The 144,179-nt window shown below is 40.8% G+C and overlaps 2 protein-coding genes across 9 annotated transcripts; one reads left to right on the top strand and one right to left on the bottom strand.

The window, feature by feature from the left end:
* The first annotated feature begins 27,933 nt into the window (after positions 1 to 27,933).
* Positions 27,934 to 88,988, top strand: WDR86 (WD repeat domain 86). 6 transcript variants are annotated; one of them, XM_069084023.1, is made up of 8 exons: positions 29,383 to 29,510; positions 30,139 to 30,397; positions 39,295 to 39,436; positions 46,527 to 46,950; positions 71,212 to 71,347; positions 77,164 to 77,267; positions 88,457 to 88,542; positions 88,852 to 88,988. In XM_069084023.1, the coding sequence occupies exons 2-8, from the start codon at positions 30,235 to 30,237 to the stop codon at positions 88,883 to 88,885; spliced, it is 1,089 nt and encodes a 362-aa protein (XP_068940124.1). In that variant the 5' UTR covers positions 29,383 to 29,510; positions 30,139 to 30,234; the 3' UTR covers positions 88,886 to 88,988. The 6 variants fall into 6 exon arrangements, with proteins under 6 accessions (XP_068940103.1, XP_068940094.1, XP_068940085.1 ...); XM_069084002.1 differs by lacking the exons at positions 29,383 to 29,510; positions 88,457 to 88,542; positions 88,852 to 88,988 and adding exons at positions 27,934 to 28,612; positions 80,146 to 81,478; XM_069083993.1 differs by lacking the exons at positions 29,383 to 29,510; positions 88,457 to 88,542; positions 88,852 to 88,988 and adding exons at positions 28,889 to 29,208; positions 80,146 to 81,478.
* NUB1 (negative regulator of ubiquitin like proteins 1) lies at positions 85,248 to 117,832 on the bottom strand. 3 transcript variants are annotated; one of them, XM_069083945.1, is made up of 15 exons: positions 117,677 to 117,832; positions 114,841 to 114,958; positions 105,737 to 105,904; positions 103,880 to 103,938; positions 101,372 to 101,442; positions 98,450 to 98,632; positions 98,141 to 98,229; positions 97,084 to 97,190; positions 95,813 to 95,999; positions 92,479 to 92,586; positions 90,668 to 90,820; positions 89,515 to 89,661; positions 87,412 to 87,507; positions 86,410 to 86,590; positions 85,248 to 86,170 (listed from the first exon to the last, which is right to left on the bottom strand). In XM_069083945.1, exons 2-15 carry the CDS (start codon positions 114,955 to 114,957, stop codon positions 85,992 to 85,994), a joined length of 1,845 nt encoding a protein of 614 aa, XP_068940046.1. In that variant the 5' UTR covers position 114,958; positions 117,677 to 117,832; the 3' UTR covers positions 85,248 to 85,991. The 3 variants fall into 3 exon arrangements, with proteins under 3 accessions (XP_068940046.1, XP_068940062.1, XP_068940055.1); XM_069083961.1 differs by lacking the exon at positions 117,677 to 117,832 and adding an exon at positions 117,421 to 117,650; XM_069083954.1 differs by lacking the exon at positions 117,677 to 117,832 and adding an exon at positions 117,147 to 117,358.
* Positions 117,833 to 144,179: the final 26,347 nt, after the last annotated feature.

The raw sequence follows: 144,179 nt of genomic DNA, 5'->3' as shown, positions 1-144,179 counted from the left end.
CGATAATATACCACAATTCATTTAATCATTCCCCAATTGGTGGGAGTCCCCTCAATTTCTAATCCTTAGTTGCTGTAAATATTTTTGTAAAAAATAGGTTCTTTTCTCTTTTCTTAAAATCTCTCTGGGATACAGACCTAGTAGTAGTATTTCTGGATCAAAGGGTCTGCACAACTTTCTAGACCTTTGGGCATATATACCTACACTTTAGAAATATAACCTTGGCAGCTGAATGGAGGACAGACTGGAGTTGGGAGAAACTAGAAGCAGGAAGATCAGTTAGAAGGCTATTACATTAGTGTAGGTGAGAGGTGATGAACTAAACATTGTGGCTGTTTGAGAGAAAAGAACTAGATCCCAGTGTCATGTCTTCTAGTCCTGTGTTCTCAGCCAGCCAGCCAATCTGTTCTCAACCAGATATTATTATAAATTATTATTCCAGGCTTGTGATTTCATTGGTATAGGAAGTTGTTCCATCAATTTAGCTACAGACTTAGAGAATTGCTTCAGTCACTGAGAAGTGAAATGACTTACCTAGGGTCATAAATCATGTATATGTCAGAGGCTGGACATGAACCTAGGTCTTCTGGATGTCAAAGTTGGCTCTTCAGTCTGCTGTGTCATAAAAATGCTCATTTGTATCATTTACCATATACTATATGTGGTATAAGAAAACCATGAAGTGGAGGATGGAGACCTGACCTTGAATTCAGGGAAGACCAGCATTCCCTCACATCCCTCCTCTGACACATACTGGCTATGTGATCCTAGACAAGTAATTCAGTCCTTCAGTGGCCCAGACAAGTCTCTAAGACTATAAACTGCTAATAACAGGTGTTAATCTCCATTAGCAGGGGTAGTTTCCTTGCTAGGAGGTCTTTATACCAATGAAATCACAGTTCTAACCCAAAAAAAACCAACACTGTGCCTGGTAGCAGTAGCAGCATAAACTTTATTTTGGACATCGTCATCTGTCGTGTGGAAGAGTCCACAAGTGGACTTACTCATTCCTTAAATAAGAACAGCTCAGATGGGCCTAAGTAGATTTCAAGAGACTTGCCAAGATGGTCTCTCCCTGCCCCCTGGTGCTTGTTTTAAAAAGGGGGAGGGGGAATAAAAAGATGTACTGTAACAGGGACAGAACCTTTCTGTCCTAATGAGAGAGAAAAAGCTTAAAGTGCCTATATTCCTGGGAAAAGGAACACACCTGCTGGACAGTAAATGGTTAACTTGTTCCTCCATGCCTTGGGCTATCCAGGAAGAGCATAGTGTCAATGCCAGGATGAGAGTATCCAACATCCTCCAGAACAAGATTTCATAGGGCCAACATAAACTGACCAGAGCTGTATGGACAAAGATAGATTGAGCGCCTTAGGCCACCGCAATAGTGAAGGAATCGCTGAATAGCCAAAGAGAGATTATATTCTTCCAGCAGAAAAGGATTTAGCAATTAGGGGTGGATTATTTAATGGAATGGGAAGTCAGTTAAGCGGAGGGGAGGTTTAGGGCATGAGTTATAGGGGAAGAATCCTGGGTTTTTGTAAAAAAAAGAAATGAACCCATTGGCTAGCAATGGGTTGTTTCTACACTTTAATTTTAGCCAAAAGGCCAAGAAGTGATAATGGGTTATTTCTTATACTCTCAAGCAGAAGGATCAGAGGCTAGTGAAGCATCCCCTGGGCCTCATTTTCTTCATTTGTATAATGAGACGGGTGTATTAGATGATCTCTAAGGCCCCATCCACTTCTAACATGGTTAGATGATGGTTCTGTGATTGGTTCTGTGATTCCTCTTCCCCCTTGGGTGGGGAGGGAGAAAGATTGTGTATGTGACTGGGCTGAGCCCTTCTCTTTTTACGTAAGGATCCAGAGCCTTTGCACAGTGGTAGAACTTTCCACAGTTTACACTCCTGCTTGCCAAGCAGATGACTCAGGCAAAGTTACCTCTGTAACCCAATAAGCATCAGAGGAAGGTTTGATTGAAGCTGGGCCCAGGGTTTAATAGGATGAAGAAAGCAGGCTACATTTTATTTGGGAAACTGGCAAGTACTTTCAATGACCCTCAACTGACCCCTGTCATAAAAGTTAGTCTTCCCCCCAAAAAATGTGTTACTGCCTTTTGTTCTTGCCTTTAGTCATTTCTGTAAATATTCACCTTCTTCTCCTCTTCCGATTGAACACTCTCTTGTTGAAAAACAACTGGTCAAAAACACCTAATAAGGATTTCTTTATTAAAGGAGCAGACTTTTTTCTACCTATTGGTATGTTCTATCTGCAAGTGGGAAGATGGCACAGATTTCCCCAAGTGGCCAGGATAATAATAATTTCAGGTTGATTTCTTTATTAACCCAGGTTTAAAAAGAAACAAAACCCACCAACTTCCATCACCTGGAGAACCACCAGTGTCTGACCTTGCCTGGGAACATAACATCTTCACAACATTAGCTCAGTCCATCAGCAGCAAAGTCTTTAGAACACAATTCACTCACCAGTTATAATATTCAGAACTGTAACTAGCACAGGGCAGTTGGGGCTTTTCTCCAAGGTGCTGGTTTCAAGGGGGCAAATTCCTCTCCTCTCCTCATGGTAACACCCATCTCTGCACCTTGTTTTCAGTTCTCCATTAGTCTTTATGGCAGGAGGATTGTTCATGGTAGGAGGGTATGCCACCTTAGCCTCGATGTTCCTCTCCTAGGATCCTTTCCCCTAACACAAAAGGGCCTCAGTCTCTGTACTCTGGGAGACAGTTCATCCTCACTCTTAGCATGACTATAAACCTAAACCGATTGTCCTCCATGCACCACGCTTGCCATGTGCTTTCCTATCTTCCCCATAGCTAAAGTTTCCCAGGCACGGTAATTCCTAGATATAGCTCTCCACAGTAGAAATAATGCTTTAAATTTCTAAAGCATTTTTAGCTTTCCAATCAATTAGTTGAAATCTATCGAAAATCTTGGACTGGAAGTCAAGAGACCATTGGATTCTAGTTCCAGGTGGGCTGCAAACTAGTCGGGTGACCTGAGGTAAGTACCTTTGTCTTTCTGGGGTCCAGTTTCTTCTGAGAAAATGAGAGAATTGAATCTGAACTTTGGCAGGTTAATCCTTGGGTTCTTTCCAGCTTTTAATAGTATGAGATTCTATGATCTTAGTTCACCCTAAGCACAGCCCTCTGGAGTAGATATGACAGATGTTGTTGTGTCCATATTATAGTTGAGAAAACCAAGGCCCAGAGAAATAAAGTGATTTGCACAGGATAGCCCAGAAAGTGACTACCAAAACTGGAACTGGAAGCCAGGACCCTTAAATCTAAGCCCCAGGATATGTAGTTGCAAAGGTTTTGGTGACTTTTCCAAGCCTGTGATCTTATGGGTTCATCGAAACTTTTCATCAGTTCTTGAGTGCCAAGGTTTTGAGGTAGTTTATTAAACATTAATATTTTATGAATATACATTATGCTCCTCAACTGACCTCCTTCTCACCCTCCTGTCCCCAGCTCTTGTAATCTGTCTGCAAATCGGCATTTGTCTGGAAGAAAAATAAGATTCCCGGCAGAGCGTGGAAAGTGTTTTGCAGACTGGGTTGTAATTTATCTGTAGTCAGTCCGGGGGGTCTGTGTATTGAGGCCAGGGCAGTGCATGCCTTCGGACATGAGTGGCCATACCCACAGATGTTTCAAATATCTTTGCTGAGGCTCTGTGGTTTGGGAAATTGGGAATTTTGCAAACTTCATCTCTTTGGCATTCTCAGCACATCTAACTCCCCTGTCCTCAGAGGCCCCCTCCTCAATATTCTCTCTCTCTCTCTTTCTTTCTGTCTCTGTCTCTGTCTCTGTCTCTCTCTCTCTCTGTCTCTCTCTCTCTCTGTCTCTCTCTCTCTCTCTCTCTCTGTCTGTCTCTGTCTCTCTGTCTCTCTCTCTCTCTCTGTCGTTATCTCTGTCTTTCTTCTCTCTCTGTCTCCCTCCCTCTCTCTGTCTCTCTGTCTCTGTCTGTCTGTCTCTCTCTGTCTCTGTCTCTCTGTCACTCTCTCCCCTGTCCACCTCCCCCACCCCAACTCTCCACTAGGCTATCTCAAACAAGTATTTTTGAAGGGTAAATTCCCTTTGTTATCTCCCTCAATTATTCCTCCCCTCTGACAATATCATGATCAGAAACAGAGGTAGGCTGGGCAAAGCATACAGACTATAAGAAGGAGTTCACCCTAATTCTCCATTCCTGGAATGCCACTTATTTCTCATTCATTCAACACACTTTCTGTGTTTTGTGCAAGGCATTGTGAATACACACCCATATACACAAACATACATATGTATATGAGTGTATATATGTATACATGAAAATATGTCCATATATATTCAAATGAACACAACACGGAGTGAGATACGTGCAAAAGAATGGTACAGGCAAAGTGGCTCAAGAAATTCTCAGAAAGAGCCATCACTTTCACCTGGTGAAGGGAAGGGGCCTTTAGGAAGGCTTCTTGAAAGAAGTGGTGCCTGAGCCAGACCTTGAATGAAGGTAAGGACTTGAGGAGCTGGGATTGGGATGGGGAGGAGTCCATCCCACAGGAAGAGGTGAAACAGCACAAGATGGAAACAAAGGAGGTGTTTCATTCATTCATTCTATGATCCTGCACTATACTTTCATGTGTTTAAACATTTCTTGCATGTGAATACTTTTCAAAAGTACTTTCTCACCCATTGTCTCACTTAATCCTCACAATAGCACCATTTGGCAGGTAAGTAGGACAACCATTATTGCACCTATTTTACAGGTGAGGAAACTGAGAAGGTAAATGACTTACCCAAGGCCTCACAGTTACTGAGTGACAGAGATGGGACTCAAACCCAGGTCTATGGGTCTGTTGTTCAGTGCTCTTTCCCCTGAACCACAGATTCCTCTTTAAGAAAAAATAAATGAAAGTCATTATTGGACTGACTGGTCTTGGACCCCATATGGAATGATGCTGAATTAATGTGCAGTCCCTTTTCATAGTGCCTGTAGCACTGAGTTGGACTTGGTCATGAAGTCCATATTGGAAAGGAATTACTAACTGCACCATTTTGGTGGGCATCTAGAAAATTTCTAAAATGAATAAAAATAAATGCTGCCAGGTCAAACTCCAAAATCCTTTCCTAATAGCAAAAAAAAAAAAAAAAAAAAAAAAAAAAAAAAAAAATTTAACAGGTCGTCTTATTTTTTTTTTTTTAAGCAATCAGGGTTAAGTAACTTGCTCAAGGCTACACGGCCAGTTATTTCTGGGTGTGGTGCTAAGTATCTGAGCCCGGATTTGATCCCCAGGTCATCCCGACACTGGAGCCGGTGCTCTTACTCGCTGAGCCACCTGGCCGCTCCTAACAGGTCGTCTTATTGAGTCAGATAAGGACAGAAGGCTTTGATAGGGGGAAGAAGTGTGTTTATGTATGTGTGTGTAGGTGTGTATTTGTGTACCTCTACTCACTATGTGCTGAGATGCTGGGTAAGGAAAAGAGAGTTCTGTGGTCTCCCAAACACTAATGGACATCAACTTGTTTTCCTATGTACCTGTCAGGATCAAGGTCATACATATAATCAATGGTCCAATTTCTCTATCCCTTTGTCTAGAGAATGAATTTTAGAATGTTCCATATGAGGCAATATCGAGAGGACTAGCACTAGATCAAGGGTTTTTCCATATAGGGAAATGAAATGGAATGGGAAGTCTATGTCAATGTCTTGGGCTCTCGTCCTGTGTGTATCTGAGCAGGCAGATTTGTCTCAGTTCTCGGGGCTCTGCCAATCACCCGGCTAGTCAGAACCAGCAGATGAATCGCGCTCATTTCTGGTTATTGTCTCCGTATATCCAATTGCTGTAATGTGCACTGTCACTGAACCTTCAATGTGCTTGCCTGGTATTGTGTGTCAAGACCACAGGATGGAAAAGATCACACACCAGCAATAAGAAGCCCATTCATCCTCCCCCTTAGTTTCATAGGCTTTCCCGAGAGTCAAGGGTTTTGATCACCCAAGAATTTTGTTCAAATCCTTTAGGAAACAAGGTCTCTTCTAGTTGTGAGGTTGTTAGGCTTCAGTGGTTCTCAGTGGGGAAGAGAAAGAATGGGGAAAGGGCTCTTAGAGTGTTGAGCCATCAGCAGATTAGTAATCCGTGAGAAAGTTCACAAACTCTAATCTAAGTGATGTGTGTGAGACCTAATATTGACTTGGGAAGACAACAGAGCAACTAACCAAGGATCAATAGTTTCTACTGTCGTAGGGACTGAGGAATGGAACAGATCTATTAGACCATTCCAAGGTCCAACCTTCTGATTCTGAGGTTATTCAACATCATGGATGTGGAATTTGTCAGGAGGGGCTTCATTGTCAACAAGTTTCCCAGGAGCTTTCATAGAATGATAGAACCTTAGATTTGGAGATTCTAGAAGCCACCTAGTTCAACCAATACCTGTGGCAGTAATTCTTCTGCAACATTCCTGAAAAAATGGCCATCTCACTTCAGTTCCAAGTTCTAGAGTAATGAGAAACTCCCTACCTTCCATCCAAAGGCAGTTTGGTCCACATTAGGGCAGTTTTAATTGTTTAAGAAATTTCCCCTTTTCCAAATGAAATCCCAACATAAGGTGACTTCCATTCAATCACCCCTAGTTCTGCTGCCTAGGGCCAAGCAGAAAAAGTCTAATCCTTTTTCTACATCATAGGACTGCTACTATCATATCCTAGTGAATTTTTCTCTGGGTTAAAAAAAATCCTTTAATTGTACCTTGTACAGCATGACTTCAAGTCCTCCTCATCTTCCAATTACCCTCTCTTCTGAATGAGCTCTAACTTGCAAATCATCCTGAAATGTGATGCCCAGAACTAAACACAATACTCTAGCCTCATAAATAGTGACTCTCCCACTAGCTCAGCACAGAGAGGGAATAGAGAAGGTCTAATTTTGTTAATTTTATCCCAGGGCTCGCTGAATTTTTTTAATATTAATTTTAATATTTTAAATTTTAACCAGTATGGGCTTGTTCACAGGATCATAGTATTTAGAACTGGAAGAGTTCTAATGGTCATCTAGGTCAACCACTCTTTTTACAAATGAAGAAGCAGATCCCAAGAGAGTCAGAGAATTGTCCAAGATTATGGAGGTAGTGAATTAAAAAGCCAGGGCTCAAAGCAAGATCTAAACAATGCAGATAGCAAACCGTCTCCAACCGAAGAGTTGCTGTAGCCATAAAAGACATCATTCTGTGGCTAACCCAACTAGAAACTTCTCCAAACATAGTAAGGGGTGATCCTCAGACATCGAATAGGTGGTCTATTAAGAGACCTGAGGTCAGTCAGTCAACAAATATTTATTAAGAACCTATGTGTTGGGGCGGCCAGGTAGCACAGCGAGTAAGAGCACCGGCTCCAGTGTTGAGAAGACCTGGAGATCGAATCCCGGGCTCAGACACTTAGCACCCACCCAGAAACACCTGGCAGTGTAACCTTGAGCAAGTTACTTAACCCCGATTGCTTAAAAAAAAAAAAAAAGAACCTATGTGTCTATCATCGTGTCTAGTATATGTGTCTAAGCTCTAGGAATACAAATATGAAAAAGAAAGACAATATCTGTGATCAAGGAACTTATGATCTAATGGAGAAAGACAATCCACAAGAGGAAGCTGTGAAGGGGGGAGGGAAGGGAAGATACATGGGGGTGTGATGAAGAACTCCAGAGGAGTGAAGTTTGGTGAGAAATGACTGGAGAACTGGCCTTAGCTGGGAGGTTATGGGAAGGGCTCTCCACTCCATCCTCGGGAGGTAGGAGTACCAAGTACCAAGACATACCAAGTGATGTCCCAGGATGAGGAGGATTCTGGAGGCAGCTGATGTCCCAAGGAATGCCCCTTGGCATAGACATTGAGAACCCAGGTCACCTCCAAACCTTGGCTCTTATCACTCCTTTTCAAAGCTTAATTGCCCATAGTCAGAGTGAAGCCTTGAGTGCAAGCCTTCCTGGAGTGATTCAAGAGCACTGGAAAGTAATCCCTATTATACATACAAACAAACCAACAAATGACCAACCCAAATCCTTTTCATTTACTCCCTAAAGGCTTGAATCCCTTTAACAGAAATTCAAGGAACTGAAAAATTGCTTCAAGTCCACCATGAAGAAAAAAGACATGAAGCCGTGGAAAGAGCCTCAAAGAATCGAATCTGGACTCAAAGGATCTGGGTTTAAATTTGGTCCCTGGTACCAAGGTTAGAGAATTATAGGTCTAGTGCTAGAAAGGACCTCCAAGAGGTCTAGTCTTTTTTTTTTTTTTGCTTTTTTTTTTGGAGGGAGGAGGGGAGGGCAATTGGGGTTAAGTGACTTGCCAAAGGTCACATGACTAATTTTTTTTATGTGTGTGTTAAGTGTCTGAGGTTGGATTTGAACTCAGGTGCTCCTGACCCCAGGGCCAGTGCTCTATTCACTGAGCCACCTAGCTGCCCCGAGGTCATCTAGTCTTCGCTTCCTCATTTTTCACATAAGGAAACTGAGGACTGGGGAGGCAAAGTCACTTGCCCAAGGTCACACAGGTATCAAGTCTCAGAACTCTTACTACTTTTATACTTTGGACAAGCTGCCTCATTTATTTCTCTCTGGGTCTCAATTTCCTCATTTGCAGAAAGAGGTTAAACTAGATGGTATCTAAGGGTCCATTCTGATCAGCTAGGTGGTATAGCGAATAGAGTGCTAGACTGGAGTCAAGAAGACCTGAGTTCAAATCTGACCTCAGATACTTATTAGCCGTGTGATGGTGGGCAAGTCACTTAACTCCATTTGCCCCCATTTCCTCTTCTGTAAAATGAGCTAGAGAAGGAAATAGCAAACCACTCCAGTATTTTTGCCAAGAAAACCCCAAATGGAATCAGAGACAGTCAGACAGGAATGGACAATAAAGGCCTTTCTAGCACTTAATCTTATAATCCCTGTAAATTTATGAAAATGCACATACTCCTGGGAGAGAGAGCACTAAGGCTCATGGTCATCCTGAGAGTTACAAATGATTTTTTTTAACAGAGCAGTAAATAGTCATTTTTATAGCTGGAGTAGGCAACATGAAATGGAGCATGCGGCAAGTAGAATAAGAGATGTCCTCTGTTGTTCCTGAGGGATGCATAGAGAGATAAGGGTAGTATAATAGCGGGTCAGATGGCAGCTTTCTATTTGAATTAAGTCATCTTTCTTAACTAGGTAATGAAGCAGTTGGTGGCAAAGTGGATATAAAGCACCTGGTTTGGAGTCAGGAAAATCTGAGTTCAAATCCAGCCTCAGGCACTAGCTGTGTAATCCTGGGTAAGTCACTGTAACCTCTCTCTGCCTCAGTTACCACTTCTGTAAAATGGGGATAATAATAGCACCTACCTCCCAGGGTTGTGGTAAGGATCAAAGGAGGTAATGATTGTGAAGGGCTTAGTGCCACACCTGACTCACACTAAGTGCTCTATAGATATCAGCTGCTGCTGTTGCTATGGCACTAAACTCAGTTAATCTGATGCTGCAGAAGGGCTTTCAGTGTAGTCAGCATCCTGGGACAAAGCTCCTGTCACCCTGGCCTCGTTATGGTTCAGCTTCCCTGGAAAGGAACAAAGCCTTTCCCCAGAGCAAGGCTTTTTAGGGGGCAGAAAGGAAAGTTCACTGAGACATTAAATCAAGGTAAGGTGTGGAAGAGGAGTAAAGGAGACAGAAAGAGAAGACAGGGGCTGCTGAAAACCAAATTTATCGAACTTAACAGTTTTGCTAAGGACCAGCCCTCTGCATGAACTCTAGGGGAGGCAGCCTTCTTTGATGTGTGAATGTGTATTCTTCTCCTTAGGGTTTGGAACTTCACAGTCTTTAGGGGAGAAACAGAAACATCCTAGGGAACAGCTTGCTGCTAAATGCAGTACTGAATAAATCTTCAAGGAAGAGTGGTTTGGGGGCTATTTCTGGAGAAAGGGATATAGGATGTCACTGGCGGTGGGGGAAGTGTGGGGTCACAATAATGTTAGCAAAGTTTTGGGCCCATTTTGAAAGTTGCTTAAGAAACTGGACTCCTTTTGCCCAATTAATTCCTCGATATTTCTCTGGAGTTGCCGGGAAAAGCCTGTGGGGAGGTGAAGAGGAAATTCCAGGTGATGGGATGATCTCCAGCTGGATCTCATCTTTCAAGGCATACCATATCTCTGCTGACATGGCCACAGAAAAACCATCTCCAGGAGAGATCAGGACAGCTTACGACTGGTGGGATGCCAGTCTGGAGCTGCCAGCTCTTTGGCCATTCTCCATCCCCCAACTCTGGAATGGATTGTAAGTGTGTCATGACCTTTGACCTCTAAGCTGGGCTCCCAAGCCAGAACCCTTTGGCGTCTCTGTGGCTTGGAAGGGAAATAGTTTCCAAGGGGAAGAGAAGGCCAGCGTTCCAAGACAGTTGCCAAGAGTGGCCAGTTCAAAGGGGATTTTCTTGGCATGGGGCTGTGGTTTCCGGCTTCTGAACCCAGCTTACTGTTGATCCTGAGTGAGATTAGAGAGGAAAGTGCCCACTGGGACCCTGAGTGAGAAGCTGATGACACAGAGAGGAGACCCCCTTCTGTAGAGGAGGGAGAGGGACAGGAGAATATATCTATCCCTTTTCATCCCATCTTCCCTCCCTCATGGCTGGTGGTTAGTATCCTATCCCAGGATTAACTCCCTAGGAAGATTTCTGTTCCTTTTTCCATTTTCCGAATTGCTATAGTACTTATGGTCTGGACCACATAAGCCAAATATGATTACTAGATATTTACCTCCCTACTATGATAAGAATGATAGAAATAATAAAAATGGTTAAATTTTACTTTTCTGAGGCAGTGTGGTTAGGGGATAGAGAGCTACTTTTTGACTCAGTAAGGCTGGATTTCAAGGCCTGCCTCTGATACATAGTGGCTATGTGACCCATGGCCAGTCACTTAACTTCTCAATGTTCTAGACAACTCTATTATTGATTCTAAGTTACAGAGAAGATGATGGCCTGCATTGGGAAAATTGATGAGTTTCCTCACCCGGGAATTCTCCATACCAGTGAAATCACATATCCACTCCCTCTTCCTATTCTTAAATAAAAATAAAAATTAGATGGAGTCTTTGATGGAAACTTAGCATTGTTAGCGTTAGAACGAATGTTAAAGACCATCTAATCCAACCCCCTAATTTTACAAGCAAGGAAACTGAGGTTAAGAGAATGGAAGTTCTGTGCAGGGTCATACAGCCAATGAACAACAAAGCCAGGACTAGAATATACGTGTCTTGACTTCCTGTCTGGTACGCTTCCAACTACACCATATTGCCTTTCTTAGAAAGTCATCGTGAAAAGTTTAAACTTTTGGATTTTGACCTTTGGATCTTTAATTACTGAAGTTGTAGGGATGATAAAAACAGATTGTAACAATCTGTTGAAGAGCAGAGATTTTTTTTCTTGGATGATGTGTAGGGAGCATGAAGGAATTGGTCAAGGCAATCCTTGATCAGTTTGGGAGTTCCCCAGTCAGCCCAATGAGTTTGCAGGGTGTGGGCCTTGAGAGGCATCCCCTCAAGGAGCACTGACATGTTCATTTCTGTGCTCCTTTGAAGACATAGGGAACTCTTGGTGTTGAGCTGCTTGGGACTTGAGAACAAATTCTTGTTGGAGGTCCATGGTTTCTAAAAACAAGGTGACAGACCAGTTTGCTCTCTGACTTCCTTTTGTGGCCTTCATAAAATAGCCCCAAACTCAACAGATCAGGCCTGGCTCTGAGAGGAAACAAAGTTGTCTCCTCTCTTCAGGGACTGAAATGATCACCTTGGGTCGGGAACACATGGGAGTTCTATGTGCTGGTTCATAGCTTCTGAAGACAAGTCAGAGACTAGTGTTCCTAGTTCCTGAAGGTGGATTTTGCCAGCCTAAGTGATGGCAGCAGCTAAGGCACTGCCAGAGTTCCTGTGGAAGCACATGGTAGAGTTACATGTGCTCACATTCAACCTGAGAGGAGAGATCATAAGAGTGGACTTTTCCCCGCTCACAAGATGCTAACAGCCTAGGCACTGAGAGATGTCCTCCGGAAGCATGCATCAGAAATAGACAAGTGGAGCCTCCTTAGCCTGAGAGAGAGTTCCAGTTTGGGGGTTTCCTTGAGAATAATTCAAGGTTTGAGATTTTGGAAGGCGGAACTTGCAGAGAGAGAGAAGAGGCTTTATTTATGCAGCGTGCCCCTTGGAGAAAGAAGAGCGTCATCAGCATGGTTCCAGAGCAGTATCCTATTTGAAGAAAAAAGCCAATGAGTTATTCAGAAGTACAGGTTTGATAGGAGGGGGATTGCTTGTTCAGCAGCCCCTCAAGTATTATTTACTTTCTGAGAGAGAATCTGAGCCATATGGTGGCAATATGAGTTTTGGTGGGAACTGGATAGGATTCTATGGGGAAAAGGGAGCCTTTAGGGATATCAGAGAATTGCCCTAATAGCAACCCCCAACTTTACTCCTCTTTTGGGGGAACTGATGACTCCTTTTCAGTACTTCATGTATCTTTCTATCATTTTATGAATGGTGTGAGTCCTTTTCTATTTTTTTCCTATGGGGAAAAATAAAGACTGTCTCATACCTAATTTGCATCTGCCTCTTTGGGCTCTTTGTATGGGAGTTGGAGACCCTTGTACATACATTTGGAGAAACTTAGATATGAGCTATTTCATGAGTAGATTAGGAAATTTTCTTGGTGTCATTCCAGGTGAGGACAATGAGCCAAGAAAGAAAATTACCCTCTTGGCATTAGCCTCCAGGACTGAACTTGTTTTATATGAACCCAAAGGCTTCATGGGGGGTCTTGAGTCATTTTGGGGACTCATCTAGAATGTGAGGTATTGGCTTCCAATTAACCTCATCCTAATCCCTTTTGGGGAGACCCTTTGTATCCTTGGTGATCAGCTATATTTGTTTTATTTTTTTTAATAGATCTAGTCTGCATACTCTATTATTTCATGAATCTACACAGCTAATCTGGAATCCTTATGGCCTCCAGTTCTATAGGAATGGAGTTACCCAATGACCTAAAAATTTAAGTCCTTTTTTACTTTTGGAGGGGAAACAAATTTTCACTAGAGGAGAAGTGGCTGATTTTCCATCTACAGCAACTGGTCTCAGTCTCCAATTTTGATTACCCTGTGTGTATTTCAGGAATCCATTGGAGCAATATTCATCTAGCATAGTTTAATTTCTCACCTTCCAATTGACTTCAAATCCTAAATTCTTATTGGGAGAGCCTCACACACGATGAGAGCTCATTTAGGACTAGACTTTCCCTCTGAAGAGGGAAGTTTAGGAGTTTTTTCTTCTTTTTTTCTTTTATAATTTTTTGTTATTGTTAGTTCTTCGTTTTTTACTTTTATCTTTTCTTCTTAATTTTTTTGAGTTGGGACAAGTCCTTACACACAAGGAGTTCAACATTTTTTCAGAATACTTAATGGGACCTCTTTTGTTTTATAAATCAGGAAACCAAGGCCCTAAGTGGGAATAATTTGCCCAAAGTCAGACTTCATGAAATAAGAATAAGTATATTAACTTAGCACAAGTAGCTCCATTTTGTTTTTTTGCCTTTTGGAGGGCAATTGGGGCTGAGTAATTTGCCCAAGCTTACACGGCTAGTTTTTTGTCCCCATTTTGTTTTAAGCCTCCATATTTTTTATTAATTAGTTGGCATGGAAGGGATTTTTTGGTAATAAGTTCTTGTGTATAATTTAGCAATGACATGTGAATCCCCCAAATATGGTAAATAACCACTAATGACATGTATATTTCCCAAATCTAGTAAATAACTCCTTGGTCAAAATCACAAAAATTCACCAGAAACCCCAGCTATCAGTCTGTTTCTGGGTAGCCATTAGAAATGGCTCCTTCATTCCCTACACTCAGAGGTTAGAGTATCACATGTTCTCTCAAAAGTAGTATGATTACCGGAATGCCAACTCAGAGGGAGACACCCAGCCCCTGCCTGGGCATTGGTACAAGATATGCATACCAGGACCTTTAGGAACCTCGGTGGTGGTTTATCCCTAGAGGGCTTAATGTTTGTGTTATTGAATAGATAATTGCAAGCTGTTGATTAATAGTGATTGCATGTACTGATGAATAAGTCTGATTTAGTGTTTTCATTACACTAGTTGGTACATGTAACGGCAAATCAGTTTGGTGCTTCTGCTGTGCATTTCACATCCACTACCCGCTGGAACTTGGAGTCAAATCTAGATCTCTGCCTGTAAATTCAGAGTTTTTTTCTCTACACTATGAGCTAAGAAGCAAGGTGGTATAGTGGAAAGAACACTGGATCTAAATAAAGTAAGAAAACCTGGGTTTGAATCCTGAATGTGTCCCTTACTGCCTGTGCCACCATGGGCGATTTACTTCTCTGGGCTTCAGTGTCTTTTTTTTTTCTTTGGTAAAATGAAGACATTAAACTGAAATCCTAAGGTTCAAGGCTCAGAGATCTCATAGATTTCTGGTTTGCCTGGAGTGGGATTCAATTCAATTTAATGAACATTACATTTATTAAGTGCCTACAGTGAACAAAACAAATGCTTAATCCTTTCTCTTCTCCACCCCTCCCTGTTCTTTCTCCATTTAAGACTCCATTCCCTTTTTTATAGAGTTCAATGAAGGGAGGATAAATAATAATAGCATATATTGCTATAAACTTTCTCCTTTACCAGCCCTTTAATCCTTTGAGTCCTGTGTCTAACCCCACTTAAAAAGCCCTTCTCTAATTTAGAGAAGCATGAGAAGATTATATGAACTGATACAGAGTGGAGTAAGGATACCTAGCAAAATTATATACACAAATACTATAATAATGTAAATGTAAATAAGTAAATTGAATATTATGTGACATGACCAAGCTTTGAACTAGAGATAGTTGAGAAAAATGAAGCTCCCTTCCTTTATTGCATAAGTGTGAGACTATGGGTGTGGTATATCACATGTATTATCAAATTCAATTGATTTGTTGGTTGATTTTTACTAAACTGCCTTTTTAAAAAACCTCTTTTTAAATAATTGTTATAAAGGAGGGCTCAGTAGGAAGGGATAGGTTCAGAAATGAATAATATAAAATTCCCCTGTGTCTGAAATGCAACCATTAGAATTTTAGGGTTAGTTTTAAATTTCTCCCTACATTTGATTCAATTTGTCATATATTTATTGAGTGCCTACTGTGTGCAAACAGGTAGTGATATGACTTCCAGAACAAAAACAACCCCTGTCCTCAAGGGACTTGTTTTCCAGTAAGAGGATAAGACACATGCAGAAATAACTTGCAAGACAAGAGGTACTTGAAGCTTCAGTATTCGGGCAAGGTTGTCCATCTCTCAGATGACTCATAGGTGTCTGCACTGGGAACAGCTTCAAGCTCCCCCGACCCTCACCCCCGACCCTCCTTCAGTCCTAATGCTTTCCTGAGATAGCTCCAGGTGTCACACAGCACAGCACAGTTATCCAAAAGGAAAACGGGGATTAGGAAAACAAGAAGGAGGATAGAAGAGCCTCTTTAAACTCCAAGATTCCAAGAAATATTGAAACAAAATTATTGAAAAATTTCAGAGAAGCTTCCAGGGTGCTGAGAAGACAAACAACTCACCTAATTCAGACTGAAGTGAAAGTGGAGTATCAGAGGTAACAGAGAGTTCTTTTGTCACTGGCATTATGTATACTTCAGTATGAATTTAACTTGAGGCCACCTTTCTCCCAGGTGCAAATGTATTTTATGCCCTTTTTCTCATTGTGGCATAAAGGGTTTTGCTCCCTATTCAGGCATCAAGAGGCAAGAGAAGGAAGGGCATAGTGGAGAGAAGGTAGAGAAACCTTGCAGACTTGAGACAATCCCACATAAGTGACCAAACACTCTGCCATAGGTCAGCCTACCCTTTATTTAGGGAACACGGACTTGAAATCTTCCTTGGCTGAGTTGGCATAGCGGGGTATTCCTAGCCAGCTTTCTGGGGTAGGGGTGGGGGTGGGGCTCACACCCTGTTCTCTACATAGAACCCTGTCTGGAATGCTTGCCAGCTATTGTGGGAATTCAATTCTCCTTCTTTTGTTCTCTGAAAGCCCATCCCTTCCCACCCAGTAACATTTCCCAGATCTAGGCAAACCACAAGTTGACCTATTCCTGGGATGAGAGGCTATAGGCCTCTGAAGGAAATAAGACAATGGGAAGTACCATGTGGAAATCAGCAAACTAAGGGCAATGCAACCTCTCAAACCAGGGAAGAAAAGAAAATATCCAGAAGGAAGTCAGCATCAACAATTTTAATGCTCATTTGGCATAGTAAAGTTTATAAGAGCACAAAGGCAACAACTCTGGTGAAACCAATGTTATTATTCCCATTCTACAGATGATGAAGACGGAGACTCAGACAACTTGCTAACAGTCACCTGGCTAGTATATGCCACTACAAGAAACTGAACTTAAGTTTTCAAATTGAACATTCAGCTCTTTCCTCCCATACCACCACACCCATTCTGTGTAGTGGCAAGTGCTGCAGATGGGTCCAAAAGAAAGAAGACTGTGAAAAGGCCATTTAATCTGGCCATTAGAATTTTTTTCCTTTTTTTTTTGCTTTTTGGAGGTCAATTGGGGTTAAGTGACTTGCCCAAGGTCACACGGCTAGTTTTTATGTTAATTGTCTGAGGTCAGATTTGAACTCAGGTCCTCCTGACACCAGGGCCAGTGCTCTATTCACTGTGCCACCCAGCTGGCCCCTGGCCATTAGAATTTCACATGAATTTCTGTGGAGTGGGAGGGAAGGAAACAGGAAAGAACAGGTGTGTGTGGGGTATGGAGACCCTAACCCAAATTGCTTACTCGGAGACCTCAAAGTGAAGATAGGAAGTTTTATTAGAATCTTGCAAGAAGCTGGCGGTCCAGTAGCTGGAACAATGCCCAGGAGACCATACAGAAGCTAAAGCTGGGTTGAATAAGAAAAGGGTTACAAACATTAACATAATTATTACTAATGAGGCTCTAATCTTGTTGGATAATATACATAATACATGAAGTTCATTACGCAAGTGCAGTAACAATCTTGGAATACTGAACCCCCTTCAGTCTATCCTAGACACATTCTTATCGGGACTCGAGTGCCCCAAGGCTACTGTCTGTTCCTTGATTGATCAGATCCACCTGCTGCTGCCAGCTCCTTTCCATTCTTCATTATTTTTAGTATTATCTAGGAGTTTTAGTCTGAGAACCAGGGACTGAGCTTCTTTCCCAAGGCTACTACCTCAACATCCCAAGGTTACTGCCTGGTCCTCCTTATTAGCAGTTTTGTTCAGCAATTCTTGCAGTTCTATAGAAACTTAACTCTTTTATGGTAAGCTGGGTGAGAAGGGCTGACTAGAATAGAGCAGCTATATAGAAAGATTTCTAAAGTTTCAAAGTCACATGATTTCTAGAAAAATGGAAACGTAGGCCTAAGGACTTACTTACTTTACAGATAGTTTCTGAGAAACCACACTTTTACCTGTCCCATACAGGTGGGAAAAGAGTGTATATAAATCCTCAGTGTATTTCAGGTGAGAGAAAAGGCTGGTGGATATTCCAAAGGAAAGGAGATGGATGAATTTCCCATTTGGGAATGTCCTCAAAAAGGAAGAGCTTGTATCCTTAAACTCTACCTCAGTGAACTTGACTTTTAATTTCTAGCAAAATTCTAGCATGTATTATTAAAGGGATGGTTTATGAGCATTTTAAGAGTGAGGAAAGATTTAATCAAGACAGGGTTGTGCTAGACCAATACCTTTTCTTTAGGCTGACAGGATCCCTAGACTGGGAAGTCAGAGAAATATCTCTCTGGATATTAGAGAGATGGAGATATATGTCTATGTGCATACATATGGAGATATATCTCCAAATATCTATATCTCTCCACATATGGAGATATCTATCTCCATATGTGTATATATACACACACATAGATTTATGCCTCCATGCATATATGTATACATACATAGATATATATCTCCATATGTGCGTATGCATGCATATATACCTACATACATAGACATCTCTCTCACACACACATATACACATACATACACACATACACCTGGCATATACAGAGAGGCATTTCTCTGACCTCCCAATCTAGTAACCCTGTCAGCAAAAGGAAAAGGCATTAGTCTTACATATCTATGTATATATTCATATCTGTCTATATCTGTATCTGTATCAAGGATATAACATACATGGATTTAAGCATGACATCTGACAGAGTGTCTCATTCTAGATCTGTGTAAAAGATAGAGGATGACGTTACAGTTGAGTCAGGGCTGGTAGAATGACTAGACCCAAAAGCATTCAGTTGATTTCCAAGTCTTATTGATTCGACCTTCACAGCATCTTTTCTTTCTGCCCTCTTCTCTCTACTCACACCATAACTGGCCTAGTCCAGGCCATCATGACTCTAGTCTATCCTATCCACTGCCACAGTCTCTCAACTGGTTTCCCTATTTTCTTCTTCTCTCTCTGGTCCACCCTCTACACAGCTGCAAAAGCAAAGTTCCGACCATCTGTTAAGAGCTTCAATGGCTCTTGCCACCGTGACCTTCAAAGCAATGTGGTTGTACAAAGGGCACCATCTTGCAAACACATATTGGTACACAAGAAATTCTAATATGGGATCCCCCAAGATCAAGAATTGATGGCATTGGTCAAGACAAGCTAAAAACCCAACTGCTCTAACTTTAGCTTAGAAAAGTACAAAGAGGAATGGAACAAGCTACAATGATTCAATCATCATTGCTGTTGCAAAGAAATCTGTCAGAGTCTTCTCTCACCTTCTCGGGGCCATAGTGAAGACTTCTGGAGGGGAAGTGAGGAGGAGCTGGGAACCAGGCACCAAGCAACCTTAGAAAGTTTCCTAGAGCACTGAGATTGCCCAGGGTCACATAACCAATAGTCATAGTCAATCGCCAGGACTTGAACCTAGCTCTTCCTGGCCCAGAACCAGGCTCTATCCACTGCACCAGAAGTGTCAAACATGATGCCCAAGGACCTGCAACACTCTCTAGAGCTGCCAGAGCCAGAGTAAAATGTAACCAAAATATTTAACAAAATAAAGAAAAATCAAATAGTACATAGATAATGTTAGTATGTGGTGTTCTAAGTCAACATGCTGTCTGTAGGGATCCTTACTATGGCTTAGTGGTGCCATTTCTATTTGACTTTGAAAGCTCTGCACCACACCACACTACCTCTCACATCCTATTCTAACATTGTACACAAGGATACTGGCCGAAGCAAGTTGCTGCTCTTACTTAGTTAATAGGAAATGGAATTAAGGAAATAAGAGAAGGGATAGAAGGAGTCACATGGCTGAAGTGGAAGCCATGGGAGAGGGTCTGAGGCCTCAGATAATGTCACTAAAGACAGTGACCTAGTAGGCTGACAACTACTGTTCTGTCACATACACCAAGAGAAAAGATTCGAGGCCACACTAAAACACATGATATAATGCTGACTAGACTACCTTGACTCGTCCTTGGTGGGACCTTGACCTTGAAATGGACAACCGAGCAATAACAGGACAGCAATGCCAATTGCAAATGTAAAGGAGTGTTTATTGGCCGGCCTGAGACTGCCTCCCAAGTAGGGAAGACAGCCCCGGACTCAGGTCAAGCAGACTTTTATACAGTAATAACTTCCTGGAACAAAAGGGCAGTTAACAACGGTTCTACAGAATCAAGCAGGTGTTGCTGCATAGGGAATTTTTAGAAAAAGGTCAACAGGATATTCTGCAGGCATCTCCTGGGACCCCCAAACATGATCAGATCTTATCTTGGGTACGAGGATGTGATGTTTCTAGCAACACAGGTTGAAGTTCCCAAACTGCTGTGGCCTAACAGGTGGTTTCCAGGGACCCTGGTGGGGCCCCTTCTTGCAGGTTGTGACTGGGGGGCGGGGTTATTTGGTGCCTATTATTTCTGGTGGACACTTCATTCCCCTCTTTTCTTGGTCATAGTTAAAGCTCGGACTCAACTGAGTCCAGGGGGGCATAGGTAGTGTGGAGGGCAAACAGCTTGACAGCTTGTATCCTTTTTCTAATGTAGGTGGACAGATAATTTATGAGACACGGGGCCAGTAACAACCCCAGTAGTAACAGAGCAAGTGGTCCTATAAGGGAGGTTACAAGGGACGTGAGCCAAGGGGACCAATTGAAAAGGGACTGGTCCCTCTGTCCCCCACAATCAGGAGACCCATCCTCAGGGCAGACATACGACTGGGTGGAATAGAGGCTGCTCTCGCTGCCCACGTCTCCACAAACAGTACCACTAGTCCCCCCAGAATACATGCCTGTATAGGGAGACAACATGAACCTGGAGCCAAGCAGGGCACAGAGATCAAAGGAGAGGGTGGGCTGCCCATAAGTCTCATTCTTTGCAATCAGAGTCCCATCAATTGTCCTAGTAAGAGTCCAAGAGTACAAGGTGGGTGCATAGGGGCTGGAACCGATCAAAGGCAGGAATGCCAGGAGCAGAAGCATCAGGACAGTCTCTTAATCTTCAGTTGTAAGTCATCGGCTAGCTCTGTTACCCACAGGTCTGGTGGGTCTGGAGGAGCCGTCACCTTGATGTGTGAGCAGTGGATCCAGGCCTTTCTTCTGGCCACCTTAACAGCAGAGGGGTCACCGGATGCACGGGATCCCAGGGTGGTGACTGAGTAGTGGCCTGGTACACCACCTGGATTGCGTCCTGGATGTCCCGAAGAGCCTGGAGGAACTTGAGAAGGGAATCCTTAGCAATCATACATAACAGCATCTGCCACCAGAAGTACAATAGGAGGTGGGGTACCAAACAGAATCTCAAAAGGGGATAGAGAGAGTAAGGCGGGGTTGGGGTGCACCTTACACGCAGTGGGGGAAAGGGAAGAAGGCTCACCCAGATTTCACCAGTTTCATTTCAGAGTTTAGAAATGTGCTCCTTCAAGGTCCTATTCATCCTTTCTACCTGCCCGGAGCTTTGGGGACGGAAGGCACCACCGGTATCCCAGAGGCTTAGAGAGGGACTGAGTTACTTGAGAGACAAAAGCTGGGCCGTTATCTGAGCCGATAGAGAGGTGCAGACCAAAATGGGGGGTGGTCTCTGTCAACAGTTTCTTTGCCACCACTAGTGCTGCTTCCATTTTGACTGGGAATGCCTCAACCCAGCCTGAAAAGGGGTCTAGAAATTCCAGCAGAAACTGTATCCCTTGACTTGGAGTGCATTTTGAATAAACGAGCAGGGCAAAATAGTGTGGCCATTGGTGGTTTTTCTCCATCCCGACTTTTCTTCCATTCCCGGGGGGCCTGTGGCTTGATAGCATGGCATGGGGGGGAGCAACGTTTCTCCTTGAATGGGTGTCTCTAGGACCAGGAGATCTGGTGTGTGGGCCATAGCCGCTTCCCTTGCAGCCTGATCAGCTGCTGCCTTGCCCAGGGACAATGCATCCTCCCCCTTTTGATGTGCATGAATGTAGCATCAAGCACCCTGGAGTCCCTAGGGTGGCTGCTCACAGGTTCTTGGATCTGCTTTGATAAAGGAAAGCAACTCAAAATGGGTTAACAAGCTTACTTTAATCAGTCAGACATATATCGTTTACCTTGTTCAGGGGAAAAAGGTCAGCACCCCGAACTTCAAAGCATACAGGCAGAATTATCAAGACAGAAACAGATCAAGTAGACAGATTTACAAACTGTCCAACCATTACATCCATACCCAGTCAACATCTGGGTTTCCACATCTGGGTTTTTCAAAGCCGGGGGACTCTCAACAACGGCTTCCCAGAATTCAGATCAAATCACAGAACACTTCTCAAAGTGAGTCCCCAAAACAAAGCCTCACATGAGGGCTTATATAGCCTTCTCCTGGCTCAGAGAATGTAACAACCTTTTGGACCCACTGGCCAATCAAAAAGTATCTACTGAAAAACAAGCCTCCCACCCCAGCTCCACTAAAGGCTAGTGCACTTTAGCCTAGGGGCAGGGAAGATCTTCCAAATTGGCATTCCCATTACATTCGGCCCCAAGATCTTTCATGCCCATAGCATAGACAATTTACTTTTGAATTAGCATTAAACATCTCTTAGGTCACATTTTCAAAGTACAGAACTAAAGTTACCAAAGTGGCCACTGGGCCTTAAACAAACACAAAGTACATTGCATTATTACCTCAATTCAAAACAAGAGTTCAAATAAAGTTCTCTGGGGAGGGGGAGGGGTATCCTTCCCCTCACACTGCTCCAGCCCCTGCCTCCAAGCACAGAGATGGGGCTGGGCAACAAAACCAACAAGGTGGGGTCCCTGGGGATCCAAGGCACTTCATCCCACCCACCATAGTCACAAGTCCATCCTCCCCCAGGGTCCCAAATTGTGAGAAGCATCCTGGAAACACACTCAGTGCCCCTGCTTTGCTGCTCAGTTCTTATCTTTTCCTGTGGCTGAATTCCGAACTCCTAGGTTCCTTCTCCTCCCGCAGGCAGCAGCCGCTCCTGGCTTCTGCCCAGATCCGGATGCAGGCAGCTCACCATTCCCCCTCTCAGCTCAGCAAAGTCTGCATGCAGGCCATTCTTCTCTCCTGCTCCACAGCTCCACAGAGTCACAGCTACCACAACTGGGAAACAAACAATTATCCCAGCCCCCATACTTTCCTTTTACTCTGTTCGTGATGCCATTTGAATCACGGAGACTTCTTTAGGGAGCCACACTGCAGGAGCCTGGGCCCCCCTATTCGGTTTGCAGTTGCTGATAGGGTGATCCATGACCGCCCTCCTCCCTCCCATGGGGGATGCACTTCCAAGGACAGTGGGGCCCCTTGTTCTGGGAGGGGAAAGTGCCCATTTCAGCCAAAGCGGCCACTACTGCCCTTGCCATGTGTTTGTTCTGAGTATAAACCTTCTGGGCGATCTCAAGTAGCTCTGTGAGGCTTTTCCCTTCAAAGCCATCTAGTTTTTGCAGTTTCTTTAAGTTGTTCCAAGAAAGCTGCTGGTGCCTCCTCTTTTCCCTGTCTGACCTCACTAACTTTAGACAAATTAGTAGGCTTCCTGGCTGCCCCCCTCAGGCCACCCAACAACAACTGGTGATACCGATGGAGAGCCTCCTTATCTCTGTCTGTGTTGGGGTCCCAATTAAGGCATGTTTCAGGAAGGACATGCCCCAATCAGGCCGGGTCTGTGGTTGGAAGGCCATTTGGACCCATGACCCCCTTTTTGGCTTCTGCCAACATCCTGCTCTGCTCCTTGCTGATGAAGAGCACCTGGAGTAACTGTTGGCAGTCGTCCCAGGTAGGCTGATAGGTAAAAAAAAAAGACAGTTTCTAATAAACTAATAAGGCCCTGGGGCTTGTCTGAAAAGGACAGATTCTGCTGTTTCCAATTGTACAAATCACTGGTGGAAAATGGGACGTGCACCATGAAAGGACAGGGCTGATCAGATCCCGGGGGTGGAGCAATCTGTCGGAGGAGGAAGAGCCCTGATGGGGTGGTTGAGTCAGGGGATGGGCCCTGGCAGGAGACTGAGTCCCATAGGGTACACTGCCCCGGGTATGAGGAGGACACATACATTCAGTTACAAATGTTAACATTTGCATAGAAAATTCAGAACAAGACAGCAAGACCTCTTCTGCCTTACAACTTGTTACATTAATTCAGCAAAAACATGTTTGGCAAATGAAGGTTTTAGTAGGTCTCTCAAAATCATATTAGAGATTTTAAAAAATTCCTTCTAAAAGTCTTTTCCTTCTTCAAAACAGTTTCAAGATTTATAAATGATCACCAAACTTTTATGAAGAAAGTTAGTTGAAAACTTTTAAAATGATCTTAAGCAGTTTGCATAACTTTCTGCACATGTTTGAATTTTAGATGAAAAATAATATTAGATTTTCCAGTAAGCTAACACGAAAGAGCTCATATCTTTCACTGACTACTTGCTCTGATCATAGAAACCTGTTATAGAAGGAAAAAGCAGGGAGATGTGGCATTCCAAATATGCCAGGAGAAAACATCCTTGGCTCTGTTTAAATTCAGGTAAAGTCACAGATATCCAACCATGCAGTATCTGTTCTACCTCATAGCTAGACTCAGGAATAGGTGGGAAACATTCCTTTTCAAAGGAACCCCATGGGTAAACTGAGCCAGGAGGGATCCCATCCCAGACAGAGGCTAAGATTGTCCCTTCGGGCTTTACCAAATGTAGATTTCCACCTGTTAACAGTACAGGATCACATTCCCTTTGAGTAGCTTGTGGCATTTTTCTCTCAGATACTGATTTAATGCAGACAACTCTACCCAAACTCAAACTCAAAATAAAATTTAGTTATGGTCCCAAGTGCCTTTTACCTTAAACAACAAGCTCTACCAATCACAGCTTAGAGCCAGTTATAATTATTTCCATTCTCATGGAGCTGCAATGAGCAATAAAGATTTATCAGGTCTCATAAATGTAAGGAATTCCATTTACCATCCTCCCTTCTGAAATATAAAAGCCAATTGATATAAATTCCTTTTAATCTTTGCAACTTCTTAGCAAGTTAGGTTCATTTGAAAACTACATGGTTAAAATAAGTTCCTTTCCCAGGCTGAATGACCTTGCCTAATAGAGATAGTTTCTAGGGGATTGGGCAGTTTTACAACATAAGGAAAATTTATATTAATTCTAAGCAGGAGAGAATAAAGTTTTCATCCAGTTTCCTCCTTTCCACATACAGTAATCAATTAAAAGTTTTAGGTTTTAGCATTAAAACAGTAGCCCAAAATAGCTTAGCTAACAATCTTACAAGTTTAAACAATCTTAATTGAAACTTCCTTTTAAACAAAGACAGACTTGGAAAGGTGTGAACATCCCATTTTCTAAATAGCAGATATATACATTATAAGTCAGGGTTAACATAATCAATAAAGTAACACAATTTTTCTCCATCTTTTAGTTTCAACAAAATTCAGATTAAAAATTGACCTAACACCATTTCTGACTCACAATGATCACTCAGGTTTTATAATATACAATGTAGAAATACAACAATAATATTGTTGCAATATGCAAGATGACATTAATTGCACTTCCAAATTACATATAAGAATGATTGATTTTACCAAGTGAAGAGGCTAGTTGACTTCTGACCTCATTTTCTTCTCTCTTTTTCTCATCTCCCCACAGTAGCAGACCCTGGTTATGGGGGTGTTCAATTTAGGAGAAAAAGGGCACTGCTTCTTGTGTGGGAGGGACTAAGAACTGGGGAGTGCCAGGAGATTGTAGCTTGGAGCATTGAGGAGAGGGTTTGGGGAACTTGAAGTAGAAACTCCAGGCCCTGCTTACCTAGAGGGGTGGGCTTCAGGATACTCAGGTATAGTCAGCATGCCTCCCTTCATTTACCAGAGTGGGGAGGGTAACTTAAATTCCTTGTTAATTTTCAGCACTCTCTTTCCTTAATCTGACTGGGGCAGGGGGGGGAGGCTCTAACAAAATCTACTCAAATATTTTTAATTGTTCTAAAAACTTCTTTGAGAGTGAGAGCTTTGAATCTGCCAATCAAGTGAGTGGGAACCTGGGGTCCCTTCTGTACTGGAGCGCTCAAAGCTTCACCCCTGAGGTGTCTCTTTTACAGATCTATGTATTTTCCTTATTTGCCTCAGTGCCAAATATGATTCATCTTTAGCACTGAATCAAGAGTGACATTCTTCAAAAATGACAAGAATGTATTCAGTTGCCTTTCACTTGCATTCTGAGACAGCTTTTATTTATGCAGTCATTGGGGGAATTTGTTTTGCCTGACTATGCATATTTGTTATGCCCCTTTTACAGATGAGGAAATTGAGAGAGGGAGGAAGGGAAGGAGAGAAGAAGGGAGGTGGAAAAGAGGAAGGAAGGAAAATCATTATTAAGCATCTACTATGACCTAGGCACTGGGCTAAACATTTTGTGAAGATTATCTCTGAGGTTCAGAAAAATTAAATGGCCATAGTCCCACAACTAGGTGTTGAAGGCAGGATCTGAACCCTGGTCTCTCCAGACTCTTTCTAGGACATTACAAGCACCTACAATTCTACAGTTTTTGCTTAGTTTAGTCTAGAATTCCAGTTTTAGACCTGGAAGGGATCCTGAAGACCATTTAGTTTCTCTTTTAAAAAAATAATTTATTTTTAGTTTTCAACATTCACTTCTATAAAATTTTGAGTGCTAAATTTTCTTCTCTTCCCTCCTCTCCCCTCTCCCCAAGACAGTGTGCAATCTGATATAGGCTCTACATATACTTTCATATTAAACATATTTCCACATTAATCATGTTGTAAAAAAGAATTAGAACTAAAGGGGAAAACCATAAGAAAGAGGAAACAAAAAGAGAGAAAATAGTATGCTTCAATCTGTATTCAAACTCCAAAGTTTTTTCTCTGAATGAGGATAGCATTTTCTATCATGAGTCTTTTGGAATTTGCTTAGATCCTTGTATTCCTGAGAAGAGCTAAGTCTATCAAAGTAGGTCATCACATAATGTTGCTGTTACTATGTATAATATCTTCCTGGTTCTGCTCACTTCACTCAGCATCAGTTCATGTACATCTTTCCAGGTTTTTCTGAAGTCCACCTCCTCATCATTTTTATGGAGCAATAGTATTCGATTACATTGATATACCACAATTTGTTCAGCCATTCCCCACTGATGAGCATCCCCTCAATTTCCAATTCTTGGTCACCACAAAAAGAGCTGCTATAAATATTTTTGTACACATGGGTCCTTTCCCCATTTTTATGATCTCTTTGGAATACAGACCTAGAAGTGGTATTGCTGAGTCAAAGACCATCTAGTTTCTAGCCCAACCTGGTCATTTGACAAATGGGGGAACTAAAGTCAAGAGAGCATTATCTGCTTGATTATGAAGCTAGTTTAGTCATTAGTATGGGACAAACAAAGCTTTCTGACTCCCAGGTCAATACTTTTTATCATCCTTCCCTCTTCCACTCTTGTTCTTGTCAATTGCAAACATTTGCTTGGTGCTCTGAAGTATTCTTTAAATTTGGGTCCTTCTTGTGTTAATTCAATTCAGCTCAATGTATATTAATCACTAGAACCTGAAGATAAATTATAAAGATTAAGCAAAGAAAACTCCTTGCCATCTATCTTGGAGTTTACACTTTAGTGGGGGTGGGGTAGGAATAAGACAAATGTACAAATGACTATAAGTGTAAAGATGTTCAAACAGTATTTGGTATGAGAGATTTGAAAAAAGGAAGACATATGGAATCAGAAAAGCATCTATGGAGAATGAGACACCTGATCTAGTCCTTGAAGGAAGGGAGAAGAATTTCACCAGGTGATATCATTTAAGGCATGATGGGTACTAAAGAAAAGCATAGTATGGGAAAGGATAGAAGGAAATCAGGGAAGGTAAATGAAATCAGGAAAGTCAGATTAGAAGGCACTGATCTGGGCAAGAGGTAAATTGATCCTCTATTAGAGTGATGGCAATAAGAATGTAAAGGAGGGGAAAGATGACCCTATATAAATGATAGAGTGGAGAGTTACACCTATCTCACCAACAATATTGTAGACTCCCACAAGGTTGGGTTCAAATCCTAAATAAAGACATTTTGAGTAATTCCTCTTTCCTTTTGAGTTCCTCATATGCCAGGTTAGCTTCAATGCCCAAAGGGACCTTGTCACGGAATCTTCTTGAGAGGAGGTATGGACATCTCTAGGGGAGAGAAGTTAATGCCCGACAGTTCGATGGTTCATTAGGCCCTTTTTTAATTTCTAGATTTTGGGGAAGGTTCTAGAAAGGATTTGGGGAATCTTGCTGCCTTTAGGACCTAGAGGGATCCTGAGGAGAGTGGGTCAACTCCTCTCCACCTATCCACTCGCCGCTCCCCTCCCCCTTTCTTCATCCTCCCTTGACTGCTGAGTTGATGGTCTGAGTTGAGCTCCTGAACCGCTGCATTAATAAGAAACAGGGGAAAGAAGTTCTGGGAGAGGGCTTAAGTGACTGGGTTTTGGGATTCCTGCAGAGACCTCAGCGGGCAAATCAGATGCAGCTTGAAGCCTTGGGGAGGAGGGGAGTAGAGGGAGGGAGGGAGGGATGAGGAGAGGAGAAGGAGGAGGAGCCGCCACAGGGGGTTGGGGAAGTTCTAACAAAAGACCTGGGTGCCAGGAGCTCCTTGATTCCTGATTTCAAGATGAGTCTGTATGCCTACACTGGTAACCCAGTCTTTGGCACTACTCTGCTCATCCTGTGACTAAAGTAGGAGTCCCAAGAACTCCCTGGAAAGCAGAAATTTAACAGGCACTCTGTGCTGGGGGAAAAGGACCATGGAGATCACTAAGTCCAGCAGTTCTCAAAGAGTGGTCCAGGGACAACCGGATTACAATTTCTAATATAGTAAATACAGAAAAATATAACCCACGGAAACTATGGGGAGAGGGGGAGCTCAACAATTAAGTGTGTAAGAGGTCCTCAGACCAAAAAGTTTGAGAACCGTTGAACAAGTCCAAACTTTGTGTCGGAGCTGAAACTCAAACGTGCAGTGATTTGCCTAAGGTCATACAGCTAACTAGCAGCTAGCTCGCTCGCTCCCTCCACCTCAATCCTCCATACGGTATGTAGCCTCAAATGGTAAGCTAATTACCTCTTGGGGGGACTGCACCTCACCATTCAGGGTTTATGCCTTATTTGGGGGGAGGAAGAGGGAATGGATTTCACTATGGAAGCGAATTTAGGATTTAATACTAAAGATAACCTTATCCTCTCCTGTTCCCCATCTCCCCAGTAAGAGCTCTAGTCTGGATGTAGCGCAGTTAAGTACAGTATATGTGCACGAACGTCTGTGTGTGTTGCCTAATCCGAGGTAACCCGACCTCCTCCCCCGACTCCCCAAGGCAGGAGGGGGTGTGGCTAGGTTTCAGTCAGTTAGCTGCCCTCGGAGGGGTGAAATTTTCCCCCTCCCCGGGGGACAGGAGGACCGATCTCCACACCCTCCCCCCTTCAGCCTTCCTCTCCATTCCTAGCCTTTGGGGAAGGTGAGGGGGTGGGGGCGCTGCGTGGAGCCTGGGCTGGAGTGGTCTGGAAGGGTCGGAGCGGTCGGGGAAATTTTCCACGTGGAGCCTTCCTCGGGGGAGGGGAGAGAGCGGAGAGGGAAGGAGAGAGCATAGAAAGGAGCGAGGAAGGTGGGAGCGATTGGGGTCCCGGGCAAAGGTGAGTTAAGGCTGGCGCCCGGGGAGGAGGAAGGCGTGGGGAGGGAGTAGGGAGGAGTTGGGTCCTCTAGGGAGACTGAGAACCTCGGGAGGGAGGAAGCTGGGAAGTAAGGGATAGGGGTGGGGACGAAGTCCCGGAAAAGTGGGAGGGGACAGGTTGAGGGGTGGTCTCCTAGGAGGAGCCTGGCTGCACTTTATTGTTCTGTTACCCTCCACAAGGAGTAAATGTGAGTTGAGCGAGTAGGGGCTTAGGGGAGGTTTAAAAGAAAAGAGACCCCCATCACCCCCATGGGCTCTAGGCAGGTCCGTGAGTTGCTGCACCTTGGGATGAGGCTGGAAGCTTTCGCTTTGGTTCTGGTTTTAGGTGTACCTGGGGGCGGACGGTGTGGCTGGAGGGGGTGAGGGGAGGTGGGGAGTTTGAGTCTGTCACCCTTCACGGGACTCCTTACGATCCTGAAGTGGAAACCCTCTGATCGAAGGTTAGGGCTTTGGTAGTGTAGGAAGTGTGACAGACCGTAGGTTCAACCAAAATGGGGGGGGGGGGGGGCGGCGCATCCCCAACCGTGAATACGTCCTGTGGAGGGAATTCCTCCTGGGTAAAAAGGAGGGAGAAATGTAGGGAGCTGGGACTGGGGGAGGGGATTTGGTTATTCTCTGGGCAATGAATTCCAGTCCTAAACCTAGAAACTCATGTGAGGGGCAGAGAAGGAGGGTGAGGAGGTGAGATCTCATTTTTCTGTGTCTGGTTTTGATGGCTGTATTCAATCACTTGGGTTGACTTTCTCTCTTAAGTTGTTTTCTGAAGGTTTAAGAAGTGTATAGATAAGAGGGACTAGATTAGAGGGTCTGCTCTTGTTAGGATCAGGGGTGCTTCCGCAGGGCTGGGCATGCATTGTTTGTGCCCTCACATACACGTGAATACCTTTTGCAGGCTCTTGGGATGTAATTCCTAAGGTGATGTCTGAAGGCAGTTGCTGGAGGAACCTGCCTTCCTTCGGCTGGGGATTCCCTTCCTTAGCGTGGCAGAATGGGGGGCAATGGCTCGGCCTTGAGGGTCTGCACAGATCACAGAGGAGGCATCAACTGGCTCAGCTTGAGCCCTGACGGCCGGCGGCTGCTGACGGGTAGCGAGGATGGCACTGCTCGTCTCTGGAGCACGGATGACAGCCAATGTCACGGACACTTCCAAGGTAGAGAGCTCACTCCAGCCAGTCTCTTTGCTCCTCCCCTAGTCTAGGACCCTTATGGCCTGCCAGAAGGTGCCACATGGCGTCTTACCCTATCTTTCCCTTCTTCCTCTACCCTCTCCCCTCCAGCCTCTAAGGGCTCTGTAGATAGTGCCCCCCCCCCCCCCCAAGACTGGGATAACAGTGGGACCTTTCAGCTTTCCCATTCTACAAGGAGTTTTAAAAACAGGGCCACAGCTATATGAACACATAGAAATAGACTCAGCCATTTTGAACAGGAAGCCAAGTCTCCGGTCTTTCTGGGAGGTAAGGAAGACTATATGGGAATGGATATGCCTGAGCGATGTAGGCAGCTCGGTAACTGGGAGGTAGGATGGTGTAGAACATTTATCGGCAAATCAGATTTATGAGGTCTAGTCCTGGCCCTGCCACTAACTAGCTATGTGACACTAGGCAAGTCATTTACAGCTTTGCTATCTCGTGATTCTGTGATTTTTAAGCCAAGCTTACAAGTAAGGTCAATTACTGAGGCTGTGCACAGGTTTTATCTGTTTTGTGGCTTAAAAAAACAAACAAACAAACAAACAAACCATCTTCCAGGTAAGGAACTCTTTCTACCAGCTCATATTTATTGAACCTACTCTTCAACTTGCTGTTTTCCTACTGCCCTCTTTTGGAGGGTTTTGCCTCCAAAGGTTATCATTAGGCAGTTTACTTTTTTTTTTCGTTCTGTGCTATTTTACCACTCCATATCTCCCTATCCCTAAATTTATAGACATTAGGAAGGATCATGAAATCAGATCTAGAACTTGAAGAGACCTCAGAGGCCAATTAGTTCAACCCTTTCATTTTGCCCATGAGAAAACTGGGACTGTTTAATGTTAAATGACTTGCCAAAAACTGATGATCATCTACCAGTGCCCTTTCTCTTTTCTTTGCATCATGTCCCCTCATTCTGTTGAAGAAAAAAAAGATATCTTAATGAACGCACAACCTAACAGAAATTAACTGTGGCTTATCTGATATTTGCTAATATTCATACCGACAACTGAGACTTTTCTACAAATAGAAAAAACCAACAAACAGCTGCTTATCTGTGGCCAAAAGAAAACTGTTTCACTGTAAGCTTTAGACCCCAGAAAGTCCCGATTTGAGTGGAGCCCAGTCTTTCTCCTTAAAGTTGAAATATTTTTCAGATTCTACACCAGTTTTTAAAGAATCTATTGTGATTTGCACCAATTCTTGTATCCATATTCTCATGAAAAGTAAATGGTAACATTTTATAGGTGGTCATACCACTTTTGGCTCTGCCCCATCTGGTATTCCCATTCCCCAGAGTGGACCCTCTGGAGACTCTAATGCATTGCTCCTCAGACTGGGCCCATTTTTTCTTCTTCCTTTGCCCACAGCCATCCCTTGTTCTCTCTTCCTCTCCCTCTGCTCCCCATTCACAACTGCTGCTGCTTCCACCCACCTGGTTTCTCCAGCTTTATTCTATTTACATCTCATTCTCAGGAAGACATCTCTGCTCCTGAGTCCCTTAGTGCCTTTGAGAACTGATACTGCTCAACAGGAAAGTTTCATGTGTAAGAGTGAAAAATGGCTACTCTTTCTCTTTCAAATTTTTCTTCTTGATGGTTGGGATTTCAAGAGGAGAGGGATGTTAAATGCTCAGTAGGGGAGAAATACTAAATTTTCATCACCTGGAAGGGTGGATGTGCATGAGTGGGTGCTTGCTGAGAAGAAAGAGTTAATCTTTTTTCTTAGAAGAACATACTTCTTTGAAATCAAGGACTATGTGTTCTATTATTTTTGTAGCTGCCTACTAAGGATAGAGTCAGAAATCACTGAAAGGAAGCTGCCTTCAGGTGTCAAACTGAGGTGGGGAACCATCAATGGTGAGCACTTCGGATCCCTACAGAATGGGTATTTAGAGATGCCCCATCAGGCTTCAGGGCACATAGTGAGCACTCAATGAATACAGATTAGTTGATCTGTGATTCTAAAAACAGGGGAATTGATAACTGCTGATAAGCTATCTTCCCCTGAGCATTTTATTCAGCTTACCACTCTAGAATACTGAGGGCCAGAGAGCCTGCCCCTTTTATAGCCACATAAGTATATATCAAATATAAATAAGTAGAATAATAATAAAACCTTAAGCAATCCAACTGACTGCCAGTCAGCTCTAACCAAGGAACCCAGGATCTCTTTCATAAGATTGTTCACAAGATCCATCTTGAGATCACTGTTCATTCACCTAGGATCAATCAGAGAAATACAGATCAAAACAGGCAGCCAGAGATCTGAGCTAAAGCTTATCTGGCTGAACCCCAGTTCTAACTTCCACATGGCCTGCAGCTAACAAGTTGCTAGAGTGAGGAAAAAGAAATTCTATCTCCCCCCACCCTCTAGAAAGAGTTTTGGATCTCCTGCCAGGGGAAACAAAGTCAGAGGGTGAGTTACTCCCTTTTAAAGATCCCTTTGAGTCAGTAACTCTTCTTTCTCAGAGGTCAATAAAAGTATTGTTTTTTCATTCCAAAGTACCCAAGTCCTTCAACCATGACTAGTTTCACCATAAGTGTCCTGGGCACTGGTGATCTGGGTGCATATACTCCAATCCAACTCTTGCTACATAAGCAAATGCAAAGTATATAGAAAGTATATACAAAGTAGCTTCATGGGTAGGGCACTAACGGGGAGGGGGGGGTAGGAAAAGATTCATAGAGGAGGTGGATGCTTGAGATCAACTTTGAAGGAAAAAAAGAGGGTAAGATCTTGAAAGAAGAGAAGAGAAGTAACTTTTACTTAAAAAAAAAAAAGGCAACCAAGAAAATGGAAACAACTGCTAAGTTTCATTTGCTTTTCTCATCTCTATGATCTCTAAAAAGAATGGTTTGTATGCATTAAGGCTGATGAAGATGAGAAGGGAACGTGCAAGGCTTCCTCGAATAAGACAAAGGATGACTTCAGTTTTGCAGAGTGAACTGCCACTTGATTGATCTGATTTGTTGATTCAAGGGTGGGCATGTTGAATTGTCACGGAGTGGAGCACACTCCTATGGAGCCAGAGGATAAGGAGTAAGCAGAAGGAGATATTTGCCAAATGGCTCTCTTCCTTTCCCCATCCCTGAAAGAGTTCATGCTACCTTCCTCCAACAGGTGAGATTAATTCAGAGAAAACTTTAGGCTTCTGATTGTTTGTCTGCCCACCTGGTCACTAATTGACAAACTTCCTCTAGTTATGTCATCTTCTAACTTAAAACATGGGAGAATTTTACCCTCTTAAAATCCATATGTACAAACTGTATGGTGATTTGGTCAGTGCAGACATGTGTAAAGAAGGGGCCTTGAGGAGGCTCCAGGAAGTCGAGTGATTTGAATGAGTGTGGTTTGTACAACTGGGAATACTCTCTGTTGACACTCCTCCATCCCATCAGAGCCCAAGCTCTTGCAAAAAGACAGAAAAGCTTAGCAACAGATTGCAGGACAGAGAACTGGATTTAGTCAAAGGATATGGGTTCAAATCCTGGCTTTGCTATTTATTGCCTTGTGACCTTGAGTAATTGACTTTGCCTTTAACTGAGCCTCAATTTCCTTATCTGTAAAATGAGATGATTTAGATTAGATGACCCCCTAAAGTCCCTTCCAAACCTAAACCCTGGGTCCTGTGCACCTGTCAGCTGAGGAGCAGTCTAATTTTTGTTTAATCTGGGTCTCCTTATCTCACCCATGCTGAAATTATGGGGGCTCCTCATAGGCCTGATCCCACACTGATCAACACAGATCAGATTTTCCTTGGACTGTGCTCCATTTCTGACCTGCACCAAGTTGCCTCTCTTTGGACAACTTGGCAAAGCATTCTCATCACTTCCCATTCCTGAAGCTTGCCATGTCAGGGTAGACGGTTAATCAGCGTAGCTCACTACATGGCAAAACTCTCAAATTCAAGAGATCGATGGCTTCTACCTCCCCAGTATTTGGGATTACACCTACCTGAGCCAAATTTAGAGAGGCTTCTCACAAGAACAAGGGTTCTTGACCTTTTTTAGGTCATAGGCTCCTTTGGCAATCTAGTGATGGCTGTAGACTCTTCAAAATAATGGTGTTAAGTGCATAGAGCAAAATTATAGGATTACAAAGGAAATCAATTGAAATATAGTTATTAAAATGTTTGGGGAGAAAAAAAGTCCCTTTATGAACTTTTCAGTTGAAGGACCCATATTTCAGACTAGATTCCAGTCAGAACTTAGAGATCCTAGTTGCCAGGTTACTCTTTCATCAATGTCCAACTCCATGTTATTTTCTGTGGCCAACAATACAGTGGAGATCCCAGGTCTCCTGGTCTGGGAGCTGATGCTGAGCCATTCCATCACCCAAGGAAGAGTTGTTAGAGCCCTAGGGAGGCAACCTGCATGTGACAGTTTGGACGGGGAGAGTGAGAACACTCCTAGGAGGCTGGGGGGTAGGGGGGGTGAGGGAGGGGAGGAAGAAGACAACATGCCTGTCAACAACATTTCTCAAGTTCCTGCTTGGCAGAGCATTGTACTAGGCATTACTGGAGGATGCAACACATGTGATAATCTTTATTATGGAACCTCTAAGCTAGTCAATTCATGAAGATGGGAAAGGACCTAACACTTAAAACAAAAGGTTAATAAGGGCCAAATAATATTGAAGCACAATAGAATGCAGACAGGATGAAAAGATGGAGCAGAGGAGTGAATTATGTCACAGAGTTAATTGGTAAAGGCTGTTTGTTGATTCTGTTGTGGCAACGGCTTATGTTGGTTCAGGGCTTCTTAAACTTTTTCCACTCAAGACCCCTTCAGCACTTCTTAAACTACTGTGGGTCTTGATCCCATATAGGTTTAAGTAGTGATGGTCTCTAGATGGCCACTTAGGATGCTTCCAATTCTCCTGTGATTCAATGAGTTGAGTTCTGAGATAGATATATATGACAGATGAACTGTGTTAGTCTATTTTCAGAAATGTCTGTGTTCTCGTACCTGAAATTTTTCAATAATCAGTAGATTATTACTGAGCACACACTACATGTGTACTGAATATGGGGAGCACAAAATACAAATATGGTCCATTACCTCAAGAAACTTACAGTCCATTGAAGTGATTGTTTCCCAAGCCTGGAAGGCAGTCCTGTTTTATCTCCATCTCTTCAAAAATCCCTTGTTTCCATTAAAACTCTACTCAAGGGGCGGCCAGGTAGCATAGTGAGTAAGAGCACCAGCCCCAGAGTCGGGATGACCTGGGATTGAATCTGGGCTCAGACACTCAGCACCACACCCAGAAATAACCGGCTGGCCATGTAACCTTGAGCAAGTTACTTAACCCCGATTGCTTTAAAAACAAAAACAAAAACAAAAAAAACCTCTACTAAAGCTCCAGTCTGCTCAAATATGAAGGCTTTCCCAATTTCTCCAAAACATTTATGTTATATGTATTTCATACATTTATATATGTTTATGTATTTATATATTATATATAACATGTGATAAGTTTATATATTTTATATATTTATGTATTGTATATGTGTTTCACATAGATAGAATAGAAGCTCTTTGAAGGCAGAGTTTGTTTCATTCAAGTCTTTGTATCCCCATAGCCTAGCAATTAGCCATTAGTAGCACATAGTAGGTACCTGATAAATGCTTGCTGATTTATTTCAGATTTTCAAAAGTCATAGGATCTCACCCTTTTTATTTTTAAACAATTGGCAACATCATTGGATAAGTAATAATAATGATATTTAAATAGTGCCTACTATGTGCTAGACACTGTGTTAAGTACTTTACAAATATCATCTCACCTGGCATGGCTAGGTTCAAAGTGAAGAGAGCAACGGCCCTGGAGTCAGAAGGACCTGAGTTCAAATGTGAACTCAGACACTTAACACAAAACTAGCCATGTGACCTTGGGCAAGTCACTTAACCCTAATCGTCCTGCCTTCCCCCCTCCAAAAAGAAAAAAGTAGGAACCCACAGCCTATGGAATCTTCTCCATCCCACCCTATTAGGATGACCCATTTTTCTGCCTGCCTTCCCCACTCCCCAACTCCCATTACAAAAAAGTTGCTTTTGGGAAACATTTTCTTAAAAACAGCTGCCCAAAAGCAAGCAAAATCTCAAAAATCCCCTTTGTCATACTGTAACAATATTTTCACTTAAGAGTAGTTTATATTTGAGGAAATAATTCCCACACTGTATCAATTTGGCCTCCTTCACCAACTTATTTTCCAAAGCAGCTAAGAAAAAGAAGCAAGGGTTGATTTGTACTTAATCAGCCCTACCTTTAACCCACTGGCTGAGCATTAACATAAACAATCACCACCTTTTTCATGCATTCTCCAAACCTTCAAAGCCATTTATTTTTCTATTTGACATTATGGATTTGTAGGCCTCGAAGATACCAGACCTGCCCTCTTTGTCTCTGTGTTGGTCTAGTGGAAAGAATGCTGGATGGACTAGGGCTCAGAACATCTGATTTTGAGTCCTTGCTTTGCCAATTAATTTTGAGTGACCTTGGACAGTCATCTAACCGTATACCCCCCACCCCTGCCTCAGTTTCTTTTTTTTTTTTTTTTGGTAAAATGACATTGGACTAGATGATCCCTAAAAACTTCTTCCAGCTTGAGATCTCATGATCCCCTCCCCCCTCTCTGTAGGGTGCACACAGTTTGGTGGCTGGGTGGGTAGCCAGCTGTTTTCTCTTATCCTTAGTTTAATGCCCTGGGTCTGTTATGTCATCATTATGTTAGCATTGTAGTAGTCTAATTCAGGGGGCTTGGATCCTGATAGATGACGCCATTCTAAACTGTGCGAAGCCCTGGCGCAGCCAGAGATCTCCAGTGTGCTTCCTAGAAGATCTTCCTAATCACTGTGGGATTTACTTATTGTTGATGAAGCCCTCAAACCATGAGTCATTGCTGGTTCTGTTTTCAGATGTGGGATGGGTGGCTTTGTCAAAGAAAATAAGCCCCAGGGTTCAACTCCAGATGGTCGGACCGTCGTTGAGGAGCAGGGAGAATGGGGGGTTGGGAAGAAGGAGCTTTTCTTTACAACCTGGGGAGTTTGCTGACTGGGGAAAAGGAGGAGAGAAGCCCCAACAGAAATGAATTCTAGCTAGTTTAATGGAGTTAATGAGAGGATAAGATGTGATCATGCAAAATCAAGGTGCAGACCCAAGGTGGTTTTTGACCTGCAAGAATTGGTACATATATTCTATAGTTCATAGATCTAGAACTGCAGGAGACCCCTGAAGCCATTTCCCCTTACCCTAGAGTAGAGAACACTGCCAATCAAAGAAAGGATGAGACTTGCCCATGGTTATACATACAGGTGGGAAGTAACAGGTAGGAACTGAGCTGGGGCCTCTGCCTCAAATTACAAAGAGGCAACCTTTGCCTGTCAATAATCCACCTTCCTTATTTTATAGCTGAGGAAACTGAGGTCCAAAGAGGTGACTTGCCCAAGTTCACAAAGGTAGTGGGAAAGGAGGGCTCTGACTTCACTCCTTCCTCCTGCACTGGCCGGGATCACTCGAACTACCCCAGTTTACAGATTGTCCTTTGTTCCTTGCAGTTCTTCTCTTTCTCACTCAGTATTTCCTGTGAAGCAGTTAATGAAAAGCACCATTACAGTGTTAAAAAGTTGCTGCTCTCTCTCCTCTGTTGGTATTCTGGGACTGTCTGATCGCTGAGCCGTGGGGGGCGGGGGAGAGGGAGCACAGGGGACAGATCCGGTCTCAGGAAGGATTTGTTGACAGTCTTGAAGTATTTAGCAAATGCATTGAGGCTGGTGGAGGAGGAAAAAAACCCCAAACAAACAAAAAAAACCCAACCCCGAGCTGCATTTTGCCAAAGACTTTTTGCCCTTAACTTTTAAGTCCTGTGTGTATTTTAAGGGAAATTTAATCTGTAGGGTTTCCTCACATGTTTACTTAATTCCTGCAAACACTGTTTTCTTAGAGGCCTGGTATCTGCTGTCCAAGAAGATTTGAGCATTTCTTTAAAGAAAAAATTTTTTTTTAAGTTTTCTTCTCTCCGAATCCAAGAAGTCGAGTGTTTCCAAGAGCAACTGAGCTCAAACTCAGGGGAAATGTGTCAGGCAGCTTGATATTGGACCCTGGAGGTTCGAAGACCCTGTCTGGGTGATGTCAGGCACCCAGACGAAAAGGGAAAAGTTCGGTAAAAAACAGAAAGCTTTTGTCCACATGCTGCTGAACAGCTGTATGTATAGACACACTTGGATCGCTGGCAGATTTTTTATTCATCATTGTATGTTGGAAAGACATCCCAAAAAGAAATCTGGAAATTCTGGCTCTGTCTCAGGCTACCTGTGTGACCTTGGACAAGTCACATCACTTATTTAGGCCTCATCTTCCTCCTTTATGAAATGAAGTCAGATAAGATGATCTCCAAGACCCTAACGATTAAGATGCTAGGAATGAGTGAATCTGTACCTCTGAAGTTTGTGGTCCTGTGGCCAGGGTTGTACTCTCCTGGTCTAAGCTGCTATCTGATGTGGACATGCCTTAATCTGGTAAGGCAGCGCTACCAATGGGTGCTGACAAATGTGTGTGGGTGCTTTTAACTTAGGGGAAAAGGAAAAAAAGGGAGAGAGAGAGAGAAGAACTGTCCCAAAAGGAGGAAGAGAGGGTCATCATTACTTTCTCAGGGGGAATGAGTCCCTCTGAGGGATCTGTCATAAGCCCTTGTGTTAAAGCATAGTCAACTATGGTTTATTTATTTTTCCTAAAATGTCTCCCTTCACCAGCCTCACCACTATCCTTTTACTGATGGTTTCTTTTTCACTTTCTTTTTAAGGAAAAACGATAGGCAACGTCCCTCTCGCCTCTCACCCCATTCTCCCTTTTCTCCGAAGGACATGAAAGCTATATCACTTTCTGCCAGTTGGAAAATGAAGCTGCCTTCACCTGTAGTGCTGATCACACCATCAGAAAGTGGGACTTGGTGACTGGACAATGTTTGGCTGTTTACCGAGGACATACATCAATTGTGAACAGGTTCGTGTGACGGATAACATTTTCCCACGACTGCTGACTGCCAACAATTGAGCAATTAAGAATCTCCCAAAAGGCACCTGCTGCACGTACAATATACTATGCTGGGCACTGTGGGAAATACAAATTCAACTCAACAAACATTTGTTAAGTGCGGGTGCTGTGCAAGGCAGTGTATTAGGCAGTTGGCAAAGAAAAATAGAATGGTCCCTACCCTTAGGAAGCTTACCTTCTTTCATATAAAGAAATAGAAGACAAGGTTTTTGCCCTGGAAAAGTTTGTAGAAACAGTGTGGCATAGTGGAAAGATTTAGCTTTGCTTTTGAAACTCAGCTTTACTCCTTAATACTTGTTTGAACTTGAAATGGTCAATTCATCTTTCTGGGCCTTGGTTTCCTCATCTATAAAATGAGGGTGGAGTAAATGATTTCTAAAGGTCTTTTTCTAGCTCTAAATTCCATGAGCCCACCACCTTTCAGTCTAGTTGGGGAGATAAGGCATACATATACGCTAAACATTAATAATAGGGGCGGGTAGGTGAGTAAAGTGCTGGCCTCAGAGTCGGGAGGACTTGAGTTGGGTTCCAGCCTCAGACACTTAACACACAAAAACTAGCTGTGTAACGTTGGGCAAGTTACTTGAACCCAATTGCCCTCCAAAAAGGCAAAAAAACCCAACCCATTAATAATAAAGTATGGTGTGGCATAGTGGGAAAATTGCTGGACCAGAACTCATGAGACCTACATTTGACTGACAGCTCTGGCACTGGACTCATTCTCTAACCTGAGGTAAGTCACAAACTAAACCTCAGTTTCCCCATCTATAAAATAGAAATAATAATATGTACACTACCCGCCTCAGAGTAGTTGTATAAGGCATTATTTTTATGACTGAGTTAACATAAATGCCACAACAATGGGAAAGACACCACTAGGCTGAGCATCAGCCACATCCCTGGTGCAGACAGACAGTCCATGCTGGTCAGAAAAGAAGAAGGTGACTGGGGGCTGCAGGGGGCAGGGTCTCAGTCTTATTGAATGGCTCATTTAGCCATTGGCATGGAAGCAGATGCTCTCCTTCAGCCTTATGTGCCCCTGGACATCTGCCTTAGCTGCCTCTGGGTTAAGGATGGGAGAGGAATTGAAAGCCCAGCTCTCCCACTGGTGAGAACAGAATTCCAGAGGAAATGGCTTAATTGGTAACTGATGCTTAGCTGGGGGGGGGAGGTTGAAGGAGGCGGGAGAGAGAAGCAGGAGATGTCTGTTCTAAAGATGGAACTAAAATTTTTTTTTAAATCCTTTCCCTGGTTAATTGTTGAAAATATCCCCCAGCCCAAGATGTTTGAAGTTTTCTTTTGCTAGCTAAATTCAGGCCTGCCAGCTGGTTTTCAGGGCAGTCCAAAAGACCTTCACGATTCAGTTAAAGTCAAGAGGTACTTACTGGTTGCTAAGGAGCTACCTGACCCTGTACTAGGTGCTATGAGGAAGAAATGGAAATTATATAAAACTGAATTTTTGCCTTCAGAAATTTGTAGCATAACAATAATGAGAGCACAGGACTTAGAATCAGGACCCTTGGGTCCAAGTTCATCTCAGACACTTCCTAGTTGTGTGACCCTAAACAAGTCACTTAACCTCTCTTGGCCTAAGTTTCCTCGTCTGTAAAATGAAGGAGCTGGACTAGATGACCTCCGAGGTTCCTTCTAGCCCTAGAGCTATGATCCTGTTATCCTAAAATGCCATGATCACCAGCAGATCACTTAAACTCTTAGAGCCAGAGTATCCTTATCTGTGAAATGGGGACAACGCATCTTGTACCACCTTCTTCCCAGGGTTGTTGCAAGGAGAATGCTTTATAATCTATAAAGCCCCATAAATATGGGCTATTATTGCAAAACATTTATGATTCAGTGACAAATGAAAGTGCTTTAGGAATTCAGAGAAGGGAGAAAAGGCTTCCTGGAGGAGGTGGCACTTCTAATGGTTATTGAAGATGGAAAAATGCTTTAAAAAAAGCTAGGAATGATCATAGCCTTTTTGTGCAACAGTGAACAGAGCAACCTAACTGGAGTAGAGTTTAGATTGGAAAACAGATACCCATGAAACTACTGTGGATCATGGACCCAATGGACCTCAGAGGCCACTGAGTCCTCCCAATCTGATACTGTGTGTTTGCATGTTATCTCCCTGACTAGACTGTGAGATCCTTGAGGGCAGGTACTGTCTTTTAGCTTTCTTTGTACCCCTAGCACTCAGCATAGTAACTGACACATAGCAGGTACTTAAAAAATGCTTCTGGCCTGACTGAGAAGTTAAATGACTTACTCAAAGCCACACAGCTGGGTAGTAATGAAAGACTGGAAGAACTCAGCTCTCCTAGTCCAGTCCTTTTTTTAGATATTAAAGGACACTGCCTCTTAAGGAATCAACAATAAGTAAATAAAGAAATAAATGGATTTCCTTTGTGGAAGAGACACTAGAAAGTGTAAGATATATGGAAATTAGAAAAACACATTTGGACAGAGTTTTAAGAAGGTCACATTCTCAGCTGACCGACTCTGACAATGTTGCCTCAAATGGTGGTTTTCATTTAATATGGCACAGCATGCCAACTGTTGGCCCTCTGAAAAGCAAAGCAGATAATTATTCTCAGAAATTATTAGTTGTCATTTTAAAGTTTTTTGGAAATGAAATTTTCTTCTTTTTTTTAATGGACATTATTATAGACTAATGCTTCTGAGTTGCCATTTGAACAACTGTAGCAGATCTCAAATGCCCGAGATGGAGCTGTGGAACTAGTAAAGTACATGTATTTCAGAGCTGTTCTGAGAACTTTTAAGGCTCGTGGTGTTTGAAGATCATGGTCCAATGGAACTAAGGGGAAGTCAGATGTTTAGCAAAATAGCTTGCATTTATATGGCACTTCAAGGTTTGCAAAGTGCTTTGCAAATATTATCTCATTCAGTCCTCACAACAACCCTGGGAAGTAGGTGTTATTAATTTTACAGATGAGGAAGTAAAGCTGAGAGTGGTGATGTGACTTGCTGGTCACACAGCTAGTAAATGACTGAGGCCAGGTTTGAACTTGGGTCTCCCTGACTTCTGGTCCAGTGTCTTATGCACTGCATTTCCCATCCCTTGTTGTTACTGGGATGTTGTTGCTGTTTGTCCTTCATTCTCAAATAGGACCATGACATCAAGAAGATGATGCTATGGCTTGCAAGTGAATCAGATTTAGGCGAGGGAGGGCTGTGCAAAGTCACCAGCCTTACTTTCTCCCCCAGAGACATCTGGGTCCAGTGGCCAGATATAGATCAGGAGGACTTGGAGGTAGCCTCCTGTTGCAGGGATAGCTAGAAAGGGGAGCGAGCTGTTTGTAATCTACCAGGAGAAATTTAAAAAGGAACTTTCAAGAAGAAAGTAGAGAGTGAGTGTATGAAGGAAGGAAAGAGGAGCTGGAAGCCAGTCTTAAGCATGGTACGCACTATAGCATTGGAAGGATCTTGGCGAAAGTGTGTTTAGATAGGCTTGAGTGTCTGAGAGTAAGTATAGATACTGAGAACCCTCAGTATTATGGGGCTTCTAAAGAGCTCCCTTCTCCACCCCCTCGCATATGGCCATTATGGTTGGGAGTGAGGGAGTGTGCTGGCCTTGTTGCCTAATTGCTAAGGCCTCCCACATGCAATGTACCAATGTGGAATGAGCAGTGAGGAGAGAGCTGGGATATTGAATTCTGGCTATAACAGAATAGCTGAATCAGTAGGACATCTGAGCTTGCCTCTGGGGGACCTAGGAAGGAGTGTGTTGGATGGTAGTGGGAGTACTGGATGGCCAACCGCTTGAGCAGTCTTGATTCTCAGAGTTCTGATGAGGCCTTTTACCCTCAATCCTGACTCCCCCATGACTGTTGTCTCCCCGATTATCTCCTCTCTGCCTGTCTCAGAATACCCTAGACTGATATCATTTGACGACTGACACCCAGTACAACCTCTTTAATTCCTGTGACTTCAAGGGAAGGCCAGCTGAGCGAGAGGTCTGAAATCAGAAGATAATTTTTTAAATGCCATTTTGTTATTTTCACAAGGATTTAGAATTGGAAAGGATCTCAGAGATCAGTCACAAACCTTTATTAAGCACTTTCTATGTGCTAGGCACTAGGAATACAAATACAAGTAGAAAGACCACATCAGTACCCTCTGCCCCTCTGAATGGAAGATGGAACCATGAACTCCTTAACCTCCATTTAAGGAGAGGAAACAAGACAGACACCTGATGGGACATCTCATTTCCTGCCCAACAGATCTCATTTGGGAATTCTTTGATTTCTCCAGCTACAGTAATTTTTGAATTTCTTTGACCTCTTCACCACGCCCCTGCACCTGGGTACCTCTCTCCACTCTTTCATTCAACTGTAAGCTCCTTGAGGTCAGGGACTGTCTTCTTTGTACTTGTGTCCCTAGCCTAGCACTTAGCACAGTGCTTGGCATAGAGTAGGCACTTAATAAAATTTATTGACTATTGACTATCTTTGGGAGTGATCCATTGCCAGCAAAGGCTGAAAGGAGGGTACTGATGATTCAGCTTAAGTTGTAATTGGGAAATATTTAACAAAATAAATAAAAATACAATATGATATAGATATTACATTTTAAATCTAAGTCAATGTACAGCCTCCGAGGGATCCTTACATACTGTTTAGGGCCTCCAATTTCTAGTCATCTAGTCAAACTCCCTTATTTTATAGGTGAGAAACTGAGATACAAAGATTCAGTGATAGGAACACCCTGTCTGGCCTGTGTTACTGCCTGGATAAGAATCATTTGTAATCAGCACATGGTTTGTGTATGAAGGGGAGTGTCTGAGTAACAGCAAGTGACTAAATTTCTGGAAAGAGTCCAGCATCCCCTCCTAAACTGATTTCTGCTTTTGGTTGGATTGAAATTCATTTTTCATAACCAATCATTCTCTATGTGCTGGGCACTATGCTAAGCTCTGGGCCTACAGAAAGAAGTAAAAGACAGTATCTGCCCTCAAGGAGCTTACAGTTGAATTTCAGTTTATAGTCACAGATTGCAAATTAGTGGGGTCCCAATAAATGTGATTTTAATGAATAGAAATTGTCCTCTGTGAAAGTGTCTAGAGGACCTGAGCTCAAATCCAGCCTCAGACACTTATTACCTATATAACCCCCCCTTGGTCAAGTCACTTAACTTTTTTGTTTGCCTCAGTTTCCTTAGCTGTAAAACAGGAAGAAAATATGTATGTAATGTAAAATAGCACTTGCCTTTCAGGGTTGTTGTGAGTATATAATGAGATAATATTTGTGATGCATCTTGTAAAAACTCAAAGCACTATATAAATGCTAACTGTTATTCTCACCAAATACATATTTCTGGTATTATGTTATCTGTGTGCCTCCTCCCCCTACTATACTGTAAGCTCTAATGAGCACAGGGATCACAATTTATTTCAACTTTGTATCTTCCACAGTTCCTAGCATGGTGCTTCAAACATAGTTGGGTAATAACCTTTGCCAAGATGCATTGAATAGAGATGAGTGAAGCACTTCATAGCACTACCTAGGGGCAAGCCATTGAACTGATCTGTGCCTCAGTTCCCTCATCTGTAAAGTGGAGGTAGAAGTCCTTTTATTTTCCTAATAGGTTGCCATGAGGATCAAATGATGATGTACCCAAAATATTTGGAAAACCCTAAAACACTGTGTAAACATTAATTGTCATCATCGTTATTATTACTCCTCCAAACTTCTTAAAGATTTGGTTACCCTTCTGTATCACCAAACTTGGGAAACAATTCATTAAGTCCATTCTCTCCTGTTTTCATCCTTATAGTCAATTGTCTCAATAACAATACTCTCAGACACATCTTAAATATAATAAGGAGTATATAACTGGGTAACATAATTAACAATAATGCAAAGTGATACAAAAAATATGCAAGAGAAAGCTAACAAGTGTCTCGCCCCTTGGTCACAGTGTGTTCAATCCAGCAAGTGTGGTTTTTTTTTTTTTTTATGTACCTTCTATTTTGGCCAAGCTCTAAGCAAGACCCTAATTACATAGAAATGAAAAAAGATATAACTCCTGCCCTCAACAACCTGACAGTCTAATGGTAGAATAATACTTTTACATGCTCAAGTATGATTCAAAGCAGATTATAGAATCTGATGTAGTGGAAACCTCTCCCTCCCCTCCCCCTCTCCCCCAACTGGATTTGGCACCAGAAGATCTGGGTTTGAAACCTAACTCTCCATTTACTACCTGTTTGACCTTGGACCAGTTGCTTTATCTTTTTAATCCTCAACTTCCTCATCTGTAAAATGAGAGGGTTGGATTAGACATTCTCAAGGATTTCTTCCAGCTCTAAATCTGTGATCATAAGAAAAAAAGAGAGGTCTAGATAAAGTGTTATGAAAACTTTAAGGATAGGAAGATCGCTTGGTGCTCTCTTTAATTCCAAATGACCTATTTCTTGGCTCAGCTGAGCTCATTCTCTGAAGGTCCCCTCTCTCTCTCTCTCTCTCTCTCTCTCTCTCTCTCTCTCTCTCTCTCGCTCTGTCTCTTTATGCCCCCCACCCCTATTCTTACTTCCCCAAATTCCATTGCATATATGACGGTATATGCCATATCTTGCTAAATAAATGTTAAGTAATTTTATAATTATCACCAACTAAGCCTTAATCCGTACATGCAACACTTTTCCTCTCCCTCCCCCCCTTCCTTCCTCTCTCCTTTGAGTCCAAGTTTCCTATTTCATTGTGTCTTCATCAGGATGCCTGGCTTCCAGTATAATGCATTTACTGAAAAAAAAATGTTCTGTCTCTAGGGGTGGAGAGAGAGGAAATCTTTTGCATTTACTCATTAACACTTAATTCCTGATAATTATAAAATTACTTAACATTTATTTAGCAAGATATGGCATATACCGTCATGTATGCAGTGGAATTTGGGGAAGTAAGAATAGGGGTGGGGGGCATCACTTTGCCAAACTTAGTGATAGCCTTGAGACTCTTTATAGTCTGGCTGGGGAACTGAGCTTTGGGCTAGTCTTTGACCCTGGATTTGTTGCCAATAGGATCCTAGTTGCCAAAGATTACCTCTTCAGTGGCTCCTATGACCGCACGGCCCGCTGCTGGAGTGTAGACAAGGAACGGCAAATCCAGGAGTTTCGGGGTCACCGGAATTGTGTCCTGACCTTAGCTCACTACTCCTCCAAGGACATCCCAGATGCATCCTCAGAGCAGGGTGAGAAGGTTGGCGGAGACTTCCTGGTGACAGGCAGCACGGATGGCACGGCCAAAGTTTGGTGGGTGTCCAGTGGTTGTTGCTACCAGACCTTGAGGGGCCACACAGGAGCTGTCCTGTGCCTGGCCCTGGATGAACTCAACCAGGAGCTCTTCACAGGCAGCACAGACTCCACCATTCGCACTTGGAACCTGGTGACCGGGGAGCCATTGAAGGTGTTCAAAGAGCATCAGGGATCAGTGATCTGCCTGGAGGTAAGAATCAAGCAATTTTCTTGTAGAACATGCAGAAAAATTCTGAGATTCTCTAATCCCTGCTGTGGGTCACTTTAGGAAGCACTGTTAGTCCATTCAGGACAAAATATGCTTTTTAGTAGAAAGTGTAGTTTAAGTAGAGAAAAACACAGTCTCTTACAGAAACTCAACTTAGTGATCTGGGTCCTAATTTCATCTGTATGACCCTGGATAAGTCAATTCTCAGAATCATCGAATCCCAGATTACAAGGTACCTCAGAGGTCCTCTAATCAAACACACAAATACCTAAGGAGGAAACCTTCGCAATATCTCTCCCTGACACTTGGTTATAATTTTTTTCTTAACAAAACTTTGAAGCAAATAATGCAAGTATTATTATGCTCATTTTACAGAAAGAAAACTGAGGCTCAGAGAAGGAAAATAATTTGACCAAGGTGACAGACCTATTAAGTATCAGAATCCAGACTCCAACCTGATTGTCTGACTCTGGAGTTCAGGGCTCTTTTTCCAGCTTACCAAGCTGTGGTTGGGCAGTGGAGTAATGCTTTGTCTACTCGTGCCACTCCAGACCACAAGGACATCCAGAGTAGATCAAAATACTACAGAATTACTAATTTTTGCTGTTATACAGGCTTGCCTCATTTTATGTTTAAAAAGTTGGGTGTAAACCAATTTTATTTATTTAAATTCTGGAGGGGTAATTGATCCATATTTTGAGTACACTAATGAAGAGAACATGGTGTTGGCCATATGAGAACTTCCCTTCTCTGGACCTTCATTTCCTCTCAGATAGAGGGATTATACTAGATGTTCTCTAAAGTCTCTTCTAGCCTTGAATCCTATGGTAGCCCTGGCTTTTGGTCTTGGATCAGTGATTCATTCGCTGTGTGACCTTGGTCAAGTCACATAACTTTCAAAGTAGGTAGACTAATTGACAGACAAGTTCTGTTTCTTTGTGGTCAAAAGGGGGATAATTTCATGCAGAAGTTAAAATGTGCCACACAAATGGACCACTATAAGCAGTCCTTTGAAAAGGCTTGTAAAGAATCCATTTAGTAAACAAAGGCTCTCCCTATTCATTTGTCCTTTGTACACTGGATTTCCTCCAGAAGTCTTGTATTGATGCTCTAACATAGCAGGTAGGTGACCCTATATTCTCAAAGGGCAGGTGTTGAGCCAGGACTCAATGACAGACTGAGTCTACTGTCTGAGGACCAGCCCAGCAAAGCTTTTCACTACTGACTTGGCCACTAAGAGATGAATTCCTTGGTTATGACCATCCTTGAAACAAAGCTACAAAAGAGCTTTTGGTCCAGTGTGGCCCCAATTTCACCTTTCTAGCCAGGGGCATGTTCTAAGAATCACAGTTCATCACTAATCCTGATCATCATCAATTGAGACTTAAAGCAGAAAGACATTGCTTAACCAAGCTGTTGGAGGTCATCTTTCTTGCTCAGTCCAAATGGGAAGATTGATTCACTATAGATTGCTTTGTGTGGTGGTTGTTTGGTCATTTCAGTCATGTCCGACTCTTCTTGACACCATTTGTGTTTTTCTTGGCAGAGATCCTGGAATGATTTGTCTTTTCCTTCTCTAGCTCATTTTACAGATGAGAAAACTGAGGCAAGCAGGGTGAAGTGACTTACCTGACTATAGATTGTAAGCTCTGCCAAATGCTTCTGTTTGCGGAGATCATTGTGTTGATTAAATCAAACCTCAGTAGACCTAACTCTTCAAAGGAGATCCACTTGGTGATCTGTATAGGGGAAAAAAAAATAGATAAAGGATGTTTATTATCTTGATTATTCTGTGAATTAGATGGACAGCCCATCAAGCTAGTCCAGAAGTATGTCTGTCTTGAATAGGTACTGCAGGTGGATAATAGGTCCAAAATTGAAGAGGAAGAGGAGGGTGAACTAGATTGACTTTGGGAAATTGCAGAACACTTTGGGGGATCCTAAGCTGATCCCTGACATAAAACCTCATCTTTTTAACACTGATATTTTCCAAATGATGGCTTATGGAACACCCCCAATACTGACCTGAAGGGTACTGGAGAAAAACATGGCAAACAAAAGCAGGCTATTAGTTTGTGTGTGTGTGTGTGTGTGTGTGTGTGTGTATCATCCAGGAAATGTATAATGAGAAGAGAAAATAGGCAAGTCAGGTAGTAAGAAGATTAGATGGACACCCCAGGGTTCTACTGGTTGGTACCCTACCCACAAGATGTGTTTAAAAAACCACACACAAACACAAAAGCAGCCCAGTGGATGGCCTACAGAACATTGGGTGAATCTTAAACAGAAGATTTTTGAGAAGACCAGGACAAGAATCAGACTGAATGAGAAGGCACAGGTGGTCATGCAGGAGCCCACATCAAGGAGATTATGGATCCAAGTGAAGTACTACATCTTATGCTGGATTAGTTTCAAGGTGTCAAGTGTCATGCTGGCCAGGAGTACAGAGGGCACATCAGCCAATGGGGAATGAGCTAGGGCTTCACAGGTCCTTCCCTAAGCACTAGGACATCTGTGGTCAGTTTGGGGATTGGACTGAAATATAAATTTTAATTTTTAACAGGTAGGAATTAAGCCCAGGTACCTGAGATGAAGATGTGAGCAGGAGACAGCCCTGGTAGGGGAAAGAGAGGCATCTGTTTAGTTGGGAGGAAAAACAGCCTCTTCTTTCAGACATTTCAGTTGCTGGTTCAGTCATGCTCTCTCTCCCTTCCCGGGATTTTTAGGCCTGCTCAGTAAAAAACTATCTGTCTTTGCTGGAGGAGTTCCACTCTTTTGGAGGTAATTTCCTCCAGAGATGGACAAGGGGCTGTCTTTATGGTACATCTCACAAAGCTGTTCTTTGGGCCTGGATGCTGCTCTTCCAGTGGAAGAGGGTGGGGAGGGTTCTGGGGGTATTTTAGAGCAGAGAACAGGACAAAGGCAAGGCCAGAGCAGAGATAGAGGCAGAGTGGCAGCAGAGACAGGAGAGAGAAAGGGAAGACAAGCAAAGAAAAAGAAAGACAAAATAGAGAAGACACATGAATCAGAGGTGAACATGGGATGACCCAAAACAGGAAGGGCAGAGGCTCTGATTGTGTGGTTTATTTTGGTTTTCATTCCTTTTGAAACTTGCAAAAACAAGCAAATAGCCCAAAGGGCACATCTTAAGGGAAAAGACATGCAAAAAGAGAAAAAAATGGCTTGAAGGAAAACTAGGTGAAAGGTTTGAGAAGTGGAAATAACCAATATTTCTTGCTCACAAAGCTCTGACTTGTCAGTCCCCAGATATTTCTTGACCCCCTCTGTCAGACCATGTTTGGGGTATGAAGGAAGGAGGTGTCAGAGCCCCTGCCTTCAGGAAGTTTGCAGTATAGTTGAGGGAAGCAAGAGTTGCATATGGAAAATGACAATCTAAAAATATAGTAGTCAATAGTGTAAATATATCCCCCATAGAATCAATCAATAAAACAATTTACCAATGACTATTAAGCACCTTCTGGGTTCCAAACACCAGACTTGGCACTGGCCATGCAAAAACAATGAATGAAACGATCCCTGTTGCAAGGAACCTGCATTCTAACAGACTTGGAATGGACTGCTTTGGGCTTTGTTTCATCGTTGCTCTGCTTAGAGTAGAGCCCCAAACATCCTAGGTGCATAATAAATGTTTGTCAAATTGGATGGAGTCGGCGCATCCCAGACCGTGACCTCTGCTGAGGCAAAGAAGAGAGATTGGTAGGAACCGATGTAGTTGGTGAAAGCTTGCTTTAGGAGGTGGGATGTGACGAGGGGCCTTGAGGAAGTGTAGGATTTATATGGAGAAAATCCCAATCTACGGGATAACGTTAGAAGGAAAACAGAATTTGGTCTGAGCCATGGTGTATGTATGTGGGGGATGTGGGGAGCAAGGAACTAGAGATGCAGATTAGAGGATAGGCGATCAAGTGTAGTTGGGGTAGAGGACATTGAGCTACGTTGTATGTGGCCTGAAAACTACACATGCTTACAAAGGTCCAGCTTGATACAGTAGGAAATTTGGAACCATTATAGATTTGATTGTATTCCATTTAATAAGCAAATATCATGTGCCTGTATAGGACATGAACATGATTTGCAGAGAGATGAATGTATGAATGGACTGTGGTCTTTGCTAATGAAGGGAATACCTGTATTATAATAACTTATAATAATATAACATTATTATTGCATTGTTACAGTGCCCATTTATACAGTGCTTTAAGATATTCACAGATATTATCTCATATTTATCCTTCCAACAACCCTGGAAGGTAGATGTCATTATTATCCTCATCCTACAAATGAGGAAACTGAGGTACAGAGGTTAAGTGACTTGCCCAGGGTCACAGAGCTAGCACATGTCTATAGATGGATTAGAACTCAGGACTTATTGACTCCCAAGTCCAATGCTCTAGCTGTTGTTCCGCCTAGTTGCCCACATCATGACATCACAAATCCTTTCAAGTACTGAAGTGTGCAGAGCAGAGTGCTAGATTCTGGGGTAGGTGCAAAATTTAGATAATTCGTTATCCAGGTACTTATGGAGCTTATGACTTACTAGGTGCTTGAGCAGGACATGACATAACCCCCTAACAAAACTCTCTTCTTCTGGAAAGAATACTATTAGTTAATAGAAGGAGGCACCATTAATATCCATTTGCCCTGAATAATTGGGGTGTAGAGAGTGTCTGGTTAATCTAATACTGTGACTTGAAGGTTGGCTGACCATCCACTCACACTTATGCTAGACACTGGGGATACAAAACAGGGCAAAAGCAAGGTTCCTGCATCCATATTGTATCTGGACCGCCAATTTTCAGAGTTAGGATACTTAAAGGACACTCTCCTAAATGGAAGCAGGTCCCCGCTGACTCTGAAGACATTTCCAGCTCTTTTGGTGCCCTAAGGGCCATCACAAGGAATCTCAATCCATCAGGATTGATTGAACACCTGTGCTCCCCTTCCTAAGGCTGATCCTTCAGGGGAAAGAAGAGAAATTGATGTCTTAACAAGGGATCCTATCCCAGGTGCTCCCAGACTAATCGAGGAGGCAAGATTAATACCCAGGAATTAATTATAGAATGGTATGAGACTATGTGTACTTGATCCTGATTATACTGTGGTACTATTCAAGTGCTGCAGGAGTTTGGAGAGGGGAGCCATCATGAAGCAGTCTCAGGGGAGTAAGTGACAATGGCTTGCAATTAATCTTGAGTTGTGTGGCTGGGATATAAGGGGTCAGGGGAGAAAAACCAGGCAGCTTTGTACAGTTGAACTTTGTGGGTGTTTGGATTTCATAGAAATCAGATGTTTCATTTCTTCTCCTTAGCTACAAAGTTTAACCCTTCATTTTACCTCCAGTCTCGTTGACCCATTCCATTCTTCTGCTCCCATACCAGGACCTTAAAGAGAGATTCAGGAGAAGTCAATTCTACTGTGAGGATGCCGCTTCTTCCCCTCTCTTCTTATCTCCCTAACCCGTTCTGAGGGGCCTTACTGAACATTGGCTTCTGTGGGAAAAGGAATGTGATATAATAGACAGGAAGGTGGAAGTGATTTAAATTGCTACTGTTAGTCTTGTTGCCTGATTTCTTTTCAAGCTGCTGATCTGAGAAGCTGGCAACCAAACTGCTGAGGGGGAGTAATTGCTCAGAAGTGTGACTTCCTCTTCTTGGTAATTTGCATGGGATTTTCATTCATGTAGCATCTGTGCTGGCCTTGGATTATGAGGACTTCCCAGGGACTTGAAGCTCTAACTATTCTAAGAGGAATATTAGTCCACCCCTTTCTTAGAGGAGGCAGATGTAGTCCTATTAGTACTAATAATTACAGCTAGCATTCATATAGCACTTTAAGGTTTGTAAAGCACTTTACATGTCTTATTTGGTCCTCATAACAGCCTTCTGAGGTAGGTGCTGTTGTTATATCCCATTTTACACTTAAGGAAACTGAGGCAGAGAGCTGTTAAGTGACTTGCCCAAGGCCACACAAGTAATCTGAGGCAGAATTTGAACTCTGGTCTTCATGACTCCCAAATCCATCACTCCTGATAGACTTACCCACTAAGCCACCTAGTGGCCACTACTAGAAGTGAAGCAGTTTATCTGAAGCACCTACAGTGTCATGGAAATGGGATTCAAACACATAACCCTTGAATTCCTAATCATTGACTTAGAAATGACCAAAAATCAAGAAACAACCTGAGACAATGCAAAGAAAATTGGATTTGGAGTCAAGGTGTTTGAATCCCACCTATTCAGCTTGCCATAGTTATGACTTTGGGCATGTCATTTGCCTCTCTGGGACACTTTCCTAATTACTAACATGAAAGACTCAGGGGCAGCTAGGTGGCACAATAAATAGAGCACCAGCCCTGGAGTCAGGAGGACCTGAGTTCAAATCCGGCCTCAGATACTTAACACTTACTAACTGTGTGACCTTGAGCAAGTCACTTAACCCCAATTATCCTCCGAAAAGGAAAAAATAAATAATTAAGTAAAATGAAAGACTCAGTCTAGATAATTTCTTAAATCTGTTCAAGATGGAAATCCCAACATCCTCTGGGTCTCGTCATATCTCTGTCTCAGTGTTATGACCTTAGGCAAATCATCTTTAGGTGGCCTGGTTCCTTCATCTGTGAAATGGCGATAACAATAGCATCTACGTCATGGGGGTGTTGTAAGAATTCAATGAGATAATATATGCTGAGCATATAGTAGTGAAAACTTAAAGTGCTATATAAATACTAGTCATTATATTCATCATTTCTTACAGTCCAGTATTCATATCCACTAGGTCCATCTGTCCCGGTGGGCTTCATTAGTTCTGTTAACTGATTGAGCACGTGCTTTGTTTCCTGTGCTTTATTACAGAAAGTGGTGCTGTAAGTATTTTAGTGTACATAAGGCCTTTCTTTTTATCATTTCATTTGTCTTGTCATGAACCTAGTTTTCACGCAAGTTTCATGAAGCTGTGATCACCTTTTGACAGTATATAAGCACCTAACAGTAAGACATCTAGGTCAAAACATGAGGACATTTCAGTCTCAGTTTTCTTCTTTTTAAAAAATATTTCTCTTTTTATCCTTAACTTAAAACTCACACACCTACACAAAGCAGCATTTCCCTGTACACAGCAGATCACAGTTATATGTGAAAACATGAATCTCAGCTTCATATCACTTACTTTTAAATATGTGTATATATGTGTGTGTGTGTGTACATACATATATATGTGTATATATATATAAAATAAATTCTACATGTTACTTTCAAGCCTTCCTGCTTGTTGTTGCTTCTTTTAGGGCTCCCTTCTGTTCTCCGCTATGCATTTTTAAAAATGTTTCAGTGGTCCTCTTTTGTCATCACTATTACTAATCTCCCAAGCAGCTCAGTGGTGCAGAGGATAGAGCACTGGGCCCGGGGCCAGGAAGACTCATCTTTCTGAGTTCAAATCTGGCCTTGGACACTAACTGGTCACTTACTTGTCTGCCTCAGTTTCCTCATCTGTAAAATGAACTGGAGAAGGAAATGGCAAACCACTCCAATATTTTTGCCGAGGAAACTCCAAATGGGGTCACAAAGAGTTGGACACAACTAAAACAGCTGAACAGCCCCAACAAATTGTCAATCCTTCTGCCCCCTCCAGAACTTCTCCAAATTAACTTAAGAAGAGAAAGGGGGAAAAAAACCCTTTAAGCAAAGCAAATCCACCCAATGTCCATGTCCAAAAGTGTATTTCTCTGCCCTTTGCTTCCGTTCTCTGTCAGGAAGTAACATGCTTCATTAGAAGTGCCCTCTGGAGATACAGTGGGTATCAGAGCTCTTAAGTCCTTCAAAGTTCTCTTCCTGTGCAGCATTATTTTTCTTTTCCAGACTGTTCTGGTTCTGTTCTCTTTACTGTGTGTTGATTCATACTACCAGGGTTCTTTGAAATTATCTCTCTCATAATTATATGTCACAGTAGTATTAATGCTAATTAATATTATAATGATGAGAGAGAATGAATATAACTTATCTGGGAAGCAGAGATGGGGAGTAGGAAGTGGGGGGTGTGGAAGGAGACTGGAATCAGATTGTTTTAAGCAAAATAAACTTTAGGGATTTAGTATTAACTGGGGAAAAAAGTAATGTAATACAAAGAAACACAAACTTAAATGTTAATGGACTAAACTCATACATAAAACATAAGAGTAGAGAAATTAGTTAGAAGATATAATCCAATAGTTTCTATGTATTAGAAACCATTCAACATAAAATCACCCACAGTTAAAATGAAGACTGGAATAAAATTTATCAGGCTTCAGGCAAATCCAAAATGCTCAAAGTTTGCATTAGAAAGGGTAAGAGGCTGATTTCTTCCATATAGTTAATTACCAGTTGTGGCTGCCTTCCTTCCCTACAAATCCTGCCTCTCCAGCCTTATTTCCCACTCTGTCCTACATGAAGTTGAAGCTTTTACTCCAACCAAATTGATCTACTCTGTCTCTTAATAAAACCTTAAATCATCCCACTTTTGTGCTTTTGCATAAACTTTTCTTCCCACCCCCAATGGGAATGTTCTTACCCTGCTTTCTATATGTTCAAATTATATTGCCTCACTCAAGGTCCAGGTGAGATCTTATCTTCTCCGTGAAGTTTTTCTTTCCCCTACCACCTGGAAATGATCTTGCGGTATTCCAGATACTCTTTGAATTTATAGTCTATTCATTGAGCACTTTCACATATGAGTCTTTAGACTAGCCCAGAATGGGACAGTGGTAGCCTTGAGGCCGTGTGCCCTTTGACGGAATCCGGATTCACAGAACAAATCTCCCTAATAAAAGGATTTGTTCTGTAAAACTTGACCTCAGTCAAAAGGCCCCACCTGAGGATCTAGAAGGCCACATGTAGCCTTGAGGCGGCAGGTTCCCCACCCCTGGACTAGCCTAAGGTCTTTTCCATCAGTGGCTTCAGTAGTTTGACCATCTCAGAACTCATGACAACAAACCTTCAAACACACAAGTGAACATAACCAGAAATCTAAAAGGAGTTCTCTCTTGGGGACACAATCTCTTGGATCTAAGTCCAACATACTGGCTCTGAGGAAAATGCAAGGACTCATGATGCAGGAGAATGGGTGCCTAGAATATTTCAGGATCAGGTCGGGTGCCATTGTAGAATGAGTCCAAACACAAGCTTCCCTGGAATATGATTCCTCCCAGGCAGGGTGGAGAGCTGACAGTTCTAATGGGCTAAGAAGGGGCTTCTGCCCCGGGCTTTTTCAGTCTGAAGGTGAAGTGGCAGATGTGGGAAGTTGACCTGCATGATCATATAAGGTAATCCTTCTAAGCTTCTGTAATGGGAATGTAAATTTTAAAGATCTTCCCTGCCCCTAGGCTAAAATGCACCTGGAGCCTGGGGTGGGAGGCTTATTTTTCAGTAGATACTTCTTGATTGGATAGTGAGTCAATAAGGTTGTTACATTCTCTGAGGCTGGAGAAGGCTATATAAGCCCTGATGTGTAGCTTTGTTTTGGGGCTCACTTTGAGAAGTGTTCTGTGATTTGATCAGATGAAACTCTGGAAAGCCATTGTCCAGAGGCTTTGAAACCCACATGTTGTTTGGTATGGATGTAATGGTTGGACAATTTGGAAATCTGTCTATTTGATCTGTTTCTCTGTCTTGATAATTCTGTCTGTATACTTTGAAGTTCGGGGTGCTGACCTCTTTCCCCTGAACTAGGTGAATGATACATATCTGACTGATTAAAGTAAGCTTGTTAACCCATTTTGAGTTGCTTTCCTTTATCAAAGCAGATCCAAGAACCTGTGTTGGCAGACACCCTGGGGATGCTGGGGTGCTTGCTGCTACAGCTTCTGAGAAAGTGCCTTTTCTTCAGTGGGGACAGAGAGATTGGAAAGCAGCAGGTGTAACAACTTCATAGGTTTAGGTCTCTGAGAGACTTCAGAGATCATTTAATACAAACCTGTCATTTTGCAGCTATAGAAAATGAAGCGGAGCATAGTGATGTGATCTGCCTAGGGTCAGATACTCTAGATACTAAGTGGCAAAGTCATGATTCAAATCCAGGTCCTCTGATTCCAAATCCAAGACTTTTGCTGCCTCAGGGTGTTCCTCAGGGGTAGCTGCATGGCTTAGTGTATTAGACTGCTAGGCCTGGACTCAGGAAAACCTGAATTCAAATTTGACTTTAGAGATTTACTGCATGTATGTCCCTGGGCAAGTCACTTAACCTCCATGCCCCAGTTTCCACATTTGTAAAGTGGGGGTAATAGCACCTACCAAGGTTGTTTCAAGGTTCAGATGAGGTAATAATTGTGAAGTACATATAAGCTCTTAATAAGTGCTTGTTTCTTTCCTTCTTCCACAACTTGTCATCATCTCTTGCCCTTGTTTTAATGTTTAATGACATACCAAGAAGAAAACCTGATTCAGCTCCATTTAGAAAAAGAGACTGGCTTTCTCAGGTGCCTACTGCTCCCTGAGAAGTATGGAGGAGGTAGGTCAGTAAGTAGTCAGTGTGGGGCCGTTGTTATTATTGTTATCTATTGTTAGCATGTGCCCTGGCAAAAATAATAACAACAGGACCCACACTGACTAAATGGAGCAAAATCAGATTTTCTTGATTTATGAAAGGACTCCAGTTCCCTTAGGGCGCTTGAAATAAATTTAATTAACACACATTTTATTGGCTCACCATTTTTTTTTTTTAAGAATTGTATCCGTGGCAAGAAGCAAGGTCTATTCGGAATGAAGCAAAGCACATGTAAAAAGCAGCCTGTTGTGTTCACTCGGGGCTGTTTTCTTTTGGCTTATCCCAATGGCACCCACTCATCCAGTTTGGAGACAAAAGAGAGTGCCTGCAGACAGGGGGCTGAAGGAGAAACAGCTGTTTGTCTGCGGTTTTCCATTCAGATCAACTGGGGGTGTTTGTTGGAATCCAAGATTGCATATTTAGATAAAGGGACAACTATGTTGGGTTTTTTTTTTTCCTAGAGAAGTTATATTAACACCATGTTAAGGTCATTACAATCCAACTAGAGTTGGACAATTCTTTTTCTGTTTCTTCCTTCCACCCCCAACATATTGCGTGTACAGTGCTGCTGTATTCCTTTAGAGAGAGAAATAGAATGCTCTTGTGGAAGGCAGGAATGAAAAGTCACGATGCAGATAGGGACCAAGACATTGCCACCCCACTGAAATGATCTTCATTCCTCCAGAGGCTTCCCAATTATAGCAGCCCACTCTGCTATTCAGGGCAGTAAAGGAAGGACTCCAGACCATAGATAATCTAGTAGTGTAGGCAATTTAGGGAATTGAACGTGCAATTGTGTAGAATGTGTCAAATCCTTCACTATAACAGAGGCTTTGCTGCAACTTGTGCCTCCCAGGAAGAACAAGGGGAATAAAGCTTTAAACTTCCCCACAACTCCCCAGAGACAGCTAGTGGTGATCATCAGACGTGCCATCATCTGAAGACCTTCATTGAGGGAAAAACCTGCTACCTCCTTTAAACACCTGGAGTGAGGCAGAAATCTCCAGTTGCTCTGATGGTCAGCTCCATTTATTAGGGAGTTTGTCCTTTTACATTAAGCCAAAATCTTACATGTGGCTACCAGTTCTTCCCTCTGCCCCCAGACAGAACAAATCTTATCCCCCTTCTGTATGATGGCCTTCTAAGTACTTAAAGTGCACAGAGGTAGATTGAAATTGAAATCCCAACATAAGATATACCATCCATAAGGGTGGTAAGGGCAAACCTGAAACCTGTGGGATAAAAAAATGTTCCGGTCTCCTTAGCTTCAGTAGCCCTTGGCTCTGTTGAACTCTAGGCACAGGATCAAGGAGATAAGATGTGGCCCCATGGGCAGCCTAGTTCACCTCTGGGAAGAGAGTCATATTTATGCTTTGATTCACATGTACAGAAACCCAAATGTCTAGAGAGATTTCAGCAGAACTAGGTTGGGTACCCTCCTCCATACCTGATATTCTAGAGTTGCGAGGCTAATTCCAAGGAGTAGAGACATGATTAGGCTCTCCTGCCCATTTTCCAACACTAAGCAGTCAAGGCGCTCTAAATGTGGTAAACATTACCCCTGAGCCACTAAAAAATGAAAGCAAAACCCAATGCACAATTTTCAAACATTTCTGGTAAGATTTATCGAAAGATGCAAGTTATTGTAGAGGTGAAGTCTTGAACAACAAATATAGGGAATGTGAGAGCTGGCAATAATCCTCTCAGGTGCCTCCAGAGGAAGGACAGGCTCTTCCAGCCTTGCAAACTTTCTTCTGGTTTCTTACCAGCTTCTTTCATGCCTCTGCAAGTTAACAGTATCTGTGTGAGGATCTCAGGATGAGTCTTTGATGACAATGCAATTGGATGCTGGGTTGTGGCTACAGATATAATGGGAAAACCTTTACTTCTGGAATTAATCCTTATTCATAGTGACCTGACCGTTCAAATATTCTTGGAAGCTTACTCATTGGTCAAGCTTGAGCTTGAGGCAGTCTTTTCTATGGGCTGCTTGGCAAGGACACGTGAACCTAGCTCACAGATAGTGTTATCTTTGGTCCTAGAACCAACTTGGTTCCTATTCAAAAGTTTCAAAAGTCTTAGTTGTAGTTATCTGGAAAGATGCCTTTGGTGGATTGGTTCACATGATTAGCCTAATGATGGTATATGGTCATTGGGGTGGTATGACATGTAGGAAATGGCAGTTGTATTAGGATGAATGGTTTGCCCAGTTTGGATACTAATGATACCCTGAGAGGGACCTGATAAAAGCTACTGGGGGAACGCTAATACTGGATTTATGCATCACTTAGCTTCCCTTCCACAGGTTTAAAAATTCATAAATCAGTAGCACTTCAAATTACTGGGTGGTTTAGAGCAGTCAAATGAAGGCATCGGCTGATGAAAAAAGGCCAGACCCAACTTCCCCCGTGCCAAAAAATCTAATGTCTGCAAAAGCCAGCCCCCTCTGAGTAGTCAGAAAAGGACGAGGCTAGGACCAAGTGACTTCTCTATTTATTGGGTCATTGGGTTTAAAGTAGGAAGGTATATTAGAGATTATCTTGTCTAACTCCTTCATTTTATAGCTAAGGAAATTGAGGCCCAGAGAGGTTAATTAATAAGGAACAGGAGGGCAGGATTCAAATCCAGAACCTTTGATTCCAAATCCAGTCCACTTTCCATTTTGCAATGTTGCCTTGTTTTTGCAGTTTTTGAGAATTATTATCTAGGGATTGTGAAGCTATAGGCAGGAAACTGAAAGACTGAAGGTCTTACTTAGAATTTTAATTATTGCTGATGATTGACAATAGAGGCTTTAGAATAGAAATGAGTTTGTGGGAAAATTAGCAGCTATCTAAGAAGTTATTGTGAGAAATAGAGACTTAGTTTTCTGGGCTGTGGATTAAGATATAAGAGTGGTTCTTGACCAGGAATAGGCTCTTTGCCAGCAGTGGAGTGCATCTAATGAGGACCAGGGGAAAAAGGATTTGTCTGGAGACTTATTGATCTTATTCAAAGAACTTTAAGTAAATGGAGAATGAAAAAATTGCTCTAATTTCCCTGCCAAACCAGATACTAAAAGGAACAACAGCATAACAATGGGAAAAAAATAGCAGTGGAGGTTTCTAGTAATTCTTAAGAGGATATAATGATAATTATAAAAAGGAAGAGGAAACAAAAGCAATAATCATGGTCTCAGAGATGTCTGCAAATTAAAATGCACAAAACCAGATATTTTGATATCAAGAGGAAAATATGAACTTGCAAATCATAGAGACTTGTTGGGTTGTGACTGATAACTATAATATTCCAGTGTAAGAGTAGAACCTTTAAAATTTTTATTTTATTTTATTTTTTGCTTTTTTGGAGGGGGTAAGGCATGGCAATTGAGGTTAAGTGACTTGCCCAAGGTCACACGGCTAGTACGCGTTAAGTATTTGAGTCCTGATTTGAACTCAGGTCCTCCTGACTCCAGGAGTCTATTCACTGTGCCACTTAGCCGCCCCAAGAGTAGAACTTTTTGGGGTGGCCAGGTAGCACAGCGAGTAAGGGCACCGGCCCCAGAATCGGGATGACCTGGGATCGAATCCTGGCTCAGACACATAGCACCCACCCAGAAACACCTGGCCTTGTAACCTTGAGCAAGTTACTTAACCCCAATTGCTTAAAAAAAAAAAACAAAAGAGTAGGACTTTTTAAAAAGGATTAAGGTAGAGTGAAAGGGACTGGTGTAGTAGCAGTGTATATTGAGAAGTAATAGTCTTGTATCCTCTTCTGATGAAAGGTAGCATGGTGCAATGGACAGGGAACTAGCTGGTCTAGGGAGCTAGGAAGATGAATGTTCAAATCCTCCTTTTAAAAATATATTAATTTTTTTCTTTTTAAATAGTATTTTATTCCTAGGAGTTTTCTTTTTGGGATCTTTTTCAGGAGGTGATCGGTGGATTCTTTCAACCTCTATTTTGCCCTCTCGTTCTAAAACATCAGGGCAGTTTTCTTTGAGAACTTCCTGGAGGATGCTTTCCAGGCTCTTACTTTGGTCATGGCTCTCAGGCAGTCCAATAATTTTTAAATTATCTCTCCTGGATCTATTTTCCAGGTCAGTGGTTTTTCCCATGAGATATTTCACATTGCCTTCTATTCTTTCATTTGTTTGGATCTGTTTAACAGCACCTTGATTTCTCATAAAGTCATTAGCTTCCATTTGCTCCAATCTAATTCTGAAGCAATGATTCTCCTCAGTGAGCTTTTGAGATTCTTTTTCCATCTGGCAAATTCGACTTTTTAAGGCATTCTTCTCCTCATTGCCTTTCTGAGCCTCCTTTGCCATTTGAGTCAGTCTGTTTTTTAAGGTATTATTTTCCTCAGTCAGGCTGTTGACTCTCATTTCATAATTTTCTTGCATTGTTCTCATTTCTCTTCCCAATTTTTCCTCCACTTCTCTTATCTGCTTCTTAAGGTCCTCTATGGCCTGTAACCAGCTTGTATTTTCCTTTGAAGCTTTTGGTGCAGGAGTTCTGACTTCACTGTTTTCCTCCTGTTCCGTGCCTTGCTCCTTCTTTTCCCCAAAATAGGAGTGTAATGTTGGAATCTTCTGTCTGCTTTGTTTCCTTTGCCTGCTCATTTTGCCACTCAGTGATTTGACTTTTGGGCTTTTTGCCACAGTAGGACTCTGCCACCAGACAGGGGAGTTTTCGTCCCAAACGCTGGGGTTTTCTCAGCTGCCGGAGGTATTAGATGGGTGCTCTCTGAGGTCTCCACACGCTCTGGCAAGCTGGACACACACCCCAGGACCTCCACCCTAGACTGCAATCCAGATCCAAGCAGGTTAAAGCAAGAGTGATGACCCCTCAGACTGGTCCTTGGTCCCCCTACACTCTGCAGGCCAGGAGCTGAAGCCGCCACGTGGCGCTGGCAGGCTGTGCCGGCGTCTCAGTAAAAGCCACGCACTCCCACTTACTGGGTCCCAAAGTCCAGAATGCACTGGCCTCTCACCTTGTTCTTCGCATCTATGTGTTGATAAATCTGGAAACAGCCACAGCTGCTGCTGATCTGGAGTCCCTCTGGCTGGCGGCTGGTCAGGCCCGCCCTGGGGCTAAAGCCTCAGCGTGGGGCTGGGCTCGGCTCCCAGAGCGCTGCGCTGGCCTGCCGGGCTGTTCTCAGTGGGAGGTTAGCTTCTCTGTGTCATTTTGTGGGTTCTGCAGCTCCAAAGTTTGTTTAGAGCCCCCTTTTTACATGGATTGGGGAGGGTGGAAGCCGGAGCTGCGGGAAGGTTGTGCTTCTACCCCGCCATCTTGGCTCCGCCCCCCTAAATAGTATTTTATTTCTCCAATTACTTGTAAAGACATTTTTAAACATTCATTTTATTTAAAAAAAATGTTTTTGGAGGCAATTGGGGTGAAGTGGCTTGCCCAAGGTCACACAGCTAGTAAGTGTCTGAGACCAGATTTAAACTCAGGTTCTCCTGACTCCAGGACCATCGATCTATCCACTTTACCACTTAACTGCCCTTTAACATTCACTTTTAAAATAATTTTTTGAGTTCCAAATTTACTTCTTGCCCCCCTCCCCCTCTCTAAGATGGTAGACAATTTGATATAGTGTATATATATGTAATCATGTAAAACATATTTCCATATTAGTCATGTTGTGAAAGAAGAAACAGACCAAAAGGGAAAAAACACACATAAATAAAGTAAAAATAATATGCTTTGATTTGCATTCAGATTCCATCAGTTCTTTCTATGGACATGAATAGCACTTTTTATTATGAGTCCTTTGCAATTGTCTTGGATCATTATATTGCTGAGAAGAGCTAAGTCATTCATTGTTGATCATCACAAAATGGAGACTTATTGATCTGATTCAAAGGACTTTAAGTAAATGGAGAATGAAAAAATTGCTCCAATTTCCCTGCCAAACCAGATACTTAAAGGAACCACAAAGTTGCTGTTACTGTGTACAATGTTCTCCTGGTTCTGCTCACTTCACTTTGTATCAGTTCATGTAAGTCTGTTCAGGTTTTTCTGAAATCCACTTGCTCATCATTTCTTATAGCACAATAATATTCCATTACATTCATATACCACAACTTATTCAAACATTTCCCCAATTGATGGGCATCCCTTCAATTTCCAATTCTTTGCTCCTCCCCCCCCCAAAAAAAAAGAACTGCTCTAAGTACTTTTGTACCTGTGGATTCTTTTCCCTTTAAGTCCTGTTTCTGACACATACTGCCTGTGTGTTCGTTTAAGTCGTTTAAGCTCTTATTGTTCTAGGCAACACTCTAACTTTCCAAGTGGAAAAGAAATTAATGACCTTTATTGATAAAGGGAGCTTCCTCTTCCAGGAAGGAGTTCCCTATACCAATGAAAGCATAGGTCCTTTCCCTCTTCTAATGCCTCATCATGGTTGATTGTTGACCCCTTTTGAATTGCTTTCCTTTAGAAAAACAGATCAAACAACCTGTGCTAGTGTTTAACACCTCCTGTGTTCTGGTGTTATTGGTTTTACACTCCCACAGCAGCTGCAAGTAGCATTAATGGTACAGGAACCAAAAGGACATTTCACAGATTAGAATATTGGGCTGAATTTAAGAAGATGAAATTTATTGGCTGGGAATGTAAAATATTGAACTTGGGTTAAAAAAAATCAACTACAAAAATACAGGATAAACAAGTACCAGCTAGGGAATAGTTCTTAAGAACTATTGGGTGTTTTAATGGGTTGCAAGCTCCATATGAGTCAGCAAAGTAACATGGCAGTCAAAAAGCTAATTTGTTTTCAGTGTGTGTTAATGGAATTGTAGTGAAGTATAATTTCCTGAATGAGAGAAATGCTAGTCCTATTTTACTCTGCCCAGGTCAGATCACATCTGGTTTATTATGCTTGGATCAAGGAACCATACTTTAAGAGACAGTAAAGCATGATCAGGGATAGTGACCAGGATGGTGAGTTGACTAACCATACTATGAGAAAAATAATTGAAGGAATTGTGGTATAATTGAAAAAGCAGTGGATTTGGAACCAGAAGCCCTGGGTTTGAATTCTGGATCTCTTTTTTAATACTTGTGTAATTTTGTACAAATCACTTAGATTTTGTGTGTCTCGGTTTCCTCATCTAAAAAATAAGGAGTTTGGAGTAGATGATTTCTTTTTTTTGTTTTGTTTTGTTTTATTGCTTTTTTGGAAGGGGGAAGGCAGTGCAATTGGGGTTAAGTGACTTGCCCAAGGTCACACAGCTAGTAAGTGTTAAGTGACTGAGGCTAGATTTGAACTAAGGTCCTCCTGACTCCAGGGCCAGTGCTCTATTCACTTACCCACCTAGTTGCCCTGAGTAGATGATTTCTAAGGGCCTTTTCAGCACTAAAATCCTATAAATTGCTCTGATCTTAATTGAGAATGTTTAAACCCAAGGGAATGGAGACTGAGGGGGAAATATGATAGCTGTCTACAAATATTTGAAGGGTTGTCATGTGGAAGAAGGAATAGCCTTGTTTTCCTTGGCCCCAGAAGTAGAACAAGGGGGTTGATGTAACAAAGAGGCAGGTTTCAGCTTCCTGAGCATCCAAACTGTCCACAAATGCAATGGGCTGCAATATCACATAGGAAATTTGTCATCATTGGAGGTAGGAATTGACCTAGATGGCCTATGAGGTCCCTTCCACTCCTAGAATCTATTGGAAGAAAAGGGTTGGAAGGGGGTGTCAAGGAGAGGTAGGATGTCAGTGAAAGTCACAATGTTCTTTGTTCAAGCTAGTGATTTCCACCGAGCAAAAAGAAAGACCTTTTAGATATATCTAAAAAAATTCTGTACAATCTGGATAGAAAATGGATACTCTGCTGTGGAATGCAAGTAAGGCAGGTACTCATTTTACAGAGGAGGAAACTGAGGCCCAGAGAAGCTGTGATTTGCCCTAGACCACACAGATAGTTATTAGTAGAGGCAATATGAGAATCTGTCTCTCTTGGATTAGTCTTTGAACCCAGTAAGTTCATTTTGCATTGCACCACCCTGCTTATTGAGGATGGTTAAGCTCCTATGACCCACACCCCAGAAGGAGCCCCTTTGAAGAATTTGTACTTGAGGCTCCTGCATTTAACTTTTCAGAAGTGTTGAAGATACCTTCTGTTCTCCACGATTATTTACTGCCTGGGACAACTCGTTCTCATTTTTCAGCTCACCAGGATGGTATCCACAGAATATAAAGTGGGGGCAGTGCCTGCTGTGTATTTGAGGATTAGACCTTTGCAGGGGTGAGGAAGATGGATTTGTGTCTGATGGAAATGCACTGTTTCCCCAGACCCCTTAGTCCTGGTGTCCTATACTGGGCTAAGGAGAGGGATTGGTGTTCTGTTCCATGTTTCCTTTCTTCATCTCTCAGGTTCCCTTGGGCCACTGTCAGCTAAGTAGGAAATTAGCCAAAATGAACAGAGATGAGCCTGAGTTAGCCAAAGAAAATATTTCACTGAGCCTTTCTGACTGAGCCCCAGATCCTGATGGATCAGAATTTGTCATTGTTACCTCCTGATCATTTTCAAACAAGAGAATTTATAGACATTGAGTAGTCTGGAAATGCTGTTGAGAGCACTAGAGGGTTTTTCGTTCCTTATCATCATTATCAACAAGCATTTCTTTAGTACCTGTTCTATGCAGATCCCTGTTTTAGATGTTAGGGATTGTAAAGCCAAGCATGAGCAGCTTTCCAGAGGACTGCTGCTGTGAACAGCTTTCAAGGTTCTGATTACACAGTATAGTAAACTCTCTATTCAGTAACAAACTAAGACAAAACATTCAAAGAAAATCAAGGTACACAATGTTACAACTTATCACTAAAGTAGCCACATAGTTTTCACCAAAGTGGTAACATAGTTTTAAGCAAAGTACATTTATTTAGTGAATCATAAAGTCCTCCACCCATGGGGTGCAACTAAGTTACAATACCATCAATCACTACTACTACTAAGGGGTAGTGGAAAGTACAAAGGCCATCCACCCCTAGGTCACAAGTCAGTTACAATCTCATCTGTCAGCATTAAATACCCAAGGAGAGGTCTTTTCATCTTGACTCAAGGCAGGCTCTCAGCTTCCATGGTTCCACTTCCATAGTCCCAGCTCTGCCCAAATCTAACCAACTGCCACCTGAGTTCAAAGGTAGACAGCTCCCAGTTCCTTGTCCAGCTCTTCCTGCAGTTCCTTCACAGTTTCTGTTCCCGGGAAGAGAAAACTTAACAGAGCCACAACAATATCTACACACATCAAGCTTAGCAGAATTACAACAGTATTCACACACATGGTGAACACTATCAGCTCAATTCACTTTCTGCCTGTGAAATCAACATAGACCCAAAACAGACTAGTGTTGACCATGTGTGAACACTGTTGTAATTCTGCTAAGTCATGGCAAACAGGATTTGTGTCTTGGGTGGTGGAAAAGTATTGAAAATTTTCTCTACATTGAAATTCTGAAACATCACTAAATTGTAATAACAGCAAAGATGGTGGAGTGAGAAAGTTCAGGTTCCCCTCCAGGCTCTCCCCCTTACCTGTGTGACTTCACACTTCCTCTACTCAGTTTCCTCCTCAGGATACGTGATACAAAGATGGCTGAGGGGTACATTGGGAAGAGCCCAGGACACTGTTTATGACACCTGCCTTTGTGTGTCTGTAACACGAGAGAGCCCTAGGCCTATGAGCCTATGACCAAATGATCCCAAGGTCATTGCCAGCTCTATTCCATGAGCCCATGATATATTTATGAGCACCTACAATGTGCTCAACCCTATGTGAGGCATCATGGGAGATATTGATGGAAGTACCACAGTATACACATGGTCCATGAAATCTTGGCTCTGGAAGGGACTGTGGAAGCCACTCCAGTTCAGAGGAGGAAACTTGGGCCTAGAGAAGTGATTCACCCACAGTGATGCAGCTAAGAAGAGGAGTCAGGATTTGAACCTAGGTCCTCCCACTCTAGAGCCAGTGCTTGCACACCAAGTTATGCTTGGCCTCCAAGATCTTATAATCCAGTTGGAATGATAAACTCCATGAAACAAGGGCCCAGCAGGAGAGGAGAGCGGTGAAAGCTGAATGGAAAAGGGGAGATTTGAGACAACTAAAAAGAATGGAAAGGATTTACATGAGGGACAGGGCTGGGGAGGAGAGGAATTAAGGAATTCTGGGTTGGAGATACATGTGAGTTAAGGAAGAGAGCCATATTTAAAAGGATAACTATGGCTTCCTTTGTCAGACAAGACCAATGTATGAATTTATTCTGCTTAACCAGACTAAATTATCACCAGGGGGAAGAGGGGACTTTTCTGGAGGGAGGGGTTTGAGCAGGGAAGGGGACATAGTAATAGTGATGCCATAAAAAAAAGTCTCAATGCCACATTTTTAAAAACACAGGATGAGACCGAGAAAAGCAGAGACAAATTGCTAATACTGTGTTCAATTTAGTGTAGACTTAAAAATAAACAAGATCTATATAGGAGAATTTTCACAGGCTGCCTGTAAACACTTTGGACAAATGTTAGCCTGGATTTTCTAATGCATGCGGGCTGAAAACCATATGACTGTCTCCATTGCAAAGATTCTGAGTTCATCACCCTCCCCACATGCTCCAGTTCTGTAAGTGGCCAAAAGCAAATGATGACATGACAGCTACGTCAATCAGCCAGTGTCCCCTGACCCTCTGCTGTCAGATGACATTTCCTAGTGCTCCTTTCCCAGGGAGCCACCCCAAGGCCACAGAACAGCACTGGAGAGGGCCCTGCCCAGGCTGCAGAGGCATCCAGTTACCACTGTTCCTGAATGGTTTCTTTAACTGGGGCTCCTGCTTGGCCTAGAAATGTTTAGTCTGGGGATTTTTTCAAGAATTATTTTCATAGTCTCAGGGTTTCTCCTTCTGGGCTCTCAGTGGCTCTTATACAGGGCAAAGTCTCAGGGGTCAAAAGGGCTGTGGCCAGAAAGAGAAAAACTGGGCTTCCGTACCAATCTTTTCAACTCTCTTCCCTGTATCCCAGAGTCCCTCATTGCAGTTTATCAGCAGAACACCTCATTGTGAAGAAAAGCAGCAGTTCAGGACAAGATTCCCTTGGGCACCTCCTCCCCCACCCATCATCTTGTCCCTCACTTCTTGCTGTGGTGCCCCAGAGTCAGGCCACAACCCCTGGCTATCCAGATTTCCCTTGGCCCAGCTCTCCACTCTCACCTACCTTCCCTGACCCCATATGAACCTATTCCTTCACTCCTTCCTGCCACCCCACATAAGCCCATTTCTGTCCTGTTCTAGGCACAGAGGTTCTTAACCTTTTTCGTATCTTCCATTCCTTTGGCAAGTTTATGAAACCTATGGACACCTTCTCAAAATAATGTTTTTAAGTACATAAAATAGGGTTAGTCAGTAAACATTTATTAAGCACATAGTGCTAAATGAGGGGGATACACACTCCAGAAAGACAGTCCCTGCCCTCAAAGAGCATACAATCTAATGGGGGGACAATACAAGAAGCAGGAAAAGGGGGGGAGAGGGGACCACGGGAGGTACATGGCACAGGCATAGGGAGATATTTGTGAAACTCAAACCAAGGAGAGCAGCCAATAGCAAATGAAGTTTCTTATAATGGAAGCCAATTATATAGAAGTGTAGTTATAAAAATATTTTTAAAATAACAAGTTCAAAAAAATTTTTTTAAGTTCACAGACACCTCCCCCCATTAAGAACCCCTGTTTTCAGGCTAGTCTCTGCACTAGTGTGATGATAACTATTAATAGGTTCATGTGTTACCCACCAGGGTAACATAGGTACATTTTTACTCACGCTCTCAGGAAACAATTTCCTAAAGGAAATTTGGGACATCTAGGTGGTATAGTGAATAGAGCACCAAGCCTGGAGTCAGGAAGACCTGAGTTCAAATGTGGTCTCAGACATTTACTAGCTATGTGACCTTGGGCAAGTCACTTTACCCTGTTTGCCTCAGTTTCCTCATCTGTAAAATAAGCTGGAGAAGAAAATGTCAAACCACTCCAATATCTCTGCCAAGAAAACCCCAAATGGAGTCATGGAGAGTCAGACATGACTGAAATACAACCAAACAACAATGTAAATTTTAGGCATCATAGGAGGCAGTGGGGGCACAGAAGATATTTGGGTCTTGGTGCTCCTCCAGTGATGACTGCCCCACCCATTTGTGTCAAGGGAGGTCTTGAGAGCCCTTCAGGAAGGTAGGAATGGGATCAGCTGACTTAGGTCACAGCATCACCTTTCATGTCAGTAACAAGCTGGTAAATGAATGGTGTTTTTGGTGCTATGGTGACTCAGTGGATAGAGTACTGAGCCTGGAGTCGGGGAAGATCTGAGTTCAAATATGACCTCAGATATATACTATCTAGATGTACCTGGGCAAGTCATTAACCCATTAACCCTAATAATAACAACTGCCTCCCAGAGTTGTGAGAAGCAAATGAGATAATACACATAAAGTGATTAGCACAAGTTGTGACACAAGGTAGGTATTTAATAAATGCTTGCTGCCCCCCTCCTCCTTCCCATGGTCTCCAAAGTGGGATGTATAAAACGATCTCTTGGGGTGAAGGAAGAAAATAGGAGAGCTTCTTTGTTTAAATGAGGGAGAGAATGAGAATGAATTTAAACTTTAATAATATTTAACATATGGTTAATAAAGGCACCCTTCGCTGAGTCATGTGTCAATCATGTCATGGATATTCCGAGGGAAGAGTAGGAGGTCATAGCATGGTCAGGTTGATGGGTGCTCTCACGTGGTTCACTTTGAACATAAGTTGATATTTTGCCAGGTTCTCGACATCCACAGACCACTGGCCTGGCTCCAGCCTGACCCCCTAGTTATCACCATGGGAAGCAACACCTGTGCAGGTGCTGTACCTCTGCAGGCCCCCCCCCCCCCCCCCCCCGTTCAGTAGCCATGAAGACCCACAAGAGAAGTCCTTGGCTTTGTCCAGCAGTTCAAAATCAGAAATAGATAGTATTTTGTCAGTGGAAATAACATTAACTCTTTGTAGCTTTGCTGCTGCATCATAAGGACCGTGGGATCTTGCCATCTGACTTGGGGCTTAACTCCCCTCTCTATGTTGTGGCCCGTACTAGAATTAGAGTTTCTTGGGAGCATGGGCTCCACTTCTCTGTTTGTATTCCCACTGATTTGATGCTTTGCACACATCACAAATGCTCAGAAAACACTTTTCTTTCATTCATTCTTTACAGTTTTCATGTGCCCAATTAAGTGGCCTTACAGATTATGTGATCTCATTATAATTACACTGACTCTCACAAGAAGGCCGGGTGACTTAAAAAGATTCCAGCAAAGAAATGGGAACTTAAAGGCAAATACCCTAATGCTAGAACGGTTGGCAGGCTGGACATTTCTATTCCTAGTGTGATTTCTTTGTGAGACACATTTAAATAAATTACTTTGAAAATACTATTTGTCATCTCTCTTTTTAATGTCTGTTTTGTGTATATTTTATAATGTACATGATATACTAGTCTCATTATGTATATAATTTATAGACAGGAATCGAGAAAAATATGATACAAATTAAATGTAAAAATAAATAATACCTATGTTGGGGGTTTGGACTCCCCTCGCCCCCAATTCCTTACTGATGGCGTGTCCAAACAAAAAGAATGGGGCAGGGCTGTGTTCCAGTAGGGGCTGACCTCTCTCCCTCTTCCTCCTCTCTTGCAGCTGGTGAATCGGCACTTGTACTCAGGAAGTGCAGACAGGACAGTGAAGTGCTGGCTGACAGACACTGGGGAGAGCGTGCGCACATTCAGGGCCCACAAGCACAGCGTGAGTGCCCTCAAGTACCACGCTGGCACCTGTAAGTTCCCAGCTCTGCCTTCTTCTAAAGTAGCCTGGGCTATCCTCTTATACACCTTTGGAATCTGAGGTCATTTTCTTTGTTGGATCTTAAGAGTGTGTGATCTGGCTATTAGATGCCTCAGACCTTGGCAATCAGGCTATTCCAGGGGTAGGGAACCTGGCTAGTGGGCCACACTTGAGGACCTAGAGGGTTGCATGTGACCTCTAGGCTGCAGGTTCCCTACCCTTGGCTACTCCATTGCTACTTTGTAATTAGAAGAGGGAGGTGTACTTAATATAATGCATAGTTTCAGAATAATTACAGTTCTTTATAATAGCATGGTGGCAAGTAGAAAGAGTACCTTGACTTTGAATCAGAATTCAAATCCTGCCTCTAAGGGGCAGGTAGGTGGTGCAGTGAATATCGCACTGGCCCTGGAGTCAGGAAGACCTGAGTTCAAATTTAATCCCAGACACTTAATACTTACTAGCTGTGTGATCTTGGGCAAGTCACTTAACTCCAATTGCCCTGCCCTTCCCCCTCCAAAAAGAAAAAAAAATTCTATGAGCAAATCCTGCCTCTGATAACAAGAGCTGTGGGAGTTTAGGCACACTACTTAGCCCCTCTGAACTTCAGTTTCTCCTGTAAAATGAGGCAATAATACTTAGGCTACCTACCTCATAGGGCAGTTGTGAAGAAACCATCCTAGTAAACCTTAAAAATACTATGAAATATATTTTTTATATTTTATATAAATTTTATGTATCATATAGAAAATATATAAACTTTCTATATTAACGTTATGTTATATAATGTATATTAATATATTGTATACATTGTTACATAATATATATTTATCTGAATTTTATATTAACTACAAATATTTTATATATTTATATAAGTATATTATAACTATGCAGTAATTTTTACGTCCAGTCATTGTTTCCAGTTCTTAATCATTTCCTCCTTGGGGGAGGAATATATTGGAAAGCTTATCTGTTTCCCACTACCCTCCGAATAGACTTACCTCCCGCATGTGGTTAGAAGTTTCTATCATGTGTGTTCCCCTTCCCCCTTACATCCCTAAAGACGTTAGGCAGTAACTTGGATAGACCTCTGGATCTGGAGTTGGGAAGACCTGAGTCCAAATCCAGCTAGCCTTGTGACCCTGGACAAGTCACTTAACCTCTCTCTGCCTCAATTTCCTCATCTGTAAAATGAGGATAATAACAGCACCTACTTCCCAGCGTTGTTATGAGGATCAAATGAGATGTTATTTGTAAAGCACTTTACAAACTTTAAGGGGTTTACAAATGCTAGCTACAGTTGTTAGTATTAATAGTATTAAATATTTAAAGATGAAAGTAACCTTGGGGATCTGGTCCAGCCCTCTCATTTTACACATAAGAAAACTGAGGCCTAAAGAGGTTAAGTGACTTACCCAAGGTAAATACTACCTAGGTAGTAAATGGCAGAGCCAACATTTGAACCCAGAACCTCCAACTCCATCACCTTCTCCACTGTAACATGCTATCATCCCATCTTTCCATGACAGAACATAATTAGGATTTCCCAAGTTGAAAAACACTAGGTAAGGATGGAATTCTCATGATTTAGGATCAGGCAGAGGAGTAACAATGTCTGCAGGCCCCCAAAGGAAACAGACATTTATTAAGCACCAGCTACATACCAGGAGCAGTGCTAAGTGCTTTACAGATGTTCTATCATTTGATCTTCACCGTGGGAAGTAGGCACCATTAATACCCATTTTACAGGTGAGGAAACTGAGGCCGAGGTTAAGGGACTTGTCCAGGAGATCTCATAGTCTGTACCTGAAGTCTGACATGGCCCTACCCTCCAGAATTTTTCATTCTTGCCTCTGATAACCTGCATGCACGTCACAGATGCACCACACATCTGGTATCTGGGGTGGGGCCCTCAAGCCCACCTGAAATGTTTTTGTTCTGTTCCTTGGCCTCCCTCTTCTCAAAAGTCAGTCACTCCATCTCTGTCACTCTCATCCTCATTCCTGTCTCCTAAAGCCTGCCCAGCTTCTCAGGTTCCCTGCAGGGTGTCTGGCTAGACAGAAAAATGACCTTTGGGGCACACCTGTGAGCGTCCCCACTCCTGGCAGCTGGAGAGGGTCAGGGAGAGGAGGGGGGGAGGCTGCTGATGAGGTGAAAAAGGAATCATAAAATCTGTTTTCACAGTCAGAGGTGTCAGAGGGGGTTGGCGCTGAGTGTCTGAGAATAGAACCCAGACTGCTCTCAAGAGGTGGGGGATCTGACGCAGAAAAAGATCAATTGTTCTCTTCTCCTTCCTGTGTCACAGCCAGTGGGTGTGATTGAAACTCTGCTCCCAAACCCCACTTTAAAAATCAGAGCACTCGGCTCCCAGAGGCCTTTTGAACAGCTTATAAAGAACCGATTTTCTGGCTGTAAATCAGATCCACCTTGAGTTGCTTTGTGTCGGTCGCCCTGACGGCACCAGCACCAGGGTCCCATCCATCGCCCCCACAGCTTGAAGCAAACCTCACTGTCTTTATTCGTGATCTTCATGGTTAAAGAACCCATGGAACTGGATCTTTTCAATAAAGCCCCAAATAAGGCTCGGGCCCTGGGGTAGGAGACACAGAATTCTGTGTTCAGCAAACAGATCTTGGTGCTCCGGGTCAGGTCCTGGGTTGGTTTTCCCGGAAGTGGGAGGCAGGAGGAATGAGGGATATTTGACATACACTCCCTTCTCTTCTCTGCTACTAAAATACTTCTTGTCCTTCAAGGCCCAGAAGCTATGTCTTCTGATTGTTGATGTGGAACCTTCCCCATTACAATCACAATGCTTTTCATGCCTGGGGTAGTAAGAGCTAATGTGTCACATTCATATAGCCTTGTCTGGTTGGTAGAGGAGTCTCCCCATGGTAAGTCTGTGGGGATAGCTGGGTGTAGTGGGAAGTAAGGAAGACTTGGAGTCAGAGGAACTTGGTTCAGGTCCTATCTTTTCTATTACTGCTGTTCAGTCATTTCCAGCTCTTTATGACCCCATTTGGGGCTTTCTTGGCAAAGATCCTGGAGTGGTTTGCCATTTTCTTCTCCATCTCATTTTACAGATGGGGAAACCGAGGCAAGCAAGGTTAAGTGACTTGCCCAGGGTCACTCAGCTAGTAAGTGTCTGAGGCCAGATTTGAACTTGGTCTTCCTGATTGCAAACCCAGTGCTCCATCCACTGCACCACTGGACCCAGAGGGCTCAGGAGAAGAAAATGAGGCTGGTGACTTTGCACAGCCCTCCCTCACTTCAATCCAATTCACTGGCATATCATGGCCTCACCTTCCTGATGTCATGGTCCTCCTTCAGAATGAAGGACAAACAGCAATTACAAAGCTCCTCATAACCTGCCCCTTTTTATCTTTTTCTAATCTGAGGCCTCTCCACAAACTCAGCCATCAAGTAACATGGGCCTGCTTCCAATTCTTCAAACATGACAAAATCCATCACCAGACTTCGTGTGTTTGTACTTAACTGTCCCCCACAACTGGAATTCTCTCCCTCTCTGTTTCCCCAGTGTCCTTCAAGTTTCAGCTCAATACCACCTTCTCCTGAAAGACCTTTTCTGATTCCCTGAGCCACTATCGCCTTTCTCAAATCACCTTCCACTGACGGTGTATGTATCTTGTATGTTCCTAGTTATTTACAGGTTGTCTCTCCCATTGGAATGGGAGCTCCTCAAGGGCAGGGACAGTGCCTTCATTTACAACCTGGCACAAAGCAAGAACTTGATAAATGCTCATTTTTTAATTTTCTTTTTTTGTTTTGTTTTCATTTTATTTAACATTCATTTTTTATATAAAATTTTGAGTTCCAAATTTTCTCCCTCTCTTCCTCCTCTTCCCTCCCCAATGGAAAAAAAAGGAAATAAAGTAAAAATAGTATGCTTCAATCTGCATTCAGACTCCATCAGTTCTTTCTCTGGATATGAATAGCATTTTCCATCATGAGTCTTTTGGACTTATCTTAAATCATTGTATTGCTGAGGAGAACTAAGTGTATCATCATAGTTGGTCACTGCACAGTGTTGCTGTTACTATGTACAATGTTCTCCTGGTTCTGCTCATTTTACTTTGTATCAGTTCATGTAAGTCTTTCCAGGTTTTTCTGAAATCTGCCTACTTGTCATTTCTTATGTAGCACAATAGCTTAATTAATTCTTGTTGACTGAATGGGAATATAAAGACAATACAAAAACCAGTTCCTGCCCTCAAGGAATTTGTGTTTTACCTAGCATAATACAGATATCTAGCTAATATACAACAGATACGGTATATGTAACACATGTGCATATATCATATATACATATGTCTATATGATAATTTGAAGAGGGAGTAAACAGTAACAACTGGGGGGAAGTGGTTAAGAAAGCCTTCTTTAGGTGCTGGCACCTGAGCTGAGCCTTGAATGAAACTGAATTTTTGCCATTCTCCCCTCACAGAGGTGAGGGGAAGGAAGTAGCATAAGTTGAAGAGAGGCACAAAAACACAGAACTGGGAAATGGAATCCCAAGTTTGATGAGTGGTAAGTAAGTAAGGCCTTTGTCTGGACCACAAAGCGAAGGGAAATAATATATAATAAATCTGAAAAATGCAGATGGAATAAGATTATGTAAGGTGAAACTGAAGTTTGTATGTTATCCTTGGGGCAATAGGAAACCACTGATGGATGATTATTCCTATTTTATTTTTAAATAAATTTTAATTTATTTTTAACATCAATTTAAAAAATTTTTTGCATTCCACATTCTTTCCTTCCTGCCTGTCTCTCTCCTCCACCCATTAAGAAGGCAAGCAATGTGGTATCAATTATACATGTGAAATTATGCAAAATCTATTTCCATATTAGCCATGTTGCAAAAAAAAGGAAGAAAAATAAAGTGAAAAATTATGCTTTAATCTGCATGCATATTTCATCAGTACTCCCTCTCTCTCTCTCTCTGTGTATCTGGAAATGGATAGCATTTTTTTTTATCAGGAGTCCTTTGGAATTGTCTTGGATCATTGTATTGATCAGAATAGCTAAGTCTTTTGCAATTGATCATACTTATAATATTGCTATTTACTGTGCACAGTGTTCTTGTTCTGCTCACTTCACTTTGTGTCAGTTCATAGAAGACTTCCCAGGTTTTTCTGAAGCTATTCTGTTTGTCATTTCTCATAGTACATTAGCATCCCTTCACAATCTTATACCACAACTTGTATAGTCACTCCCCAGTTGATGGGCATCCCCTCAATTTCTAATTCTTTGCCACCACAAAAAGAGTTGCTATAAATATTTTTATAAGTATAGGTCCTTTTTCATTTTCTTTGGTTTCTTTGAGTTGCAATCTTTGAGATATAGTAGTGGTATTGCTAGGTCAAAAGGTATGCATGGTTTTATAGCCCTTTGGGCATAGTTCCAAATTGCTCTCCAGAATAGTTGGATCAGTTCACAACTCCACCAAGAATACATTAATGTCCCAATTTTTACACATCCTCTCCAGCATTTGTCATTTTACTTTTCTGTCATGTTAGCCAATCTGATAGTTGTGAAGTGATAACCTGAAAGTTGTTTAAATTTGTTTTTCTAATCAATAGCGATTTAGAACATTTTTTAATAGAACTATTGATAGCTTTGATTTCTTCTTCTGAATACTGCCTGTTCGTATCCTTTGACATGGGGAATGGTTCTTATTTCTCTATAACTATAATTGATGAAGAAACTGAGGCCTGGAGAGAGGCAGAAGCCTTCTTGCCATCCAGGTATAGTCTGTTGATAGCCAATGCCTACATGTGTTTATATTTGCAGTGTTTACAGGCAGTGGAGATGCCTGTGCCAGAGCATTCAATACCGAGTCTGGTGTGCTGCAAAGGGTATTCCGGGGCCACACCTTCATCATCAACTGCATCCAGGTAGGACTGAGAGACCTTCCAGGTTTGGAAGTCTATTGATATGGTTATTAGAGGGTAGAGAAAAACTGAGTTTGGGGTTTACTTCAGCCTTAGAAACAATTTATCATCTTATACTTTCAGCCCCCAAATCTCTCACAGATCCCCCCTTTTCTATCTAACCCCTTAGTGTATTAACCCCTGAAGTTATGGTTTTGATGCATGAAGGTGCAGATCTCTCTTAGGGATGTGTTGTTGTGAGTTTTTACTAGGAGCTTGTGGGAGTGAGGTGGGTACAAGCAGATGTGGAGATGGTGCTTCAGAGATTACCATCAGTTTTCTGGCTCACTCCACCATGGGCCCTGGTGTTCAACTCATAACTTCTCTTTTTTTCCTTTTGTTTGGAAATATTGAAGGGCTCATTCACGCCTAGTGCTCCTGGTTTTTTATATTTATAATTATAGTTATGATAATGTTATTATATATGATTTTGTCACTATTAATATTGTATTGTTGGTAAGATATAGCATGGTATTGTATGATATATTACTATATATAATTATAACATAATGTATTTATATCTTATAGCATTCCATGACTAAAATGGGTGCAGGATGGGGAGATTTGTGTTAGAGGGGACTAAACAGGTGATAGGAAGGGGTTTACAATGTCTGCAAGCAGTAGTAGACCTTAGGATCCTAGCTGTTGCGTAAGAAGGAACCTCATCTAATCCAAGCCCTTCATTTTATACATAGGGAAACTGAGGCCCAGAGAGGTTAAGAGCCTTGCCCAAGGTTACATAGGTAGCAAACCACCCAGGTAGATTGTACAGGTAAATGGAGATAAATTGGGACAGGAACATCAATGACTCTGTTGAAATACTACCAGTCCTCTAACTGTGGGGAGAGAAAGATACTCAAATTAGTTGCATTCCATATTTACCTTTTCACTGACTTTTAGAGGATCTGGGTTCTGATCCCATCTCTTCCCTTACTGTATGTGTGACCATGAGCAAAGCCCTCAGTCTTATTGGGGATTGCACTAAATGACCAACTCTAGATTTATGGTCTTCTCCCTATTTGTCTACTGTGTACCATATTGGCTCTGGACAGTGAAAGGGGGTAAACATTTTATTTGGGGCTGCCCTATTAAAATACAAATATCAGAGAGGGCTTAAGCCATTATTCCCTAATATCTTACTTAATAGCTAGGATAGAATTTTAATTCTTAATGCTTTGTCAGATCCACTTTAGTTATTGACTAATTCTTTACTTCTAAGTTAACTGTTTCATTCCTAGCTAACAATTTAGTTAGCAGTTAATCTCTTGGCAAGGGTTGCTTGTTAGGAAACTGTAAGCATGTGACATTGGAGAATCAGTCAACAACCAGAATTTATTAAGTACCTACAATTTCCCATGCACTGTGCTTAATACTAGGGATACAAAAAGAGGTAAAATAAAACCATACAAATAACCAGGGGGCAGCTGTTCATAGTGTCCAGGTCAGAAGAAAGAGCCCCTAGTCTCTGATGGCAAGGTAGGAGACCACAAAATTTGAGTTTTGTCTACTTCACAATCTTGTTAAGAGACAGCTTTGCCCAGCAATTCAGAATCCTCTAACGCTTGTGACCAGTGTCCTAAGCCAATCTGTCCTTGGTGTATTTAGTTCAGTTCAACATATCCTTTGTGTGATCCCCTATATGCTTAGTATTTGGAGGGTGAGTCACAAGAAGACATGTTCTGTGCCCTCAAGGATCTTACAATCTAGTCAGGGATACAAAACATAAATACACACACACACACACACACACACATACACACACACAGCAGCTCTATCCAGAGCATCAGTCTGCACTGTTAGAGGGAGTGCCCACTTCAATGAAATCACAGACCATTGAAGTGGGATCACAGAATTATAGACTTAAAAGTATCAAAGAAGAGTACTGGGTTGACCAGAGTACTTTTCCTAATGGATGAGTCTGGCCACAGCATTCCCTTTTCTCAAAAAATGTTAAGAGGCTCCCTATTGCCATGAGATACAATATCACCTCCGTGGCCTGGCATTGAAGGTCCTCCACATTCTGACTCCAGTCTGCTTTTCTATTTCCTGTTGCCACTCTGCCTCCATGTATACACACAACCATACACCATACAGGGAATGCTCTGCTTCTCCATCTCCACTTGTTGGAATTCTCATCCTTCATGACTAGCTCAAGTGCCACATGGCCTTCATGAAGCTTCTCTGATCCCACTAGCTGAAAGCAATCTCTCCCTCCTCATATTTTCCTACGATACTTTGCCTGAAACTCTCTTTTGCTCTTATAGCATTTTGCCTTATATGATACCTATTTGGGTGCCTACTGTGTTCTCCCTACCTCACTTAAGCTTTAACTAGGTCAGGCCAACAGGAGCTCTTCCTAGGGTGTTAAAATTTAGAGGGTATAAATAATTTAAAAGATTGTGAAATTTAAAAATTTGTTAGGTTGACAAGTCAGGTTTGATAACAGTCCTCATTATTTTCATGTCATGAATTTCCAAGTCGATTTGAGGACAATTTTCATTCTATTTGTTCCATTTATGATGAAGTTGCTAAGTATAACTCTGCTCCCCCTGGATTACGTTCATAGCTCTTTGTTGGCAGAGACTATATCCATGTTCCATTTTTGTATCTCTAGCATCCAGCAGTCCTACATGTATAAATTGCTTAGTAAGTTTTGGTTTACTTGATTTGAATTGAATCTATATCACTTGATTCCCTCATCATGGTATATAATTGAGAATTTGCAGTAGGAGGATTTCTACCCCCTACCCCAACATCCCCCCACCCCCCCCAATCTGCCTCGTGTGCTTCCTGGTATTCTGACCCAGGCTGAGCAGGATGAAATATGACCATGTTATTTCAGGTTCACAATGAGGTACTCTACACAGCCTCCCATGATGGTACACTGAGAATCTGGGACATTCATGGAGTCTGCAAGCAAAATTTGCGTAGCCGCCCCAAGAGGGAGGTGCTGGCCCAGAACCGCAGCACCCCCAAAAGGAGCCTCTCCCAGCTCTTCAACAACAAAGTTGGTTGCACAGCGACTTCACCGCAGGGTGGGGAGTGTGAGACCATTGAGCTGCTGTGATCATAAGAGTGTATAGAAGGGACCTTAGCCATTGGTTGCCAAAACCAAGCCATCCTGTTACCCAGCAGAAGGGAAGACTAGAAGGTCCCAAGCAAGTTTGGAGAGTTTTGAAGTTGTTCACAACGAATGTTTGAAAATCTGTTTCCTTGATGAGCTCAGGAAATCGAATGCCCTGTGGTCTCACTTTGTGTAGATCATGATGGTGCAGATGCCCATCTCGATTCATGTGCCTTCTGGGACTTATGGCTGGAACACAAAGGAGCCCTGTAGGACTAGATGTGTTCCCTCTGTGTGCTTATTATCATACAACTGAAATTTAAAAATATTTTTTAAAATTCCTCTCTGCAACCAGCTGCTGCCCAGCACTACAGCCCTCTTCTCAAGGAAACAAGAAATGAAGGGAAAAATGAGATGATTCTGCCTTTATTACATTATCTGGCAAGGGATGAGGTGATACAGATTACACTTTTGGTTTGAGAATTTTGTTCTCTTCTCCCTCCTCCCTTTTCTTCCCCTGCCTCATCTCCAGTTCTCTCCACACCATTTTCTCCAATTCTTCTCCTTTTCCCATTTTCCCATCTCATTTCTTCTGCCTATTGTCCCTATCGATTTCCCACTTTGTCTTTCCCTCTGATTTTCACTCTCTCCATCTGTTTCTCCTTCCCTCTCCATTTCCCTCACCTTCCCCCAACATACACACATTACCACAGTGAATAACCAAGAGAAAGGTTGCCAAGAACACAGAGATTAAGCCTTTCTTATGGGCAAGACTGGCTGCTACTCCTTAGACACTTTAACTTGGCAAATCTCAGCTTCTCTCCTTTCTTCTCTCATCATGGATCAACAACCCGACCTCTTATTCTGCTTGGGAATAAGAGATCAGACACCAATCCCTCCACTCCCTGAATCCCCAAATGAAGCCAGAATCTTAACTCCTGAACTCGAGAAGAAGAGAATGAGAACATTACATTTAAATATATATATATAGTTTAAAAGAAAAACACTGAGCCATGGATATGTATGTGATCACTGTCCTTTTTTCATTTTGGTCAGTTTTCTGTGATGAGGGAACTTGATAGAGAACTGAAATACATATTGTTAGCCATGCTCTCTTGGTGTGCTTTTCTTGATTTAATCCTGTAGAACTACAGGGCTAAGTACTATGTTTTGTGCAGAGGGGTACAGTAATAAATACAGGTGAGGAATGCTGGGTGGTAGGATGGCTTTGGAGTTTCATCTCTCCCACTGACATCCCAAATGACCTTGGACAAGTTAACTTCCCTGAGCCACAGGTTCCCAGTTTATAAAAGCAGATGGATCAGCCATGTGGAATCACATGAACCTTTAAAATCCTTTTAACTAGTGGAATCCCTGTGGGCTGCATGTTAAGTTAGAAAACCACATGTCTGGGTTACACCAGGGAAGGTTGTAGGTTTGACATCACTGCTTTAGACCAACTTTTTCATTTAACACATGGGGAAATAGAGGTCCAAGGTCACATCACAATTTAAGTGACAGAATGAAAAACCCAGGTTTCTCCTAGCTTTCCATCACACTATTCTATAGTCCTTAATATCCCCTTTGGCTCTAAAACTATTTCATAACACCTTCCTCTTAAAACTCTTCAGTTTGGACCAAAACGTGGCTTGCTTGTACTGGTTCTTATCCCTTAGAATGGAACGTCTCATTTGTGATGCTCTCGCTCCAAGATCAGGACTGCTTGATGACCAGGCAGGTCTCCCCGGACACCTAATTCTGCCTGACCCATGAGAGGGATTTCATGTGGGTGTCTGGAGTGACTGTGTAAGTCACTTGTGGGCTATGCACACAATTCATGCAGATTACTGGAGAGCTGATTAGTGTGGGTGATGTGGACCATGTGTGATGACCACTAAATCTAGGAGAAAATAAGGTCTGTAAAAATAATGGGTAAGAGGGTGGCCAGGTGGCTCAGCGAGTAAGAGCACCGGCTCCAGTGTCGGGATGACCTGAGGATCAAATCCGGGTGCGGATACTTAGCACCACACCCAGAAATAACTGGCTGTGTAACCTTGAGCAAATTACTTAACCCCGATTGCTTAAAAAAAAAAAATAATGGGTAAGCCCTATAGCTTCCCAATTTGGGGGGAGGGTTTCCTTTGTATTATGTGGGGAGTGGAGAAATAATGACGTTATCTCAGGGTTTCTGACTTCTCTGCACCTGATGGAGAGACAGCAAGGATGGCCCAGACTCTCCTCCAGGGTCCTCAGTCCACTTTAATATAACAATGTAGCAAAGGTAGGTCATACAACATAATCCCAACCTTCAGGAAATCTGGAACCTAAGTGAGAAGTTTCGTACTACTCATCAGTAGTTGAATCTTGCAAAATATTAATGGATGAATAAAAGTTAGGGTTTAGGAGAGATCTTTGAGGGTCATAAAAAGATCTCAAAGAAAGATCTTTGAGGGTCATAATTGGGGATGGCTTCATAAAAGAAGTGGGTCTTACAGAGTTGGGAGAGAAAAGGGGTGGTTAGATTGGTCCCCCTGGGGCAAGGCCTGGGTCTGGCACATTTTGAGTACTTGTGTGCATAACTTCTATGCCAGGCACTATGAAGCATGTGGGAAAAAATACTGCTTTCAAAAAGTTGACAGACTCGTTGATGTCTCCTATTAATCACAAAGCTTTAGTTAAGTGCCTACTCTGTGCCGGGCACTGTCTTATTAACTTGGAGCTTGGAGTTGGCAAGGCAGGGGAGATCTCTGCTCTCTGGGATGTCTGAGGAACGGCAGCTCAGGGCCTGTGCACACAAGATGATCATCAGTGGAGGCAGCAAGATGCTGTTTGCTGTACCATGGCAGGTAAGAGAGGAGTATGTGATGCAAACTGTGTCCAGCTGCTCAGGCCCCAGGCTAGTCGGGAAAGCACACCAGAATGGGATGGTCAGGGACCTTCCTGGTACAGAACAACTCTTCTTTCTCATCTAGAACACAAGGCTGTTTGGTGCTAAGGAATGGTGGCAAAAGCTCATGGCTTATAAGCTTGGGATAGCAGTTATCACACATAATACATCATCTGGACTTCTCAGAAACAGCCATGTGGATCTGCTAACACCACCCCAGTGACAAACTAAAAGAATAAAACAGCAATTCAGGCAGTACCCTTTTTGAACCACCCTGGCATCTTCAACTTTGTTCACGGTTCCAGCCTGCCTCTTCTATTTTCCAGGATCACACAATCATTCATGTCTTTGCTCAGATTGGTCCCTTTGCACCCCTTTTATACAAATTCTACCTTCCCTTAAAAGCCCAGGTTAAGGCCTTCTTGGGCCCTCAAGCATTTTCTCTCTTCTTGATTATAGCATGGTTTCTCGAGGGGGAGTGGTCATGCCTCATGCCTCTTCTGTGGCTTTTGTAGTATTTAACCCAGTGCCAAGGATATAACAGGTGCTCAAATGACATCTGGTGATTTTCCTGGGCCATAGCTGGAGGAACCAATGTGCTCTTTCCCTTGCACTTTGCTATGAGGATGAATCCATTTACTCACCTCCCCAGCTGCTGAGCCTACTTCACCACTGTTCATCTTCTCTGGAACAGGAACTGAAAATGCACTTCCTCAATGGCTTAGAATGCCCAATTTTTCTTCCTGGCCCACTCTGGCAACTGGAATGTGTCACCCCGCTCCTTCCTCACCTTTTATCCAGAGTTCTTACAATGCACATTCCTCTACCAACCTGAAAGCTGATTTATTATTCCAATAACCTATTCTCTGTTAATATGTTAAAACATATAAATAAGTACAACTGGCCCAAAAGAGCAACTCCTAAATTTTGGACCGAGTTCTTATTCAAGAATGGGCATTTCTTTGTTTTTGTTCTGTCAAACCCTTTTATGGGGCAATGCAATAAGGACAGGGAGGGGCTACTACAGTATGGTAGTTCTTTTCCATTGCAATTAAAACCACATTGTGAAGTTATCTGTGTAATTTTCTAACCCTAAGAAGGTAAGTAATTCTGAAGTGGCTTGTAAACTAAAAACCTTGAAATAACTCAAAAAACAATTCCTTTTGGGCTTATGACAGTGCTGTGGGAAGAAAAAGATAAAGAGTGTAAGTATGCCCATTTTACAGGTGTGTATACTACAGACTTCTCTTACCCTGGGAGCTTCCTCCCACATTCTCCCAAACAAAATGGGTACCTTGCTACCACAGCCAGTTCTGAAGCCACAGCGCAACATATCTGAAAAAATTCCAATTGTCCTTTTGGCTTTAGATTATATGAATTTCAAACCTTCAGTGAAGTATAAAACTAAAACCTTCCTCAGTTCTGATGAAAGATGTGGGGTCAGGACAAAAAAGACATGAGGAATATGAAAACTTACAATAGTTTAAATAAAGCTCTGATTCATCTAGGAGCCCCAACCCTTCACAGTTTTCAAGTCAGGGCTTTTCCATCCAACAGCCCTAAGAAGAGCTAAGTTAATGAGGTGGAAAGATCTCTTTCACCTTTCTTATGCTGTTTTGAAGGGAATGAAGAGGAATGGCCCTCGATTCAAATTAAACCACTGCCCAAGCTGTTGTGATGATTTCAGTCTCTTGACAATAACCATCAGGCTTTTCAAGGTCAATATTTACCCTCAACTAATGCAGATCCCACTGAGTTTAAGGAGGCTGAGATGAGCCCAAGGACCACACTTGCACTCAGTTTCTCCTTTTGTTACATAGGAAATTTTGGTGTTATGAAAATGATTTATTCATTCCACTGAAGATATTAACCACATACCCTTAGAAATAAACTCTTTGAAATATAAGTATACAAAAAAACTATCATAAAATGTTTCCACTACAGTTTTCTCTGTTAGTAATGACATTAAATGACAGTGCATATTTGAAACAGATTAATTAAAAAATAGAGTTGCTTTGCTTTCCATTTAATAAATGAATAAAGTTTGTAGGGGAAAAATTGCTGAATGTGGAAAAATTCCTGACCTGAATTTCAAATGCATATTTTACTATATAATCAAAGCTCCAGTCATTTACCATTATTCTATTCTGTACCTGCAGCGCACACTCATCTGGTTTTTTTACACATGGAAAAAGATATAAAACAATTTTAGTGACAGTAGCAGCCAAGTTGATATAGGAAGGCACTGGTAATTAGGAGGCAAGAACAGGCACTATGTGAAGAAAAAGAATCCAGAGCTCAGTCTTAGAGGAAGAAAGGTCAAGGTGCACAGCTACAAAACCAAAGACTCTATCAGGGGTTGGGGAAGCCCTGTTTTTTCCAAACAGCTTTCTCTCAAATGGTGGCCACCTTGCAAACTAAGTGTGGCCTCTGAGAAAAGAAGTGGGGCCAGGTGGGCCAAGGTGAGGTGGCCAAGCTTGAATGAAGACAGGAAATGGCAAGTCAGGCCAAAGCAATCTCTCTTCTTTATGCCCTCCCCAGCTACTAAACATTTCAGAGGTTTCCTTGGACCCTGCCTTCATAGTCCTTTATCTTCCTTATCCCCTATCCTGGGAATGATCATTCAAGTAGTCAAAGCAAGCAATAGGGAGGAAGAAAAAAATGGACTGTATTAGATTTTTTTTATACAGATAGAATTTATAAGCACAAAATTAAAGTACTTATTTCAATTTGTCATCTACTTTTTCTGGCTTGTTGATTTTATGTGCTCTACATAAGATAAGTACTCAGCAATAACCACTGCTTCATCTTCTAGAGTTGAGTCAAGATAATCTTCTTCATGTTCTGGAATATCACCCAAGATTTCATTGACTGCCTCTGTTTCCATATCTTCATCTGTTGAGACACTAGAAGTACCTAAAATATTAAAATGGGACAAAAGGGGGGGGGGGAAATCAAACAAATAATGGTTTGCCAAAGTCAGTTTTAGAGTATATCTTCTAGTAATCACATTCTCCCACATGATCAATTACTATTCAAAACCAATAGGGCAGGTCCAGCCTCCCTACCTGTGGCTTCTATTTCTATACAGACCAAAGTCATGCTCCTTTCTCAATAACCTTTTCCCCTAATTAGGAGCTAGGCCATAATCTTACCAGCAGAGTCTGAAGGGGATTTTGTTGACGAAGTTGAAGAAGAATCTTCAGATGGTATTTGTAAGTCAGAGGGAAGAGTTCCTCCATTGTGAGCAAGTGTCTGAGCAGCCAGCTGAACATTTCCTCTGAACACTCTCAGAGCTGTCTGGGCTGTCTCAGCTTCAAAACCCATATATACCAACTAAAGCAGAAAAAAGGAAAATTACAGATGGTAAGACCTTCAGGTAATATACAAAACTTGAGGGGCTTAGTGGTTGCTGTAGCACTTGCATCATCCTGTGAGAGATAGTCAACCCCCAAGCTTATTTTTAAAAATTTAACTTATCAGACCTTTTGTTCTTTATACCACTTGTTTCCTGGTTTACCCCTATGCCCCACCTCAATGAACACTGCTGTAAGAATGAAAACAGTTGACTAAAACTAGCCAACAAAACAACCATAATCTTACAGAATGTATGCCATTCTGTAACACAGGTCTCACCTCCTTATAATAAGATTAAGAAAATCTGTTTCATTACGTCTTCTCTGGGACAACTGGTTAGACCTAGGCTTATTTTAAAGAGAATTTTTTAAAAGATCACATCATGAACATCAAATTTTCCTCAAATCGGTGTTCTGAATTCTATGAGTCTGACTCCAAGCAACATAAGTGATGAATTCATTTGAGTTAAGCATCTTAATTTCGATTGGGAACAGAAGTATTTTTATCACTGCCTTTGGCTGATTCATTCAGAGAACACCTTGATCCCTCTGTATGAAAGGCACTATTCAAATGTAGTAATATTTGTACTTAACTAAGTACTCAGAATATACTAGTTGCTTCCCTAAGTAAATATGTACAATTTGGACACACTTGGTTTCCTCCTGCCAGGAATACACCCTCCACAGGTGCTAGGCTGCCACCAGAACAGCTAAGGCACTCTCTCTGTCTCAGCCCCTACATCTGCAACTCAAGAGATCCCTGTGATACTTTGGGGGACACACAAAGGTATTAGCACTCACCTTATCAATATTTTCTTGAGAAACATGTTCCTGATTGTTGCTAGTCTCAGGATCTGCATCATTTAGCCACCACATCTGAGGATTACTAAGAAGAATCTAAAATACACAGGAATGACAAGATACTAATCCATGTGGAATACAAATATCATTCCCCCACTCAGGCTCTAAAGCAGAAATAAAAATCTAGAAAGTTACCTTTATATTAAGCCTTTGCCAGTACAAGCTTATTCAGTCTAATCTGTTTTTCAAAGAACTTTATCCAGTCTGCTTTTAAAATGTGAAGCACTGAGTCGTCCTATATTTTGTAACTCTTTGCAATACATGAAGTGCTCCTATTACCAATAACTTAGGGAGTTTTTTTGTTTTCTAAACAAATGTTTTATTTGGAAAGTCATTTGTCCTTCATGCTTGAAGAAGACCAAAATGACACTGTGATGTTAAGGTCAATGTACAATGTGCCTAGTTATGGCTGATCAGACCACTAGGAGCTTGGAAGGCCCTAGCACAGGTCAGGCACAAACAGTCTAGATGAACATTTTGGAGGGACACCTCTCTAAATTTGCACATCTCACAATTTGTTTCTTTTGAGCTACTGCAATGCTGGGTCATCCTGTGCCAGTATTTCCCATGTCTCATAATCAATACCAAAGCTCTTCAAAGAGACCTTGAAAGTGTCCTTGTATTGTTTCTTCTGACAACCACGTAAGCACCTGCCTTGTGTGAGTTTTCCATAAGATAGTCTTTTAGGCAAACATACATCTGGCAGTTGAATAACATGGCCAGTCCATCGGAGTTGGACTCTCTGCAGTAGAGTGTGAATACTTAGCAATTCAGCTCAAGACTCAGGACTTCAGTGTCCAGTACCTTATCCTACAAGGAGATCTTCGGAATCTTAAGACAATTCAAATGGAAGCAGTTTAATTTTTTGCCATGGTGCTAGTAGGAGTCCAGGTTTCACAGGTATACAACAATGAGGACAGCACAACGGCTCTAGAGACCTTTGTTAGGTAGTCTAATACCTCTTCTCTTTTACACTTTCTTTTAGAGCCTTTCAAATGCCGAGACAGCTCTGGCAATGTGTGCATCAACCTCAATCATCTATGTGTACATCTTGGAAAGTATACTGCCAAGGTAAGTGAATTTATCCATTAAAATTTTCTCTATTTGTTGTAACTGATGGTACCACATATGGATGGTGGGCTGGTTGAAGACCTGTTTTCCTGGTGTTAGCTGTTAGACCAATTAGTAACAAGCAGCAGAGATTCTATCCATACTTTGCTGCATCTCACCCTCAGAGGCTACACTGCGTGCACAAGCATCTGCAAACAAAAAGTCACACACCAACTCTCTACTTTAATCTTGGCTTGTAGACTTTTCAAGGTAAATAATTTGCCATCAGTGTAGTAGCTGACCTTGATGCTGTTTTTGTCCTCATTGAAGGTATCCAACAACATCACTGAAAACAACATGCTAACAAGCATGGGAGCAAACATACTGCCCTGCTTCACTCCACTGGTGATCGGAAAAGTGCAAGAGCATTGTCCATTATCCAGAACCTGTACAAACATGCCATCATGAAATTGATATATAATACTAATGGACTTCTCCAGGTAACCAAGTTTTGCCATGATCTTCTACAAGCTCTCCTGCCTGACAGTATCAAAGGTATGGTTAGAGTGACAAACATTATGTACAGACCTCTGTTCTATTAAAAAATGTCATTATTCTTTTAATTGTACAATCTTGCTAATGTTAGAGGATCTCTAATTTCTCTATCTCTGTTCTAGATTCAAGAAAGATAGAAGGAGAGATGGGTTTTTTGATTGAGTACAAGGCTAGAGAGGGGAAAGAAAGGGGCACTGAAGGTTTTTTTTCCCTTTTTGGAAAGCCTACTTGCCTGCAAACACTAAAATAAACACCAAATGAGAAAAAAAGTTCACAGAAAATGTTAAAACTTCAAGAGATTTTACAGATGAGTTAGTAGAACACAAAGTCGTGGGTCTCCTGGGGTGGTGGGTGATCTCCTGGCCCAGTACAACATATTGCATTTTAGAGAATGCGGCCCGTGACGAAGACATAGAATGGACGAATCCTTCCACTTACCTTGAGTGCTTCATCCAGGTTTCCTCTTGCCTGGTGGAGAGCTTCTTTGGCAGCATGAGCCGAATAGCCCATTTCTTTCAAAGAGTTTATATTATCCAGTCTTCTTTTCCTCTTTTCTTTTTCCTCTTTCTTTATTTGGGCAATTTCCTTTAGAAGACAAGTCAATCATGATGAAGTTACAGTGAAGGATAAATGTTCAGTAACGCATATGCCAAGTATGCTGGGCACTGAGCTCAACTACATCCCTGTATCTGAGTCCTCTCTAATTACTTTTCTTAGTACACAGGCTCAAGAAAAAAAAAGTGAATTTCCTATATATCTATTTACTAAATGTTCCGGAAATGTTCATTATGAGTACCTCCACATGAATATACATTCCAAAATTTAAAAAACCTTATTTTACTCCCTTTGTGTAGGAGGGACTGGGGAAAGGAAGAAGAAAGGAGAATAGAATACAGGTGATAGAGAGAATGGATGCTTCAAAAACACATAACAAGAACTATTTAAATGTTTATCATTCAACAAATAATCCTCACCAAATCTCCCTATTCTAGGCCTAGCCACGAATACGAGTATAAGTTCAAATAGTGAAATCATAAAGAAATCATCCTTAGCTTTTTCTTTCACAAAGGCAGACTGTGTAACTGGATCTTAGGAGATTTCCTATGAAGTTTTCTAAATCCATGCTCTATAATATAAAGCCATGATTTAGGCATCCCCTAGGTTGCCTGGCAATATAAAACAAACAAACAAAAAAGCAGAGCAGTATAAACCTCTCTTTACCTAATCTCAATCCAGCTGTGTTGCATGAAATACAGATGAAGTAAAAGACTTATTCTGTACTGCTCCAGAGAGCAGAACCAGGACTTGTTACTGAAATACATACAACTGTCAACATGAAACTTCCAATTAATCAAGTGATTCAATTTAAAAATGTGTATTTTTCATGTCCTATTCTAACAATACCTTGTAATTAATATCTACTAGAAAAGTATAAGAATGTTCCACTCTTCTAAAGCCAGAAAAGTCAAATGGGATAGTCTTCTTTGACACTTATGGGTGGTACACCATTAATTTGGTCTTAAGTCTCACTACCTGTTCAAGAAACAGCACAGATCTTTAACAAACATATAAACAGAGAATGTTAAAGTACCTCTCTTCGGTTGGTAATATGGGTGGCAGCATGATCTACATTCCCATCACAAGCCCTCAAGCCAAGTCGAGCTTCTTGATCAGTAAATCCCAATTGTAACAAACTGTGAATTTTTAGAGGATCTATAGACAGCTCTTCATAGAGTTGCTGTGCCTACCAATGGGGGAAAAAACAAAGTAACCACATGAATATAAGAATGTCAATACTTAACATAAACTTAAGGCCTAAAAGAAATTACACTATAGAGCCAAATCAACTGGGCTATGTGCATGTAAGAATTGTAAATATGACCAGTCAGTGGTACATTATAAACACCTAATATGTGCAGAGCACTATATTGGGCACCATGGGGAATTACAACAGAAATGTAAAATGTTGTACCTGCCCTCATAAACTTATAACAGAAGAAAAATAAGTTGTGCTTATCAGACTTATGTAGCTCACAAGTAACAAATCTACAATCATAAACAGTCAATTTCTAGGATCTTCCTGCCATGTACTTACCTCATTTTTCACAACTTTTCCAAATCTTTTCTTCTCAACGCCACATTCCAACCTCACTTCCCAAATGTACAGCTAACCCACTTCACCAGGAAGATTGAAGCCATTTGATAGGTTCATCAGCTCCCATCCTTCGATTCCTTAAACCTTTTCAACATCATCTCCCACTGTCCCATACTTTTCTCAAGTCATAGAAGAGGATATATCCCCACAGAAAAAGCTTTCTACCTGCACCCTTAATCCCAATTCCTTCCCACTTCCTCTACACTCCACCACCAACTGTCATTCTTTCACTCACACATCTTCAACATCTCCCTAACTGAATAACTTCCACATGTTATAAACACGCTCAAGCTCCCCTAATCCTTCCTAGGTCTCCTGACCAAGTCTAGCATTTTCTCTACCTCTCAGTGCCTAAGTCCATCTGCACCTTATGTCTCTATTTCCTCGCTAACCACTTTCTCCTCAAACTCTTGTAACTGGACTTGCCCCTACCTCACCTGTCTAACTCCACTGAAAATGCTTTAAGTCACCGATGACTTTCTCCTTGACAAATCCAGTGGATTTTCCTCAATCCTTATGCTCCCTCAAGCCCTCTGTAGCACTGTCTTCTCCCTCACCTCTCCAACTCTATGAAATCCCTCACATCTGTCCTCTCACCTCTCAACACCACCACTCTCATTTGGAATCCTATTACCAAGCATTTAGACTGTGGATAAAGTCTCCTTACAGATATCTCCACCTCTACTCTCTACTCCCTCCAATGTGTTCATCACAGGACAGCCAAAATAATTTTGGTAGATTTGGTAGTGTCACTCCCCGACTCAAAAATCTTCAGTGACTCCACCCTGTCTCCTAAGTGTACCACTGCCTTCAATCAAGGCTTTTCCCAAACGGCAGAACCCTCTCTTTTCAATCTTATCTCACATTATTTCCCTTCATGAGCTCTGCCTTAGAATAGCCAGTCCTTTTCCCTATTTCCTGCAGGCCTCATGCCTTTGCTCAAGTTCTTCCCTCTTCCTGAAAGTCCTTTCCTCCTAATCTTGTCCTATAAGATTTTAAAGCCTAAATTTAAGCCTTTTCCCAGGAAGTCCATCAAGATTCCAAGTTGCTAATGAACTTTCTCCTCGGACCTGAATGAAACTTGGCTTTGTTAATAACTCTGTAATGCACGTATCACTTTGCCATTATATTACCACTAACCACATCTTTTCACCCCACTTGTCTTTAAGGTTCCTTAATACAGGCTAACATTTATTGACAAAACAAACAGTAGTAACTGTTTAACTACAAGGTGTTTCTCATCTTACCTTATTGAGATACACAGAAGCCTCCTCCTCATTACCACTATGATAGTTTCTTATTCCTTGGAGCAAGTAAAGTCTTAAAAATAGTACCTTCTCTCTCCCATAACTTCCCTGAGGGAAAAAAAAAAACAAAAGTTAAAACAACTACCTTACCTCTATTACTAGACATAGTAACATTTCCATTTCAATTCCTTTTTTCTTCTGTAATAGCAAGAAACAAAGTTAATTTAGATACAGTAAACTCTACTATCTCATTAATCAGATCTAATAGGATAGAAAAAACACGGGACTGGTGGTCAAGAAGCAAAAGTTCCCACTCCAGGTCTGCCACTAGCTAGCTATGTTACACTGGGAAAACCACAATCTCCCTCTGTCTCAGTTTCCTCATAAGATATAACATGAATGAGGCTAGACTAGATTGAAACACAACAAATTCATTTTTCATCTGGGAGATAAATTTTAAAAAGTTTAAAAGCCAAATGAGCTTTTTAGCTTTTAAGGAGAAAAAAGGGAAGAAAGCAGATTGGGGTGGGGAAGAGAAGTTGCACATTGGGGGTGGGGCACTATGGCTCAACTAGAAGATGAACACTGCATCAGGATTACAGAAGGACCACTGAAAAGCCTGGAAGAATCCTCCAGAAAAGCTCAGACATCCAGTCTGAGAACTTCCTAGGCCAGAAATTTGGCTCAGAGCAAAATCCTTGGCTCTCTTCTGGGTCTAATTCCCACCTACCTCTCCTCTTCTACCCTAACCTTCTGGGAACAGAGCCAAGACATAAATGGCAAAGATTTAGAAGCACACAAAGCCTTTAGATGAATCCTCATTTGTGGGGTTGTCTAGGGTTGTGAACTTCAAGCTGTCACTAAAGTAAAAGATTTACAGAAAAGGAAATTTATAGTTTCTCATATGATACTAGAAAACTAATTTCCCTAAAATACTAAGGGTCATGTGAAAACCCTAGACACTATGGGTTGCCTAGGTACCTAGGATTGACAAACCCTGAATTAATGAATTCTTAAAGGTCCCTAGTGGTGAACACAAGACTGGAATCCAATTCTAATTTCTAGGCCACAGAGATATACTAACTTCAAAGTACTGTTAGAACTTTCTGATATATCCAAGAAAGATAAAATTATATTTAGAATACTTTTAATGTTAAGTGTATCTTACTGTATTCTTCTAATTCTTTAAAAATTGATCACCTGCATACTGTATACACATGGTCATTATAATTTACAATCACTCAAAACAATTATTTTTATTTTATTTATTACTATTAATTGCTCTAAATATTATTTTAAAATTACCAACTATTACCAATGAACAAGTTTACTGAATTTCATTTTTTTAAACAAATTTTTAAAGATCTGGTTTAAGGAATGGCTGACAGGAAGATAAAGAATTCAATAAAATTCCAATACAAAAATGCTGATTTTCAGATTAGTAAAGTGGCAGAATCACCTTTCAATGTCAGTTTCACTAAATGATTCCTACTAGTAGACTCATCTAAAAGAGGTTTTTTTCCCACCAAATGATTTTGGACCAGATTCTGTGGGGCTGTTTTTTACTAGTGGCATCAACATCATCACTGTACTATTCTTGAAATTTCTTTTCAAAGCTTTCCATCCAGTGCTAACTCATTCCATGCATAGCAATACAGTACATAATTCAGATGAGAGAGAAAGAAAGTGAGTGTGTGTGTACATACCCACGGTTGTTGTGTACATATATACCCAGGGTTGTTGTGAGGATTAAATGAGTTAATATTTCTAAAGGCATAGTCCTTGGTACATACCAAGCATTTAATAAATGTTGATCCCTCTCTCTTTCCTAAGGATTTAAAGATGGCAGGAGTTTTAAAGATTATTGAGTACAATCCCTCATTCCCATGCCCCACAGAGAAATGAGGCAGATGAAATGACTTGTCCCAGGTTACACCAGAGTAAGTAGCAGAGCTGGGACATACACTCAGGTGCTCTGATCCAGATCCAGTGATCTTTTCCCTACACTATGGGGTCTTCCAAGCTAAGATGCAGAAGGTCTCACTGCTATTTTTATGAGACAAAAAGATACAGAGATATGACTACTGTCTCCAAGTATCTGAAGGACTGCCATGTAGAAGAGGGATTAAACTTTATACTTCTCCAGAGGGGAAAGCTAAGACTATTATAGGCATTCAGTATATGGAACTGGATTTTTATAAGCAAGAACGAACAAATTAGAGTTAGCTAAAATGCAATGGGCTGACTTATTAAGTAACAAGTGTTCTTTCCCTGAAGCCAATCAAGCAAAATAATTGATCAATTTATTGGCAACACCATAAAAAGTTTTCATGAACTGGGTAGGGTTAGCCTAGATGACCACTAAGATTCCTTTCAATTCTGAAATTCTGTAACCTAAGTAAAGCAGCAAGATATAATGGAAAGGGCACTTGATCAGCAGTAAAGATGCTTACTATGTGACCACAGGATTATCCCTTAACTTATCTTAAAAAAAGGAGAGCCTAGCTCCTGGGTCAGTAACTGAGTTCGATGGTTCTAATAGCTTTGCACAGAAAATAAGGATTAAACCCCCAAACCTCCACATGTATAATATATTGTTAAACTTTAAAATATTATTTAAGTGTAGGTTGCTCATCTGTAAAATGGGGATAATTAATAATCCTTCTACCATCTTTCTCAAAGGATTGTTATGAGGAAGCACTTTGTAAAACTTAAAGTGCTTTGTAAATGTGAGCTATTACATAAACAAGAGTTATTATAATTAAATAATATTCTTTGAAGTGAAGAAATAGTAGAACTGGTAACAGAACTCAAATACTCTCCCTTTGCAAGTCTGCAGGAAAATAGGGAAAAGAACCAAAACTTAGGAATTATAGAATGGTATAGAAAATCCTAAGCAATATCCTAGGAATTAAATGAATTTGTCTTGTGGGTAATTAAGCAATAATTTGGTTGGTTAGTTTAAGCAAATAACACCCAGACAATATTTCTTGAGGCATGTGACATGTAACGTCTACAAGGTATACAAAAGTCACGTTGTTTCTTTTGACTAATGGGGATTACAGAAGTGGTCCCGGAGTCACTTAACTATGAATATCCCAGGTCTGAATTCTGCTTTGATAATAATAATGAAACCCAAAGATTCCACACATGCAAAGTATTTTAAAGCCTTTAAAAATTATTAGTAGTCTGAAATTGCAAGAAATTGCAAACTACTATCAAGCACTTTTGAGCTAGTAAATATGGTCTGAATTACACATGCACAAAAATTCTGTACCCAGACCTAATAACATGCAAGATGATCCCAAACAAATCACAGTTCAAATCAACATACTTTTATATTGACGAGTCTTTCGTGGTTTTCCCCGTAGCAGTTCTTAAAGCATTTCTGGGCCACATTCAATTTTCTTTCTGCATCATCAAGGCATTCCAGCTGTCCCAGACGGAAGTAACACCACACTATATCCAGCTGAAGTACTGCATAATTATCCACTATATCCAAGAGTTCTCTGCAACATTCACTGAAAAGAGAAAGTCAATCTCACTAATCATCTACTGTATGAAAATTTTCATGATGTCAAGTTTTACTGAATTCTCTTTTTCTAAATTAAAGCAGAAAGCAACTGCAAAAAAAAAAGTTTATGGATATTCAATTGTGTTTGTGAAGACTGGATATTTTACAGTGAAGTTCTCAATTATCATGGGGCAAGTTCTGCTTCTTATCCAAAGTATCCAGATCAACTGGAGCTCTGCATAAGAGGGAAAGTAGAGCTGGACTAGTAAAAGGCTGCCAAAAATCTCTTGAATAAAGGTTTCTGGCCACACTTCCTTCTTGTACCTAGTCTATACCACACTGTACTCTACAATTAATCCTTTGGGATCTTCAAAGACTTTATAAATTAGGGACCATGGATTACAGGAATAGATTAGATGGGTATACTGGGAAAAGATATAGATTAAAGATAGTGAGAGGCTTAAGATCCTCCCTGCTGTGTGTCCAAAAGCTGTTCCAAAATTTAAGATGACGAAGAGGTGCTCGTCATTAATTCTTGCTCCTTTTCCTGAAGCCAGGTAGCCAACTAGAGATGTTTATTTCTTTTCTATTTTTCTTTGGAGGGCAATTGGGGTTGAGTAACTTGCCCAAGGTTACACGGCTAGTTTTTTTGGTGTGGGTGTTGTGTCTGAGGCCGGAACCAAACTCAGGTCCTCCTGACTCCGGAGCCAGCACTTTACTCACTGCGCCACCTAGCTGCTGCCCCTATAAATCTATTCTTAAGCATTATGACTGAGCTTGTGTCAATACTGCAGTGCTAGTCAACAAGTAAAGATAAAAGATATTCTATGTTTAGTTTTTTTCTTAGAAGAAACAGATCTTTAGGTCAGGGTAATGTGATATATTCAATGGATCCTTGTTATGACACTGTTCTCTGGATCCAAGATATGGTCAAAAGAATATTAGAAGAATTTCTACAGAAAGTTAAGTCAGATTTAAAGTAATGTTCACCTAAGGGGCCCACTTCACCACTATGTAGGTTTGAAACAGAGAACATTAAAAAAAAGTGTTTTGTCATTTCTCTTAAAATTAAGGAGTCCAAAGAAGCTTACCAGAAGTATTTGTCAGCATCCAGGAGACAAGGCAATGCTATTCCATATTCTTTCCTTTTCAGAAATGCACGACCCTTTTCATGATATCCCATAGCTAACATAAGGGCCTACAATGAAAAGAGGATTGGAAAAGACCACTTTTGATTATAATTCAGGGCAATGGAAAGTTTCCATTTATATTTCTAAAAAGGTAAAAATGTATCTTCAATATCAAGGTAGATTCATAATTTAATCTAAAAGTCAAATGAAGTAAAAGGAAAAGAAAATGGATTTCTACAGAATTCAATTTCAATATTAAAAGACATTAAGAGATGCATACCCTAACAAATTATTACATGAAAAAATAGCATCCTCAATTTAATCAGGCATCACAGCAGCAAGTAGTCACAGGAAATATTTCTAAACTTCATTTCATGAATTAGTAAAAGCTGTCCCTTTATTCTGATCTTTTTATTTCAGTATGATGATATGTACAGTCTAAGTTTAAGATACTACATAGGAACACAAATAATAAAAACCTCCCAGGAATACTATAGAATCTTTTGGGAATGAATATGTTTCTGTTCTTGAAATTGAATTCATGAAAATTTCAGAATCACAAGATTCTGTTTCCAGATTTCTTATTCAAGTTTTCGCTGATAGTTCCAATCCCACTAAAAAGTTCTTTAGGAAGTAAAAAAAAACACTATCTAAACAGCAAATTTGTATGCATGTGAACATCTTTTAGAATGCAAGCTCATGAACTTTGTCATGTGAGTAAATATGTTGAAGAGAATTTATCTGTAAATCACTGAAGCCCTCTATTACTAAATTCCCCACAAGTATAGACAATATTGGAGAAATGTGACTACATTTTGTGTTCCTTTATTAGAAGTTGCAGAATTAGTTCCCACTGGGAACAGTTCATTACAATTATTATATGCCCTATTTCTAGGACCATGAACAGAAATCTATTATTTGATCCTATGTATTATACAGAGACCAAATGGCTAGAAAAACCTTTAAATTTTTACTTATACAAAATCTGAGAATGAACTATGAAACTCATAGTACTTACTTTTTTTTCTGCTGTGGGTATTTTGATGGATCTGCCTGTTTGATTTGCTATTTCTAAGTATGGAGTTGTTTCAGGATCCACAGTCTCAGCTGCAACAAAACAAAAATAAATTTCCACTAGCTCATAGTCAACAATGGTGATATAGAACATATATAAACCAAACTGCTGAGGGCAAAGGGTTCCAAAAACCAAAAGGAAGATAAACATACTATGCTCTGGAAACATGCTCGTTCTTCTGTCACCCCAATAAAAGAACTAACTGGTATTTCTTGTAAGCAGCAGGTGAAAAGCAGATACTCCTATGCATACCTCTCTGTGCCAGTATTTCTAGGCCTCTCTTTGTTCTCTGCATTCTCTTTTCTTTTTTGTCCGCTTCATTTTGCTCTAGTTCTTCTTCCTGAAGATTTCTTCGTGCATCCTCTTCTGACTGCTTGAGTTCAAGCACCAAGGCTTTCACATTGTGTGTAACCCCTTGCTCTTCCAGGGTTTTCCCTACAGAATTAGAGTGACAGATGAGGAGAAACATTCAGTCTATTGGTTCAGAGTCCTCCATGAAGCTCACTGGCTGCAGGCCCTCCTTTTGGAGCCTCAGCTTCTTCACTTATTTTTGTTTTGTTGTTGTTCAGCTGTGCCCAACTTTTTCTGACCCCATCTGGGATCTTCTTGGCAAAGAAACTAGAGTCTGCCTTTTCCTCCATCAGCTCATTTTACAGATGAGGAAACTGAGGCAAACAGGATGAAGTAACAACTTGCCCAGAGTCACACAGCTACTAAGTGTCTGAGGCCAGACTTGAACTCGGGGAGACGTTTTCATGACATCAGACCCAAAATTCTATCCACTGTACCAATTAGTTGTCCCCTATAAAGTGGAGCTAATAATGTCTATGTTAAATATTTTACAAGATTTCTCTAAGGAATGTGCTTTATAAACTTTAAAGCACCATAGAAATGTGAATGAATTAAAAAGCACCTAGGTAGCACAGTGGATAGAGCTGGGATGGAGTCAGGAAGACCTGAGTACAGATCTGGACTCAGATATAAACTCTGTGACCCTGGGCAAGCCAAATAACCTCAGTTCAACTCAGTTTCCTTATCTTTAAGATGGGGGTAATAATAATAATTAATTAAACCCTACTTCCAAGGGTTACCATGAGGATAAAATGAGATTATATTGTTAAAGAGCTTTGCAAATGTTGTTGTTGTTGTTGTTACTAAGCATTTATTAAGTGTCAACTAGCAAGAGATACAAAGACAGTCCCTGCCCTCATTTACACAGTACTAGAAAGACAAAACACATATGGGAGAAGTGGCCAGGGAAAGGAATTCTGTTTTATAGAAAGTTACAGGGATGATGAGTGGAGCCAAAGTGGAGTGAGAGTCACAGCCTTTCTAGAAAGGATCACTGAGTAGATTTGATTATGGTTCCAAGACTGGAAAATGGAAGAGAGGGAAGAGGGAGAAGACAAAGAGAAGATGGTCAGGACGTGAAGTGAAATGTGGCCTTAATATAATGGGTGAGTGAGGCAAATAACAATCAAGAAAACATTATTACAAATTAAATAGGCAGGAGCTATACTACCTTCAAAAAACCATTATATGACTATTCTGGGATGAATATGTTTGAATTTGCCTTGTGACAATGCTAATATTAAACAAATATTAGCTTTAGTAAGTAAAAATATTAATAAATACTCACTATATTTCCATTTGGGGGAATTTAGTTGATCTAAAATCAATTTATTCTTTCAGTAATTCTTTTCAAAAAAGTCATAGGAATTTTAAAATATCTAATAAAGTCAACCTAGTTTTATTAAGTGCCTGCAAAGTTACAGGGACTATGCTAGACCCTATGGCAGAATATATTATGTTAGCTTTCATGGAGTAAATGAAGTACAAGTGACTCATACTGCCTTCAAGAAACCTACAACCTAGTAGGGAATATAAAATGAGCACATTAAATTAGATTTAAACATGATAATAGCAGATGAGGTGGTATAAGTTAGCACAAGCAAATGATACAGTCCCCAAGTGCTGTAGAGGCTAGGGTAAACATGGATAAGTAGAACAGGGCAGAGCATAGTGTTATTAGGATGGAAAGCAGGAGGAGGCTGGGAAGTACATGGCATGTTTGAAAGACAGTAAAGACACAAGTCTAATTGGAATGGCTTATATAGAGCAGTACTGGGAGATAAGACTCATATAGCAGACTCAGACAGTTCAGATGTTACCTAAGGGAAATGGGTAGGAACTGCTAAGTTTCTGAACAACAGAATAACATGATCTAAGTGATATTTTAGGAAGCTTAATCTGGCGATTATGCACAGGTTAGACTTGAAGGAGAAACGTTAGTTATAATTTTTACAGTAATCCAGAGTCTAGAGAGGATAAAAGTCTAAACTAGATTTCTACCTGTGAGAATAGAAATGGAAGGAAGAGATATTGTGAAGAAAGAATCAAAGGGAATTTGTGACTGTCTAAGGAAGGTGAGGATAAGAAAGAGTTGTGAGACTGGATCAATGGGAGATGTGTACCATTGAAAGCAGTAAGAAAGCAGCAGTTTGAGCCTATCAGGCAGCTAGAAGACAGGTCAGGGCTAGAGATGAAGAGCTGAGAGCCATGAAAAGAAGTAATAGCTGAGCACAAATGAAAGCACTAATGGAGAAAATGGAGAAAAAAAAGAGGAGTGAAAATGATCAGAAACTGACCGGAGGAATATCAGGAAGACTGGTAAAAAATAACATGAAATGATGGGAAATAAAGGGAGAAAAAAAGTAGAGTTTCAATAACACAGAAGTAAACAGTATCAAATGTTGGTAAGCCTAAAAGATCTTGAAGGAAAGGGCTGTTTTTGTGTGCTTTTTATATCCCAGCAAAGTAGGAGCCTGATGATTATTAACTGGAAATCAAAGCAAGAGAGAACTAAGAAAATTACAATGGATGAGAGGGGCAGGCAATTCCCAGTGAGCTGCACAAGTTCAAGTTCCATAGAGTGAAAAGATAGAAGGCAGAAAGCAGGGAAAGATCTACTTGCCATTCTTCTCCATGTTAGAGATGATCAAGACGATTTCCATGGGGAAGAAAAAGACTGAACTGAGGTATTATCTCTTAGCTTACTGATCTACACCATATAATCAATGAAGAGGAAAGATTCAAATATCTAAATTTCTTCATTGTTTAGTGCTATAAATTATTTTTTAAAACCCTACAGGTTTAAATTATAATAATACATACCTAATTGAAGCTGTTTCTTATTTATAACTATTTTAATGTAGTTTTCTTGAAATCCAAAGGTTTCAGCTATTCTACAAAATAAAATGGATAAAAGTCACTGGAAAATACAAATGTTTATATTACATTACCTATGAAACAGATTTCAATTTTCACAAATGGAAATATAGGCTACCAGAGTGGAAAGTTTCAATTTTTCTGAAAGAAAGAATCAGGAAGATTCAGTATTACTATTTCATAATGAAATACTGGACTTTTAACATAAGGAAAGTAATGCTAATCAAGACCTTCAAGATGATAGGCTTGGGCAAGTCCCTTAAGTTTTCTTAAGTGAGAAAGTTAGTCAATTTATATGAACTGCTCTGCATTGTAATATGATTCAGATTATTCTATATTATGAAAACACTTTGAAACTATAAAGTACTATGCATCTGTGAATAGTTATTTTCATTATGAAAACCAAAAACCATCAGGAAAAGCAATTAGCAAATCTATTTATTGGAATTAAGTTTTCAGTTTTCCTTTTAAGGTAACTTTATTTAATCCAATCCTTACTATATATCTTAATAAATCAAAATATAGGAGAAAATTCATACAGTTGCAAGTACATTTCAATTTAGCATTCATTTATAAGCAATACAAAAAAATATAGATACAGGATAACTAATAAATTTCATCATCCTCATAATGACTGGTTAGCAGGAGTACTAAATATAAAAAAACTTTCCATTTTCAATTGAAATGAAAAAGTAAGTAAAATACAGAAAACACAAACTGCTATCATATATTTATATTTTCTTTAATGGCATTTTAAAAAATAACAATCTCGTCATTTAAAACATAATCGAAATTTTAAAAAAACAAGGTACAAATAACTTTTCGGGGTCACTTCAGCATAAAAGTTACACCTAAGAAAGTTCCTGCACTTCACCGTTTTGCTTTCATAAATTCAGTCACTAATACAAATTCAGCCAGTATAAATGAGTGTCACCTAGTGTCAAAAATTGGTAACTACAGAGATTTGTTATCCACAAATCAAGGGCTCCCTTTGAATCAAATTTTACCACAGATTTCTGAAATGCTTCTCATCATAATTCAGGCATCACCTATATAGCATTATTCTTTGATAGGTCACATAACTGCTATGGAAGCTGACTAAAGCAATACTTGCTCCTTATTTTAGAAATATTAAGAAAGCATCTTTAAATTATCCTGGTCAATAGAGGCAGCTAGGTAGTGCAGTGAATAGAACACTGGCCCTGGAGTCAAAAGAACCTGGGTTCAAATCTGACCTCAGACACTTAACACTTACTAGGCGTATGACCTTGGGCAAGTCACTTAACCCCAACTGCCCTCCCTTCCCCCCAGCAAAACAAAACAAAAAGTATCCTGATCTGAAGCCTTTGGACTAAAATCAGTCAGTCTTTAACTGTCAACTGTGAAACAATGTCCTCTCCCCTCTTTTCCAGATGAACCCTGGAAAAGAAGATTAGTTCTACCTGAAAGTAATTAAAGTGATGTTCAAACCAAAGTGTGCTTGACTTACCCACCTGGAAAGCAATCTCTCTCCCCTTTCTCTTCCTCTTTTCCCTTCCCTCAATGATTAAACAGAATAGTCTCAATTAATAGAAATTATTTCTAGTAGACTTTGTTCTAAAACCCATAGTAAAGGATTTAAACCGGAAGAGGTTAGCTTATCAGTAGGGAAAGTTACTCCTGCCTTTTCTAGTTTTCATGGAGGAACCAGACTATAACAGTTAACTCAATGCAATCTTCTACTGTTCTTTCCTGGATCCTAACTCTCCATGTAAGCTAAGCAGTGGCAGATGGTGGGGGAAAAAAAACAGGAAAAATATTTTAAGAATGACAGACTGAAGCAGACAGGAGTAATAGCTTGAAACAGAGAGGGACTGGGTTCAAGTCCTACTTAGGACCCCTAGGCAAATTATTTGGTTCTCAGTGTCGCAGGCAGCTTTCTAAGACTATAAATGGAAGAGTGGGTGCTGATTTGAATGGTACAAATTCTTCACCTAAAGATACTTATACAATTACACATATGGTTAAAAATAACAAAGAAAAACAGAACACAACCCCCCCCCTCAAAAAAAACCCTGGCTCACTTTAAAAAAAAAGAAATCACCTAATGTTTAAAGTGTTTAACACTCACAAAATACAAATAAATAAAATAACCTATTAATTAAATGTCAACATTCCCATAAGTTAGGATCTTGGATTCAGAACGAATCTTAAAGATGAGAAAAATAAGACTCAGAGAAGTTAAACGACTTGCTGAAGGTCACACAGGTTCTGTCAGTGGCAGAGTCAGAGTGGAATCCATGGTTCTTCCTACTGAACAGACACCACTTTTTTCATATTACAAAGGAAAGTCCAAGATAGGCAATAGTTGAAATACCTGCCTCATATCATATAGGAAACAGCATATAATCCAATCCAGGCTAAAGAGTATAAAAACATACCAAGACTTCTGAGGGAAAGACTTTTTAAACTTACTGAGATCTCAATTCTTTGCCGGTGATGTGCAGTTTGGTTTCCAACAAGGTTTTCTTATCCTAATATAAAATTTTTAAAAATTACAATTATTATTCCCCTGTACTTAACTTTACATTTTTCTGATCTGTAATTCTTTTCTGTCAAGAAGGCCTTATATCAAATATTGTGACATTTGTGGCACTGGATATGGGCTAAAAGAATACAAGAGAACATCTAGAATACAATTCTATCGCAGTGTCAGAACTACAGCCCAAAAGATTTCAACCAGAGAGCTAAATGAAAAGTACAACAATGTTATAGAAATAGCAATATATTGAAAAGGTGCTTTAGTTTATCCCCTGGTACCAAGGCAGATGATTTAGGGAAACTTATCAATAAAATAACCAAGAGCAAGGAGATTAAGAAACTATTAAAATCCACCCTTCTGGCACCTGGCCAAGACCAGAATAGAAAAATGTCTATGACAAATATCAGAAACTGATGAATGGAAACATCTTAATGGATTTTCAATTTTTCATTATTTAAGAAAAAACCCCTACATATTTAAGAACTGAATACTTAAACATGCTCAGAATAAATGCTTTAGTTTCCCCACTGACATCTTTAAGGTATAATGGAAGCTCTTATAAATACTGGCTTGGTTACACATTATCAAAACACATTATAAGTGGTGGAAATACCTGTAAACTGCTTTTGTCTGTAGATATCTGGCCCATGAAGGGTATGGGCTTCCCTTAGAACTTTCTCTTTGGAGTTTCTGTGTATTGGACAGCTACAGTAGGGAACAGAGAAGTTCCTGTTTCCATTACATTCTCTCCAGACAAGATGAAGGCAGAAAATTGGCAGTAGTAAGGTAAGACATAAGCTTCCCCAGTCAGGTACTATAATGAAGGGGTAGCATTCCTTTATCTTTCACCAAAAACAGAGAGCAAATCTATTCCTACTCCCTCCAAATTCTCTTCTGGGGGAGGAGAAGGTGAGTCTTCACATGGAGAGCTATACCCTAAGTGACAGGGGTCCTAAAACCCCTAAAGGGAAGCACCTATCCTTTCTATCACTTTTTCTTTACACACAGGAATCAGATTTACAAGTAATCTAGTTCAACTCACTCAGTTTACAGATGAAAGAACTGGTGACCAGAGTGGTTAAGTGATTTGCTCAGGATTAGTAAATGTCAGAGCCAGAGTCTGAATTCAGGTTCTCTGACTTCAACTACATTCCCTTGTCCCTCTATCTGACTATCTTAGATTCCTGTTTGTATTCTTAGCCCTTTCTCTACTCTCTTTCAGTAGCTATACATTTACAACAGTCATTTTTTACAATTTGCCACTGTAAAAGTAGAGTATTTAAGCTATAGTGTGGGTTAAGAAGCTTTTTTGATGGATCAACATGAGAACTTCACCACTTGGTAACACTATTTCTACAAAAAAATGTATTCAAACAACTGATTTAGAAACATTTGGCATACAATATGCTCATAAACTGGGGATTTGTCATATAGGATATCAATGGCATAAATATCACATCATGGCTTTCAGTTATATTTTTATTCTTGAGACATTGTGATTAATTCTATCATAAGGATAGGAAAGTAAATTGGTTTCATTATTTGTTTAGGACATCACTGCAACACTTTAAAATTCATATTATACATGCTTTTACACTATTACTCAAGTTTAAGTCACCACTAAAATTAAGACCTCTTAAGATATCTTTAAATAAAAATGGTTGACATCCCAAAATATGAAAAACTTTAATGATAATTCTAGCTATCTAACTACTATAATTTTAAAATCGAAATTAGCTTGAGCATTGAATAGATAATGACCATGTATTTTAGTAAAGATAATTACTTACTCTTCTTGGTTTTGGAGGCAAGAATAATTCAATTGTAGCAACACCTGTAGTTTTAAAGTTTTCATTTCCTGTTCCACGTTCAATTGCTTTACATCGTATTTCTTCAATAATTTTTTCTATTTCATTTTCACAGCATTCTAGCTTGTCTGAATATTTCTTTGCAAGTTCCTGTCAAAAAATGTACAAAACAAAGCTCAATGCAAAGCTGCTAAATTTTAAATGAATAATGCAACAGAGAAAAAAAAATCCCCAAACAAACCAAGAAGCTAGATATTAACAGGAACAAAGCATGCAGGACCTGTGAAATAATCAACTGTTGAGTAGCAGTCACTCCTAGTGTAAGATCTGGTATGGGAGCCACATTTTGAGACATATTTAGAAATTTTAAGGAGGATTTAGAAAATTTAAGGAGGATTCAGGAATAAAACAAAAATAATTAAAGAGCTATGGCCTACAAGGAAAAGTCAAAACAACTGGGATTATTCAGAAAAGAAAGCTAAGAAGTGACTTAACTGTCTTCAGTAATATGAAGGATTATTTTAAGGAAAATGGTGACCAAGTGTTCTCCATCTCCACTAAGGAGAAAACAAGAGAAAATGGATTTAAATTACAGTGAAGTAGGAACAATTCAGATTATTAGTAAGAAACAACTTTCTCATCACAATAGTTCTAAGATAATGGAATGAATGACTAAATAATTACCCAAGGAAAAGTCAGAACTGGGAGAGGAAAATAACCATATGTTTTAGGTTTCTCTGAAGCCAGTTCTAAGAAGACAAAACAGTTTCAAAGTTCCATAATCCTATAATTTTCATTTTTTTAAAAAACATTTTCCCCCAATTACATGTAAAAACAAATTTTAACATTCATTTTAAAAAATTTTGAATTTTAAATTCCCTCCCTCCCTCTCTCTTTCTCCTCCCCACCTCAATGAGAAGGCAATTTGATATAGGTTATACATGTGCAGTCATGCAAAACATTTCCATATTGGTCATGCTGTGGAAGAAAACAGAAAAAAAAAACACACAAGAAAAATAAATTTTAAAAAATGCTTCAATTTGCATTCAGACTCCATTAGTTCTTTCTCTGGAGATGGATAGCATTCTTCATCATAAGTCTTTCTGAATTGTCTTGGAGCATTGTATTGCTGAGAAGAGCTAAGTTACTCACAGTTGATTATCATACAATATTGCTGTTATTGTGTTATATGTTCTACTGGTTCTGCTCATTTCACTTTGCATCATCAGTTCATGTAAATCTTTCCAGATTTTTCTGAGAGCATGCTGCCTATCATTTCTTGTAGCACAACAGTATTTTATCACAATCATATAACACAATTGAATTGGTTCAGGCATTCCACAATTGATGGGGATCCCCTGGATTTTTAATTCTATGCCACCACAAATGGAGCTACTATAAATATTTTTGTACATATAATCCTTTGTGTTTTTTATCCCTTTAGGATAAAGACCTACTAGCAGTATTGCTGGGTCAAAGGGTACAGACAGTTTTATAGCCCTTTGGGTATAGTTCCAAATTGCTCACCAAGAATGGATGAATCAGTTCATAACTATGTAATGACAGCACATTACTGTCTCAATTTTCCCACATCTCCTCCAACATTTGTCATTTTTCCCATCATATTAGCCAATCCAATTTGCATTTCTCTAATAGGGATTTAGAGAATTTTTTTCATATGATTATAGATAGTTTTAATTACCTTTTCTGAAAACTGCCTGTTTAATCCTTTGATGATTTATCACTTGGGGAATGGCTGTTTTTAGAAATTTGACTCAATTCTCTCCATATTTGAGAAATGAGGCCTTTATCTGAGAAAGTTGTTGTAAAAATTTTTTCAATTAGGGTTACTAACTGTATGTCCCTCCATCCTATTTTTCCGTTTATCCTACTCTGTCCTTCACCCTGTCCATCCTCAAAAGCATTTTGCTTTTATCATGTTCCTTAATCTTCCCTCCCTTCTTTCAGCACCCCCATCCCTCTCTTACCCCCTTGCTCCACTTTCTACAGGGTTTTAAGACAGATTTCTATACCCAATTGAGTGTGTATGTTATTACCTTTTTGAGCCAATTCCAATGAGAGTATGATTCACATGTTCCCCCCTCCCCCATCTTCTCCTCCACTGTAAAAGCTTCTTCAAGCCTCTTTTATGTGAGATAATTTACCCCATTCTACCTCTCCTTTTCCCCTTTTCCCAGTGCATTCCTCTTTTTCACCCCTTAATCTTATTTCTAAGATAATCATTCCCTCATATTCAACTCACACCCATGTCCTCTATGAATATTCCTTCTAACTGCCCTAATAATAAGAAGTTATTAGGAGTTACAAGTATCATCTTCCCATGTAGGAATATAAACATTTTTAACTTATTGGATCCCTTATGATTTCTCTTTCCTGTTTACCTTTTTAATGCTTCTCCTGAGTCTTGTATTTGAAAGTAAAATTTTCTATTCAGCTCTAGTCTTTTCATCAGGAATACTTGAAAGTCCTGTTTCACTGAATATCATTTATTCCCTGAAGGATTACACTTGGTTTTGCTGGGGAGGCAATTCTTGGTTATAATCCTAGTTCCTTTGCCCTCCAGAATCTCATATTACAAGTCCTGTGATCCTTTAATGTACAAGCTACTAAATCCTCTCTTATCCTGAGGGTGATTTCATGATATTTAAATTATTTCTTTCTAGCTACTTGCGACATTTTCTCCTTGATCTAGGAGTTTTGGAATTTGGTTATAATATTCCTGGGTGTTTTTAAGGAATTATTTTCTTCTGTGAGCTTTTGTACCTCCTTTTCCATTTGGTGAATTCTGCTTATTAAGGAGTTTTTCTCTTCAGTGAATTTGTGCATATATTTTTCCATTTGGCCATTTTCTACTTTTTCAGAAAATTCTTCTCTTCAATGGATTTTTATGCTTCTTTTACCATCTGGTCTATTCTGCTTTTTAAGATGTTATTTTCTCAAGTATTTTTTTGTGCCTCCTTTACCAGGCTATTGACTCTTTTTTTCATTATTTTCTTGCATCATGTCCTTTCTCCCCAGATTTTCCTCTACTTCATTTGATTTTTTAAATCCTTTTTGCACTCTTCCAGGAATTCTTTTTGTGCCTCTGACCAATTCATATTTTTTTTAAGGCTTTGTATATAGCATTTTCTTTAAGACTTGGTTGTCTTTCTGAGTTTGTGTTTTGATCTTCCTTGCCATTACAGTAAATTTCTATGGTCAGGATCCTTTTTTCATTGTTTGCTCATTTTCCCAGTATATTTCTTGACTTTTAACTTTATATTAAAGTTGGACTCTGCAGACTGGGGGAGGGGATATTCAGTGTGATCACTATTTTGGGGTGGTAGGTAGGGGAAAAATGGGGAGAAAATCTAACTCAAAATCTTGTGGAAATGTATGTAAACTAAAAAAAAGTTGTTTGTTTTTTTTTTTAAAGCAATTGGGGTTAAATAACTTGCTCAAGGTTACACGGCCAGGTGTTTCTGGGTGGGTGCTAAGTGTCTGAGCCCGGGATTCGATCTCCAGGTCGTCCTGACACTGGAGCCGGTGCTCTTACTCGCTGTGCTACCTGGCCGCCCCTAAAAAAAGTTTTTTAAAAGAGAGGAAAAAAAAAAGTCGGGTTCTGCTCCCAAGGTGGAGGGAGCTTGTCCTAAGCTTTAGGGGTTTTTTTTATGCAGCTAGCTGTGAGGGTCTCTAATCTTTCAGTTCTTCTATGCTATGGTCTCTCAGTGATGACAAGCACTCTCTTCTGCTGTGGAACTATGACCAGGGTCTCCACTCCCCTGTGGGCCACAAGCTCTGACATGCTATGCTCCTCCTCACCCTGGGACTGCACCCCAAGACTATGACCCAGATCTGAGTTTGGGCAATGTCACAGAGTCCTGTACCCAGTATCAGCAAAGGGAACCCTATAATCTCCTTCTGACTAGCTGACTCGCTTACTGTCTGTGGGCTGGGAGCTCCAGACACAGCCACTGCTTATTCAGTCACCTTTCCTCTCCACCCTTTGCCCCACCCAGGAGGGCCACCAAGGCCTCCTCTGGTTTACTGGGGCACCACCTGCACTTCACTCATACCCTAGTGCAAGAGACCTTTCTAGTCAACCTTGTAAGTTGTCTTGGGTTGGAAAATTGATTCACCCACTCCTTTTATGTGTGAAGTCTGGGGTCTGCCACTTGAGAATTTGTTTTGAGGTATCACTGTAATGGTAATATAATTTGAAGATCCTTTTGTATTGGCAAAGGTAACAGGTACTTAGCACATATCAAACTTCTGTTAAAGAAACAGAAGGTATGAATCCCTGTTGCTGACATAATGCTGTCTGTATATAAGGAAAGATCCTGGCTGGGAAAGACAGATCTTCTTAGAGCAAGCTCCATGAAGGCAGAAGCTGTTGCTGCTTGGGAAGCTAAAGAGGAAAGCCCTCCACAGGCTGGAGAGAATGATTTTGATTTGGAGAACCTATATTAAGTGATTTTGATTCTGGGAACCAGCTGAAACTTCTGCTGAGTCCGAGGGCCAGCCGGAGCTGCTAAGGAGCTACTGAGGATTTCCAAGGGCCAGCTGGAGCTGCCGAAGGCTGAGGAAGCACAACTGTGATGCTGGTACTTTGTATGAACCTGTCTGTGGCTTTGTTAAGCCTTGACTTCCCGGAAGCAGAGACTGTGAAGGATTTAGGGTGGACTAGACACTGTGAACCTCAGTGTGGAACAGGACCTGCACCTAGAGCTGGGCAAGGAACTGGGAGCTGTCTGCCTTTGAATCCAGGTGACTGTTTGGTGGATTCAGGTAGGAGCTGCCTGCCTCAAGTCAAGATGAAAAGACCTCTCCAAGGGAAAGACTTTATGACTAAACAAGAATTAGAGAACATTATAAAATGTAAAATGGATAATTTCACTACACAAAATTGAAAAGCTTCTGTACAAACAAAGCCAATGTAACCAAGATTAAGAGGGAGGTGGGAAATTGGGAAAGAATTTTTACAATCTATGTCTCTGACAAAGGACTCATTTCTGAAATATACAGAGAATTGAGTCAAATCTCTAAGAATACAAGTCATTCCCCAATTTATAAATGGTCAAAGGATATGGACAGGCAGTTTTCAGAGAAAGAAATTAGATATCTATAAGCACATGAAGAAATGCTCTAAATCACTATTGATTAGAGAAATGCCAATCAACACAACTCTGAGGTACCACATCTCACCAGTCAAATTGACTAAAATGACACGACAGGAAAATGACAAATGCTGGAGAGGATGTGGGCAAATTGGAACACTAATGCATTGTTGGTGGAGTTGTGAACTGATCCAGCCTTTCTGGAGAGCAATCTGGAATTATGCTCAAAGGGATATAAATAATTTCATATCCTTTGACCCAGCAATACCACTCCTAGGATTATATCCCAAAGAGATCATAGAAGTGGGAGGAGAACCCATATGTACAAAAATGTTTATAGTAGCTCTTTTTGTGGTGGCAAAGAATTGGAAATTAAAGGGGTGCCCGTCAATTGGGGAATGGCTGAACAAGTTGTGGTATATGCATGTTATGGAATACTATTGTGCTATAAGAAATGAGGAGCAGACAGACTTCATATTTACCTGGAGAGGCTTATAGGAACTGATGCTGAGTGAGAAGAGTAGAACCAGGAGAAATTTGTACACAATTATAGACACAATGTATGTGTGATGACCAGCTTTGATAGACTGGACTCTTCTCAGCAATGCAGTGATATAAGTCAATCCCAAAAGACTCATGATGGAGAGAAATGTGTACATCCAGAGAAAGAACTAGAAAGAACTGAGTTTATATCCAGATTGAAGCAAACTACCTTATCTTTTTCCTTTTCTTGTTTAGTTTTACGTCCTTTTTACCATTTTTCATTCCATCTGATACAATCTGTCTTTATAACCTGACTAATGTATAATGTGGAAGTAGTTATAGATCCTATACTTGACTGTATGTCAGTATATGGGGGGGAGGGGGACAAAATGTGACACTCAAGGAATTGTGGAATTGAATCTTGTAAACTAAAAGTAAAGAAACAAATTAATTTTAAAAAAAGGGGGAATACCCTTTAAGGTACTTTTTTTGTTCTAAGATAAATCATCATCATAACCAACGGACATATTAAAAACAAGCAAACCTCAAAGGAAATTGTTACAGAATGTATGAAAGAAAATAAATGTTAAGTACTTGTCTAAAAAAAAAAAAAGAAAAGACCTCTCTGTGGGTACTGAATAGTGATGAAATTGCAAATTTGCTAGTGACCTAGGCGTGAAGGGTCTGTGTATTTTCTGATGATTGAATAGTGGATGACTGAGTTGATTGAATGATTAACTAAATGATTAAGTTATTAATATAATAACTTATATTAATAGCTTAATATTATTTAATAACTGAATAAGTGACCAATTGAGTTAACTTAACATGCCCCATGAGTGGAGAATTTTGACTATTGTACTTTGTGTCCCTTGAGGCAGCAAACCTCCTTAAGGATGACTGAATGATTGAGATGATTGAATGCTTCAGTTACTAAATGACTGTTCTTTGTTGAAAACTTTGTAACCACCACAGTGAAAACTATGTGGCCATCTTAGTGATAAGTTGTTTGAATGCTGTATTTTGACTTTCTGTGATAAGTTGTAACATTGTGAATTAGGTATCTTGATTTCTGTGAATGTTTTGCTCTGATTTGTTATGGAATAGTGTTCACTATACGGTGTAATCAGAACCTTAAAAGCTGTTCACAGTAGCATTCTTCTGAAAAGCTGCTCCTGCTTGGCTTTATAATCATTTGAAGTTGTTTGGAGAATGTGGGAGAGCTCGGGGGAAGTCCCTGACTTTTCTCTGCCGTCTTGGCTCCTCCCCCGTCACAGCTTTTCTAAAGCAAAATCCATAATAATATCAGCTAATAAAACAGAATTCTTTCTAAAGTATATATTTGTGATAGATGCCAATTCTTGCTATGTTGGGAGTCTCAGGGATATTTATATGAAAAAGTAAATCCCTAATTCTAGTCCTCAACACAGAGCTACTCAAAGTAATCTTATTCCAAAGGTTCATTCTTAGGTGTTCAGAGATACAGTACTGAGAAAGATACTCATAGTCAAAAAGCTGTCTTTAATTCTAGTAAAATAACTAATCCAGAAGTTATTTAGCCATAAATCACACAGACAAGTAAACAAAAAAATGCCTTGGAGCAGAAAGAGATTCTGTGTATTTTATTCCCAAAAAGTCTCTCAAGCCATCACTCTGAGGTCTGCTGACTCTTATTTTAAACACAAGTCTAATATAGGTGATTATCTGGATTCTCACAAAAAAATTTAGATGACAAAAATCTGAAGGGAGGGTAGGATCTCTAGAGGAAGAGATTATATAAAGAAGTGACAGGGGACTAAGGAAGGCAGGAAAACAACAAAGAGCATAGCAGTCTAGTCCTACAGCCTGATATACCTGAATGGCTCTTCCCTGTATTAGAATGAAAAATTAGTATTCATAATGATGGGTTGGTCATCAAGTGATGGTTAAATCATGCCAGGAAAACTTTAAGATAACACAAAATGTGTAGTATATTTTGCAGAGATTCCAATAAAAATCCTTAAAATTTAGTTTCTCAGCTTAATAAGGTAAGTTTTAGTTATCTGTATGGAATAACTTATTCTGGAAAAAAGTTAAGTAAATGAAATATTACAATATTTAAAACAATTCTATGGATCTTTTATCTCATTCATTTGGGTACTCCCTCAGTGCAGATGACAACTCGTGTGTACCTTCTCATTCAGTCCTATTAACCATGTTCTCCTTCTTGATGTCATTGAATGAGTTATCAATGGAGCACTTAGAGTCAACCCTTTTTTAAATATTTCCCCTCACAGTAGAGGTAAGATCTTACAGAAATGGGAATTTTATACTACAGATCACAAACCACCAATACTTTCTTATCCTTTATGAGTCTCATTCATTCATGTCTCCCAAAAATCTTCCATAAAGAATCTATCAAATATGTATTAAGAGGCATCTAAGAGGGGGCTCACTTTGAGAAGTGTTCTGTGATTTGATATGGATTCTGGGAAGCCATTGTCCAGAGCCTCCCCCCCCCCCCCCCCGGCTTTGAAAAACCCAACAGTTGAAACCCCGATGTTGATTGGGTATGGATGTAATGGTTGGACAGTTTGGAAATCTGTCTATTTGATCTGTTTCTGTCTTGATAATTCTGTCTGTATATTCTGAAGTTCGGGATGCTGACCTCTTTCCCCTAAACTAGGTAAATGATACATGTTCGACTGATTAAAGTAAGCTTGTTAACACCCCCCCCCCCAAAAAAAAGAGGCATCTAAGAAGTACAGTGGATAGAGTTCCATACCTGGAGTCAGAAAGACTCATCTTCCAGAGTTCAAATTTAGCCTCAGACACTTACTAGTTATGTGAACTTGGGCAAGTCACTTAACCCTGTTTGTCTCAGTTCCTCACCTATAAAATGAACTAGAGAAAGAAAGCAAGCCATTCCAGTGTATTTGCCAAAAAAAAAACAAAAAACAAAACCAAATGGGGTCACGAAGAATCAGACATGACTGAAATAACTGAAGGACAAGAAAGTCTCTTAACATTCTATATGTACCAAATGAGAAAAATTAAAATCCATTTTTATAGTGTGTGACAGTAGAAGCAGCTAAGAAACCATCAGCTTAAATAATCAACAGTAACTAAATGGTACTCTACTACTGAGCTGTGCTATCAATGTTAATATCTAAATTTCTTTCAATATTAGTTCTTTAATAAATTTGGGGGAAATCTTAATTTTAATAACCTTTTTATACTGTGTTATAATTTATCATAAAAAACACAAGAGAAATCAAAGACATCATTGTCATTATAGATGAGGCCTTATTGAAAAGATTCATAAAGACAAGGATGCTCTGTGGGAGAAATGATAGCATTAAGTTGCTACCTATTTATCAGCAAAACTCTAAGAGAGATTCTGCAATTTTACATGGTTATGATTCTGACACTCTTCAATAGTCACTTCACTAGACAACAGATATGAATTACTGACCAGTTTTGATGTTTTATAAGAAAAGTTAATACCTTCAATACCAAACCAGCTTCTTTGTTCTCAGTTGTATATGGAGGTTTCCAAAGTTGAATTTTGTCTTCCCTTAAGAAGTGGGTCAGTTTTGCTTGTAGATATTTCTTCTGTGCCATCCTTTAAAAAATACACATATATATGAAAGAACATTTTGAAGTGTAAACAGAACTTACACAGTATGGTGGTGGTATCTTTTTAAGCTAGAATAATCAGTTACCCACTCTCAGTTAATAAAAATTAAGGAGGTGTTATTTCAGCTTCTTTCCTTTACAAATTTTTTTATTAGAGATGCTAACAAGTGGTAAGATTTATAGTTCTGAGTTTTGTCTCCTTTAGATTCCCTTGCTCACCCACTAAATTTTTCTGTTTTTTATTTTTTAAATCCATCATTATATGACTCAAATTATAGTAGAAAAAGAGATAAATTGCTTTAGAAAATCAAAACAGTTTAAACTTCTTTCTTAAAACAGAAATTTTTTTTTTTTTGCTTTTTGGAGGGCAATTGGGGTTAACTGACTTGCCCAAAGTCCAACAGCTAAGTGTCAAGTGTCTGAGACCGGATTTGAACTCAGGTCCCCTGACTACAAGGCCAGTGCTCTATTCATTGTGCCACATAGCCACCCCCAGAAATGAATTTTTTTTAAAAACACAAAAAATTATTTTCTATGTAAAGTGGGAATAAGGAGTGGTGGGTATATGCAAGGCCAAGAGCAAAAGTGAAAGGAATGTCAAATAAGCCAATTAAGTGATCCTGGTGGGCTGGGGGATGGGCCAGTTGCTTTGAGCAGAGCATCAGTGATATGAGCTGTTGAAATATATGGGAAAATTCAGGGACTGGGTTGCTTTCAAAGACGTGCTCTTTTCCTTTTAAATGTCCAAGTCCCATAACTCCATCAGTACCTCAGATTGTCTTGGAATAAGAAGGCATGGGGAATGATTCCATTTTGGACATCCCTTGAATATGAAATAACATTAAAGTAAGTAAAACTATTACTGGCAGTCTTGTGCCTAAAAGGCAGTATACAGTATTAATATTTTATTTTAACAGCACAAAGTTAAGATGATTTGGTCTTATCTATCAATTGGACCAGGTTCAACTTAGCAGAGCCTTGAACACTGAGAAAGTACACTCTATGCAGAAAGAACTGCAGTAGGGAAGGCCAAGTGACAAATAGTGAGATAAGCCTGGAAAGGTGAGTTAAAGTCAGATTGTAGAAGGCTTTGAATTAAGAAGCTGAATTTACAGTTTACTCAGGAGGTAACAAGGAGACAGACACTGAAGGATTCTGAGCAGGAGAATGATGGTATCAGACCTGTGCACCATTTTACTGGGATCACAAAATATAGGGTTGAAAGGGAACCTGGAATTATCTAATCTAACTAGATGAGGAAAATGGGGTTGAGAGAAGTTAAACAAAAAACTGAACAGTACATAGTTAGTAGGAGCTGCATAGCCAGCATTTGGACCCAGGTCCTCTGACGCTAAATCCTGTATTTTTTCTATCATACCATGCTATTCTAGGCCTATGATTATGATCACAACAGATTACTCTGGTCCTGATACAGGACTCTGGAGCATATCACCCTTGGCTTGGATGTGTAGGAGGGATTTGAAGAGATCAGTGAACAGATTCACTAAGGCTCTTAAGAAGTAAGAAGGGGAGTTCCAAGGGGAATTCCAAGGGGAATGGAAAGATGTGAGATACAGTTCTTATTAAAATGGACAAAGTTACACTTCACAATACAAAACTGAAAGTGAAATTTCTTTAAGTGCCATTTTACAGTCAGGGATATTTTCACTTTTGCAATAAGCTGACAAAACAGTTCAGCCTTCCCAAATCTTCCTAACTATACATCTCCTAGAATGCTCATAGTTTCACTTTTCTTACCAAATGTAACAAATTCTTCTAGAGGAATGGGTTAAGGAGGAATCTGACAACAGGAATTTAGGATTTTGGAAAGTGACATTCCCCTAATAGTCAAAAGTAGTCAAAAGTCCAACGGCGGACTACAGATAAACCCTAATCCACACACCTAGTAGTTTTAATCATAAGTCTTTGATTTTAATTACAATTTCAAGTTGTTGTGGTTTAAATTATAATTAGCTGTGAGCTTATAAACAAAGGTTTAACTTTTTAACCCAAGCGGTCGGTCTCTTCGGGGAAGAGGCTGCAGGAATACACCTCCTCCCACCCCCTGCCTCCCGCCTCCCACCGGGGTCTCACTAAGAGACCGTGCCCTTCAGCAACAGGCCATCGCCTCGGCCGCTCTCGCCCCTGTGCCACCCACCACACTTTGTCCTTACCCCGGGCGGAGCAGCCTTTCCTGGGTAACCAAGAAGGGGCTGCATGTAGGGCTCGCTCCCCGTAGAGACCACCCTTCTCCTCCGTGCGTGGAGAGTTGGCGTAGGGAGAGGAAGGAAGGCAGGTCTGGTTCGGCAGACCAGAGCCAGGATGAAAGGAAGGAAAGACAGACGCACAGCCTCGCAGCCCCGGTCAGGTGAGAAGGGAGGAGGGCCCGGACTGCCCTGCCCCGCCCCGCCCCGCCCCGCCTCCCGTGGGATTCCCTCAGTTAGTTACCTTGGCATGCCCAGCGCCGCCCCAGAGCCCCTCACACATCCACTCCCCCGCAGCGACCTGGGGGCAAAGAAAGCCCCGGCGCCCCGCAGTCCCGGAGGCTCCCAGAAGGCCGGGGTGTGGCCACGGGGCGCGGCCGAAGCCGACCCTTGGGGAGGCTGGGCTGACCGGAGGCAGGGAAGCAGGCGGGCCGGCGTCCGCCCCTCAGCCCCGCTAGCTCTGCCCAGCCCAGCCTGGGCTGGGCCGAAGCCTCACTCACCTGAGCTGCGCTATGGGAAGAGCTCGCCAGCGTTCCGGAAAGTCCCCGGATGGAGCGGGCCTCTGTTTGTTTTCATTCCGGGTGAAACCGGCTCCTCCTCCTTCTCCTCCCCCCTCTCACGTCGCCTCTCCGAACTCAGCCTCGTGCTGGTACCCAGCTGGGAGGGGGCGGGAGCAGAAGAGGAGGGGGAGGAGCCGAGACCCGGCCTAGGCCTCTGGGGCCGGCGGAGGATGTCACGTGACTCCCTGCGCCCGCGCCTCCCCTCCCTACCTCACTCCCGTCTTACGAGCCTACAGACTCCTCGAGGACCTAGCGTGGCGCGGTGGGCAGGCGAGGCCCTGGAAGGTTCTCTTTCTACACACCTCTTCCTTGTTCGGGGGACCACCAGTTCTTATGGATCCCCGGGTCACTACTTGGAGACTCAGTTTCCTCATCTGTAAAATGAGCTCCAGATGCCATGATTGTGGCTTAGGCTCAAGTGTCCCTTCTTCAAAGCTCCCACATTAGTACTTAAGCTCCTTGAGGGCAGGAGCAAGGGTTTGCCTTTGTGAGCCCGATGGTGGCACAGTGTAGAGAACGCTGGAGCTGCAGTCAGGAAGTCCTGCAGTGCAGCTTCATACACAAACTGTGTGACCCTGGGCAAGTCACTTAACCTCTGTTTACCTCAGGTTCCTCCCCCCCCCAAAAAAAATTAGCGACAGCCCCTACCTCTCAAGATTGTTATGAAGGTCAAGTGAAGATAATATTAGTACTTTCTTTTTTTAAGCGCCTGGCACAGCTGGTATTACAGTAATGCTTATCCCTTTCCTCGACGTCCTCAGCATGCCTGGTACACACATAGTAAACACTTAGCAAATGTTTAATGTGAGTGTTTTCCTTATGCAGCGGTGCTGTGCCCTTAAAGGCAGGGCTTCCCATCCAGAAGACTCTTCCCCCAGCTGGGGCCCCTGATGAGCCACCTGCCATCGCAAAGACTGTCTCCTGGCTAAAAGCTGTGGGCAAAGACCATTCTGGTTTGTGGTAGGAAGTGGGGAAAAGGAGATGGCGAGATATGATCCACTTTTCCTTCACCTTCAATTCAATTCAACAGGCATTTAAGATGCTACTTCCGTGATGAGTGTTAAGAATATGAACCTTTTAGAATCTGGCTCCCTTAAAGCCCAGCTAAGCGCCGTCTATAGGAGGAAGCCTTTCCTGACTGCCATGACTGACATAGCCCTTCTCCAACAAATAACTTTGTATTTCTTGTATACACACACACACACACCTATTAACATTGTAAAAACACATCACCATCCCCAGTAGAATATAAACTTCCTGAGGTCACTTTTGTTTTTGTAGTCCTAGGCTTAGTAGAATGCTTGGTACCTAATATTTTGTTGTTCATTGGTTTCAGTCGTGTTCTACTCTTTTATCACCTATTTGAGGTTTCCTTGGCAAAGATACTGGAGTGGTTTGCCATTCCCTCCTCCAACTCATTTTACAGATGAAGAAACTGAGGCAAACAAGGTGAAGTGACTTGCCCAAGGTCTCCCAGCTAGTAAGTATCTGAGAGAGATTTGAACTTATGAATATAAATCTTCCTGAGTTCAGGTCTGGCACTCTATGTACTTAGACACCTAACTACCCTGTTACCTAATAAGTAAGCGCTTAAAAGCTTTTTGGTGACAAAATAATATCCTGCCTTCAAGAGGATTATATTCTACTGAAAGAGGTGGGGGTGGGGGTCGGGGAATAATATATACATAGATGAGTACAAACTATATTTGAAATAAGTACAATAGAAAAATCAAGAGAGATTTCTTTTAAAAAATATTTTTCTCCAATTATATATTAAAATAATTTTTTAAACATTTTTTGGCAAAGTTTTGAGTTCCAAATTCTATCCCTCCCCTTCCTCCTCCCTGAGATGCTAAACAATCCAAAATAGTTTATACATGTGCAATCATGTAAAACATTTCCATATTAGTCATTTTGTACAAGAAGACTCAAAAAACGAATGGAAGAAAGTAAAAAATATCATGTTTCAGTCTATTCAGACAGTATCAGTTCTTTCTCTGGAAGCAGATAACATGTTCCATCATGAGTCTTTTGGGATTGTCTTGAATCATTGTATTACTGGGAATAACCAAGTCATTCACAGTTCATCAAGCAATATTCCTGTTACTGTGTACAACTTTCTTCTGGTTCTGCTCACTTCCCTTTGCATCAGTTCATGTAAGTCTTCTTATCAGAAGTGGCCCTTGAGCTGAGGTTTGGAAGGAGTTTGGAAAAGCAGAGGTGAGGAGATTAGCATTACAGATTTGGGATGAATACCAGTTTAGTGAGTAAAGGAGTGTGATGTGGAATAAATAGTGGAAAATGGCTTGAAGCTAAATGGCTGGCTTAGTTTAATGCTTTATCACTCAATTAATTAATTTATTATGACCTCATTTGTGCCTACTCTAAGCCTTTCTCACTACTCTCTAACAGCTCCAACCTCCTGAGATCTCTCTATATAACTTATATTCTACTCAAGAAAAGGATTTTCTACTGCTACATCCTGAGCCTTCACCTATAATACCATTTCATGGGCCAGAAGCTCACATCCTCCAGCTTTCAGGGCAGTAGGAATCAAACCAAGTCCCTCTGGTCATGACCTTCAAGATGCCCCTATCCATCACCTTTCCCTTACTGTTTTCATGCTTCCCTAATCTTATCTGTGACTCCTACTATACCAAGACAAATTTATCTGAACCCCAGTTTCTCTGTACTTTCCCCTTCCCCCAGCAGGAAGTAATTTCTCTGCTGTAACTTCTAATAACACTTTGGATCTCTCCTTTTTCATTTAACATAGTCTATCCTTTATTATACTTATTTGTACTTAAGGATCATGAGCAGCTACCACAGACACAGTAAATAGAGTGCCAGACCTGGAGTCAGGAAGACCTGTAGCTTCCTGATCCTGGGCAAGTCACTTAATCTTCTTTACCTAAGTTTCCTCATCTGTAACATGAACTGGAGAAGGAAATGGCAAACCACTCCAGTACCTTTGCCAAGGAAACCCTAAATGGGGTCGTGAAGAGTCAGACATAACTGAAAACGACTGAACAACTTAAGAATCACAGGATTTGAGCTGTGACAGATCTTAGAGCTCATTATCTAGTACAGTTCATTTTACAGAAAGAATAACAACCAAAATCACTGAGGGTTGTTTTTTTTTTTTTTAAGCAATCCAGGTTAAGTGACTTGCTCAATGTTACACGGCCAGTTATATTTTTGTGTGGGTGCCGAGTATCTGAAGCCGGAACTGATCCTATTTCTCCCAACGGTAGGGCGGGCCCTCTTACTCACTTCGCCACCTGGCCACCCCAAAGACTTTTTTTTTTTTGCTTTTTTTTTTGGAGGGGGTGAAGGCAGGGCAATTGGGGTTAAATGACTTGCCCAAGGTCACATGGCTGGTAAGTGTTAAGTGTCTGAGGTTGTAATGGGAATGTAAATTTAAAGATCTTCCTGCCCCTAGGTTAAAGTGCACCTGGAGCCTGGGGTAGGAGGCTTGTTTTTCAGTAGATACTTCTTGATTGGCCAGTGAGTCAATAAGGTTGTTACATTCTCTGAGCCAGGAGAAGGCTCTATAAGCCCTGATGTGTAGCTTTGTTTTGGGGCTCACTTTGAGAAGTGTTCTGTGATTTGATCAGATGAAACTCTGGAAAGCCGTTGTCCAGAGCCCGCCGGCTTTGAAACCCAGATGTTGTTTGGTATGGATGTAATGGTTGGACATTTTGGAAACTGTCTATTTGATCTGTTTCTCTGTCTTGATAATTCTGTCTGTATATTCTGAAGTTTGGGGTGCTGACCTTTTACCCCTGAACTAGGTAAATGATACTTATCTGACTGATTAAAGTAAGCTTGTTAACCCATTTTGAGTTGCTTTCCTTTATCAAAGCAGATCCAAGAACCTGTGTGAGCCGCCACCCCGAGGACACTGGGGTGCTTGCTGCTACAGAGGTCACATTTGAACTCAGGTCCTCCTGACTCCAGGGCCAGTGCTATATTCACTGAGCCACCTAGTTGTCCCCTGAGGGTTTTAATAACAGGGCTGGAATTAGAACCTAGTCTTCTGTTTCCAAATCCACCAATCTTTCTTTTATCTGCCCACCCACCACCCATCTGATTTTAAAGACCTTGAAGGCAGGAACTATATCTAATTTCAGCTTTGTAATTCCAGTGTCTTTCTCACACATAGGAGTAATGGAACTGAATGAAAGTGAATTATCTGCCTTTCCTGTGTCTGATAATAGTACCATTCTGCACTACTAACAAATTTATACTATGTATAAGGTTTCATATTAAGTGAAGTATGGGACTCAGAGGAGTGGATCTTCTAATCCAGTTGGGGAGGTAGCCCCTATAGCCTCAAGTACCCCCTAATTTCAAGGACCCTGTCTTGGGGGATCCAGGAATCTGAGTGGGACAAGTGTTTAAAGGGAATATATTCTAACCTATGATCAATGGATAGTGAGCTGTAAGGGGATTTAAGAGATTATTTTATTAAACTTTCCTCCAACCTACCCCCCCATTTTACAGATGAGGAAACTGAGGCTCAAAGAAAGTAATTTGGGGAACAGTATGGGGGTAGAGTGTCAGTCTGTATTAAAGTCCTCTTAAACCCTAGAACTGTCTAGGTAACAAGAAAAAATAACTACAATGGAAAGCAATAAATGTTAAGTGTTAGGATCCTTTGAAGAAAGATTCTGTTCAGGCTCAGACTATCAGGGAAGGCTTCACGTAGAGAGTTGGGATTTGAACTGAACTTTGAAGGATATATTATTTGATCTGTAGAGAAAGGGATGAAAAGCTAAATCCATTCTTTCTACCTTTTCAGATTCATTCTGTCTGACCCCAACACTTCTAAAAAGTGTTTTTTACCAAAGATCTTGATTTTACCAATCCTGTTATTTCCATGAGTGCTGGTCTAAAAAGAGTGTACTTGTTCAGCATTCCCTGTATATCTAGCTTTTGGAGAGAATCTAATGAACCTACTGAGCTGCTGAGTGTTTTATACTTTTGTAGGAGACCTTTGGATCTTATGCATTTTCTGTGCTGAGTGAAAAAGAGATGATCCCATAAACAATGCCAATATTATACATCTGCTCAGGAACAGGGAAACTACACATGGGGAAAGATATGAGCTATATTAAATCTTTCTTTAGAAGATTTACCCAGAGTAAAACTTCTAGCATAAGAACAAAGAGACAGAGAGAAACTAACCACTTTAGGGGATCTAGTATATAGGACCGGACCCATCTCTGTGATAGCACAGTCATTGAGAGAATGCTCTTTAATCTGGCATGATCAAGGATAAGGACTGATAAACTGAAAGTTACATGAGTCAATTACTAATTTTCAAAGAATTAGAATATAATAGTGCATAAAATGACCAAATCATACTAAATTTACTTTCACTTACTTTAGCGATCCAAAGGACAAAAAAAAGAATTTTTCAGTGTCTCAGATTTGTTCGTCTGGTTTTTTTTTTCAATTATTTTGCTTTGGTTTTAGTATGTTAATTTCTATTTTGTGGGATAGCCTTAGAGCTATTGTTTCTTTTTTTTTTTTTTAATTAAGCAATCAAGGTTAAGTAACTTGCTCAAGGTTACACGGCCAGTTATTTCTGGGTGTGGTGCTGAGCGCCTGAGCCCCGGATTCGATCTCCAGGTCTTCTCAACACTGGAGCCGGTGCTCTTACTCGCTGAGCCACCTGGCCGCCCCTAGAGCTATTGTTTCTAAAGAAAAAAAAAAACATTTCTTCCCTCAAATATACCTGGCTTAGAAATAAATCTTTGAACTACAACCTGTTTGTAAAGAGAGGAACTTTCTCTTAGGATCATTATTTTGAATATCCATTCTCATTGTATCCTGTCTATCAGATTCTTCCTCTGTAATGACTTTGATTTGTCCTTTTTTCTCTAGTCTCTCTTACTATCCCATTCTAGGCCCTTCTGGATTATTGTAGTTCTTTTCTAGCTAGTCTGGTTGGTCTGTGTGCCAACAGTCTTTCCACCACCCTCCCTTAGTCCCCAGTATTTTTGGCACACTGTCACCAAATTAATGTTCTTATAAGTGATTCTTAGGAGCTAAACAAGTAAAAGCAAGATCCACACCACTTTACTTCTGAAAGCATCAGGACCTGGACCTATGATCTCATCAGCATAGGGAGTTCCCAGTGAGGAATTCCCCTTACCAATGCAAACCAAAACCTTTTCTACAACTTGTCTTAAAGAATGATGTAGAACACCAAGACATTGTCAGTGTTGTACAAACATAATACATACAGGATAAATTATAAATAATCAACAGAGGGAAGTGAGTAGTATTAAGGGGGATCAGGAAAAATTTCTAATAAAAGGTTAGATTTTAACTGGGACTTGAAGGAAGCTAGGAAAACCAGGAAATAGAGATGAGAAAGAAGAGTCTTCTAGGCATGGGGAACCGCCAGTGAAAATCCCCAGAGTTTGGAGATGAAGTATTTCTTGTGAACAAGGAATAGCAAAGAGGCCAGTGTCATTGGATTACAGTGTATGTGTAGGGTAGTAAGTTTTAAAAAGACTGGAAAGGTAGGAAGGGGCCAGATTGTGAAGGGCTTTGAATGTCAGAAGATTTTATATTTGATCCTGGACCTTAGGGAGCCACTGGAGTTTACTGAAAAGGGGGTGGGGTTTGGGGTTTGACATGGTCAGATCTATGATTAAGGAAGGTAATTTGATAGCTGAGTGGAGAATGACCTGGAATGGGGAAAGACTTGAGGCAAGAAGATCAACCAGCATGTTACTACAATAGTCTTAAGTATGAGGTGATAAGGGTCTGTCTCAGAGTGGGGGCAATATCAGAGAAGAGAAGGGGCACATATGGGGGATGGCAAGAAATTAAAATCTACAGGCTTTGGCCACAGATTAGATATGAGGTGTAGTATGAAAGAGAATAAATAAAGGAAGATGACACCTAGGTTGTGAACCTAGGTGACTTGGAGGCACTATCACCCTTACAAATATCTCTTGAATATGCCCCCTTCTCTCCTCCCATACTGACACCACGATGGTGTAGACCTTCTTTACCTCACCCCTGGACTATTGAAATACTTGCCACAAGTCTCTGCCTACTCCAATCCATCCTTTTAACTGCTAAAGTGATTTTCCTAAAGCAAAAGTCCATCCCTGTCATTCCCATCCTTAATAAACTCTAGTGCCTCCCTTTCACCTCCAAGATCAATACAAAATCCTCTATTTGGTTTTCAAAGCCCTTCATGACCTAGTTGCCCCACCATAACCTTTCTGATAACTTTGTATTTTACACCCCTCTACATACGCTTCCTTCCAGTGATACAGGCCTTCTTGCTGATCCATGAAAAAACATTGTCTTCCAACTGGCATCTTCTCTGGTTGTCCCCGAAGCCAGGAATGCTCTCTCTCCTCTTTTCAGCCCCTAGTTTCCTGGTTTCCTTCAAGTCCTAACTAAAATCCCACCATCTACAGGAAGCCTTTCCCAATCTCTCTTAATTCTAGTGCCTTCCCTCTGTTGGTTATTTCCTATTTATCCTGTATGTAACTTGTTTGTAAATATTTTTTGCCTGTTGTCTCCCCCATTAGATTGTAAACTCCTTGAGGGCAAGGACTGTCATTTGCTTCTCTTTAGCTACTCCATCCTGGGCCATCACCAGTCATCTTGACTTTTGTCCTGCTACTGGACTTTGATGATTCAGGAAGAGAGAATGAGGCTGATGACTGTGTAACTGTGCCTCACTTAAATCCAATTCTCGAGCAAGTGAGGACATCACCCATGATGTTGTTGATCCTCCTCAAAAACAAAGAGGAAACAACAGCAATATTCCCATGTTTAGCACATTGCCTGGCAAATAGGAGGAGCTTAATAAATCTTACTGATTGATGGGTACCCTCAACAGTAATAGGAAAGTTAGGAAGAAGGTTGTGTTGACTCTTACAACAGTGGGAAGTCAGTCAAACCTGAGGATCACCCGCTACTCATGCACTGGACTTTTTTGTTTTAGATGACCAGAAATCCGTCAACTAAGGCTTGACTCTAAACCAATTAAATCTTGTGGATAGTTCCTTGCCTTTTCTGGTAAAAACTATCTTATATGGTAGAGATCTTCTAGTCTTCCTGCCATGAGTCCCAACCAGATTAATAGTCAATGTTGTTCCTACTATATAGCTATGTAGTTGGATAATGGTCCAGATTTAGAGGAGACAAATCAAAATCCAGATGGAGAGGAAATTGCATGTTGGCCCTCTTGCAGGATGAGAAAACCTGCCAAGCCTGCCCCAACTTGAGGGATATCACTGCCTGGTCATGGAGAAGAGTTGAATCTAGAGGCTGACCTTTTCCTATGTAACATGCCAACAGTGAAAGCCTCCAGGGAACCAGGACCATTGCATTTGGGTTGGGTCTCAGGTCTCAGACTGGAATTAAAAGCCATTGGCATCTGAGTATACTGAGGGTATAGAACTGACAGTAGGTGGCTCCAGAAGTCCTAGGACTATCCAATCAATGACCAGGTCTGATATATGTGCCAAGGCTGAGTGAAGAAGTTACATATGTAGCCAAATTGTGCCCACTTGTGATGTATATATATATACATGTATTTTGTGTAACCCAAACATGATTTTGCATATTACATACAACTTTTATAGTTCATCTGCTACATGTTATATAATGCTTTTCACTTTTCACTATGTTCTTGAATGTTATCTCTGTGTATGCTACATTATAGGATATTCTAATTTGTGTACCAGCTACTGAATACCTACAAATAGCTAAGTATCTGGAGTAGTATGCATATTACTTTACTACTTGAAAATTAATGGATATTTAATGTGTATTTGTAGATTGTACTTGTGCACCTGATGTTATATACTACAGGAACTGAACATTTTTATTAGAAAGAGAATGTAAGGGACACAAAACTCTTTGCCTTAACTAGCAGTAACTCAGAACATAGCTCCAGACAGCTCCAACCTCCTCTTCTCAGGTTTTACTAAGTGCCTTTTTGAGGTTTATCAAAACTTCAAGGCCATTTGTTTGGTCTAGATATTAACTGCCAAAGGCATAAGGAGAAAAGAAATTCGTTTACTGCTAACTCACCCAGTAGGAAGATTTGAAAAGTTTTGAGGGAGGGTAAGGAGAAGACAACACAGTAAATCTTTTTACACATCTTACTGGGTTACCTTGAATCTCATTTTAAAATGTTGTTGTTATTTAACTTTTCACATAGTTATATTAAGTCTCCCTACCTGGACTGAAAACTGAACTTCTTTGTATAAACCCTTCCCAACCACCATCTTAAACAATGCCTGGCATAGTGCTTTGTTCATGAGAGCTCAATATGTACTTATTGATTGGATGCCAGGCACCCAGGCCTTCTGGAGCTCAAGAAAAGAGTGGGCAGGATGGCAGTAATTCTAGGAATTTTAAAATAGAAAACTATGAAAATTTTCGCACTGGAAACTGCCACAAATCCTTGAATCAGCTCTCTATAATTATAGCACCTAATCACAGGCCAAAGCACAGCAATACTCTTCTACATACAAAGATTGTTCAGACTTGATGGGAGTATAAATTATTACTCATTGCAAAGGGGAATTTCCAGTATTCAGTGCCCTGGTTATTAAGGAAAGGCAAAAGCAAAAGTCTTGATTATTTGCACAGAATACGGAGATCATAAGACAGTTATAACCTGAACTATTTTTATTTGATTATTATACCACCAAATGCAATAACCAATTGCTATTGAGCAGGAAAGAAGGGGAAAGCCTTAACCTCCCTCTTCTGATTACTGACTGCCATCTCTTGGCAATGTCCAATTTTAAAATTTTCTTCAGAAGTTTACATTAGTCAGTATTCTCATGTTTAATACTTGATTAATCTTATTTGAAGCTAAAGTCTGCTGTTCAATTTGCATTTTCTACCCCCAAATTCCCCTATGCCATCCCTCTGATCCAACTTGGCTGATTTAATCACTTCAGGAACTGGCTTTGGAACCCTTGCTGGACATAATACTTTTGCCTAGAATCCTCTCCTACTTGCTTCTCATCTAAGACTTTTCCTTCAATCAAAGAACAGGTCAAATCTTACCTTCTCCATGAATCCTCCTTATACCACCCAAAGTAATCCACCAAACCCCTGGAGGCTCTCTCTCCACTTAATTCTTCAATGTTCATTTAGAACTCAGTCTATGAGGAGTGTGTTATCTTTCTGTAGGTATGCCTGATCTCCCCAAGTAGATTATAAGAGTTAATGTATTTTACTTTTTAGCTCTAGTAACTAGGAGAGGATATGTAGCTGTTGGTGTTCAATGCATGTTAGGCATAATTTGATTTAATGATTATTCAGTACATGGTAGCCTGAAAATGTTATAAGGAAGGCAGACAAATTGGGTTATGAGGGTGGAAAGCCAACAGTTGTTAGCAGTAGTTCTGAGGAAGGCACTAACTTCTGTTCTAGTGTGTCTAAATTCAGAAAATAAAAGCAGGGAAAAACAAGACTTCTTGGCTGGTATTATAGTATAGTCTATTATACTATTGGTTACAGAGCTGGTTGTCCTTGAAAGAGGTGTGAGCCAAGAGAGTGAAATCTGGCAAGACAGGCTAGGGAAGTCTGGTGTCCCTGGTTGACTTTCCCTCTGTTTATTCCCTTGTGTTCTGTGTATCTATCCTCAGGGAAACAATACTCCCTGTGTGCTTCATCATATCATAAGATCTAGACACTGGGTACAAAAAACACTGAGAAGGTTGGGTGGACATGTCACAAGGTCAGTCACAGGTGTGACTTCCACATTTTCTGAGTCTTTCTTTAATCTGGATCAAGGGTCATGGGACCCTGATGTAAAAGTAAACTTAATGAAGCCCAGGCATGCACACCTCCCCTGATGAAGCCCAGAAGGTGTCTGACTAGGGAAATCTGAGGCCTGTGTTTGAGGAGAGTTACTCTCCTCAAGAAATCTGCACAACAGAGCCAGCTGTCAAAACATCCAGTTTAGAGAGGAAAGTCACCCTGATCTGGAAAGGGGAACCAGCTGTAGCCACACAGCTGCAACAGGTGGTGAATCAGCTGATGCTCCTCAATCGTTTGTGAATGGGTGGAAGCCAGTAAGTTTAGTGGCAGACAAGAAGTAACACTGATCTGGATTGCCCAGCAGGTTACTATTATATTAAATACAGGGCTCCACAGTCTTGAGGAATGCATGACTATTGAGACTATAACATTAGAAGACTGCCCCCTATCGTACTACATTTATATGAATCACTGTAGGTTCTTTAGCATTTACTCAGTTGGTTTTGGATCCAGGGAAATGAATTGTGTCCCAAAGAGTACAGAAATTCCACAAAAAGATACCTGAAATTCCTTATTTGTGGATAGCAGAAGGAACCTAACTCAGGCTCATACACAATGATTCCACAAACTCTAGGGCAGGTATTCTTAGCCTGGGGACAGATTTCAGCAAGTCTGGGGACTTGAATAGGAAAAAAATATATATACCTTTATTATAGTATAACTATTTCCTTTGCTATCCTGTGCATTTTATTTTATGCATTTTAAAGCATTATTCTCAGAAGAGATCCATAGACTTTACCAGACTGCCAAAGAACTGCACCATATAAATAAAAATTAAGAACCTCTGCTCTTAGGCCATTTAAATCTTTCTTTCTCAGTTTTTTTCTTCTTTTTTCTTCCTTCCTCCTCATCTTCCTGTGTGGCAAATAAAGAGGAGCCTGGGGCCTAGAACACAGTCCAATCTCTTCCCCACTTCCCAAAACATACATGCTCATTCCAAGTTGTCCTGTAACTGCTGGGGCCGAAATGCTAGCCTTAGCTCACACTGAATCTTAGCCTCACCCAACTCATGGCCTGTCAGTCTTATGAACATCAGTTGTAAGAACACTTCTCAGCTCCTTCTCAAACATGCCTGGGAGTGATTGGCTGCAACAGTCTCTGTGGTTCTGCTGCCTCCCACACACAGCTGTTTCTTTTCCCCTTTTCCATTGTGCTTAGATTTTTCCAGTTATCACTTTTGAAAGACATGCTTTCATTCTTGGCCACTGGGACTGAGATAGTGTCTCTGAAATACTCCTTATGTATGAGGTACTACTTCTATATAACGACCATGGAAAAAGTAAAAACCCTCTCATAAACTGAACTACACTCTAAAATCTAATCAGTATGAGTACATGGAAAGAGCACTGGACTTTAAGACCTTGGTTCCAATCATTACTCTGTCACTAAACTAGCACTATGTCCTTGGGCAAATAAATCATTTTACTTTAGGTCTCAGTTATCTAATCTTCAAAGGAGGAGATTGAATACTATATCTTTTTAAAATTAAGTTTCTTTTTTTTTAAATGAAATTCTCTCCCTCACACCTTTTCTCCCCTCTCTTTTCCCCTATTGAGAAAGCAAGAAGAACAAAACCCCAATTACTATCATGTATAGCTAAGTAAAACTAATTTCTGCATTAGCCACTTCCAAAAGAAAAAAAAAGTCTGTATCCAGAGCCCTATCAGGAGGTGAGTAGACATTTCATCATGAGTCTTCTGTAATTATGGTTGGTCATTAGTTTATTGGTCTTTATAATGTTATTATTGTTTAAATTGTTTTGCGTCTGCTCACTTCATCCTGCATCATAAACTATATATAGGCAGTCCCCAACTTTCATGGGGACAGTGTTATAACAGCCCAAGTAAAAAGACTCACATGTTGATACATTGAACCTATGGGAAATAAAGGGTTAGGTTCCCTAGACCATCTCAAACTAATCTTTTGCTAGAAATTGCTGAAAATACACTTTTCTGCATATAATTCTTTATAACAAAACATTAATTCTGATGGTATACATTTTTCCTAATATAGTAACCATGAAATCACCCATAAAATGCAAGGGAGAGGAGAGGCAACATTATACTGGATGGGAAACAGCAGGGGCTGCAATGTCAGAAGAACCCTGAGGTAAAAAAAGGGAAAAGGGCAACCTGCCATCTCTAATTTCCCTTTTGACTTGGTGGTTAAACTGTTCCCAGATGAAAAGCATGTACTTGAGGGTGAATCTGAGCTCCCAACTCCCCTGCTGAGTGGCTCTGCTAGAGGTAGCAGCGGGGGGAGGTGGCGCAGGCTGGACAATTACTGAACTGGTTGGTCAGAGGGTAGAGGTGACCACCATCTCATTTACCCACAATCTTGGCTGCATTTCCATTTTTTTCAATTTCCTCCTTATATACTTGAGAAATTACTTCAGCACCTTCTGTAGTAGATTCACCAGCACTTTTATGAATACTTTCCTCCTTTTTTTCAAATTTAAACTTGTTTGCATCCTGCTTTTCATTTTTTTTCTCTACTATGCATAGCTGGGAATATGGGTTGCCAACCTGAAAGTCAAAGTGAAGTTACTAATAAAATCTCTTTAATGCTTGGAATCATGAAAGTTAAAGACAGCGAGGTTGAAGATTCACTGTATTTCTTAACCATATTTAGGTGGTGCAGTGGATAGAACTGCAAGGCAGACTGTGACTAGAGGGGAGTTACAACAAAACTTTGGTAGCACAGGAGAGGGAGGCATCAAGGAAGAAATTTTGACTAGGGAGATCAGGGAAAGCTTCATGGAGGAGAGTCCATTTGATCTTGGTCTTGAAAGATGGATGGGATTCTGAAAACATAGAAGGCAAAAAGGAGGAACTGTTTGAGCAAAGGAGGAAGTGTTCACAAGATGGCAAACTGGTCAGTTTGGCTGGAATGTAAAATGGGTAAAGGGATATAGACTGGAAAGTTTGGTTGAAGCCAGAACATAGATAGCATTGAATGCCAGTTTAACAAATTTGAACCATATTCTGTAGAAAACTAGGTGGTGCAGTTATAGAATGCTGGGCTTGGAGTCAGGAAGATCTGAATTCAGATCCAGTCTTAGAAATTTATTTTGTGACCTTGGACAAGTCATGTAACCTCCATTGCCTCAGTATCCTCAGCTATAAAATGGGGATAAAAATAGCATCTACCTACCAAGATTGTTGTGAGAATCAAGTAAAAGCATAATTGTAAAAGACATAGCACAATGCCTGGCATATAGTAAGCACTATACAAATGTTAGTTATTATTAGTTATTATTATGACTTAAGATCCTTTCAAAGTCTAACATTTTAGGCTCCATAACCTAGTCTCTTCAGTTGCCCAATCTTTTTTTCTTATCAGAACATCAGGGACCATTTTAATCACATGTCTTGTAATGTAACTGAAAATGTATTTTCTGTACTTTCCAAGCACAATTGGTTTTTCTAATGTGCATGTCTTTTCAACTTAGTTTTAAAAAATGTCAAACTAAAGTAAAGTTTCTCAAACTGGATTGCATAGTTGAATCTGAGGGAGTCAGAACCCTGTAATGTTAAGGGATTTAAGATCTTCTCTGCCCATTAATAGGCCTCATGTGGAACCCATTAAGGGAAGTTTACTTAGGGGAGGCTTGCTTATAGGAAGGCTTTCACACCTTTTACTAATATCTAATTAGGTACTGAGTCACAAGGTTTGGGATGCCTTCTGGCTCTGAGAAGTGTTATACTCTAAGTTGGTATTTTGCTTTGGGGGCTAACTTATGAGAAGGATGTTGTGATTCCCTGGTCCAGATTCTGAGTGGCCATATGTTCAGAGCTCCCCAACTTCCCAGATGTAAAGGCTCTCTCAATCCAGGCATGTATGTAAAGTGTATAGTTGATTCAGGCAGTCAGAGCCCTGTGTGTTGGTCTTTATTTCTCTGCTTGTATTTTCTCTGACTTTTCCCCTGAACTAGTGAATATGATTAAAAAAGATTGTTAACCCCTTAAACAGCTATCTTTCCTAGTAAAGCAGATCTAAGAACCTGTGCTAGCAGCCATAATGGGTATGTCAGTGTGGCTACAAACCCTTGTCCCCCCCCCCCCTTTTTTTTTCTTTTCACATCTATACACTCTGGTGTTTCTGAGACAGAGACAAAAATGAGTCTTGGATAAATCTGGGGTTTGTAGCCATGAGGTGATATATAACATATGATGTGTGTACGAATGAAAAAGTGAACTCACATCAATAAGTATCTGCACCTATAAATGACTATTACCCACTCAGCACTGAGCTAGATGTTTCCTGCAAGATACAAGAGAATTACAAGTGGTCTTAACCTTTCACTGCTTCTATTTTACCAGGCTGTAACAATTTGTTTGGTATTGCTACTGATGGGTAGGGCAGATTTAGAAGCCCAAACTCCAGCCTTTGCTGTCAGTCATTCTAAAATCCCAGTTGCAAGTCAATGGATTGAGTAAGGGATTAGAATGAATTGTTGACTAGTGAAAGAAAGTCTTGGTATCTGGGAAGGATCTGAGGAGAATAACAGACTAAGAGATAATCCATTAGCTAGGTAGAAGCTAAAGTGGCATAGGTTTCAACAGTGGATAACAGGATTCTGAGAGACTAGTGAGTAAACCATATAATTTGTTGAACTCTTACAGTATTCTGTGGGCTGATCTTTTCAAGGTAGTTCTTATGAATAGGCTGACATTCATTCAGTACTCCCTACTTCAAATTAAAACCTCTTGCTTCTCTGTCTTTCCTATTTCTCTACATTGTTTCTTCACAAAGTAACAAGAAATATGCAGGACAGGCAGTCTACTTTTTGCCAATTCTATTTAATTCAATAAGCAAGTTGAATGTTAGACACCATACTGGTCCCTGGGAATACAAAATGACACAGTCCTTGTCTTGAAAAAGTTTACATTCTCAGGGTGGGGATAGGACAGGCAAAGGAGAAAAGCCCATTCAAAGTGACCTAGGAAATTTAAAGGAAAGAGGAATTTAAAGGAAACTTAAAGGAAATTTAAACCCTTGACTGGTTGGGGAATGTACTGGAGTACAGATCAGGAAACATTTCAAGTGGGAGGTGACATATAAACTGTGCCTTGAATAAAAATAAAGATTTTGAGAGAAAGATAAGAGATGAAATGTAGATTCTGAGAAACAGATAGTAGTCTAGTTTGGCAGGAACACAGAGTGCTTTAAAGGTAATGATATGAAATGCCTGAGAAGGCTGGTTAGAACTAGATTGTTAAGGGTTTTAAGTGAATTTAAGGAATTTGTGTTTTATTCTGAACTTCATAGGAAGTTAGTAAAAAAAATTTCAAGCAGGGGAATAACATGGTTAGATGTGTGCTTTAAGAAGGTGTGCAGATGGGTTGGGAAGGAGGAAAGAATGGAAGCAGGAAAAGCCAATTAGACTATTTCAGTAAACCAAAAGGCATGAGAACCCAAGCTAGGGTGATAATGATGTGACTATAGGAAAAGACTGATGTGGGAACTGTTGTAGAAGCAGAATTGATGGCACTACACAACTTCAGATTTTGCTAAACCACTTATCTGGTAATATGTAAAAAATAACTATACTTCAGTGCTCCCTTTTTCTATCAAGGGCACCATCACACTTCCAGTTACCACTGCAACCGTGGGTTCATTCTTGACTCTTCCTTCTCCTTCAACCCATGAGTTGGAATTGTTCTAGATTCCAACCATGACAATAAGCGGGGCCAGTGAGACATGACGGACTCCTGTTGAGAGTTGAGATGAATTCCTGGAGTTTATCTCAACTCTCAGCAGGGGTCAGTCACTTCTCACAGGAGGTAGAAAACAAAGAGCAACAAGGAACATCAAACCCAAGTTTCTGCTGCCTTGCTGGAGCCATAGCCAGGTCAGTACTCTAAATCACAGACTATACAGGACTGTGGGGAAGGTTATTTTCAGGGGTTCTTTTGACTCTCTAAGACATGGGATATGAATCTTTTTTTGTGCCCACTAATTTGTAAAGTAAACTGTTTTATGTTTTGAGCTTTGCAAGCCATTTTATAAAGGGAATTGATGTCTAGCCTTGGGAGAGTGTCAGATAGTAAGAGTCTCAGGGCCCACACTGGTGGGGACAATGAGCCAGAAAAATAAAATGTCCCTGAAGGAGAGAATAATTGAATAACACTTCATTGTTTTTGCCTAATATTGAGCAGTTGTGCTTGTAGTTTTGAATAAACAGGAGAGAAATAGTGAAAGGGACAAATGTTAGATTGGCCTTTACTAAATTAAAATTGTTTCCAGTAGAAGAAAAAACTATCATCATAACTACCATCAGACATTTAAATATTAGCTACTTTCAATTTCACTTTAAGGTCAGTAAAATGGTTTATTGCTACAGGGAGATATATTGGAAATTTTTTCAAGTGCCATTTGTACAAACATTTATTAAGCACCTATTGCATAGGGAGCACTATGTTAGTAGGAGGATAAAGGAAGAAAAAGGTTTTCCCAGGGGCCAGAATGTATCAGGAAATGAAGGGGCTCTGGTGCTGACACGTTATGCTTTAAAAAAGGCACTAAAGTGGGGTAGATAGGAAGAGAATAAGGACCTGGTGTTTTCCTTACCTTTTGTTTTGGCTCCAATTCTTTTATATGCTAAACTAGAAAGGAGTTTGGGAATGTCTAACCCTAAGTGACATAGATATCTGGAGGGGGAAGGTCTGGGCTCCCCGCTAAAACATAAAAGTGAAAAGGCTTCATCTTAGCTTGGGGGCTCTTGGCCCGGCTCTTTTTTTAAACTGGGTTGGGAAGCTACACCTTATCAAGTCCTTAATTAAGAAGTGCTAGCCCTTTCAAGCTAATAGCTGTCCCAGACAGCTTTGTCACTTAAAGTTAGACATTCCAAGCATCCTTTCTAGTTTAACATATAAATGAATTTAAAGAGAAAATAAGCAAAGGAGATAAGATCACTTTTGTCTTCCTACATTCCTGCCTTTATTATGGACACCTACCAGTAGCAAAACCTGTAGCTTTGGAACTATATCATAGCATCAGAAAAGCCTTGCTATCTCTCTACAGGAATATGAATCATGGGAAAACAATTATTGTAGGGAAGCAGGCATTGTGGCTCCTCTTTGGTCTTTGACACCAGACAAACCTCAGCTCTCACTCATCTTCCAAGGAGTGGTAGAAGTGGGGCTCTCAGAAACTCTTCTCTCTGTGGCTCCTAAGCTCCAGTCATCTACAAGGGCATATCATATGTTGCCAATAGATCCCTCAGTGTCTGCAAGAGGAGGAAACATATCCAGCAGAAGCCTTTTTATCTTCTAGCTATTAACTCCCCTCTGCTTTCTGTTTCTCTTTTACTTTGATTTCCTAACTTAACCTTGCAACCACAGGTCCCAGTGTCCTGTGTCAGTCCTTCTAATTAAGTGTAAGAATGACCATGAGCCCTCTGGAGAGTCCAGACAAAACTGTATCTAGGATGGAATTGCCTTCTTTTTGTGTCTTCTTCCCTTTAGTACAGGACTTTGTAAGAACTTGAGAGTTCTGGAGTCCTTTGATTATAAACATCCTCTGCCACCAGCAAGGCAGCAATCCCAGTTACCAAAGCAATTGTAGCAGCCAAGGGAGCAGTCTGGTGACAAGCAAGGAAAGAACAGGCAACCCAGAGAAAGCCCACAAGAAAGAAGAGATCAATTGGTCTCTATCAGTAGAGATACAAAGTAAAAACAGCTAATTACTTTGTAGAAAAAAAAAAAACACCTGTTTATGTCTCAGCAAGGTTTGAATACTAGTATCGAAACAACTTGTGCTAATGGTGACAAGTTAATCATTTTGTAATATATGCTAGGATTCTTCTATGCTTAGATTGCTAAAAATAAAATTACAAAAAAAGCATCCATTTTTATATGTGAGAATATAACTGTCCCATATATGATTCATATTTTTACATTGAGTAACTGTTACCTTCCCCCCCCCCTTTTTTTGGGGGGGAAACTCTAGGTTAGGGCCAAAGGCAACAGGTAGGGGTGATGAGCCAATGAAATTGAGAATTAGGGAGCCTAATTCCCCTGACTAAAGATCAAGTTCCCTCAGAACTGAAATTGGGCAAACTACAATGGCAGATAGAAGACAGAGACTGACCTCACTAGTTCCTGTGGCCTCAAGCTAATGGTATCTAGTTAGCCACTCTGCAGACTAAAAGAGCAATACATTCGTAGACTTCAGCCAGGTAAAGGAAGATTATATATTTAGCAGAATATAAAATGCAAAAAGACAATTTTCAGTTATCAAAACACATGGTCTTATTTTTGTTTTGATTTTTTTTTGTGAATCATTAAATACCAGAACAATGTGACTACGTCTACAACCATTCACAACCACTTTTTAATTGTTGTTTTGCTTACTTGTTGTATGTGTTTTTTGTTGTTTACTATATCATGTTTATTCTCTTATTTATTTTGTTTGGGGAAAATAAGTTTTTAAAAAAACTTATAAAACTCTGAGCCATGCTAATTATTCTAAATTCTAAGACAACTAAAATGATTACTTTTGTGAAGTCTGTCCACTAAAATGTATTGCTATCAAGACTAATCACTAGTAAAAGGATACAAACAGAAGATATATGCCTGTCAGTTCCACTGTTCCTCTTGCTCCCCCATGAATGAGAAAGATGAAAACTTCTCAGCCCATAAGTTTTGTGGTAGCAAGCCAGAATTTCCATTCCACCCTTGGCCCCCTCTTTCCTACTGCCACATCAGCATTAGGCCCCTTCAGAAGTTTTCAACCTCCACCCTTGCTTGTGACCTTTTTTCCCTCCCTTGCTTTAGCATCTACCAAATAAGGATATGAACTATACCTTGGCTCCCTGTCCTGCCTCCCAGCCAATAGGAGATAATGGTGGGCTTCTTTGTTATCCTCCATTGGGTTAGATTTCACAACAAGACTGAGAGCCTGCCTCCCAGCCAATGGGAGAAGGGATGGGGTGGGGGGAAGAGGCTTGAGTGCGTTAGGGTATAAATTCTTGTTCTGTCTTTTGTAATGCACTTCATTTTGCTGGTTCATACTGGTGGAAGGGACACCCTTTTCTCCTCAGAATTGAATAAACTTCCTGTTCCTTCCTCAAGATACTTCTGACTTTTAATTTTTCTGGGTAGGGGATTGTTGGGGTTCCTATAACCCTCCCCCCACAGACTTGTCCTAATCCTGGTATATAGTAAGTGCTAAATAAATGCTTTTGATTTTGAGAAGTGTCTTAACACAGTTTCAGGAAATAACCAATCATATTTGGGATTACTCATTTGGAATGCCCTTTAAACATTGAACCTAATGTAATTTTATTCTAAGGAGTAAGCAAAGGGACCTTGGATCTGATGGATCCACCCCAGGATATCCTTGTGGTTGATGTATCCTGATTCTAGGTTATGATATGGGGAGATTTAAGGCCTGCTTCCAGCCCTGTTTGATAAAAGCTAAAGGCCTTGTGCTTTTCAATGGTGAAGGATCCCCTTATTAAGAGTGGAATTAGAGGGGCAGAGTCAAGATGGCAGAGTAGAAGCAGGACCTCCCCACTGCTCCGGCTCTCACCTTCCCCAATCCATGTAAAAAGGGGACTCTAAACAAACTTTGGACCTGCAGAACCCACAAAATGACACAGAGAAGCTAATCTCCCACTGAGGACAGCCCAGCAGGCCGGCAGGAATTGGCCAGCGCAGTGCTCTGGGCATCGAGCCCAGTCCTACTCCCAGGCTTTAGCCCCAGGGCGGGCCTGACCAGCCGCTGGCCGGAGGGACTCCAGATCAGTAGCAGCTGTGGCCTTTTCCAGATTTATCAACACATAGATTCGAAGGACAAAGTGAGAGGTCAGTGCAGTCTGGACTTTGGGACCCAGAGTGCATGGCTTTTGCCCCTGGGCCAGAAGCCACTGAGACGCAGGCCCAGCCAGCCATCGCCACATGGCAGCTTCAGCTCCTGGCCTGCAGAGTGTAGGGGGACCAAACACCAGTCTGAGGGGTATTGCTCTTGCTTTAACCTTCTTGGATCTGGATTGCCGTCTAGAGTGGAGGTCCTAGGGTATGTGTCCAGCTTGCCAGAGCGTGTGGAGACCTCAGAGAGGGCACCCATCTAATACCTCTGGCAGCTGAGAAAACCCCAGCATTTGGGAAGAAAGCTCCCCTGTCTGGTGGCAGAGTCAGAGTCCTATTGTGGCAAAAAGCCCAGGGATCAAGTGACTGAGGGGCAACATGACCAGCCAAAGGAAACAAAGTAGACAGAAGATTCCAATATTAGACTCCCATTTTGGGGACAAAAAGGAGCAAAGCATGGAACACAAGGAAGACAGTGAAGTTAGAACTGCACCAAAAGCTTCAAAGAAAAATACAAGCTGGTTACTGGCTGTAGAGGACCTTAAGAAGCAGATAAGAGAAGTGGAGGAAAAATTGGGAAGAGAAATGAGAATGATGCAAGAAAATTACGAAATGAGAGTCAACAGCCTGACTGAGGAAAATAATACCTTAAAAAATAGACTAACTCAAATGGCAAAAGAGGCTCAAAAGGAGAAGAATGCCTTAAAAAGCCAAATTTGCCAGATGGAAAAAGAATCTCAAAAGCTCAATGAGGAAAATCATTGCTTCAGAGTTAGATTGGAGCAAATGGAAGCTAATGACTTTATGAGAAATCAAGATGCTGTTAAACAGATCCAAACAAATGAAAGAATAGAAGGCAATGTGAAATATCTCATGGGAAAAACCACTGACCTGGAAAATAGATCCAGGAGAGATAATTTTAAAATTATTGGACTACCTGAAAGCCATGATCAAAGTAAGAATCTAGAAATCATCCTTCAGGAAGTTCTCAAAGAAAACTGCCCTGATGTTTTAGAACCAGAGGGCAAAATAGATGTTGAAAGAATCCACCTATCACCTCCTGAAAAAGATCCCAAAAAGAAAACTCCTAGGAATATTATAGCCAGGTTCCGGAATTCCCAGATTAAGGAGAGAATATTACAAGCAGCCAGGAAGAAACAATTTGAATATTGTGGAAACAAAATCAGGATAACCCAGGATCTGGCAGCTTCTACACTGAGGGATTGAAGGGCCTGGAATATGATATTCTGGAGGTCAAAGGAGCTGGGATTAAAACCAAGAGTCACCTACCCAGCAAAACTGAGTATCATGTTTCAGGGGAAAATATGGTCATTTGGTGGAATAGAAGACTTTCAAGCATTCTTGCTGAAAAAACCAGAGTTGAATAGAAAATTTGACATTCAGATACAAGAAGCAAGAGAAGCATGAGAAGGTAAACAGGGAAAAGAAATCATAAGGAACTTATCAAAGTTGAACTATTAACATTCCTACATGGAAAAACAATAATTTTAACTTATGAAACTTTTCTCAGTAGTTGAAGGGAATAGAAATACATACATACATATGTGTGTGTCTATATATGAGGGTATATGGGCATATGAATACATATGTGAATGTGTATATATATGTTTACAGGTATACATAGAAAGAGGGCACAGGACCAATTTAACAGGAAGGGATGATACTGAAAAGGTGAAATTAAGAGGTGAGAGAGGAATATAATGAGAGGAAATGGGGAGAGACAGAATGGGGTAAACTATCTCATATAGAAGAGGCAAGGGAAAATGGTTACAATGGAGGGGAAGAATAGGAAGGCAAAAGAGAATGGGTCAACCTTATTCCCATTGAATTTGGCTTGAGGAGGGAATGAAATACACACTAAATAGGGTATCTCACCCTCTAGGAGAGTAGGGGGGGAAGGGGATGAGAGGGAGGGGGGATGATGGAAGAGAAGGCAGGTTGGGGGGGAGGGAAGTTGGAAGCACCCACTTTTGAAAAGGGACAGTATCAAAGTAGAGAATAGAATGAGTGGGAGGTGGGATAGGAGGGAGGGAAATATAGTTAGTCTTTTACAATATATCTACTATGTTATTGTTTTGCATTAGCCACACATATACCACCTATACTGAACTGCCTATCTTCCCAGTAAGGGTGGGTGACAAGGGAGGAAGGGAATGAATCTGGAATTCAAAGTTTTAAAATCAAATAATCAAATACATATATATACTATTATTAATATTATTTTACATGTAATTGGGAAATAAGATATACAGGCACTGGGGCATGGAGATCCACTGGGAAAGTCGAAAGGGGTATGGGAGAAAATATGGGAGAGCAGATTGGAGGAGGGGATATCATGTGGGACTGCTATTTTGGGGAGGTGGGTAGGGGAAAAACGGAGAGAAAATTTGTAACTCAAAATCTGGCGGAAATGAATGATGTAAATCAGAAGTTAATAAAGCATTTGAAAAAAAAAGAGTGGAATTAGAAGAGCTGATAAAAAAGTAGTAACTGCCTGTTAAGGTCTCTCCTTACTTCCAGTTGCAAATCCTGTCAGCATTATTTTAAATAACTTCCCAAGAGGGGGTTGTGAAAAGGGGCAAAAATTTGCTTTCCTCTTCATCTCAATAGCATTTAAAACCTAGATTCTGCCTAGCTAGGTAGGGCTGAGCCTGGGTTTAGGCTACCTCTTTTGTGTTTCTTCTTTCCTTTTCTTAGGTGAATGAGTACCTGCCCTGAGATGGCTAGTCTGGGAGATGACCTTGTAAGTTTGAGAGGTACAGAGGACCTGAGTCCCATTAGGTTGGAGCTGAATAGCAGCAAGAGAGAAACCCCTGGCTACTCCTCCAGGACTCTTGGAGAGAATTGCTACCAATAATAGGATTGCCTCAGGCCGAGCCATTTTATTAGTAGAATTATTTGGACAGTGCAGAGCTGAAGTGAAATGTAAAATGCCTAATCAGCAGTCCAGCAAGCTGCATTAGGTTCTGGAGAAGTTTGAGTATCAGTCACCCAGTAGATTATAACAATAGTTACAAATCAGATTACCCAATCTTGTTTTAAATCATTCTGTTAAAGTACACTATGAGTTTAGCTTGTCCCCAAGTCAGTTGTCAGTCACCCACAAGATAAAAAGAAAGTCTCAGCCATTTAAATTCAAGGGTAGTTAAATTCAAGGTGACTCATGCTAAGCTCCTCATAAACTCAATCTCCTGAAATGTGAGCAGGAAGTCTCAGTCTCAAGGAAAGGAGTCCCCCAGACCTATAAGCTAGTGAACAAATCCCATATACCTCTAACTTACATCTACCCTCAAGTCTCCAGAAAAAAAGGGATCATCAGAAATTACCAGTTTTTCTCTCTCTGAATCATCACTATCTTTTTTTGGGGGGGGAGGTATTTTATTTTTTTTGATATATTATATTTTCCCCCCAATTACACATTAAAATAATTTTTAACATCTGTTTTTTTAAAGTTCTTAGTTCCATATGCTATGCCTCCCTCCATCTCTTCTCCACTCCCTAAGACAGTAAGCAATCAGATATAGGTTATACATGTGCAATCATGTAAAACATTTCCACATTAGTCATCTTGTACAAGAAGACTTGAATAGTAATTATGATCTCAGACAAAGTTAAAGCTAAAATAGATTTAATCAAAAGAGAAAAATGGGGAAAGTACACTATGTGTCAACCATATTTATCAATGTTGTTTTGCTCTATTTAAAACAACTAGAAAGTATAAGGTTGGAATATTGCTATGGTGTAGGAAATGATGAGTTAGTAGATTTGGAAAAATATGGAAAGACTTGGACTTATAGGAGGAGAAATTATCTACTCTCAGAGAAACAGAGAACAAATAAGTATAGTGTGGTCTTACATGGATGCATATGAATGTATATGTCTGTATATGAGTATGATATCTAAGCATATGTATGTATAAGTGTATGTACATATAGATATATGTATGCATATGTATATATATTTTGGTGTATATATTCTGTGTGTCTGTATGTCCATGCTTAATTGTAGCTTTCTTGGGGGGGGGCAGTTGGGAGGAAAAAATAATGAAGTAAAAAGTATACAGCAGAGAACAAAAGAAAACTTACAAGGAAGCAAAGAAAAAATGGACAGCTCTCAATACAATGTCTACATATAAATACTACATTTATTATATAGGCTTTCTTGAAATGGGATTTTATTGTTATTTATATTTTGAATCCTCTATCACATTCTGTTGTACATATGGTGATGCTTTTTTTTTTTCTTATTTTGTATTATTTTAGTTTTGGTATTTGGGGTTTTTTTTCTTTTCTTATTTTGTATTCAAGTTTAAAATTCTAAAAAAATGTTTAAAAAGACTCAAAAGAAAAAGAATGAAAAAAGAAGTGAAAAATAGCATGCTTCAATCTGTATTCAAACAATATCAGTTCTTTCTCTGGAGGCAGTATGCCTTGTCATTAGTTCTTTGAAATTGTCTTGGATCATTATATTGCTGAGAATAGCTATTCATAATTCTTCATCAAACCATATTGTTGTTACTGTGTATAATGTTCTATTGGTTCTGTTCACTTCATTGCATCAGTTCATGTAAGTCTTTCTAAGTTATTCTGAGATTATCCTGCTTCTCATTTCTTATAGCACAATAATTGAATCATCACTGTCTTGATCCAAGGCTCTGGGGAAAGCAATAAAAATTCAAATAGATAAGAGCATTAGGGGTACAGGTTACATATAAAATGAGCAAGAATTGGAGTAAGGTCCTTCTAGCACTAAATCATATAACCTCATATAATAGAGGTGATAGAGGTAATTCCACTACTTGATCATTCCAGTGGGCAACAGACTCAGTTACATATAAATGATAGACCACAGTTTAAAGAGTTATCCTTCTCAGGGTTTACATTTAAGCAGAAGTTAAAGCTTCAAGCTAAAATAATAATAATAATATAGTTCTAAAGTATTAATCACTTAGGAAACTCAAGGGAAGTATTTGTGGACCACTAGAACCTTTCTTGAAATCACATGAATTCCCATGGCCAGCCAGGGTTCTAGAAACTGAGGGAGGCCAGGGTGAAGAGATATTTAGACCAGGTAAAGCTAGCAGGGAGTGAAGAGGATACATGCTCAGCTAACTGCAGAAGCCTACACCCTGGAGATAAGGATGAATGGGAAAGCCAAGGCTGGCCAGATAAAATCAAGTATGAGTCATTTTCTAAAATTCTCCTTTCAAAGCCCAGCTCATAATTGCTCCTCAGGAAATTCCAGATATTTCACCCACACTAAGTCATTAGCAGGAAAATCAAAAGAATTGGGGGTTTTTTGTTGTTGTTACTGAAATAATAGCCTCAAATGTAACAATAGAGCTAATTGCTTACACTTAGTTGTGTAGCTTATTACCATGCTTTTATAGTTGCTGCTAGCTACAAAAAATAGTTTGAGCCACAAAAACCACCTGTTAGTTTTCACTTCTCTAGGAAGAATGAATAAAATGGCAGTTTTACACCTGACATATACAAGGATTTGAGGAAGTGGAGATCTTAGAGTTTTGTTTCCTTGTTTTTTGGTTCCTTTTTGGGGAGGGAGAGAGAAGGAGGGAAAAAAGGGAGTGGAGGAAAAAGGGGAAGGGGGAAAAGGGGTAAAGAAAGAGAAAGGAGACTAGATATCTAGATTTATTAGGTTCATAGTCATATTGTATAGCCCTGGGAACCCCTACACATAAGCCCCTAGAAAACTATTCCACGTTTAAGGCATTTTGTGGATGAGCAGCAATTCTTAACCAGAGTTTATGAGGTCCTATTGCT

Source organism: Petaurus breviceps, unplaced genomic scaffold, assembly GCF_028583685.1.
Source record: "Petaurus breviceps papuanus isolate PSGF00001 unplaced genomic scaffold, PetGlider_PUasm1.0 115, whole genome shotgun sequence".
Classification (NCBI taxonomy): Eukaryota; Metazoa; Chordata; class Mammalia; order Diprotodontia; family Petauridae; genus Petaurus; species Petaurus breviceps.
Note: the sequence above shows the minus strand (reverse complement) of the source record. Positions and strands in the feature narration are given on the sequence as shown.

What these genes read in the sequence shown, in the direction of transcription:
- WDR86 (XM_069084002.1), top strand. Translation starts at nt 30,235, where the DNA reads ATGGGGGGCAATGGCTCGGCCTTGAGGGTCTGCACAGATCACAGAGGA. An exon ending in ATGTCACGGACACTTCCAAG is followed by an intron (nt 30,398 to 39,294) that starts GTAGAGAGCTCA and finishes TTTTCTCCGAAG; the next exon opens with GACATGAAAGCTATATCACT. An exon ending in TCATCATCAACTGCATCCAG is followed by an intron (nt 77,268 to 80,145) that starts GTAGGACTGAGA and finishes ATGTTATTTCAG; the next exon opens with GTTCACAATGAGGTACTCTA.
- NUB1 (XM_069083961.1), bottom strand. An exon ending in GGCAAAGAATTGAGATCTCA is followed by an intron (nt 101,443 to 103,879) that starts GTAAGTTTAAAA and finishes TTTATTTTGTAG; the next exon opens with AATAGCTGAAACCTTTGGAT. An exon ending in ATATTACCAACCGAAGAGAG is followed by an intron (nt 89,662 to 90,667) that starts GTACTTTAACAT and finishes TGTCTTCTAAAG; the next exon opens with GAAATTGCCCAAATAAAGAA.